Source organism: Acipenser ruthenus, chromosome 4 (assembly GCF_902713425.1).
Source record: "Acipenser ruthenus chromosome 4, fAciRut3.2 maternal haplotype, whole genome shotgun sequence".
Taxonomy (NCBI): domain Eukaryota; kingdom Metazoa; phylum Chordata; class Actinopteri; order Acipenseriformes; family Acipenseridae; genus Acipenser; species Acipenser ruthenus.
Window position 1 is genome coordinate 28,562,052 of NC_081192.1, and position 144,179 is coordinate 28,706,230.

The 144,179-nt window shown below is 36.2% G+C and overlaps 1 protein-coding gene across 6 annotated transcripts; it reads right to left on the reverse strand.

Annotated features, from left to right (window-relative positions):
* Window positions 1-4,472: 4,472 nt before the first annotated feature.
* On the reverse strand, window positions 4,473-82,427 carry LOC117399432 (pituitary adenylate cyclase-activating polypeptide type I receptor-like). Of its 6 annotated transcripts, none has more exons than XM_059022271.1 (15): window positions 81,878-82,427; window positions 74,657-74,815; window positions 56,187-56,283; window positions 44,634-44,741; window positions 42,893-42,996; window positions 41,173-41,270; window positions 37,827-37,956; window positions 35,694-35,847; window positions 34,172-34,232; window positions 29,266-29,335; window positions 28,634-28,725; window positions 18,717-18,797; window positions 16,935-17,064; window positions 15,856-15,897; window positions 4,473-12,175 (listed from the first exon to the last, which is right to left on the reverse strand). In XM_059022271.1, exons 1-15 carry the CDS (start codon window positions 81,878-81,880, stop codon window positions 11,987-11,989), a joined length of 1,518 nt encoding a protein of 505 aa, XP_058878254.1. In that variant the 5' UTR covers window positions 81,881-82,427; the 3' UTR covers window positions 4,473-11,986. The 6 variants fall into 6 exon arrangements, with proteins under 6 accessions (XP_058878254.1, XP_058878253.1, XP_033854462.1 ...); XM_059022270.1 differs by having other exon boundaries at window positions 4,473-12,188; XM_033998571.3 differs by having other exon boundaries at window positions 18,717-18,800.
* Between the last annotated feature and the right edge of the window lie 61,752 nt (window positions 82,428-144,179).

Genomic DNA, 144,179 nt, shown 5'->3' on the forward strand with positions numbered 1-144,179 from the left:
CATATTTACATAGAGGGAGAGAATAAACATGTTTTGTAAGCTTAGTACGGGTATAAGGATTAGGGTCTAAACAAGACTGCAGGCCTCATTTACAAAGCATTTACCGTACGCAAAACATGATTACTGTGTGCAGTTCTGTCCCTGTCCTATTTACTGTTCCCATTTCCGTGCGGAAAACTTTATCTCTAACTTCTGTAGAATGCTCTTTGGTCTTCATTTTCCTTCAGATTCACAGCCTGACCAATGATCCTTCAACATTGGGGTTTTTATAAATACTGGAATAAATACTGTGCGCAACTTCAGACCTTTGCCACCCACAATTAGAATTTTTCCGACCGGTATTTTTGCTACTAAAAGTTACTTAATAGGGCGTGACACTTTAGGAAATACCATGTGCCATCATCTCAATTTTCCTCCCGCAATTCTGGCCAAATGACCACTGCTTAGTAAATGAGGCCCTAAGGGTCTAGAGACATTCAAACAGATACAGTACGTATGCAGCAATTTCAATTAGAAAAACGATTCTAAATCACGTATGCCATTTCTTATCTATTTGTCAAAATACCAATACATCTTATGCTGGGTATAGATATCATCACATTTATATAACATTTGAAATAGTTTAATGGTACAATATTTGTTTTTGCTATTTATAATAAGGATATAACTTCTGTGTAGGGTGTTTGTACCGTTGGAGCAGCCATGACCTTTTGCCAAAACATTATGACATAAAAGACACACTACACGTATTACCTTATACTATAAACTAGTTTGCAAAGCCTTTGGAGTCTGCAAACAGTGACAGCATATTATATTGTTGTAATTATTAGAGCAGCAGTAAATCAATTAAGCCATCAGCAAAAAATATGATTAAAAAAAATTCTCTTAGTATAGCTTTCTATTAATAATCTAAATTAAAGAAAAGTTACATAGTAATTAAAATTGTATTGGTAGACAACACTACAAATACATTAAAAACATCTATTGTTAAGTATTTATTGGGTGTGAGACGTTGGACTTATTCATTCTTCACCCCATCCTACAAAGTGATCTTTAATAACCAATCAAACCACAACACATTTTTCCCAAACCTTGCTGCTGTCTGGTTTGACAGCTACAGCAGGTTCAGTGTTATAAGGTAGGATATTTTCTGACCTGTGTCATCTGTGAACAAGACAGAGCACATTTATTTTCCTATTTTCTCTTTTTGGCTTAATATTTACATGTGTGTATGTTACTGTTACTGGTTGTGCAATATTGCTATCTTCAGTGATAAAATGTATCTTCCAACATATTGTATTTATTCAAGTTTGGTATACTACATACCTAAATAAAAGGGAAAATGGTACAATTCCATGGACAACTGAAGATAGATCCTTCTTTATTATATTGTAAATTGATGAAACTGTTGCATAAGTAAAATAATAATAATAAAACGGAAACACGAGAATCTTTTTTGTGACTATAGTCAGTATATTTATGGTAAAATGAAATTACATTTATCTCCTGTAGCAGTGTATATTATTTTAATAAATCGCTATGGTGATTCTACAATTGATTTGTTTTGTTTCCAAATACATGTTATGAAAACAATACAATACTTTCCTATTCATGTAATTTAAGAAGTATTTACATAAATTACATTTTGAGTTATGTATGTATTTGTCAATTTAACCATGATATTTGTATTATTAACGTCAAATGAATTGCTAACTTGTGTTTATTTTTTATTATTCATTTTTCCTTATCACATTTTGACAGGAAGTGGAGGATCCTGGATCTTCTTTCAATATCATATGCCTCATTTTAAAATTCATTGGAAAGAAAACACCCACTTAAGAGGATTAACCATGGTTTTTGGAAACATTTTGCACTTAATACATGTGGAAATATCCTCATTCATATTATAAGACAAGTCTTTTAAGCTGAAACAGTGTAAATATAGCACATATTTTACTATAGGACTGTGCTCCTTAGTATAACTTGCATGATGTGCCTTTGGAAACATCCCCTCCATGTACTGGATAAGCCCAACCTTGCTTACTGTATTTTATTATTTTTAGTTTATTTAGCAGACACCTTTATCCAGGTGACTTATAGAGACTAGGGTGTGTGAACTATGCGTCAGCTACACTTACAAGAACGTCTCACCTGAAAGATGGAGCACAAGGAGGTTAAGTGACTTGCTCAATGTCACACAGTGAGTCAGTGAGTGAGACGGGATTTCAACAGGTGTCCCAGGAAATAAGTTGATCGGGAAATAAGTTGATCAAGCTCTAGAATTTAAAGGGGAGGTTCCATTGTTTTATAATGTAAACAAGCCTAGGCTCGGAAATAAGTAGATCAAGCCAGGAAATAAGTTGATCGGATATATTAATGAACAATAAATAATGTAAAATTAATTTTGTAAGTATCATTTATATCAATTAGTAGATCTGATTTATTCGGCAGTATGCTGCTTGATAAGATGATGTGAATATTGCTTTAGATCCGATATATTACCCTAACAAAAATGCATAATTTTAAAATGACTTTTGTACGTATAATTTACATTAACATGTAGATCGGATATATTCGACAGTATTACGCTAGATAAGGGAATGTGAATATCGCTGTAATATATATTAGCAGCAAATAAATAATTTAAAATGAATTGTATGATTGTACATTTCTGATTGTGTATTTCTGTTAAAACGTTACCTAGCAAAATGTGTTACGTATTAACGTTATTTTGCATTTCTGGAGGTGTTTTTGTTTTGGGAAGGTCTACAGTATGGACAGCAGGTATGCAAGCGATTGTCCAAAAGTTAAAGCATGAGTTTCAATCATGGAAAAAATTAATCTCCATGCTGCGATTACTAACTAGGCCACGGTGCACATCAATCACATGATGTACTTGAAAAACGTTGCTTATATAGTATTATTATTTTATATTTGTTCTTTCATTTATTTTTACATACAGTACTTTGTATATTAAATAAATAATTTAAAATGAATAGATTGGATATATTTGACAGTGTGACGCTACATAAGGGAATGTGAATATCGCTGTAATATATATTAGCAATCATACTTGCCAACATTTGGAAACTGTTCAGCGGGACGCTCATCTCCGGGGGGCAGGGGGCATCGTATACATGGGAGGAGTCATACGCAAAAAATTCTCATTATCAAATAATAGACGTAACCCCCCCCCAACTCAACATCATGACTGTAGACATAATGAAGTGTTCTTACCTTTATCAAATATCGGGACTTTCTTCCTATGCATCGGGACGCATTTGCTAGGAGATCGGGACTGTCCCGACCATATATCTGTATTTGTCCTATCAAGAGGATTTGACAGGGTCACAAATCACAGTACAAATCTTATCCCTTAGTAATACTGTATATTACTGCAAGGAATACAATTGTCACGTTTACAAAGAATATGGCATTTATGTTAATGTATTGTGTGCAAACAACATGAGAGATTTTTTTTTTTAATTCCCAGCCTGAGTACACGACACAATTCCTTACTAAAAAAAACTTTTGTCTGGCTATTTATGGTTAATTTTCTTCACCCTATCCCAATTTAAAAACCACAACTCTAAACCTAGAACCTTTTTTAAATAAACATAATTGTATGTGTAACAATAAATGTTAATGCTTAAGACGTGCAGACAAATCAAGGGACTGTATATACTATTCATTTTTTTTAACTCTCAGTGTAGGCCTACGTTTTGCCACGTCTAAACTGTAGTAAAGTTACAGCTATACTAATATTAAAATGTAAAAATACGACCTTGTCATACTAATATGATGGATGCAGCATGTCATCAGATTATATTACTGAAACATTTTAATTCTGATTAAAGATTGACAACATTTTGACGTGTAAAATCATTTAATATATAAATAAATCTCAGCGATCACACATAAACTACATCAGATTGACATTGATCTTATAGAAACATAAAAAGACAGAGGTTTAAAACAGTTACCATAGAAACAGTCGTCGATCACACATTTTAAAGTTCATACGAAAAGACAGTGGCACGAACACACACCAATAAACACAGTCTAGTAATTAAAACTGGCAGATAAAAATAAAAAGCCATGCAGTGAACCTCCCCTTTAATCAAACTGTAGCCCCGCTTTACTTTTGTCTACTTTTGCCTTACTGCACTTGCGCGATCAACTTATTTCCCGGTCAACTTATTTCCTATGACACCGGGGACCTCCTGGTTACAAGCCCTTTTCTTTAACCACCGAACCACACAGCCTCCCTGTAGGATTTGAAAAGATCAGAATTGCTGTCATTTTGCAAATTGTTTGAAGAGGTTTCAGTCTAATTAAGCTCAAAAGAGGACAGTGTTTGTTGGCATACAGTATGATTCCAAAGAACCAATCTGAACTCGATTACAGAAGAACAACCCAAATTAACCAAGTGAGCAGGCCATTCCTTTAAACAAAGAACTGTGAGTCAAATGTCCACTGTCAAAAACATTTAATGCAATTAAAGGCATTATTTCAATAATGTACAAAACTTGTAACATATACCTCAAACAAATACACATTTACATCACAATGAAAAAACAGCAGGCAAACAATCCCGACATAGAGAAAAACGTTATTTAATACATTGTCTGTTCATGAAATACATTCAACTTTTAAAATATTACATCAAAAATAATCCACATTACCATTTGTGTTTCTAGTTAGTTGTTACCAGTAGAAATGTTTAATTTAATTGGTTGATTACTTACATATTCAATCTCCAGTTGATACTACCAATATAAACTGACATACACAGTGCACAGGCAGATTCAGGGCCTCATTACCCTACAGTAGATTATTTGCTGTTGGGTATTAATCCAGTCCCTAACCTTAACTAATTTATCTGAACAAACATGCTACAATTTTGACTCTTGACAGGAGGGGGGTGGGGCTATATAATGCAGATAGACTTTTCATTTAATGGTTTCATGCTTAGATATATTTCATGTTTAAGTGTACTTCAATCAAAGTCAACTCAATCTTATATGAAGAACCACAATTTGTATTTAAAATTATTAGTAATGTTAGCCTGTACAGACTTTGTTACTTCATACACATAACTGTATTCGCTGATTTTCAGTCCTTAAAACTGAAACAGTACAAAAGCATACTGTTTCTAAATACCTACTACATGCTATGCAAAAAATACAGTTTTACAGTCCTTTGTTGCTAAAATGTATGCAGTCTAATTCTGGGTTTCATCAATATGGTTTATAGTACATTTAATGACAACAGTTTAGACTACAAGAGCTAGATTTTCAAAGGTCTTCAGCATTTTTTTTTTTCAGAAAGGAAGAATGCACCCAGTAAAGTTATTAAACTATTTTTCTTATTTGTTTTGTAATTGTAATTCCTGGAAAAAAAGTAAATATCTTTGAGAAGCTATCTCAAAGTCTTTCTCAATGGCTTTGTTTACAACAGAAAAAAAGGGAGTGGTACCTTTGTAATAGGATAAAATGTTCGCTTTCCTGTATTTTTGGAGGGTTTACAACATACTTGTCTGTATTGTGCAGGTGGGACAATGTTACTGTACAATGGTTAAACTTAACAGTAGACGGTATAGTAAAATAAATCAGCAAAACAAACAAGCAAAACAAAATAGCACAGCAGTCTCCTAAAAAACAGGTAGTCTATTATAACAATTATGTAGAAGAGTGATGTGTTTATGTACTATATATTTAGAACATCCAGTTTTTTGTAAATCAGTTTTGTACTCACTACAGAAGGCTTCTTTGAAATCCGTTGCTTTAACAGGCGTTATTCTGTCCATTCTGTGAAGCTCCAATGTTGCTACAGCGGTAATGTAACTACTTTGTAAGCTACAGCCTATCCTATAGTTTAAATCCTAGCTCACTCTCTCTTTTTTATACACATGTAATTACCTGGTGCGTCAAATAAGAAAAAAAATGCTTTTTTGGATATTTATGAAATATGAGCTTGCATTGCTTGTGTTAAAACTATTATTATTATTTGGGAAAAAAAGTATAATGAAAAGAACAAAATTGGAATTGAACGCTCACTGTGGTTATAAAGCACCTTTTTTTTTCCACTGTACCACCTGTTGTCCTTATAAAATGTACAAAATCCTACCTATTAGAAAAGCCGACATCATACAGGAAGATTGCAGGTGGAATATCATCATCAATCTGGATGGGGTATTATAGGCATTGGCAGCTTATAAGAAAATGTATACCACTCATTATTTTGGGCGCATTATTGAACAATCCCACTGTTTATGCTTTCTTCAAGGATTACAACAAAAAGTGAAACATGTTTGCCTGCATCTTTAATACTGTGAATGGTAGTACACTATTTTTCAAGCGAAAACAACTTTTATCACGCACCTCCTAAAAAAAATGTAATCCTGTGCATGACAACATAATGAATTATGGGAAAAGAACATACTGCATTGTAAATATAGCCACTTTCTTTAGCATTGAAGACATGGAGAAAGACTTTTAGTGGAAATGTCTGTGATTGAATTAATTACATTTCTTTCAGTATTACGTATAGTACACTATAAACATGTTCATTTAACTACAGTATGCATTAATGCTCTTTTGTTTTCAAATCTCAAGGTGAACCCGATTGGAGTAGGAACCAAAAACATTTAGCAATCAGCAGTGGTAGTCAACTGCATTTATAGAACTGTAAAATACCTGGCAATTTGTGGAAACAATCTGTTTACTTGTATTAAATCATGCAATATGCAAATGGAGTTATCCGTCATTTTTAATCAAAGCACAACATCCAATTGATGATGCCTAACTATTTTAGTTTTAATTGAACAGTTTGAAAAACATGGGTAATTTTCTGTCTATGGTTTAAAACTTACTATGGTAGCTGGTTTGTGTGTACTATAGTGAATAAACATGAATTACTGTACAGCAGAACTATTTAATGCATGCACAACATCTAGTTAGTACTGTACATCACTGGTGGTTTACTTTTCTTATCTGGACTCCTGTGTCATAGCTCTAAAATGCAAGACATGTGTTTTGGTCTCCAAACCAATTTACACTTTCAGCGTAAATTTAAAAAGATAAATTGATCCAAATGCATGGATTTGTGTTTTCCTATAACTGGATAAATGTTGATTGAATTGGGCCACTTTGTGTATCCAAACAAAAGAATATTGTATGCAAGTGCTATTAAAAAATACTTATGTAAAGCCTACACATGTAGTTAGGACTGCACAGTTATTTGAAAAGTCAGTGGAACACCATAGGTGCATGCTGCAGTCTATATATGGTGACATTTAGGCAGTACATTTGTAACAGTATCACTTAACTTGTATTCACCAATATAACATGTGAATATTTGTGATATTCACTTACAACCACAACACAACTACTAATACTGTTAAACTAGGCAGCTGAGTGTTCATACCAATTAATATTAACACACAGTATAATTAATAAAAACATAAAAAAAAGTTTACTTCTGTAAAGTAACTGGCTTTTTAGAATAATACATTACACAAAATGTCATAAATCTACATTAGTTAGAATTTTTTTATGAATAGTATTAATTGTGTGCACGAACCCAAAACCTCCATTGTGTGTGTGTGTGTGTGTGTGTGTGTGTGTGTGTGTGTGTGTGTGTTGAATAATATGAAACACATTTATAATCATATAGGATAGTTACAGAATGTCAACATAAGACCTTTTCTAAGTAATGCAACAAAAAAGGCTGGGCTGTGTGTGAAAATCCTAAAATTCTGATCATCCAATCTCCAAATAAATCATTGCTCCGAATATGTGTAACTGACATCATCATTGGCCAAATACGGTCATGATTTATTTCAACCAGGCAAAATCTATTTATTTAAAGTATGTCGTTTCTGTTACTTCTGTTACTATGACCTATACCATTGTTGAAAGAATATGATTGCATGCATTCTGCACATACTGTGACTATAATCTATGTGCTTATAAGACAGTTTGCTTGTATGAGGCAACATATTTACTGATTTGTTAATGATAAACTGTTTTATAAAAAGTAGAACTACTGTAATAATTTGGGCCAGGGTCTTGCCTTCTTGAAATAATTCTGTATTTTAAAAAAGTGAACAAAAAAGTTTTGTAATCAAAAGGTACTAACATTGACATTGCAAGGGGTTATCACAACATACTCTACATATAATGTACAATGTGTGTCTTTAAATACATTTAAGATTGAGTTTAACATTATTTTGTATAATCACATGGTGATTTTTTTTTTTAAATAGTTTTATCAATAAAAAGGGAGCTATGGGGCTGCTGAAAGTCTAGTTTCTTAAATGGTCTGAAACATTTTGAAAGGCCTCTTGGTTTATTACATACGTATATTAAAAGCACTTGGCTATATGGTATGGTTTAGGTTTAATATATTACTCATAAAACCAAAATACTCACCAAAATACTAATTAATGAATACCATTGAATTCCATACTTTCACCAAAAGGCACTTTGGGAACTAAAATTAGAAAACCGAAATCAAAAACAAAGAAAACAGCAGATTTTCTCGGGTAAATGATTGAAAGGCAAAAACCAGTGGTATAAACACATTGAGAAGTAACTTAAATCTTCAGACTAGTTTAAGCAAAAGCCTCATTCTTATGGCCTGCACACTCAGTGAAATGTACTTATAGAAATTCTTCCATTCCAGGAATTTAGAATGGAGAGCAATATGTACAGTAAGCATTTCATCTAATACTACCTGTGAAACACTGCAAGGCTGTGTTAATTTTACCTGTAACTGTTTACTGTCACAGAGAAAAAGCACACTCCCTTGGTAAAATTAAATAATAATATCCACATTCAATAAACACTTTTTAAATATTTCCCAAAAATGAGCACAGCAAACAAATAAACAAACAATCACCTATTACTAAAATCTCAACTCTGGTTATCATTCCTTACAGAATAAAACCAATTCATAAAGCCATGCAACTTTTTTTAACAGCAAATACTAAAGGTAAATCATTGTATGCAGCTACCTCACTTTTATCTTTTATAAAAAAATGCAGAACACATTTTGCTTGACAGCAACTCTACAGATTGGACTCCAGTAGCATTTTTTAAAGAAAGATCAGTGTCATATGAATGTCACATAAACACACAAGTCTACATAATATTTACAGAAGATCTCATGAGCCATAGTCATGAGAATTCTTTTTGGCAAAGCATCTCCTTACACAATGTGTTTTAGACACTGGAATCTAGTTTAAACATTTTAACAGCTGCAGGTCTTTATTTACATCCTATAATTTATAAAGCAGATTTCTCAAACCTCGTCACTGTATTTTTATTTTATACAGCAAAGTTCATAAAACCAATGCTGGATAAACATACAATGAAAGAGTGCTAGTACACCCACCTCTCGATATACAGTGTCTCACTAAACTGAGATATAGGGCCTCATTTACGAAAGGGCAGTAAACATTAGTGAGCACGTTCATGACTTCCGTATTTACTATTGCAATTGTATTAATTATCGCGTGAAATAGTGGGCATATTATGGCGCACACTGATTTTATTTTGCCACACGCTATGGTAATCAGAATGAATATGTGATTTGTATGGTAATGCATAATGTATTTAAATGAGGTACCCTGCTCTGAATAATGGGATGAGCTTCATTCACACTGTATTTACTAAAGGGCGATAATCATAGTGTGCACCTTAAAGTGAGTGATAATTAGTTTGTTTGGAAACCAGGCTTTAACCACTACTTAAACCTATTTTTGGGGGCTGAAATCTATCTGGCATCATGAAGGCATTAATTTCATTATAGTTTTCATATAGAGCAGTGAAAATTACCTGTAAATAACAGGTTATATTAAGTGTGAATAAACATGAATGAATGTTATAATTTCATAGATTTTATTTTATAGTTCATTAAATCTGTACAAACAATAGAGTGGTTAAATAAAACACCGGACCAAACAAGGTATTATAATTTAAAACAACCTCCTCCACTAGAATTTCTAACTCCTCTGCATGCAGTTTTAGTTTGCATTGCCTCTGCCTGTCCTCTGCTGAGTGCTGTGTCTGTTGATGGCTCATTTTCGGTCAATGTAAGCCACCTCCACTTTCACAATAAGCCACTAACCAAAAGCTACTCCTGGACTGCTGTGGCTTTTTATATCACGGTGGTCACGAGTAAGTCTTGGGCATTATTGTGCACATTAAATTATCGCTCACAATACATGTAGTGTGCATGCTATGGTATGTAAATTAGCCAAATAGTGTGCACAAAAAAATGGGGCAATATATTTTGATTTATGGTGCCCGATAGGCTCACTACTTCATGTGCATGTTACAGCTACATTTAGTGCCCTTTTGTAAATGAGGCCCATCGTGTGGTCCTGGAGTTGGTTGCCCGTTTCAACAGTTTTTAAAACGTCACCACTAGGAATGAACAGCGCATGCCTCTGAATATTAATGACACCATCAGGCTATTGTTGAACTTTTGGCAGTTGAACATTTTGCTGCCTGGAGCTTAACCGTCTGTCTACATATGCGTATGTAGAAGAAAAGCTGAAAGCTGCTGAGCGAGTGAAAAGTGGAGCTAACAAGTGGATGTTGCTCATGATTTCAAAGTTGGCAAATCACAGTATGATGCACATCTTTCAGAACATAGATGTGACTAAGTAATTGATTGCTTTCCAAAGCTTAACTGTTTGTCTGTAGGCTATGTTACTGTATTTAACAACAAAAGTAAGTCACTGTTTTTTTTGTTTGTTTTTTTTTTTACTTTTGCTTTGCTAATTAATTTTTGTTTAGCAATACAGTAGTTACTACTGGTGTAGTATTTAGTTTGCCCTGCAGCATAGACTATTTGCCCATTTTTATTTACTAACTCTGTAAAGCAATAAAGAACAATAAATGCATATTACGCTGCCCTCGTTCTATAGCGGGTTTATATTGGATGCTGACACCACGATAAACCCTGGATAAAACACCTTAAGCAGAAATGGTTTCTGCTTACATTATTTACAATGGCACTAGTATGTACATGTTTTTTTATAGTAAAAATCTATATGCTGTAAAACCCAGCTGACATTTTTAACTGTTCAAATACTCTTAATTGACATCTGTAGTACATTGGCTTCAATATCAAACATACATTTTTCTGAGTGGGTTTGTGGTAGCTGTAGCTTGTAGAAATACACCAACATCACAGTAATACACTTTTGTTTATAGGCTTCAAGCTACAGTCAAACTGAACATGGTCATCTATCTAGACATGACAAAGTCAGATAGTTATAATAAATGATCTTAAAGTCAGAACATTTATTGTAAATGAAGTAAATACTGCAAGCTTACAAACAACTTACTCAGCCAGGTTAATGTGCTTTTTTCTAGAAACCAGGAGAAAACACACATAACTCTTCTTCTTTAACACTTCTATCCACGGTAAGTAAATAGGAGAACAAAAAAAACAGCTTTTTTATATTGAAGGCAATCTGTAATTAGCCAGTTCCCCTTCAGAAATGTAGATTTACAGATGCTAGGTTCCAGGTAATGTCAGCAAGGAAGATTACCAAGTGTGCAAACAAAATAACCCACAGATTTTTAGGTACCAGGTTTCTCATTTCCCATTTGAAAATAAGACTGATTATGTCTACCAGACTTAGGGTTTCTGATCATTTTCATAATATGCATTTGTAGAAACATTCAGAGATGTTTTGATTCTGCATCTTATGAGAATGTAAGCTAGTGATTGATGACTGCACACCAGATAACACACAATATCAATTTCTTATACACAGTACATCACCTGAAATTCGATGAATTTGAATGTAGAATTTCATAAAATGGGATGCATCTTTTAATAGTATGATATATACACGAATGATCCTTTCTTTACTCTTTCTTGTTTGTCTCACTCTTAGGCACCACATGGTGCTGCCAGCTTTTACTTCCTGCAGGATTGATTTATAGCGGAAGCCTTTAACACTTCATGTCGGCAGGTTCTCCGCATTTATGCTCGACATCCGAATCTGAGAGCTGCTCTTGCTCAGAATTGACAGTTGCGTCCCCCCGTTCGCTCCGCTGCTCGCCAGTGATGGATGACGATGTTTTAAATCCACAGCAAAGTACCGGTTGACTTTCCAGCTCCTCCATTTCCTCTTTATTTCTGACTGCACCTTTAGGGAGAAACTTGAAAAGGTCATTTTTTAATGTACTTAGCTGTAGAGGTGCACGCTGATTCACAATTATCAACACTGTCAAACTAAGGGATGAAACGAATAATAAAAGATCCCTTATGCTAATGTTTGTATTTTTCAAAATATATTTTTTTAGTGGTTTGCATTTTTAACTTGAACTACACTATATGTCGTTTACAAAATGTTAGTAGTAATTCCTTTTCTCGCATTTTAAAGTTTTTTCTAGACCACCGAACTTCACATTATTGAGACTAAATCCACATTTGTGAACTACAATATACTACAGAATGGCTACAACATGTGTAATACAGATCTCTGTATTAGGTATTGTACCAATTTAGCCGGTACAATATGTAATTTCTAACTAGAAAATGTTCTGAAAATGACTGCACAGCAAGCATTCAAGTTAATTAATGAAAGCACGTCAATTAGTGATCATTTTATTTTTGTTGTATAAGCATCTTATTAAGCGCCTGATTAAAAGTGTAGTACTGTGTCTAAATATGCATGTTCTAAAGCGCTTTGTGATAGTGGTCCACTATGAAAGGCGCTATATAAAATAAAGACTGATTGATAACTCCAATGTGTTTAAATGTAAATGAAAAGTTTCTAAATTAAATACATATCATGACAGAAAACCGAGGGAAAATAAACTTAAGTGCATATGCAACGTGCCATCTTTGAGAGGCATGCCGTAGGTACATTTCTTACTGTTGCCAAACAGGTTTTTTTGAGCCAAATAAAAGATCTTTAACAGACTCGGTTTCTACTGCTAATTTCCTGTGCCTGAACACTTACTGGTGGCCGCTTCGTTAATTTTTCCTAAAGATATTTAGTTTATCATATGAAAAATAAAGAAAATATAGACATATGCACCTAAGTTTTTCATGTATTTCTATTTCTATAATAAAGCCAAACATATAGCAGCCCCTCTCAGCTTCCCAAGCCTTTCTATAATAAACTGGAGACAAAAATCTGGTGTTTTGCAAGATAAAAAAAAAAATGCTCTGACAACAGGTCAAACCTAATAGGTTAATCAATTATAAACTTTTTCATGCGTGTATTTCAGGCAGAAATAGTACAAAAGCAGACATCACTTTTTTTCTTTTTTTTATCGCTGTCATTGTAGTTTCTTCGCAAAAAACAATTTTCATAAAGTAACAGTGCTACTGTTTTTTTTTTGCTTTTATTTAAAGCTGTGCACACAAGTGAAAACTGTCACATTTAACTTAAATAAACTCTTCCAGAAATAAATGTGGAAAAGGGGGTGTTGCACAAAGAAAATAAAAAACACAATTTTGGTTTTTGTTTATTACTCTTCTCATAACAGAAAATAGGATCACAACAAAACAAAACGTTGATCACTATACGTAACATTTACCTTGCAAGTTGCCAGTGTCTGGAAAGTGTGAAGCGATGTGGATTACCTGTATCTGTATCCCCTGATTCTGACTCACTTGCCAAATCTGAAGCATCACTTTGTTGATGTTGTGTTAATACCACACATCACTTGCCATTTTAGACACAGATGTGGATTTTTGCCTCCGAATTAATGTGCAGCAATGTTTGTAAGAATATTCAGATAGTTTCTCCGCACTAAAGAAAATATTACTCCATACCGCTGTTTTCATATCGCACTAAGCTAAATGGGCGGAGATTTGTGAAGCATGCCAAAATTAAATCTCATCAGGATGAAAGCTGGCCAATCTGCTGTCTTGTTCCTGATTAGGTTATGTTGCCAAAAAAAAAAAAAAAAAAACGCTTGTTAGGGGACACAAATACCCTGTAGATTGCGGCGACGTTAAAGTCTTCCGTATCAGCAATTTCAGCTTTTGTAATGACGGACAGCTGACGCACGACGGGCCAAAAGGAAGGCTCTCACGGGCCACTAATTGAGGAACCCTGATGGAAATTAAGAATTCTTAACATTATTGCATGCAGGGTTGGGGGCTGGAGATTAAAAAGTGAAGAGATTTTAAGAAGAAAAATAATTTTAGGGTATTTTTGTGAGGCATCTCATTCATACCTTATCCCTAAGGGAACACATGATTGTAGTAATATTAATTTAATTTAAATGTATTTATTTTAAGGCAGTTTAGTCGGTCATTGTCTTCCTCACTTAGATCCATAAAATCCCCAATAATTAATGCTTTTTTAAGCCCACATATTTTAAATTCTTTGAATGCTTAATGGTTTAGAATATATTTCAAAGGGCTGTTTTAGGCTTTTCTTTGATGCATTATAATCATAGAACTGATAAAAAAAGTCTGTATAGCAATACATACATTTACATACAGTTATACAAATAAAGTTCAGTTATTTTAACTATAGCCAAATGTTTAGAAAAATAAAAATGCTTATTGGAAAATGTAATGGCAGCTGGCAGATCACTATTAGTAATATAGAGGAATTCAATGAACCAACATTACAAATTGTGTACCTAATTCTCTGGTTATACTAAGTAAAATTCACTTCACATGCCAACTCTACAGGAACTAGAGTACAAATTGGTAACCTACTCAGTAGGCTACCAATTTTCAGTACTGCTGTAGTCCTACCACAATTTGCTTCTCATACTACAGTATGTATCCCAACAAAAAATACTAATGGTATCTGCCATTTATTCTCTCTATTCAATATGTAGTTTGATAAGAATATACACATGTTTATACAGTATATCATGCAGGCACATACATACATATATATATATATTCCTTCTGTAGTATTTGTGCACTTGGGTAAGTCAGAGTAAGTCAGTTTATACCACCTGCTTTAAAAACAAATCAAGTGTGGGCCAGGACAGGGTTAAGAAGACAGGGAAGGCTTTTTCTGATATATATGTGCTAGATAAAGATGTTAGCATTGATGATAGTTTGAAGGGTTTGTTATAATGCTACAATTGTAAACGCATTGTTGTTATTTCCGTTTTTTAATAACAACAATAAAAAGTGTGTATTTTTAAAAATATAGCAAAAATTGTTTTGACAACTGTCCAAATTGCTTATTTGAGACTAAGAATGAAAAATCTGAAAAAAAAAAAACCTGCCAATTTTTGACATGGAAATTGCCCAAATTCCTGGGCAGCTGGGTGGTTAAATTCCCACGCAAACAAGAAATAGTTGTAAGAAGCAGTGCTCGTTAAAATATTAATTATTATTTCGTAAATCAACATAATTTTGGAAATCACATTAGCATGATTATTTAATAACAAAATAGGCATAACGACAGTTTGAAAATGCCCAAATCAATGCTACATACCTATTTGTTGATTAACACTGGAGTTATCATTTAAGACCTTTTGAAAATCCTGCTCTCTAAATCGACCTGCTAGGAAGGCTTTGAAGTGCTGTAAGCCCCTTTGTTTCCGTTAATGGACCTCAGACAGAATACGGAGTGTTTATTTGGCAATGGAACTCTTTGACACCATACTATGTCATTCCAGGTCTATTGTTAGCCAGTAATGAACCTGCTGATGTCTATTTGAGTAACTTACAGAATGGAATGCAAAAGCTCTGAGGCACATAATGTTGGTTATTATTACAAGCCTTATGCCAAAGAAAATATTCATGGATGTGTGGTGTGTGCCCCCTGATAACTGCACTTAACTTTCAACTCATGAACCTACTGTAGGTAAAATAAAAAAAAAATGTTGGACTTACCTCCCCATTCAGAAAGCAGTAAAGAACTGCAACAACAAACCCCTAAAGAAAACAAAACAAAATGGATATCACACACTGGAAACAATATTGATTTATTTTACAAGTTAAGGTTAAAGCTTACAAGAAAAGTAAACGCTCTGGACAATGTCTTGTACAACACTTGGGGACCCCAAACATGGTCTGAATGTTAACATGACCCTGCTGATTAGTGAATGATCCTTTAGCAGCCCAACCACAATTTAAGAAATATCAAATCATCAGGGAACGTTAAAAAATAAACTGCAATAAATGAAGAGATATAGACAGGCCTACTGTATAAGGTACGTTCACTTTAAAAACAGGATATGCTGACCAAGACCCCATGTCCCAGTCTCAGTGAGACTTTGAACAACTCGTGACAAATTATACACGCATAAGAAAATGACCTGTTTCAAGATTGTGTGTGGTCTGTTGCCAGCACACTTGGTTCTAAATAGTAAACGGTTTTCATATATATTATAATTTTGCATGTTAGTAGGCAACAAAGGTGTAAGACTTTGGGTACAGGAAGGTAATTTATTATTATTATTATTATTTTTTAATGTCTGCAATGTGTACATATTCAAATGTACTTTTCTAACAGACCCTTACAATTATTTTGACAGGATCTGTCAACAGAGAATGTTACTATGCCATGGGTTTGCATGTTATTATTATTATTATTTGTTTATTTAGCAGACACCTTTATCCAAGGCGAATTACAGAGACTAGGGTGTGTGAACTATGCATCAGCTGCAAAGTCACTTACAATTACGTCTCACCCGAAAGACGGAGCACAAGGAGGTTAAGCGACTTGCTCAGGGTCACACAATGAGTCAGTGGCTGAGGTGGGATTTGAACCAGGGACCTCTTGGTTACAAGCCCTTTTCTTTAACCACTGGACCACACAGCCTCCTCCTTGTTCAATTAAATATGATATATTTAAATATGTTCCTCTTCACTTTTACTGAAAGTTCAAATCCGCACCAGCTAACACATTAAATTCACACTACTACTCACAGTATTATTCACATAACTTATTGATAACAGTTCATAGTCACCTGAAATGATCCGAGACCAAGTTCGAAGACGAGCCGTTCCTTTTTACTCACATTCTCGGGGGAAAAGGCAAACACTGTGTAGTGAATTCCAAAAAGTGGGATCAGCAGAAGAGTTGAACGGGCCAGTCTCCTGGTAAAAGAAGAGAATCCAATTAAATGAATGGCAGGAACAAGAATTTGTTCTCACTCTTTGAGGGAATGATACAAATGGAAATGGGTGACCCATTCAAACACAGCAACACTAGGACAAGTACACATTTTATTGTCTTGCCAGTCATCCGTGGTGAATCAGCAGTAACTTGATGGCAACTTTTTTTTGTGAAGTGAGGTATAATTGCGCTGTCTACAGTCAGGCAAGGTGCTCGCAGGCGTTACAAGAGCCCTTCCAGCTTTGTGAACAAACCTCAATACTGACCTGAAACCCCCCATTCAGTGCCATTTAGTCCTGGCCCCATTCAGTCTCAAGCAAAGACTGCCCAGTACAGATATGAGGGCGATACTGGGATTACAAAAATCATTTCACCAGTGGTTTGTGAAGTAGGCAGACATTTGTGATGGTGCCTTTATCAAGAAAATGTAACATTACATTGAAATAATACTAACTTTCTATTAAAATAATACTAACAATGTTCTTGCTTTTTAAATAACATTTAACCACTACAGAAATAATACTACACAGTATATTCACATTTAATGAGATAATCTAAGAATTCAATTATCATCTCACATGCTACCTGAAATTATAATAATCTAACCATGTGGTTAAGAGCGCTGCATATCTGTAGGCATCATGTTGTTATACGTAGACATACATTACATTTAACAGAGATGAATAGAATGACACAATATGTTTATAGGAACAATATGCATTATGATTTTGCTTTGAAAAACTAAATTATAGAGACTGGATGGGCACGTAAAAAAGGTCACACACAATATCAAAGACAAAATGTAAAAAGTTTGCAGGAATCTGAAGAATGATAATGTCAGTGGACATGTCAAGACCCTCTATCAAAGGGATCGATACCTACCACACCACAACCCCAGAGCTGACCGACTCCCAGCACAAGTTTGTTTTTGATCTGCTACTAATGTTAACTGGTCAGATTTCAATTTGCTTTAAAATTACCGGTAGTCCAGACAGAAGATAGAAATGTAACACAAGACCTGCCACATTTGGAAGCCTTGTTTTTATTTATTTATTTATTTATTTATTTATTTATTATTATTTATTTTTATTTTTTTGGGGGGGTTCTGACTAAACTTCAGCTTTCAGAAGAAACATCCATTATTTTATGAATATGAGCATAATTGATAAAATGTATCTACATGTATAGCCACTAATTATATGTTGTGGATAGGCTAACCGTGTGCTTTTCTCACATTTTAAAATTTCTTTTAGTAAACTCAATCCAGATTTGTCAACTACAAATACACTACAGAATGGCAACAACATTTGTATTACATATCTCTGTCACTTTTTTTCATACATTTTTTCTCTTGGTTATACAATATATTTCCTGATGGAAACCACCATTAAGATGGTCTATGCTGTCATGCCTGTTAGTGCCATTTCTGCCTTTGAAATGATATATGGAAGATATTTATTCATCTTCAAAAATAGGTGCTTTGACAAATGCTAATTCATATAACTGAATATGCTTCACAAAAAATGATGTGGTTGTAAAGAATGAGCAATTGAAAAAGGGAGATGTCAGGAAAATGTAACCTGATAATCATGCTTCACAAAAACATCAATGTTATGCAAGTACTTCCACTTACAGGGTAATGGTAGATAGTTCTGACATCTTGCAAGAATGCTGGTTAGCCCTCTTAGGCTTACAGTAGCATTTCTGAACACAGCTGCTAAATATGACAAGGTTAGCATTTTCAAGGTTATACATAAAACCGAAATGAGACCAAACTTATTGACACAATTCGTGCAACAGAAGACATACGGTCAAATCTATTACAATTTCAGTCCAGTAAAAAAAAAAAAAAACATGTGAAAGACATAAATGATTAACTAAAAAAAAAGTAGATTTTACACAGAAGTAGGTGCTAATATAATAATAATAATAATAAAAAAAATTTAAAAAAAAAAAGATATTTAAGGGCAGTATATTAATTTATATGGTTGGTGTGGAAAATCATTTAATTGCATTTTTGATCATTGTGTTAACCAAATCAATTAATAAAACATGGCAAAACTAGTTGTGACCATTTAAAACACAAAAGTATTTGAAGGCATTGGTTGTTTGAAAAATATACTGCCCTCTTAAAAGGCATGTTATGAGGAATATAATGCTGTATATTTGTTATGCTGCAAGCTGAAAATAAAGGTCAAATAAGCATTTGGGAGGAATTCTCAAGATGTCAGAATTATTCCCCATGATTAAATATAAAATAGTGCATAAGCCCAAAACACTTCAGCCCCATTTACATAAATTAAAATGCAGTTATTTAAATCTATTTCAAGGAGACAAATAATTCATTTCAGAATAAATAACTGGTACAATATTTTCTAAAATATCATACATCAAAGATGAGAAAAAAAGCTTGAAGCAAGCCATAAAAGTTATTGCAGAAATGTATCTTGAAACTCAGAAGCACATTTTAAACATTATGCAGCACCCCAAAAAGAAAAGACAGCAATTCTACTGCAGTGGAAATAACAGTAAGACTTTAGTCAAATCACTGCAGTTTAGCTTGATTGGCTATTTACAAATTGTATAGTATTTTAAAACATATTAAATATAGCATTTGCAATGTAAGCTGATTTGCAATGCTTAAAATTCTCACATGGTAAAATAAACTTTAATTTCTCCAAATGTAAAATACAAACAACCTAACCAATATAAAATGCCTTAAATGAAATGCATTCTGTGTCTTTTTTATATATAGTTTTATAAGTTTAACAGGGCTTTTTCTCCTTTTGAATAGCTGCTCAGCCCCAATGCGTTGTTCTGAATTCCAAGAATGCTTTTAATAGGGGTGTGCAGATAACCTGTTACTAGCACTAATAATTGTACTCACTTGGAAACCAATACTCATACGAATACTCTTACTCAGATTTAACTTGGATAACGTCACCGGAAGGTGCTGCAAAAACCTGAAGTCCTAATGTGTTATTTATTTATGGTGAGTTTAAAGTACAGAGAAAATGTTTTTTTTTTTGTGCACAAGACAAGTGAAATAATTTGTTTTTTTAAAGTTGTTCAACTGTTTTGAATTAAAATAACTACTTACAAGAACAAGACCTTCAGTGACAGATGGACAGTGCCAAAGAAGACAGGAACACACTGCAACAGAACAAGTCCAGCACTTTTTTTTTTTTTTTTTACAATATTTTTCTTTTTTTTAGGATGAGCCTGTTTAACTGTTTTCAAACAAAACAACTATTCATACTATTAACAAGAATAATTGCTTGTGTGATGATGCTGCAGTAAGGCACTTGTACTAATGATGCAATGTTTTAAAAGTGATTGCTCTTGATTAAGTCAACATTTACCTTTACAAAAATGAATTGCTCCACATGATGTGGATCCAGTGTGGTGCACTGTGGACTAGAAATATAACCTGCTGTGCTGAACACTAGTTGGTAGACATGCCATAAATCAGAAGACAGACCAGCATGATACGTTTTGTGACCAAAATAGCATAGGATCACTCTGCTGGACAATCTCCTTTTCTGACCAGTATGCCTTCACCATGCTCCTAGCAGAAGGGCCATGTTGTGTTGGACTGCTGCTTCCACTGCCAAGTGTTGCTGAGATGGTGGATTTCTTTTTGCTCTGTAGAAAATTCAACACAGAGCTGAAGGTGCTAGCAGCACTGTGACCACCAATATTGCCACCATCAGTGTCAGACTCAGTATTTGCATCATCACTCCCCGCACCCACACTGTCACTGCCGCTGCCCCCTGCAGCCTGTGCCAGCTCCATCTCCTTAATCTTCCACAAGTCTAGATCTTCAAGAGCAGTTCCAAAAGAGTGGCCAGAACAAAAGTTTTGTCATGAAATACAGACTGTATGCAAATATCCTTTTCAGCTGTGCTTCTAGACAAGGCTCTAGATTGCTGGCTGCACTACATAGCATCTCAACAACATCAGGGATGCTACTTACATCATCAACAACGGAAGTAGCCTCCACAGCTCACTTATTGTCAGTGTTTCCCTCTGCTGCAGTGACCTGCCAATAGTACCCAAGACATACACTATTGGAATTACCTCAGAAACAGGTTCTTGGTCTATGGACAAAGTATCAGTGCCTTTCTCAAATGCAGCCAGGACTGTCATCAGGTCACGTGCTAACTCCCACTCACCAGGATAAATCACTGTTGCTGAGCCCAAGCTCATGTTAGTCTCCTTGAATAGCTCATTTTTCCTCCACCAGCAGGCAGAACATGTAGAAGGTGTAATTCCAGTGTTTTAATATCAGTGGTGATAGTGTTGAGCAGGAGATCCTTTGGACAGCAGATCAGTTACCTGTGACAGCCTCCAGGGATTTTGTGACCACCAGATGAAGGGTATGGGCAACTCAACTGACATGCACAAACCGCCGACAGCTGTAGCCTTGACCATATTTGCCATTGTCTGGGACTAAAGAGGCCACAGTCAGTGTCCCCGCAGTTGCCATGCACCACTCATGAATTTCGTGCCTCAGACACTCAAGGATGTTATTGGCAGAGTGCTCTATGTCAAGGATCCCCACATTAATAGTGCCTGTGGCATGCTGCAGCATCACTCTGCATTCTCCTACGTTTATTACACTAGTGCCCTGTCACACACAGGTATGCATAAGTATTGTGCTTGCTGGTCCAAATGTCTGTGATGCAATGTATAATGTATAATCCCACCCTCAACACAACATGCAGGCTCTGAAATTGCACCACTTTTCTACTAAAATGAGTATGTGAGGGGATTCTGTATTGGGGCTCAAAGTCCAGCAGAGTATTAAGACCTTCATTTTCAACAATAGAGGAAGGGTGCAAATCATTTTTACAATCAATTGCTTGATTTTGACGGCTCTCGGGTGGGGAAAGTCGTGTTTGCAAGGTCTTCACTTTAGGCCAGGCCTCCCTCTCCTGGATGCTTCTGGGGATACCAGGAGGCTGGAGGTCATAGTTGTACAGTTAGAGCTCCACGACAGTGAAGAATCAGATCTTGTTAGAGGTGGCGAAGAATAAAAGGTGTCCACTACATTCCTGCTTCTGCCAGTACTGGCCAGGGTAACTATGTAAATATGTGCTGATGGTGCTTTGGAGAGACACTGATTACGTTAACAAACCAGTGTACAAGACGCAGGTGGTTGTGTAAGGAAGTGGTATTGAAATGCTTGGGGTCCCTTCCTCTACTCATCCAGGCATTGCACAAAGCTTTTGACTTATTTCTGGAACAAACTTTAAACATCTCACAAATCTTGAAGCTTGACAAACTTTTTTAGAGGGCTGAGTGTATAAGCAACTGCTGTTGGTGATTTGGCACCGGTAGCTGCTGGAGCTGGTGTAGATGTGGAGGTTGATGTGCCGTCTCCAGGTGCAGGCCTTGCTGGGGGCAGGAGTCAAGGTCATTTGTTTATATTTTTGGCAGTGGAGAATTGAACTGTCCTATGGGCAGGGCTGGAGGAACATTCAGGGTACAAATTGGGAGAATGCTGCAACTGTGCAGATTCATTGTTTGAGTTCCACTCCTCACCACTACTGTCTGACAAGCCACAGTAGTAGCTGTTGCTTTAGCATTTAGCATCTACAATTGCCTCCTCATTATCACTGTGAGTGTTCACCAACTTAGTATTAATTCCTGCTTTGCTGGTGGCACACTTCAGGGGACTAACAACCTGTGTTACACACTTTGTAGTAGTGAAAGGTGGCACTGGGGGTAGGGAGAAAGGCCTGTTCAGTGTAGCCCCAACCTGCACTGGCCCAGCAAAAATATTCATGTTCAATAAAAGAACACTACACATCTGCAAGACTATATTTAGTATTATTATTTTGCTGTTATGTGGGCCTGCTGGCCGTCAACAGTCAAACAGATAAAAAAAAAAAAAACTGTCCTCCTAAAGGTGACTGGTTTTCAGCAAAAAAAGTTAAAATTAAGTTAAATTAAAAGCTGAATTGTTTATTTAAGACACACTTAACTTCGGAGGTGGCTTCTGTGTATAATGCAGTACTACTAGTATAGTACTATTAAATCAGGCATGTGATTTAGAAAATAAAAAATACAAAAAAAAAGAAATTCTCAAATGCAACTATATTAATTTAATTTAACCATGTCTTATTACAAGATTATATACGCATGCTTTGCTTTTCAAGATGTATAATAAAGCAGTCTTTACATGTAAAAATGTGCATTAGGCTTAACCTTTTTAAACCCCGAGCCACCCATAGACAATTTCCGCCTCGGGGGGCTGTAATTAGTAATTAAAAATTACTAGAAGGCCGCCAGCACCCGTGTCTTTTTTCAGGTGATGCGGTAATCATTATCACATCAACATACTCAAATCACTTATGACCTGGAAGTGGAAATGACATATGTTCATATTTGAACCTTTGAAAGTACACCACAAAGATGGCAGTGCCCAGGAGAAAAAAAGGTTTCAGAAATTGAATCAATATCTTCTGCCTCGGACATTGATTTGGATGCGATACAAGAGTTTCATGTAAGGGAAATATTGCAAAAACAAATATACTGCTGGTATATTAAACGTATATCCGAAAAAAAACCTATAAGTCAGTTTTTTTACAAGCACTTATATTTGTGGAAGTAAAACAGTTTTACTTTGCAAAAACTGTCACACTTTGTGTCATTTCAAAGAATGATTTGTCTTGTTTAAAATAAAGAAAACTTGTAATTATAGATTTTTCTTGGTTTTTGAGTTATTTTTATTTTAATAAAACATTGGTGAAATCTCAGTTTTTTGCAAATATTCCCAGGAATCCAGAGAAGGGTTCTGAAGGGTTGAATGTGTCTTTGGACTTCACTCCATGTTTTGGTTTTTTTCTGTGATCTTTGTCTTGCAAGAAAAGATAAAAGCTTTAGCATGCTATATTTTTTTGACACACAATTAAAGACTGCTTTACTACACATTTGTTTTCATATACATCTTGAAAATAAAAGCGTTCATATATAATCTTGTAAGAAGACTGTTTTTCTTTATCTTACCAAATTTAGTTTTCTGTTAAAACAAGGTTTTTTGTTTTTTTTTTACTTGCAAATTCCACAAAGATCTCCTTTCCTTGTTTTAATATAGTTGATGAGACATATTTTTGTGTTTTTTTAAATTATTTTATTAGAGATCAGGTGTCTGATTTAATACTTTTGTACTCGTCTTTTTTGTGTGTTTTTTGTGATGTTGTATTTGTCTCACTAGAACATTCTTTAAATACAAAATAACAATTATTTGCACGGTTGAGCACATGCACAAATTGAATGACCAGCATTTAAAAAGTCTAAAATCCCTAAGTTAAAGTCACCCTACCCAATATCAATTATATATATATATATATATATATATATATATATATATATATATATATATATATATATATATATTTAATTGATATATATATATATATATATATATATATATATATATATATATATATATATATATATATATATATATATATATTGTAATAAATGCTAGTCTTTCAGAAAATGTGTTAGGAAATCACTTTTCCAAAGTGAAAGTAATATTATCTCTGAAAAGAGTTTGAATCTGAGCCGAACATTTAGTTTCTCTGACCTCAGAATGACGTGTAGTTCCACTGTGTTAGAGACTGTGTACCTCTTCCTTCCTCACCCGGGATTGGCTCTCTATCTCTAGACCTGAGATTGACAGTCGTCACTGCCCTATTGATTCCATGAGCTGATTCAATGCATTTAAATAACGAGTAATAGCAAAATTATTTGTAAGGCCTCATACTTGGAAAATTTAAGTGTACTCGTTAGTACTCATTATTAGACACTCCCCTAGCTTTTAACATCGTATAGATCTGTCAGTCTTTCTATTTTAAGTGGCTTGTGTAAGTTTGAGCAAGAGCAATTTAAATATGGACGAATGTAATCCATTGCTAAAAGTAATTAGATAGCATTGTATTTCATGTTCTCTTGTAAATGGGGCTAATTCTTTCTTTTCTTTTTTAATCTCTTGTAGCACTACAGGGCACAATGCTTGCAGCAAGACAATGGCTATTCTTGGATGTATGTTCTTCTTTCACAGAGGCACAGTTGATGAATATTTTAGTGGAGTGTTGTTTATCAGAACACACAGCACCAGCAGTGCAATTAAGCAATGTTACCTTCTTCTCTTAATGGGTAGCATATGGAAAATGACACCTACCTATGATCTATCCCATGTTTCCCCCTTCTTTCCAGCAAGATGCTGATTAGAGGAATGATGTAAATTAGCTGAATGTATGTTTATGACTTTATTTTACTGCCATTTGTCAAGGGTAAATCAGAATGTACAGGTGGAATAATGTGATGGAGATTTATAATGATAGCAAGGGAAATGTTAAAGCACCTACAAAACAATATTTCACCCAAAGCAAGTGTTAGAGGTTAATTGAACTGCTAGTTTTGACAACAACAAGAACAACAACAAAAGGAAAATGGCTCACAGAAATGTGGTGATGTCATGCATTCGGTTTTGTCTTTCTGGATAAAGGAAAGCATTGTCTTCTAATTTACAAACAAAACTTAGGGAAATTATTGAAAAAATTAATTGAACAGCTGCTGGGTTACTCCCTATAAACAATTAGCAGTTACATGTTATTCATTCAAAGTTACAAATCAATCTGCTTGGCTCCACTAATGAAATATATGCAAACTCTTTCAACCAGCTGATTATGTATTATAATGTGAAATAAATGAATATAATACTGATTTTTTAACTGTCATGTAAACCTACAAGGATAGTCAAGTACAATAGACAAGCTAATCATATTTTGTCTTTTTTTTCACAGTAAATTGTTTCTGTTTTTTCACTTAATTATTCACTCAATTCAAACAACACTATTCTCTGGCAATGAAAAGTAAAATAATGTAAAATAATGTATAGCATATAGTAGGCCGGCATAAACTAAGTTATTGTAATACAGTACAGTTAAACATAAATGTTAAAGAACAGGTGTGTACAGTACCTTACTATAGATCTTTTAATAATTATAAAAGTAATAACATTATCATTTTTACTGGTTATAGTTTCGGATGTACATACTGTTTAATGCAACCTTCTCCCATACTTTTAGCTTTGGCAGCATACAAGGTGAATAATGGGTACATGTCTGTTACATGAGTTGATTCAAATAAGAGTAGTATTATACTCTAGACTGTTAAAATGACACATATTCATGTATATATATTGAATTCAAAGTAGAAAATGAAAGGTTTTTAGAGAATGTATGCATGGGTGTTTGAAGTTGTGGATAAAAAAAAGTTATCCTACAATATTCTCAAGAACTTTTACAACAGGGACAGGTACTCTTGTATGCACATCTAGGGCCAGATTTTTTGAAATCCTAAAAACAGTTTTGATGAACAACACTCCACTTTCATAAATCACATATATAAGCTATTATATCGTACACACATGTAAAACGGCAAAAAAAAAAAAACACAACATTCCACATTCTAATAAAACTATACACATGGAAAAACATTTTGATACGGCTTGATATTTATATATAGCAACTGCTGTAAAGATAATAAACTTAAAATAGTAATAAGTATATCCTTTTTCCAGAATACCGGTACAGATGTTGGCCTCATTTACTAAAATTAAATTCACTTAGTGAAAATAAAACATTTATTTCACTAATCTTCACAAAACCTAGCTCCTCAAATTCACAAAGCCCACTACATCAGATTTTCTGCATGCATTTTTTTTTTTTCAAACTGGAAATTAAATTCCTCTATTTAACTGAGGTGAAATATACATTATACACCCATTTCTATCAATTGCAGGTGAAAAGGTGTCAAAAATGTATTAGTAGGAGGAACAACATTTCGAAAGGGCCAGACTTGTGATGCCATATTTACAATGGAAGAATCTGAAGTGCTGGTTGGGGAATTTTCCTGTTATATATATATAGATAGATAGATAGATAGATAGATAGATATCACAAGCAACAGTAATGCTGTGTTTTGTGTGAAAAGAAACACGACAAGTAAAAAAGAGGGCAAGATATTAAATGTTCAACAAAAAAGGCAGCAGCGTTGTTGTATAAACAAGCACAGGCAGCTGGCGGGGGACTGCCTAAAAACCCAATGGTCATTTACTATCAGTTTCAATTAAGTCACAGGAAAGTACATAAATGCCACTCAGGGAATGAAAAGTAAAATCACACCCCAAAAGAAGCCATCGCAATCACAACAGAGCCATCTACTTAAAATGAAATATGTTTTTACTAGTTTTGTTGCAGGACTATTTGTGTTGTCTGAATTGCGACATTTTCACTTTAAACACTTTTTTTTTTTTAGTGTAACAAAAACTGGAATATTTAATAATTAAGAGAAGCAAAGCACTGCCTGGTGGCAGGCTCTTCATTATAGTGGGGACTGAAGATTGCTCCAAAATATAAGTCATGGCAAGACCCAGGGAAATTCATTATAATATTGTTATAAACCTGCTTGGAAAAATCCTGCTTTCTGATTGGTTAGCTTCCAAATGGGCTGTGAACATCATACAAAACTGGCTTAAAGAAAAAGGTAAACCTGTTACCTTTTATTTACTTTTTCAGGAAGAACTGAACAGTCTCCTTAGGGAATTGTATGCTTCCATAAGAAATAAAGATGGTGAGCAGTACAGCATTTCCACTGAGGGGTTAAAGGAATCCACTTATGTTAAAAGTCTTGTTTGGCTTCTTGTAGTTGTTGATCAGTGTGTGGAAAACATATATTTATCTGCTTCAGACACCTGCTCAATCACCCTTGAAAACAAAGGTTGACTTATGCCAGGAAATCGCCCTCTATCCATTTGCAAGTTACCAGTTGCATAGTGCTGCCACCACTCTGGTACTGACTGACACAGCATGACTTCTTTTAGTTTGGCATTGTAAATCCTCTGCTAATTCTTGACATAAATCTAAAATCAATTCTCTGTTTAGTCTGCAGTTAGCTGTTATTTCATTGTCTGGGAAATCAAAAGTGCTTATTCTATATAAAAAATACCCTTGGCCAAGGTGCACAGTGCTGGTACTGTTTTAGTAGCTGACATCGCTGACGTCTTCTTCTGATACAGTACACACGAGCCCCGGAAAGTATTCCATCATAATGGAAAAACACAACCCTTTTAAGTAAACTTGCCAAAATCTGCATGTTCTAAGTAGATGAAAACGACCTGGAGAAAGTGACTCAATTTCGTCTAGTGAACTAATTTGTGAATCACAAAAAAAAATCAAGATTGAATTATTCATGAGCCACTTGTAACAGGAGTAATCGCACAACATTCATATATATGTGTAACCTCATTGAAAGAAATGTTGACAGCTGTTAGTGAATAAGGTTAATGTTAAATGTATGTTTAATTTGACCAGAAAAAAAAACGAAAACAGTGTGAAACTGTGCAGAAAACATTTAGTAAAGGAGGCCCTTATGTACCAATTCTAAAATTTCATACAGTATTTTCAGTTTTCTCATGTGCATGTTTCATGGTATTGTCCTGAAACAATAAAATATTGTAAAGCTCATACTTACAAGTACATGCTGGATTCATTGCCTCCAATGTCAGGCGATTGCAGTTTTTGCACAAGGATAATTATAATTCCAATAAAGAGAACAAAGTTGATCTAGAAAGAAATGCATTTATAGTCACCAGCTGTTGTTTTGTCATCTTTATCCAGATTAAATTAAACAATTAAGATAAAGCTGTTGTTCACTTAAAACAGATTACCATAGTAAAAGCATAGCAAAGTGTAATAAGCATGTTCAAATATTGGTAAGTATTGTAAATCCCAGAAAGGTATGGTAAAACATATTAAAAAAAAAATCATAGTGTAACCACTGGAAAAACATCAGAAATCGGCAAAATTATAATGCAGATTTACACTAGTAAACTTTTGTAAGGGTTATCCAAGGCAAAATGACAAAATCGATATTTATGTTTTTGTAGACTCCAAAATGTTTATAGAATATAAACATTTACTGTGCTAAGTAATTCAATGATGTTGTTTTTCTATCACTAGCAGTAGAAAGTTACCAAAAATAAATAACAAACTAACCTTTAGTCAAAACATCATAAAAATCGAATTTATGCTGCAGAGAAGTGAACATTAATTATATTTAATAATTATATATTTTCTTCTTTCCTTTTTTCTTAAATTCCTTACCATAATTGAAGCAACAACAGGTCCTTTAATCACCCACCACAGAGCAGTGCTCTCATTCGTATCCCAGCACCTTTAAAATAAAAAAAAAACAGTTTGGGTGATGGAACGGAATATATTTCAAATACCTTTCACTAAACATGGTTAAACTTTTACAGAGCCCTGTTACACCGTTTAAAAGAAACACATACTTAACCTTTGTTATATCCTATACTGCCCATATCGCAGCAATATATTTTTTAACATAATCCTGATTGTTTGGTATTTTCATTCATACATCATACTGTAGGTGCATCAACAAGGGAGTTACTTTTTTGAACTTTGGCTTGGATACGTTCGGCAGGAGAAAACGTTAAGTGTATCCAGTTCATTGTCCCTCCTGCAACAATGCTGGTGCTCTGACTCAGCGGTGCCGGAGCCATTCTAAAAGTGGGTTGGGGTGGGGTGAGGTGTCTTTTCTAGTGTAATAACCTATAATGTTAAATTCATCCACAATGTAAGTGATGGAGGTTCCTTCTCCTACCAAAAAATCATAACAGCTTTTTTTTTTGCTGTAAGTAACAGAGTCAAGATAAGAGGATTTGGGGATTTATTGATATAAAGACCTTTAAGGCCAAAGTAGGGGACTTATTTAAGGGTATATTTAATATTGATGCTATATGATGAAACATTGTATCCCAATATAAACATAATTTCTTGCAAGTCCAAAGCATGTGAAGAAATGATCCATGTTCTTCACTGCATCTCCAAGTGGAGAATAGAATAGTGCATTTATATAATTTCTCCGGACTATAATAGGTTCTGTTTATAGTTTTGAATTGAATTGTTCTTAATTTTGCATTAACTGATTAATTTGTAATACTTCCACAGAAAAAGTAATCTTTAAACCGTTCTCCCAAGCTTTTTATTTTATTTTAATATCATTATGACTGTCTCTAATAAAAGCATACATTTTACATGCAGTATGCATATTGTTTTTGTTCTCAGTCATAAATTGCTCTAATTTTGTAACTAGGACAGTACAATTTTGTGCCTATTAATTTGGTTAATGCGACTTTAATATGATTGTAAATTCTATAAGTTTGTACTGGAATATTGTATTTATCTTTTATTGCTCTATGAGAGGGGAAGGAACCACAGATATACATCTGAAATACAGATCACCAACTGTTCTTACCTAATGTGTCCCATTCTGTATCATAGAGTTTTTGTTTTTTTTAAAGCAGATTGATGGATTATTCCACAATCCAGATTAATTATAAAGGTTATTCCAAGACTTTGTTAAAATTCCAATATTTTTTTTTTTAAATATATGTGAATTATAAATGATATGGTTATATTAATAGATTTTGGGTGGGCCATGCAAAGCCGTGTCCTTTAAGTGCATGGGTGAAATCAGATTTTGCTCTTGGATTTTCCAACATGGGTCATTAACAGAAACAGGTGAAAACCACTGTTTGAAAAATCTACTCTGATATGCAAGATGATACCATTTCAAGTTTGGTATATCTAGATCACCAAAAGCTTTCCACATTCAAAAGGTTTTTCTCTCTTTAGTCTAGGTTTCTTTTTATTCCATATAAATTGGGAAAATATACTATTATTTTTCTCAAAATACACTTTAGGAATCCTTAAAGGAAGCATGGCAAGTGGATATACAATAGTTGTCATAACAGCTATTTTTAGAATGTCTCTTTTTCCCCAAAGTGACAAGGGAAGTTTATTCCAAGCATCTAATTTAAGTTTCATTTTATTTATAACTGGTATGATATTAAATGTAATTGTTTCTCACATTTTATTATGAATTGTGATTCCTAAATATTTCATTCAGTTTTGTGGTCAAATAAAGTTATATGGTTGTAAATCATGAATAAAACAGGATTTAGATATGGGAAGTGCCTCAGATTTAGTCCAATTTATGGAATATCCTGATAATTTGCCATAATCTGATATCAAAACAAATACTGCAGGCAATGAATCAGAAGGGTTTTTAACTGTAAGCAAAATATTGTTGGCATAAAGCATAATTTTTTGAGGGGATTCTGGGTGTCCAATTCCCTGAATTGTTTGATTCTTTCTAATGCTAGCTGCTAGAGGTTCCAAACCAATTAGAAATAACAGTGGTGATAAAGGGTAGCCTTGGCGAATATCTCTTTCCAATTTAAATGGATCAGATGTGTTTCTAACTGTGCTAATTTTAGCTAGGGGATTGTTATATAATACTTTTATCCATTTTAAAAAATTGTGACCAAATCCAAAAATTTAACTTAAAAAAAAAAAATTCCATTCCTAAAAAATTCCATGTTTTAGCAAATGTCCAAAAAAAAAAAAAAGGAGAGATCCTGCGTCACTTCACCGACTCGGACGCCGCATGCCCTTTCTGCGGTCAGTCCAAGTCGGTGGCTCATATTTATTTTCTGTGCGCCAGGCTTCAGCCATTTTTCCTGCTGCAGTTCTGGCTGAATTTTTCTCCAACCCTCCTCATTTTTGGGCACCCTGTTCATGGCTCCACCAGGAAGAGAGAGCACCTGGTGAATCTGCTCCTGGCTCTTGCTAAACTCGCAATTTACAAGACCAGGAAGCGCAAGATCACCGGGGAGGGTCTCTTTGATTGTGGGGCCATGTTCAGGGCCCTGGTCCGGTCCTGGGTTAAGTTAGAGCACGCCTATGCGGAGTCCGCTGGCGACATGACGGCTTTTGTCAACCAATGGGCTCTAGGGGGCGTGCTCTGTACCACCCCCCTTTTGTTTTGACCATTTAATTTACAGAACTTTTAACCCTTAAAAGCCGTTATTTAGTTAAAATTAGTTAATGGCCAGTCTTTGTTGGCACCCCTTCTTGTTTAGGGGTGCTAAACTGAATTTTTGCACCAGCTGCCAGTTTATTACAATTTTTTGTGGCCGTGAAATTAAGATTTTCTCTACCTCATCCACAATATTATATCATTCTAAAGCGTTTATTTTTTCCATGCTTAAATTATCAAATTTCTTTGTATATTTCCCATTTTAAAAGTAGTCTATTTCTCGTGCTGAAAAAAAAAACCCTTCTCACAACAAAAGTAAAGGCTCTGCACACTGAAAGCCTGCCTGCCTGTCTATCTGCCACTGAACTGGGTGACATTTCATATCCTGTCCCCTCAAATAAATAGCGCTGATCACAGCTTCACCACGGTGCTCAAATAATCAAGAAAACTAAACTGAAACTTAATATCAATTAGAAAAAAATAATATACATTTTCTAACATTTATAAATTGAAGATAACATCAACTGTAATGACATTACTGCTTGGGCAACACACCTTGAAATGGAAACTTATTTTTCTAGACCTGTTTTAACTTTAACTTTTATGACAATAAAAAACATTTGTTTTTATTACTTTATTTACAAGGTACACATAAAAAACTAAATATTCTACAATTTACTAATTGTCAGGTAAGCATTTATTTGTCGTATAATAATTTTGAATGTGACAATGCTATTTTTTCGTTTTTAATATAGCCTACGTTATGTTTAATCGTAAAATATCTTAAAATAGTTTACCTATTTTCAGACCGACAAATGCTGTGAAATAAGCCATTTTTTTACTGTGAAAAACAGCCCTACTTATAATGCACACACAAGTAGATTTCAGAACTACAAGCAATGAATACAGATGTGCAGTCTCCCCAAAAATCTGGGTTGTTTGTTAACGGGCTCTCTGCTGTGCTACTGAACCACACAACGATGCCTAACAGGAAATGTTTACCCATGTTTGTATATTTGTGTGGGGCGGGGCCCAGAGGGATAATCCCTTAAAGCGACAGTAGCCTAATGTACATACAAAACTTTGACAGTGGTGCGGTGTGAGCGAGTGAGCATCCAAATTCAAGACCAAGGGAAGCAATATGTGGGGCCCTTTGAGGCACGGAGCTCTAGGCTGCATAGGCCTAAGGCCAGCCCTGTATACAAGTGCCTTTTTTTTCTGCTGTGCATGTTTCTTTTGTCAAAAAGTGATGGGGCCATGGCCCCTCTGCCCCCATCCCTGCTGTGATTGAAATGAGAGGTGTATTGTGGGAACTGAAAACCAGCAAGAGAAATTCTTCATCTCTTGGCGAATGCTCCTGAGTAAATGTTGAGAAATGTATTAAACACTGCAGGCTATTCAAAAGTAGCATATCATCAATTACACTACAGTGGGATTGACTGCCCCACTTCTGTAAGTATATGCCACAACATATAAGCTCAGTACAGTACAGTACAAGTTATGACGTATTTCTTTTCAGTTAGAAATCAAACCGTTAAAAATGGTTATATATTTATTTTTACTTCACTGGTCTCTGGTCCCCCTTTTTATAAACTCAAAAACACAGTATTTTACTTCCACCTCATTCACAAATTCAACTACTGACTGGCGCTGGACCTGACAAAATTGTTGTGCCAACCAAACAGTGCATTAAGTTGGAGTGGAAGATGCTTCATGTATGTGTGCCTGTTATGTATGTATTTATGTACTGTCACATACTGTATAGGGGAAGAAAGTAATGTGAAAATGATAGGTGGTAGTGCAGGACACCCTACTAAAGTCAACAGAAATGAAGAAACACTGATTGGAAACCCTGGGAACAACTTACACATGAGGAGTAGATTATGGGTGCACATTCGTCTTGTGCTTTGGGGTATGTTTAGTGTTATGGGGGGGGGGGGGGGGGGGGGTTGTCTAATTACTGCAATCTGTTAGATGGTTGTAATAACAGAGTCTTGACACATGCACTGGAAATAACTCTTTCTAGCATGTTATTGCACCTCCAACATGTTTCAGTATGAAGCTATGTATATACACGATACATCTTATTTATCTTAGTATTCCAGTTTCCTGGTTAACAATATAATACATTATTTTCAGTGGCAAAATACCTAAAGAAGTACCTACCCATTGTCATCAAAGTGTAATCTAAGCACGGCCCAGGTGGTGACACAAACAGTAGGCGTCCCTGCAAACACAGATTTAATATTGATCATTATATATATATATATATATTCTAATGTATTGGACAGCCATTTGCATCTTCATAAAGCGTTAACTTTTGAAAGAAGTATGATATTCAGGATTTTTTTTTAGACTGCTGCTGTTTTCTTTAACAAAAGCCAACAGTCTAGAGTGATTCCATGCATTCAAAATTTCATTGCTCCATCAAAACAGACAAATAAATAAATAATAATAAAAACAAAAATGGAAATATATAAAATAAGATTTGGGAATAAAGATTTTCTTTTTCCATTAATAAACAAGGCTTGCTGTTTATTTTTGGAAGGCTGAAAAAAAGAGAAAAACATGCTCCCTCTTGTGGTTAAAATAAAAATGCATCAGCTTTCTGATGGATTTTTTTGTCTTACAAGCCATGAGGTGAAACAGGAGATAGGATAAATGAAAAAGAGGCATGCCGCTTTAAAATTGGGGTTAATTTAAATATCTAAAGATCTGCATCTTTAATCTTGTAGACACATCTTAACATGGATCTCTTTTTACTTTATTAAATATATATATATATATATATATATATATATATATATATAGAGAGAGAGAGAGAGAGAGAGAGAGAGAGAGAGAGAGAGAGAGAGAGAGTGATGATAAAAAGGTAAAGGGAATATATCACTCATGGAAAAACACTGTCAGGGTTAAAAATGCATTTCAGTATAGATTGTTAAAACAGAATTGATATAATTGATTCGATTTTTTGTTTTGTTTAAAGAGTAGGTATTTTCAAACAGTATTTGATTTATTGCAATTTGAACCAATTAGAAGAACTGCAAACATCAAAGGCAAGGGAGCAGTAATATATATATTATTTATTATTAACATATATATATATTATTTATTATTATTAGTTTATTTAGCAGACGCCTTTATCCAAGGCGACTTACAGAGACTAGGGTGTGTGAACTATGCATCAGCTGCAGAGTCACTTACAACTACGTCTCACCCGAAAGACGGAGCACAAGGAGGTTAAGTGACTTGCTCAGGGTCACACAATAAGTCAGTGGCTGAGGTGGGATTTGAACCAGGGACCTCCTGGTTACAAGCCCTTTTCTTTAACCACTGGACCCCACATATATATATATATATATATATATATATATATATATATATATATATATATATATATATATATATATGAAATACATTTTGATACATACATTTTTAAAAATACATTTTTATGTCACAACACTTCTATTTAATGCCTGATATATGTACTGTATATCAGATGCACTGTAGACACTGTAGACAGATGGAGGTACTGTAACAGACACAGTGAATGTATAAGCAATACAAAAATGTGTGAAGTTAAACATTTAAGACATGCTTCAAATGGTTTCAAACATGTACACAGTATAATGTTGCTGTTTCCCACTTAAAATATTACTCAAGTAGAATATTAACAGCTTTGTCTTACCCCATCCAATGATTGTGTACCAATAAAAATATCTCCGTTCAGGGAAGAAGGTCTCCACCAGCAAGGTAAATAGGTAGAGCCCTTCAATAAAGAGCCAGAAGTAGTTTGACATGACGCAGTAGTGGAAAAACACCATCACTGCTTTACATTCAATCTGTGGAAAACACCAGAAAAAAGATACAATATATATATATATATATATATATATATATATTGTAACACAGCAGGGAGGGGGTTAATATCCTCCCTGCATAAAACATGTGCGTATGCACTTTTGGGTTTGTTTTGTTTAATAATTTACTAATTGTTTATTGTTTAATTATCACCCGCACCTGGTAACGATTGTAAATTAATGCCAAGTGCAGGGTATTTAAGACGTGCAGCCTGTCTGTACGGGGCTGCGGAGTAGAAGGAGGCAGATAGTGTGCTCTGTCTCCGAGCAGTCGTACAGAAAGTGCTGTATCAAACCTGTGTGGGGTTTTTGTGTGACAGGTAAACGGCTTAGCTGTCCTGCGAGTTAGTCAGGGACTTACCTGTGTAGTTAGCGCTCCAAAACGGAGCTAGGTGTTTATTTTTGTTTGTGTTATTTGTGTATTAAAAATAGCGCGTTAGCGCTTAAACTCCATTTCTTGTGTCCTGGGTCTGCTTTTAAAGGGGCAAACGAAAGACCGTGAGTGCCGGCCAGTTACAATATATATATATATATATATATATATATATATATATATATATATATATATATATATATATATATATAGCGCTCTAGATAAGGTTTTGGTTCATTGAGTAATGTACTCTCCAATTTTGACACTGAGTAAAATGTATTTTGGGTGAGTAAAATGCAACATTACCTTAAAGTCATGAGTACTTTCAATAAATACTGTACATACCTGCCTGAATGCTAACTTATGGGCTATGCATTAAGTACCAATCTGTTTTTGGAAGGTAAATCTATGATTTCCATTACATGAGAGTAGGTGTTAAAAATTCATGTTGATATTGGACTCAGCTCTCACCAAGATAAGCACCAACTAAGACATAGCTTCTTTTACTGTAAACTAATGTGATCCATCTGTGTTTCCTTCCATCTGATGATGCAGATATCCTTCTGTCTGGTGTTGATGGCTGAAGTGTACTGCTGGCTCCAGGGGTCTGCCTATTTTTCCTCCGTGGTGTATTAACACACACAACGGCTGCAATGCTCCAGGGATCAACTACAGTGTGGCCTTCTTAGCGCATCAGCATGACAACCGCCGGGACTGAGCTGAGTAGGGTACTTCTCTGGGGTCTTCAAGTGGACACCTTCTATCCTTGGTGTTTCGCCAACTAGTCCACAACACCTTAAGAGGGCTCGACAGTGATTCTGGCATCCCAGCATCACCCCCCTCCATCCCCCACTCAGCTAAACCCAGCTTACTTACCTTCCTTTACATCAACTTTTTTTTTTATTTCTACAGTATTATATATAATAAATACAATATTCTGTGTTTGGAGAGAGTCTAGATTTCTATAGAAAGGCGATCAATAAGGAATACAATATTATATTGTTTCTTAATTTACAAAAGTGCAGTATCAGTACAGTTTTAAAAATATATATTTTTGGACATTCTTAGGCATTTTGTCTGTCGACTTGAAAATGGAGTGCACAGGCGACTGAGAAAGGAAGATTTACAGAAAAGAACTATAAAATCTGTAACAGCCTAGTACTAGTGGGAGGAGACTTGGTGAATGCAGTAACCAGTAGCAACTTCTTGGACTATAATTTTATTATTAGGGCAGGACTAAATGGCTGCAAAAGAGATATTGTTGGATTTTTTTCAGATGGAAAATAAGTAAAGGTAAGTTTTTATTGCAAGACCAAGTTTTTGTACAACGTAACATTAGTTAAAATGTAAGGATGTAGTTAATGCATACCCCATACATTAGCATTACTTTATGTACAGTATTTATTCAAAAGTACTCTTGCCTTCAAGGTAATGTTGCATTTTACTCACCCAAAATACATTTTACTCACCTATTGTCTAAATTGAAGAGTAAATTATTTGTGAGCAATCCTCTGGACCATTTGATATATTTTTTATGGGTAACAGCATAGTTACACAGTCGCTGTAGATTAGGATCATGTTTACTTACTGTTGAAACACAGTGGTTATTTTCCTCTTCAGCATAGAGGACTCCATCTTTAATGAAAACTGATATGGCTCGTAAAATAAATGACACAAAAAGGTTCATGTGAATGAAATTCCTGGTGCAGTGAAGTTTTCTAAAAGGAGAAAAAAACACACCATTACTAACTGGATTTCTAGGGATCAAATATTTTAGTATATTTTTCCGTTCAGCAAACATCAGATCCCGTGGCGGCTCGTTGTAAGAGGCTACTGAAGCTAAGCTTACATGTAATTTTGTAAAAGTAAAATAAATGTATTGTACTTTTAAAAGAATCGCAGCGCAATAACCATACTGATCTGTTTGTCTCGGATGGCTACTCTTTAGCCTCCAGCACCTGTTTCATACATTTTCGAACCTTATGTCATCCTTTTCAAGCTAAGTATTAGCTAACATGTCAGAATCCCCCCCCATTTTGAGGCTAGTTTTCTGTAACCTTAAAATGGGCTGGGATTCTGTATTTATTCCACACACTTTCATAACCTTCCATCAGCCCCTGTCAAGTTTTACTGTATTTCTATTGGCTAACACAATATAAGTATAGCACATTTTGAGGCTAGCCTCCAGCACTCATAATTAGACTTAATCTTGACATGTCTGTTACTAGGCTGTGTAGGGGTCATATGTGGTTACTCTCTTTTGAAATTTATATGCATTGCAGAATGCAAGTTGCATATTTTTTCAGTGAGCATTTGTGACAGCAAAAACCTTGTATAAAGGATAACATTTTACTGTAGTAATTTGTACTATTGTCAGTTCAACTTTTATAATACAGTTTTTATTTTTATTTTTTAAATAGGTTAGTATATATGATTTAATCATTTAATTAAGATTTGTTAGTACTGTTAACAGAGTAAGTATCTTCCTCAGGGTGCCTATAAATAAGCTTGCAGATTAGTGGAGAGGCTGACCGTAGGGAAGCCATGGGCAGGGGGCAGGATAGCTGCCCTCCCCATTAGACAAAGCCAAAAAGCAGTTGGAGGATGGGGAGGAGGTGGTGAATGCTTCCTTGCTATTCACTGGACGTATTGTTTATCGAGGACGAAGAAAAGGTACTTGCTATTCGATTGACGATTTGATCTGGCATTGGAGGCACCTAAAATATGCTTGATATTTACAGATTTGATCTAAGGTTAAATTGAGTTCCCTGCTAGAACCACCACTTCGCTTAGTTGGTTATTTTCTTTTTGCAATTATTCAAATATAGTTTATATACAGTAGTTCTTCCAGAGGGGCCTATAGTTTCCCACTATGAGCCGAGGTCTGCAGTCCATATTTATTTTACGAATTAGTCAAGTGAGGCAAGGTTGTGTACTAAATATGATTTCATATATTTTGTTTAAATATAGCTGTTACTGTCACTGCGGCATAGAATTCTTGGAGGAGTCCGTTGAGTTTGTGAACGTCGTAGTCATTTACATCGTTGAGTTTGATCTGTTTGAACTTTAGGAAGTCACACTGAAAGTGAAGTTTTATGACAATTTTAGTGTTTGCAGCATCTTTGTTTTGTAGTATATTTTGTAATTCATTTTCTGTAACGTCAAAAAATCGCTGTCCAGCAAGATGCAGGTTTGTCCGCCATATTGCTTTGTTGTAGTAGAGAGGAAGGACGCTCAGCGTGATGACATAATTTAAGGGAGTTTGTTAAAAAAAAACTATTGACCGAAAGCAGCGTCACAGGGGCAATAGTTGGATCTATTTTTGGCCATGTGTGGCAATGTGGCCACACCCTTGTGCGTAGTTTGTGTTATATGTTGTATGTTACGTGTTGCGTGTAAATGTTGGTGTATAGAGATGGTACACAGGATATAAACGGGTCTGTGTTTCACGTGTATTTAAAAATGTAGATTTGTATTTAGGCACGAGGATGGCACAAATCACTTCACGTGCTGGTTAAAATGTAATGTGTGGTCACGGGAGTGCACTTTAATTAATTCACGTGCAGTTGTACCGAGATTCCAATTGAATGATTGACTAGCAATCGAGTCTCGGTACAACTGCATAAAAGCAGCATGTTTTCACTCACTCGGGGTTGGGTGTTCGTGAGTGGAGAACGGGATAGGAGACGGAGGTAATAATTGTAAAAATAATAAGAACGTAAATATAAGTGTTCTCACTCACCGCGTATGTCTGCTCGTTTGTCTGTTTACTGTTTAGTCCGTTTTGTTTATATATTCATTTTGGCGTAAGTGCCATGTCCTGTTTTGTGTTCTGTCTGTTTAAACCTTTTATTTTGTTAATAAACGCTGAGTGCCACCATTGCACTCAGCATTACTCATCACCACCGTCTGTCTGTGTGTTTCTTCCGGGTCTGACGTATCACTACCAGCCAGCCTTGTGACACCATGTGATGAGTTTTTAACCAATTACATGCCAGAATTTCTAAGGACTGATTATATATTTATAATGCCCTACGTACTTATTTCTGAAACCTCTTGCAAAGCACTTCAACTTTTAAAACCATAGCTTTCCTGAGATGAAGAGTCTAACAGTAGAACACGTGTACAATCCTAATATGTTAGATAAAAGGGAACACTTCTGGATTCACAGACTTAATACTTTATTTCCCCATGGATTAAATATCTGTAAGCCACCGTACAACTTTCAAACTTAAACTTATATCAGTCTACTTTACTATTTCTACCATCCTATCTGAAGAAGGCAGAAGCCAAAACATTGCAGCTAATTAATAAAATAGTGAGTTTTTAGTCTTCATTAATTATTTCTAGTGGTTGAGTCTTCTGTTGGATCCTGATTCTATCTTGATATAGAGCTGTGTGATGATCTCTAAATGTATTGTATTTCAGTTTAAGAAGTACTGTAGTTATAAAAACAACACTGCATGAGTAGTGAATCTTTTACAAAGATTTATCATTCACATGAAATATTTTAAGCCAGATCAAGACCAATACACTACAAAGAGAAACCATCAAAATAATGTCTATGTATATCTGTTAAGGGGTTTGATTATAAGTTCGTTCAGGAGCTTCTCTTCAGTTTTAGTTGCTTGCCATAGCCAAATGTGCAGATCACCCAAAGTGTCTTTATATTAGTAAGTGCCAGCATCATCTAGTGCACAGGAGTGTACTGCGAGCAAAACTAGGGGAAACTAGTTTACATATTAAAAAACATTAAAAAATAAATAAAATTAACATTTCTTAATGTGTTCATAAGCTAATTGTTAACCACTTAAAAACAGCATGACCGAATAGCTTATGGATTATTGGTCAAGCCTTTAAAAAAAAAAAAATGTATCATTCCTACTACAAGCCATTAAATACCCCCTCTATTTGTGTAACATTGCATTACTCACCTGAAACGACAGAGAATCACCATTGCAGTCGTGAGAGAGATTAGGGATGTGCTGTATCCAACTGTATATAGAGCCTTCACTGACACAAAATACAGATCCTTTAAATAAACAAAGGAATGTGTAGTTCAAATGATCTCTACATTTCTCAAAAACAAATATACCATCTGTACCTTTCTTTTATATAAATAATAAACAAACGGCTACTTTCTTTTGGAAGAACCAAACTATTGATGGAATGTTACTACTCGCATAGAGCTGGAGATCGAGGGTTCGAGCTGTTTTAGCCTTACTGAGGAAGACCAGAAGTTTGACTTCGTTTTGTACCGGTGGACCAGGTCGTACAAACTTTAGTGCTTTTAAGCATCATATCTAAGTTTCCTGCACTGACTGTTAACTGTTTGTTTAAAACAGTTGCTACGATATAATTATAGTTTGTCTGACTCTAAAAAACATGTGCTCACAGGAGCGAGAGGACAATAATAATCTAAAGTAACAATTGAGAATGTCCCTAGTTGCTGTCGTTGCATTTGTAGTGTTTACTTGACACTGTTTATTGCATTGCCTTGCTTTACAGCAATGTGTTATTTCTTAATGTTTATTTTTAACTACTGCAATCCTTCTTACCAGAGATAGCATAGTTAATTGGACAATTGAGGGTTCTATTCCCATTTTTATTAGCTTTGAATAGCTGGCCTATTGAATTACACTAAAGTGGGATTTCAATTGCTAATGAAAAGCTTCTCATATATTATTTTTCTTTTTGTTTTGTGGCAAAATAACAATAATGAATTATTGAATATTTGCTGGCTGCTTGTAATTACATTATTTAATATAATGTGCAATATTTATTGTTAATATTTAAATAGTGATTAGTTGACTGATTAATTGCCTGATTCATAATCTGACTGATTAATTGTCTGATTACTTTATTTATTTGTTTCTTTTTTTGCTACCATTTTTCGAAGGGCATAAAACTGACCTGTTTAATTGCACGGTATATGTTTGAGTCCTGTTAATGTGCGTCATACAAGTTTATATTTTGGTAGTGCAATACACTTGACATTACCTGCCACACCAATAACTGACTCTTATTTCATTAAGGTCAAAATATGCTATAATCACACTTCCATATACACTTATTTCATGTTTCCTTTTACTGTTTAAAGGACATTTATTTTTGTTTACGACTGTAAGCCGCCCTGGATAAGGGCGTCTGCTAAGAAATAAATAATAATAATTTATTTTCATGTTGCATGTTGTGTAAACTATAATACCGTACTTAAGTGAAGGGGCACTTTTAACACAACTGTAAAAAGTAGAAAAATCTAGCCCATTAATCACACTTAATCACAGTTTTACAGTTATGCAAAGTTTTTTTTTTTTTTAAGTCTGTTTTGATTCATTACATTGGTTCATATGCATGAAAGTGTTCTATTTTTCTGAGTCTGCTTTTTAAAAACTAGCCACAATACAGGGGAGACTGAAATACAGTATTCTTCCCAGTGTAAATTACACAGAAAACATTTAAATTTCCTAGAATCTCTTCATGGAGAAGTTCAGAAAACAAATAGGTTGTATGCAGTGAGAGAGAGGAGCTGTTTTAATCAAATGCAGTAATTGTACTGGAAATACTGGAGATGAAAATAGGCATATCTAACAATGGATGACAAAAGCACTACTGCCATAATTCAGTGTGATCCATTGTTGAGTGTGTATTTACCTCATGATCGGTTTCATTCTCATTAAAACCACAAGCATCATAATAATGTGGGAAAGGTTCTGACCAGCCATACTCAGAGCAGTTCCTGCTGATGTGTACAAAGTCTGCAACAAAAACACATATTGGGGGTCTGTTTAATGATGCAAATGTAACCATCAGATTCAACCTTTATATTAAATACTGGTTCTGCAAAAAAAGGGTCATATAATGAAGAAATTGATTATATTGTCTCTCTCTTTCTTTCTCTCTCTCTCTCTGTCTCCTATGGTATATAACTGCAAGTGAAGTCAGCTTAAGTATGGGCTGGATGAAGGCATGAATCACAAAGGAAAACTATTGGTTATTGCTATTCTTAGCTACAGTATAACCATTAAACACATTTAAAGACACTATGCTTCCAAGAGAGATAATTGCAATAAAAATGTCTGGCTGCCATTAGTCATCCACTTGTGTGTGGAGCTGGGCAAATGTTTTGTTGACAGCATAGGCTCTATGCGTTTTAATGTTTTTTTGTTATTTTTTTATACATTTTGTTGTGTAATTAGCTCAAAGTAAACACACACTGAGAAGGATTTCGATAGTATCTGAATGGCAAAGAACATATATTACTGAGTGCAGATCCCATATAAACTACAGAAATCTAAATATAGTACTTTTACTGACAGAAATAAAGTAACATTTCTCAAGTTGGTTTTTGACCATGGTATACAAAGACAATGATAAAGACATTATGATGAAATATGTGCCTACCTCAGTATATTTTATTACTATTTTATTATAGATTACACGACGTGTGTTGAAACTCATTGAATAACTATTTTTTATTCAAACACCATGAATAACTATTTTATAACCTCTTGCATAGATTGCAATACAAAGACATAATATACAGGTAGTGGACAAAAAAATGGAAACGCCAATGTAAAGTCACTTAATAGGGTGTTGGGCCACTATGGTATCCCGCTCTGTGGAGTTCTCGGCGGACCATTTTTGATGAAACTTGCTGCTCGCGCCCCAGGTTGAAATTTGCAGTCAATTGATCTGCAGTTGCTCGCCTGTTTTGCCTTGCACTTCGAATTAATGCACAGATATCACGATCCTGGAGTATGCACTTCCGTCCACTGTTGCCCTTTGCTGATGATGTCTTTCCCTCGGAGTTCCATGCCGACATCACCTTAGACGCCGTTGCTCGTGAAACATCAGCAAGTTGAGCTGCCTTGGTCACTGAAGCTCCTGCCAAATGCACCCCAACAATCACCCCTCTTTCAAAGTCACTGAGGTCACCTCTTGCAGCCATGCTAGCCATAATTATAGGCAACCAGGCCTGTCCTGCATTTTTATACCTGACCCTAAAAATGCTGGGATGTTATTTGCTTAATTAACCCATGAGCCACACCTGTGTGGAAGCCCTTGCTTTCAATATATTTGGTGTCCCTCATTTACCTATTTTTTTGTCCGCTACCTGTAGGTATACTTTCTTTTCCATACACTGTACTTATGTAAACAGGATAGTACTGTACGTGCATGGACAGCTGTGAAATACCTTCACTTTCTATGTACATATTCTTTTTAACTATCGTGCTGTTCTTGAATACAAAAGGGGATATCTTATAGAACCCAATGGATCTTGGTCACTATATCTTCCAAAACAAACTCTATAAGTATGAATGCATAAGGTGTAGAACTAAAGTTTATCTTCAATGTATTATAATAAGCTATTCATTTAAAATGTATTACTTACCATCTTCAGAACCTACAATTCCAAAAAACTCTGGACAGGGGACTTCAACAACTTCCCCAATCTTAGCAGGCTTCCAACAGGTGATGTTATCCCACATCCCAGGACATCCTATGCAGGTAGCCAACATAAAAAGAGAAACATTTTTTCGATGTCAGTCGGGGTTAACATTGCTGTGTTTTGTTTTTTACCCAATTTTGGTTAAACAAATTGGAGTGACTAGTACTAGTAGAAAAGATACTGAAAGCAGTATTTTTGGAGATTTGTATTACCACTACAGATTCTACTGTCAATAACACCCCCCCCCCCCCTTCCCCCCAAAGAAAGATGTAACATCAGGGCTGAAGAAGAAAGATAAATATTTATATTTTATTGGCCTTATGTTTAGAGAAAGATAAACAGCTATTCATAGTATGCATTTATTTTGTGCAGCTACTGTCGGCAATGAAATCTGCTTCCTTAGTAAAATTCCTATTGGTAATAACGCATGCCTGAAATATTTTGTTTCAGCACATACTCGAAACAAAAAGAGGAAAACCAATATGAACCTGAAGCTTAACATACTTATTTTAATTCAGGTTTCCTTAAACTATTACAAAATGACATTTGTTCCAAAAAGACTCCAGCTCATTTGCTGAGAGTAGATGTCTGATTTACTATAGGTACATAACATTACATAAGGGAAATGTTAACAAATGACCTGACAGCATTTTTGGGGAAAGGTGGTTAAATGGTTAAAACTTTGTCAGGTAAAAACACTAAAATCATAACCCAAACAATGGTGTTTAACAAGTCTTATCTTGCAGTTCACGGGGCAGGAACCAGAGCTGCGAGAGGAAGGGAGTGTTTTGCAACTTAGGATTCGAGGCTCGGCCTCTAGAGCAGGGGAGAGATAGAGAAAAGGACAGGCCGGACTCCAATAGAGAGAGCATTCCCTATGCAGTCGAGTCTGGCCCTATTGGCCTTCGGGCCCCTGAAAACAGAGTTCTCTGACTTCTCGGAGAGTCTTATAGGCTTGGCCTCATGACTGGGTCCCAGTTAGCGACCGGGTTCGGCCCTCAGAGGACGGAACAGCTCATACGAAGCCTTGAGGTAAGGAGGAATAGAGAATCTGAAAGAACACAAATAATTGTTAGTTACAGGACTCGAGCACTAAGAGTATGAGGGTCACGTCCCAGGAGGATAGAGGAGGAAGTAAGACAGAGTAAGACTTTCATGAGGCAAGATAAAGCACATGAACTGTGAAAGAATAGTGTGGCTGATGGTCCCTTCTGAACGCATGAAGAACCTGTGGAGTTAGAGGAACTCTAGGTCGGGGAAGTGAGAATCACTATCCCCCCAGAGGGGCCCGACACAGAGGAGGAGGGAGGAGAAGGAAAAAAAGCTAACGCAAGAGAAAGAGCTGAGCTGTGACTGGGTTTAAATAGGGAGTCAATGATGACAGACAGGTGTAATTAGGAAATAGCGAAGCCCTGGTTAACGCCCCCTGAACTTCACCAAAGTTAACATGAATACTATTAGTCACTCCCACTACTGCACAGCAGAGGGTAGTATTGAGTCAAGGCTAATTTAGTGGTAAATAGGCCACTTTGCAAACTGCTACAAAACTAAATAAATAAAAATAAACAAATGAAGAATATTATACAAAGCCATTACTTAGTTAGGGTGATATCCTGTGGGCATGTTAAATTTGACATGTTTACAAGGTATTTTTTTTTAATTGAGTAACTTTTCCAAGCCTGTATTATCTTAGTTTTCTATCCCTTTGAACCTCTTTATTATATATATATATATATATATATATATATATATATATATATATATATATATATATATATATATATATATATATATAAAATAGCAATTCATATTACACTTAATGTCCCCTATGCTTCCACTGAAGTGTTCTGCTTATGATTTACAATTTACCATCTGATCTATTGTAATTAAACATTTGGCAGTGACAGCAACAGCATGGTCAAGATCAATTAAGAAGAGCTTCAAAGCTCTATCCCAGATTATTTTATTTAGCAATGCACATGTGCTACAGTCAGGATAAGAAACAGACAATTGTTACAACATCTGCTGTTATTTACAGTTTCTGAAGCATCAGCATTTACGATGAGGTTGTATAAATGCACTGATGAGAAGAAACATAGACTTGTGTTAAGTTTTGGTCTCCACACTACAAAAAGGAGTTCAGAGAAGACCAACTAGACCAATGCTATGGCTCAGGGGTATGACTTATGAAGATCGAGGGAGATGATCAAACCTAGAAAGTCAATCCCGGCCACTATTTCAATCTAGAAGCTTATATGACTTTTCTGCATGAACAGCACATCTAATATTTTCAGCATATCCTTCTCCAATATGGCCTCATGAAACATCAGTAATCTGTTCAGCCTTGTGTTTTTAATTTCTCACTCTAAATGGGAAAAAGTAATTTAATCCATTGGGCTGTGAGTGGTATTTAAAAAAAAACAAAACATTTGCTAACAAATAGATAAAAAGTAAGTGGTGATTTATCCACGGCAAATGCAATCTTATGGTTTGAATAAAATATTAATAATTAATTTGGACATAATTTACATTCTGCAATAAGAATCAAGTCTCTATTATAAGCTGATTGTTTATATTTTAAGCACTGCAAGCGTCTTCAGAGTTCATATTGTATAGGTGCAACAGATCTCTTTGTTTAGCTATTAATATCCCTGATGAGAATAGATAATACAGTAGGTTATACTGTGCGATGCCTGTTGTGCTCCAGGCATAGATATTAAAATGTATTAAAATGACCTGTTGTCATCCTATTAGATTGTTGTTAGTCTTGTCTGCTAAGCTTAGATTCAACCAGGGGTCAGTTTAGAAATCCTTTCTTGAAAATGATTGTGGTGATATACATAGCCTGACCACTTTGTTAAGACCTGTCTACCCAATTGGATTTGGCATCACACTGAATTAGAGACACAAATTAGGTTGATTACTACAATCTTGCATATTTTAGATCACAGCTTTCTGAAGTCTAGAATTCTATGTTGTGCTGATGCAGATGTGCAAGTCAGCAAAGTACAGCAGTGAACAAAAAGGAGCTGGAACAGTGGCATTCAAACAAGCTGATCTTTTGGTAACTGAATCGGGGACAGCTGAAGCAATGTCCTTTAGCTTGAGCAAGGGCCAGATAAGAAAACTGAATGCAACAAACCCAATAATCAGCATAAAGAAAACAAGAAAGACCACTGAGCTGTCTGTAATGGATATAAGCTGAAATCCTCTAAAGCATTCCAAAGCATTGGAATGAAGTCACTGCCTCATTATTAAACTACCGTGGCATTTCAAAGACTACTTTGGTAGCTGACTGACATAAAAGGATTCATATTTCTCCCCACAAAGGTGTTTAGCTTGGATACCTATGCCTCTAAATAGCAGTTACAATAAGAGTGTCATTGCTTGACTTGTTCTCTTGTGCAGCGGGGAGTATATAGCACTGGTGAAGAATTCTTTGTCATTGCTATTCAGATCAAGTATGTGTTCTTCTCAAGGACTAGTTCAGTCATTCAGTCATTTCAGATAGGATGTCAGCTTTTCTCTTGCCATGAATAGAATAGCAAACAGAAGGTAAATAATTCCATCACTGACTGAATTCTACCTAAAACATTGCGACAAAGCATTCATCAGGATTTTTATACAGTATAGTACATTCTTCCTGTGTGTTAAGATTTCTGCTTTGTTTGGGTTGAAAATAAATACATAAATTAAAAAAGAATAGGTTCATGAATTACAAAAAATGGATGTCAAGTTCCCTTAGTAACAGAGAATAAAAAAAGAAATGGCTACCTGACTAATACCCTAAATGTTATTATTTTTCTGAGTATGATATAAAAGGAAAGGCATTGTTTTACAGAAAGGCTAACAATGTAAAATCCTTAACATCAAAGGTTTAGATCATTTTCATTGTATCCTTTGGTTGGTTATATTTGGTAACAACTAACAATGAGCCACATTGCTATTCAATCAAACTTCTTAACGAACAAGGATATGCCACAAAACAAAACTGTCAAAAAAAGGTGGTATTTGTTGTAATAATTAAATAAATGTATCACATTCTATGTCAATGTATAATCCATAGTAGACATAAGGGCTGTTTTCAAAAGGATTATTTATTTTCCTTAAAATATCTGTTATCAAAGTTTCTCCCATGATTTACCTATAAAATTATTAATGTTCATTTTGCCTGTGTTTTCAGTGCCCTAATCTGTTTTGTGAAAGATTAATTTACTCTCTGCATCCGTTACTGACATATGGTTGAAAACATACATTTCAGAAATCTGTTTCGAATGAGAAATTCCTAATATTGTTTTTAATGCATATGTCATTTATCAGATTTATTTTTCCTCCAGACCAGACCTGATAACAACGGATTCTGAGCCTAACAAAGACTAAGCTGCTTTGGTTTTCCAAAACAAATAATGTACGATGTATTTTGTAAACTTGAAGATATGAAATGACTACTGCTACCATTGTAGTTCCAGTATCATGGTATCAAGTTTTTTTTTTTTTTTTTTATTTACAGCCACATTTAATAAACATATACCACTGCTCAACCTAAACAGTAGGCTATACTTGGTAAATAGTTACAGTATTTGCCAAAAGTTACTCCCTTAAAAGTATAATTTAAGGCCAGACTGTATGTTATTTGGCTAGTGATTTAAGCACTTTATTTTATTATTTTTATTTTTTACAAATATCCATGGGACCTTTGAAAATCAGCCTTATGAAGAAAGAGATCTAGTCCAAATGTTTGTCATAGAAGTTTATTTTTGTATTACTTATCAATTAGGGTTTCTGTGTAATTTTTTGTGGGGCTTTCGCTTTTTATATACTATATAAAAAGTAAAAAATGCTCGGGTTTAAAGTCAGGAAGGAGGGACATTGCCCAACTGCACTAGTTGTTTTTGTTTTTTGTAGTAGGTTGTTTTTATGCTAAAGGGGTGAAGTCGACATGAATTGAGTAAAACCGATTTCATTTTTTTCTTTTTTTTGTATCAGGGGTGTTTTATTGTTTTGTATCGGTTACAACCAGAAATCAGAAGCCCTACTTATCAAATGGTAATAAAAAGAGGGAGCAATCTCATTGGCTAGCAAGTGTTCCAATCTGTGAGAATACGTCACCATACCTGCATGGCTTTGAAATCTAGGAAAGTATTGATGTCACTTCCTTCTTTATTGACCTGTTGCCAAGGTGACAGTCCTAAACATTATCTCAATGTCCTCCTGTCTAGATGAGTTGTTTTTTCTTGTCTCTATCTTTGGGGAATGTAAAATAAGGGTATGTTTCAAGCAGATTATTGGGATTACAATCTGGGAAAAAGCACTGTATCATTTATTGCAGCCATTTTGAAATGTTTTTATGATAATCAACCTTGAAATCCAACCTGTGAAAAATCAGGTTGAAAGTCAATGGCGTATGGTGGCTGACAGCGAATGTGTAGAATCCTCAGATAGAGATGATCCTGTGGTGATGCGACATGTTCCTCGGTAGGGATGGAGTGTGTGGGAGCTACCATTTAATAAGCACTACAACACAAACAACACCCCTAGGCATGTGCACCCTGTCATTTTATTGCTTTCATTAGTGTAACAGAAACACATTTTGAGGCATCTGGTAAATAATAATCTATACTTAAAATTCCTATTTCTCATCCTATCTAGAGAGCATGCAAATGATACAATGCATGAGCGAGGTTAGGAATCCAGCCGTGTTTTATCTCCAAGCTAAATACAAGTCTGCAGATAATAGAAAGGACTAGAATTGGCCACCACTTTCATTTATATTTCATCATGTTTTTAAATAATGTTTACTGTAGCCCTTATACCTTACTGTCTACAGGGAAATAAATAAATAAAAAAAACAATGGCTGAAGTAATACAGTGATGGGCAAGGTTAGTCTCAGCTGCCATAATGGGGGACCATCAGATTTAATTTCATTTTCACTAAGCAATCCCAATTAGTTTAAGAGATCCTGGGAGACTGTCACATACTGTTAATTATGTTGGGCCTGGAGGTTACTTATTTGAATAAAACATTATCCAGCTAATGTTGTAAACTCACTGTGCTTGCATTCCTGACTGAATTAAGAATAGGAAGGTTGAGTCTTGGGGATTTTGGCAGCAGTAAGTGGGTCTCTAATAATGCATAAATAAAAGTAAGCAAATCTAATCTGTAAACTGGCAAAAATCCCACTAATCTGGTTGGAGAAATCCTAGAAAAAGTTACTGTAAAAAATGTTGTATAAGTCAATTTTCTAGGCATTTTTGCAGGGCCCTTAAAAGGGGGGAGCAACTAATACACCATTGCGATGTATGCAGCGATGTGACTAATATTAAACTACTGTAGCAGTGCCACAATGGGATTACTACAGCCATGGTTATTAAGGTTCGCACAAACGTAACTGTCAACAGCCCGATAATAAATGATCTACAGCATTCAGGTCATGTTGCTAGGTAGAAACACAAAACCACTGTTCTAATTAAAAGTTTTAATTTGTTACTCTCAACACCCTTAGTCATTTTGAATGTTAAACATAAGCTTTCAGATTCAGTCAAACTTGAATTTGTTACTTAACAAAAGACAGCACAATAATCAATTTCTACTACAAAAGTTCCAAAAGGTCATTTTGAAGTACACTGTGTAATAATAATAATAATAATAATAATAATAATAATAATAATAATAATAATAATAAACCATCATTGTTATTTAGGAAAAAAAGCAAAAAAAAAGCATCAGAATAATATTCTACTCAGAGTTCATCACTGGATTTAATATAGCTTCAAGTCTGTTCTGCTGTTAACAGATTGTGTGATGAGAAACATGGTTAAACTGACAAAACCCAATTAAAATCAGGAAATAAAGAAATGTATATTTCAGTTACATTAAGAACCACGGACAGCTCATCCCCTAAAAGCTACTTTCAGCAGAGGAAAAACACTGCAATACAATTCCGAGTCACAAGGTGGCAGTTTACACATAGAAACAGACCCTTCTTGGAATTGTTCCAAGATTTCAAGCCGGGAGGGATGCTTCACACATCCTCCAGATTTTCACACCTCCAATTTCATGAACTGTCACATTAGATTTAATGAGTGCCCCAAGACAGGTAGACCTGGTTTAATTATTGCAGGTGTTACACAAAACTATAATAATAATAATAATAATAATAATAATAATAATAATAATAATAATAATAATAATAATAATAAAAGACACAGCTTTTTTTTCATTTTGGGTGCTGTCAAACTGTAAGTACTGATGAAGTGTAACAGACAAGACAAAGCATATCAATACTGCACTACACTTCACCACAGACAAAAAATCTTTAGATTTAATTTCCCTTCCCATCAAAGATTAAAAATATTTCTGCTAAAGAGTGCTCAATCCAGTACAAGAAGGGGACATTGTATGTGTTATTTTTAAATGTATTTATGTGTTTTATTTTGTTTGATAATTCACTGCTTGTGAAAGTAGAATGCCTTAAAAAAAAATAACATTCTACAATTTAAAATGTACTGCTTTTCAGGTAAGCATTTAAATATTTAGGAACATTGGTTGTATAATAACTCGAAAAATCCCAGGGTGTCAGCTTCAACAGCATTACTGGCGAGTTGGTTCCAGACTCTCACAATTCTCTGTGTAAAAAAGTGCCTCATATGGTTGTATAATAACTCGAAAAATCCCAGGGTGTCAGCTTCAACAGCATTACTGGCGAGTTGGTTCCAGACTCTCACAATTCTCTGTGTAAAAAAGTGCCTCATATTTTCTGTAAGGGTTCTATTGCTATTAGAAAATGTCTGCGTTAAACTTAACATTGAAAGTTTGTCTCTGTTTTTAAGCAGCACTAGTTTTAGTTGCTAATGAATATAAATGTTTTCCTCAATATTCCATGAGTAATGAGGTTTACTCAAAATGCCATTTGTGGTCTGGTAGCCTCCAGGCAGCACTACCTCAGTTAAAATAGTTAATTTAATTCTGAGGCCTTTACAATATTAACATTTAGTTCCTCTGTATGTGTCTGTATTTTTTTTTTTTAGATTGTTAATCTCGGGACTGTGTACTGTATCAAGCTTTAAATTACCAGAGGTGGACAATGTCGCATAACCTAAATAAAAATGTAATGCAAAAAAAAAAAAATCAGTTCAGGCAGCTCTTACACAATGGCGAACATGTTTTGTGATCTTTTTATTTCTACCTACCTCTTCAATATCTAGTAACCTATATGTGTTAATGTTGATCATACTGTTTGTTCAGTAACTTGTTCACATTGTGTTCCTAAAGTTTATTCAAAGCCTCCTGGCTTTGTTAGAGAACAGCGCACAGGGTCTGTGTTGTTATTATGATATGCTGAAATAACATTGCTGAATAATCAGTCTGCATTCAGTTGTTTGATTTCTACAACTTGTCGTTCAAAATGGAGACAATTTGCTATTGCTGTTGTGGTTACTGCCACTTAGTCAACATTGAAAGCTAACATTCAGAGGGCGTCTACTAGAACGGAGATTTTCTTTCATTAAGCAGTAAAAAGGTATATTACCTAAATTAACACTATGTTTACATATTTTCTGATGTTTGATTTGGAACAACTTTACAACATGTGCATTTGGAACCAACTGTTATGCTGACAATCCTTTCATCCCTTACAAAAGCAGTACAGATATCTACAAACTTTTGACAATAAGCGTCTTAATTATTATTATTATTATTATTATTATTATTATTATTATTATTATTATTCCTGTGCTGTACTCAGTTTGCCATATATGTTATATGAATGACTTGTAAATATTATTGAATATAGAGGGGGTGACGCTCAATTGTCCATTTCATTATTAATTAAAGGTGTTTATCACAATGAAAAAAATGTAAAACCAGCATGTCATTACTTTTTAAAATTGGAATATAACTTTCTGATATATTCATACAGCAATTAATGTATAGCATTTGTTGGCAAAGATCATTGTTTGCACTTTAGAACTCTGTTATTAACTCATTTTTTAAATATAAAAAGGTTACAAATTCATTATTTTATGTAAAATGATCATTTAAAATGATAGTAGTAGCTAATTTCAGAAAAGGTGAAAACAAATTCATGCCTTAAAAAGTGCATTGATTTATACATTATAAATAAAACCACTGTGATCAATCCAAACTGCTTTACCTTGATAACACTCTGTTTCATAGCTTGCGCCTCATTTTACACCACCCTCAACTAGTTAAATGTTGGAGCTAAATTGACTCTTTTGCTTACTGTTTCAGATTGAATATTAAACCTTAGCAACAGGTGCCCTATGATAATGAAATGCATGGAAGCAAAAGTGGCAGTGGAGCAAGTAATTGCTCTATGTTAAAGAAGCTTGAAAATAGTATTTTGGGTAAAGGCTCAAAAGTGGGGCAGTGAAAAATGAATGAACAAGCAAAACAAAACAAGTTTGTACCAATGGAAATATAATAATGTATGTGATTGTCTTAGATACAAGGCAGCGAATCAATTCCTCATTAAATGTATTCAACCCAGGGTTAATAATTAATCATTTTATGCACTGTTGAATTTGTAGATTACCTGTATTTTATGCAAATTTTTCTTATGTATGAGTAAATTAATACAGATTTTATTTGTACTGCATCTTTAAATCCACCACCCCATGGCATTACTGGAAATGAGGATGTTTAAAGGCATTGTTGAGGCAAATATTCAGATTTGAATGACATAAAATTGGTATAGAAACAAACAAACAAACAAACACATATTGGCAACTTGTTAATTTAGATGATTATCAATTGACATATGGTGTGAAGGAGGTCTTCTGTTCTTCTGTTTCTCTGGCAAGACTTGCATGACTTCAGAGCACAAAAACGACCTGAGTAGTCACTGGTTTAGCAGCAATTGGTGCCTGCCAATGAAAATTGATGATAAGCAGCCAACCTTATGACTACATGTGTGTTTGTGCCAATTTGCTGTTTTCTTCCTTTCTACAATTGAAGACACTAATAGAAGGATACTCTTACATGTCTCTTAATCTTTCAAATGAGGCTAAATCGAGGTTTTGCCAACTCTGTGGACAATACAGTTTCCATTGACATCTTTCCAAGAACAGCAGGTGGCTTGGATAAACTCCAATACCGGTTAACACAATTTGTCCCAATAAAATATAGGCTATAGTGCTTCAAGTTGACATCATTTGAAGTTTCTAATGCTGCTGCTGCTGCCATCTTTTTATCCTATCTGCTTGTTAAAGTGACATACAGTAAGCACTGATAGAAGTGGCTATAGGTGGTTGTATGTACCAGAATATAAGGTCTTTGAATACACCCAGTCAGAGGGCTGAACTCCAGTGTCTCAAAATCCAATGCACAGGGTATTAGCCTGGTTGGTGATGGGAAGATGGTTGCCAGATTCAATTCCATCATGAGGCAGAATGTGCACCTGTATAGTTCACAGACCAACACACCATCACATATCCTTGGACAGAGTATGATTGTTCTGTCTATGGCAGAACCTCTGCCACTTCCTTCAATTAACTCAGCATAACAATTTATGAATATCACATGTGCCATATGTATCTTTTACAAGATGCCCTATGGTCATTCCTTTTTAAACATAAAAAAAAACAAATAAAATAAAAACTGTACCACCTGCTGTTGAGATTAGTTAGAATAAAAAATACCAATTTTTTGTAGAGATGGGTGATCCTGATACAGAGATGTTTTAGCAATCTTGGACTTGACAGTATGCTACCAATATAGGACAGATGTATTATTATTAATATTATTATTATTATTATTATTATTATTATTATTATTATTATTATTATTATTATTATTATTATTATTATTATTATTAATGTTCATATTCCTAAACTAACTCAGGAAACCCCACATATCCAACCACATTCATTATTTATATTCCATTGCAGTCTACTTCTGAAAATTACTTTCCATATCCACCCACACTACTGCAGAGTTTCTTTATTTATGAGAGTTAATTGTACAGGGCAGGTAAACAGAACTTACTGCTTTGTGAGATAAACTTCCATTTACAAAGGACTGCAGATGGACTTCTAATCCAACAGTTATAGTGGGGGTGGACCATTTGCAAACAATAATATAACAAGATACAATCAACAGTTTATTAAAGGTCTTGGACAAACAGATCAATTAGTTTACCCAGCTATTGTTTTTATATGCAGCTGCACTATAAACATGTATTATGAGTAAAACCTGTACTATATAGTGGCTAGACTATATGAACCAAGCAGCTGTGGCCACAATCCAAGCCCCAGGGACATTATAACAATGTGTGTAGTCTACACTTACAATAAAAGAACAGATGACCCATACATAGTATTAATTCTCTCTCTCTCTCTCTCTCTCTCTCTCTCTCTCTCTCTCTCTCTCTCTCTCACTCTCTCTCTCTCTCTCTCTCTCTCTCTCTCTCTCTCTCTCTCTCTCTCTCTCTCTGCCTGATGACCACAAAATATAGACAGCTAAATACAAAAACTTACCTATGGTAGGATCATCAAAGCTGTTTTCCTGTTGGATTTTCTCCAGGCAAAGTTCTTGGTCCCTTTTTATCATGCAATCAGAATGCATGGTGCTCACCTACAAATAAATACATGAATCAAGGTTAGTATATTGGATTTAGTCACATGAACCAATTTTGGAGACTTAGATCCCGTTCACACTACTGGGCCGCCGCATATTTAGGTCTGCAACCCCGTTCACATTTGCGGTTTAAGGTGTCTTTGTATGTTCACATATGTGACTGAAAAGCAGGCCTAAAATGTGGCAAATAGTTTTTTTGTTTTTTTTTACACACATAAAATACTGGTCTCATCCACAAATATTAAGCCTGCACTAAAAATGGAAAAGCTACCAGAATATACAGTAATCCGTGATTTGTAGTTGATGTTTGTTATTAATATATATTTTTTCAATGCAGCACAGTAGCAATTTTATGGTATAAGTTAAAAATAAACTATATATATTATTGACTACTTTGGTGTGTAATAGGGTGACAGAACAAGTTTACCCCCACCCACGATAACATTATTCTCTCAAGAACACTGAGGTATTTTAAATGCAGGAAATAGCAACTTGCTAGTGTTCACAGGTATAAATATTTATTTTCGTAATGGATACTTCACTCAGATTGCAAATGACTAACATGTTGTACATGCAAGGACTGACATTCACAAGACAAGCTCACTACTGACCACCTAATACTACTGCTCCCTCCTAAGGAAAGACACGGCATTAAATAATCCACACCCACACCTAATCCTAACAGGATTAATTATTTAATAACCAGTTACACCTGGAATCATTTTATACAAAAATAAACTAGTATTTAACATTTATTCCATTTACAATAAACATTCATATATTTCACATTACACATGTTTCTTCTCATTTATACGTATTTGTTTAACCTGCATGAATACCGTCTTTGTTTACAAACACGATCGTTAAACTAGTCTATTATTTACTCGTTATTATTATCATTGTCAATTAAATATTCTCGAGTAGGCAGTGCCTCCTCTGACGAGCTGCCACTGTCTTATTAGAAACTGGCACAGGTTTAATTATTGTTACAGGGGGGCTAATATAAGGGTATTCAGATTTATAGAAAAAATGAAAAAGCTAACGTCTGTTACATATGTCACTATTGCATGCATTCATCCTGTAATTATAGTGGCCACTAAAAAAATATATATATTCTAAATAGATGTGGATGATTCATGCAATAGGTTTATCCATTAGACATACTCCAAAAAAATATATAATTAGATATGTGACTGAAAATGTTGCCTGTGGACAATCGATTCATGATCATTTAACATCAATTTATCTCAAAGACAATACAGCAGACCCAACTGGCCAGGTGCCTGTAATGCTCAACTGAACACCTGCAGGACTGTCTATTCAGAGGCCGGTAGTTCGCCAACATCCCCTCTCGAGTTCCTGGGTGTAAAGAGGCTATTGGCTTGGTTGTGGGATTGGAGGACACCCACTGACCTTCAGTTCTCCAGAGCATTTGTAGGGAGTTGCTGCAGTAAGGGAATGTACATGTAATTGGACATTCTAAATTGGGAAGAAAGTGGAGCCAAATAATTGGACAAATATGGAAAGTTGGTATTTTTATGATTTGTATTTGCAGCTGTTTAGATCAGTTGAATACATATCTGTTGCATACAAATCTGGGCTGCAAAACACACAGATTGTTACATAATTACACTACTGCCTTTTTGCCTGAGTTCCTGAGGACCAAATTACTATAATTTAGCCTTGCAAGAACATTCCTTTAAAATGACAGAGAGTGAGAGTGAGAGTGAGAACAGAAGAAATTGAAGTTACTGTGAAAATGCCTTTTAACAACATGCCATTAAATACAAAAATGCACATATATACTTAATTGGGGAATAGCCCAACCAGACCCCTTGTTAAAATAATAACTTCATCTCAAATTTCTTTAGATCATTGAGTTTTCCTTATATAATTTTTACTTTGACTTTGTGACGTCCATTGGTCTTGCCACAAATTGCAACAGCAATACAGTACCTGCTGTGCAGGAATAGTAAATACCTTCTGCAAAACCAAACACTGTATCAAGGTTTTAAAACTTTTATGGGGCTGCTTCAATTTATTGCAGACAAATTACTTGTTTTCACCTGCCACTGGGATTGTAGTTAAAATCGATCTGATATCTATACTATTCCTTTCTATCAGCAGCAAATCAATATAAATGTGATCTGAACTGGTACTGTGACAGTACAAGTTATATGACACTTCACTCCAGCCAAGGAACTCTGAAGGAGAAAATGGCCTAATAAGCAAGCAATGTATAGGATGCTAGAGCCAGGCTTTGTACTGGTTGCTGGAACAAAACCAAATATTTAAGGTTAACAGAGACCTATTTAGGTGTTGGGGTTTAAAACGAAATCTGTTACTTCTCACAATTCTCTGATTCAAAACGCATCCAAAGTTCTACATTGCCTGAATCCTAAATGTGGACATCCTCACTTCAACACAGTAAGCTAACCTTTGTATATGTATTAGTGAAACCTACATGCAAGGTATTATAAAAACTGAAAATGGATGCATTTGAGTGCTGTTTATTTTTAATAACCGAAATTAACTGATTTTGCCAACTAATAATAAAAAACGAAAAAAAAAAACACAAACTAAACGAAGAATTTAAGCCCTAATTATACTATCTGACAAATATTGGAGGTAGTTGAAATAATGTGTAAATGGCACAGGTTACATAAAGACAAATGATCACAGTGGTTGGTTGTTTCATTCAAGTCAAATTAAATGAACATCAAACGATATTTGTATCATGCACTACTGTTACAGATGATGTCCTCTTGGGGGTGGGGGGGATTAAAAGCACTACAACGAATGCAGAAGAGCATTGCTCTTTTGCACAGAGGTTAGGATGCTTGTTTGTGGTGTGCGTGGTTTCCAGTTCACACACAGTGTCAGCCCTGTCACACTTGCTATCTGAAGAAAGACACAGCACAAGACAGCCAAACACAACAAAGTGCTTACAGGTGTTCTAGGATTGACAAATAAATTACAGTATTTAGATTACAAGGCATGAAGAACCATGTAATTACTAAGTATGATTCTTACTCTTGCATGGTAACTACTGTATCATTACATGGGAATGGCTTTGTGAATGCATCTTGCTGCCTGATGTAATTAAATTGTAACAGCTGGGTACAGGCCATTCCAGTAATTACACACTTATTTCCACTAGCAGTTACCATCTTAACTGTAATATCAAATGCAACCAACAATTGTGTACAATATAAAACTAAAAATATGGCCCACTGACCTTTTAAGCTTTTCACATGAACAAACATGTTTGCTAGCCTTTAAAACAAGATATTGCTTGCAGAGCATCCTCATCAGATTTAAAGAAAATGTATTTTAAACTCAATTTCACTTTAAAACAGCAGTTGTATGATGGTTCCTTAAGGAGCAATGCTATGTTTCTTTTTTATCAGTATACACAATTGATTGCCTCTGCCATGTGCCTTACTCCAAATGCATTTAAAGGAATTTCCTGCAGGAAACAACCCAATCAGGAAAGATTGGGACTGATGACGTACCATATAATTTAGCCCTACATTCAAAAGCAAGCAGTTGCCAATCTCTATATAGAATCATCATGGGTAAGAATTGCACAAGGTATGGGTTAGGGGGGTGACAAGACATCTTTTAGCACCGAGGGGCACCTATCAAGTAACATTTCTGGCCCTTACTAATGTTGAACGGGAGTTCAAAAAAGGGTCAGAATGCCAAGGTTCTTGTAATATATCTGTGACAGAGACAAAATTATTCTTGGTGATACATCCTCCCGACCTGTGAGGGTGCTGTGTAAGGGAACAGAGTGCCCTGGACTGGATGGCCAGACAATTCATTCCCAGGGTTAGGTGGAAGTTGGTCATCTAGGAAGGGGGCGGAGCTCCGGTACACTAAATCATCGACCTGGAAGGGAACCGATGTGGCAGCCGTGGATTGGAGGAGCTGTTGTTCTTGTTAACCAAGGGGTCATGATTAATGTTACAAAAGGGGACGGAGCGAAGTGATCCTTTCCTTTGTAAATTGTTAAAGCAAAACCAAAAGGAGACCTGTGTTGTGAACTGTGGCTAACACGATCCAGAGCTGTCACCAAAGGCCAGCACTAAACCCGGACAACACTGCACTATTTCACGGAGAACTGTAATTACACCACGAGCACTTTAGCACTCACTGTGAACTTGTGTTTGTGTTTTGTGTTACGTGTGTGGGTGTTTAGGAAATGGGACTGTTTATTATTTCGGGACCAAACCCGTGGATTACAGTAAAGCAATACACACCGCTGTATTGCTTCTCATTATCATTGTTTATTATTTACCGCTGTATTTTGGTCATCAGACCAATTCTATTGCAAAAATAAACACTGTTGCACCTGGATTATCATTGTCTGTCTGTTCATTAATCACTGCTGCATTACCTGCGCCTGCCCACTGTTAACCACTTTGCCACAATATCACATTCACGCATTCAGTACATGTAAGATGTGGGTCGTAACATGATTGGCATCTAACTTGCTACTCTCATTTATGTTTCATTCTATTTCAATGATATAGAGCTTAAAACAAATATGTTCCTGTGACAGGTCAAACAATTAAACACTGGAAACAGGAACAAAGAGGTAGATTTTAGCACGTGTCCCCTTTTGATTACAAACAAACAAACAGTTTAACATAATACAGTTTTAAATTAATTGTCATTTAAGTACAGAGAGCAGAACCTTGTAGCTCAGTTACCCAGTAACACGCCTCATGTGTGTCACCACTTCTCCCACACACTAGCCTGACTGCAGCCTCAAATTAGTTAATTTGATTAACTCAATAAATATTTTTTGGCCAACCAATCAGGTTGTTGGTTTTCTCCATTCCAGCCACATTCTCACAAGGCTGGATTGAAGTGGACAAGAAAAAAAAAAAAAAACTGTGCGGGGATAGGGAATTACCAGCCAATGACTGCCAAACCACCACCCAAACACACAATTAACCCTTTACTGCCCTGGGTATGTTCCCATACCTATTCAATATTTATTTTTTCAATGTCAAATATAGTATTATTATTATTTATTTATTAGCAGACGCCCTTATCCAATTGTTACAAGATATGACATTATACATTATTTTACATTATACAGAGATCACATTATTTTTTACATACAATTACCCATTTCTACAGTTGGGTTTTTACTGGAGCATAGGTAAAATACCTTGCTCAAGGGTACAGCAGCAACGTCCCCCACCTGGGATTGAACCCACGACCCTCCGGTCAAGAGTCCAGAGCCCTAACCACTACTCCACACTGCTGCCCTGGGCACTGGGCAGCAAAGGGTTAACACTAATACTGTGACAGGGGACACCTCACCTAGCCAGTTCCTCTAAAAGGTGAATGACTTAATAAGGTATTATTATACAGCTGAAGATGGTGCTTTACATTGCAGGGAGCGCTAGATAGGTCATTAGCAGAGGTACAACTTCAGCTTTCCTTCTTTTTTTGGTGTACAGACTGAAGTAATTCCCAGGTTTCATAACATTATCATTTAATAAAAACATCATATAAACTAAAGATAGTATTTGAGATCATATTTAAAAACAGCAGAGTCCAGCATTTTCACAAGGACATGCAACACCTCTTGACTCGGGCTGCCACCTTTAAATGTGTAAACGGCTCTGCTGAGTTTACTACTAATTATCATTAAGAGAACATATATAAACTAATATTGAGCAGCTTGCAAGTCTGTATCACGTATTACTTATCTCCAGTTTGTTTTTTGCACTGTGTTACAATCACATACTGACTCAATGGCATTCGGGTCCATTAATAAACAGTCTTGTTTTATGCAAAGATACATGTATTTTTCTTTAAATCTGTGCAAGCACCAGTACACAAGTGCCTGTCCTCAGTGTATGTCTGTTTTTTGCCATTTTCACATCTCACACAGTCAAACTCTTTAATTTAACATCCCTCTCTCAAAAGTGGGTGGTGGATAGTATTATACACATATTTAGATGTGAACTCTCAATGGCACAATAATCCAGTAGGATTCTGGGAAGAAGGAGCAAGCATCTCTTACTCATTGCAACAAACCAAGTACATTGCAGTGGGGTTTGCCAAGAGCACAAGTCACCCAACACAAAAATATACAGTACTGTATCTATGCAGGTTTTTTTATATCACATATGATTTAGTTTTTCAATAATATAAAATATTTTTGGTCAAAGAAAAAACATTATTTTTCTTGATGTAAAACATTTAATTATTAAAATGGTACAAGAGAAACGTCTAACCTGGTTGGTATTCTAATATGTAAGGGATGTGAGGACTCTACTATTAAATGGATGAGTTCAGTAACATAGGACTTTGTACCTCACAATGAACCCAGGTGTGAGGTAAGATTTTAGGAATAATAATAATAATTTACAGTAGGGCACTACAGAGGTTAAGGACTGGCCATCAAGAAGTCCAGACCTTAATCCCATAGAACATCTTTAGGAACTTCTAGGATGTCATGTTCGTTAGAGACGTAACCCTCCACGTCAATGTAAAGATTGCATCAACACTAGAGGAGCCCATACTCGAAACTGAGACATTTACTTTTCAAACTATATGAAATATTTATCTCCACAGACTAAGCCTACTGGCATTTTGATTTCCATGGGTCTTCTGTTCAGATGTGTGTCACTGGTGTTGTGCACATAATTATGTATCTGTTAATGTCAATGTGTAAAGAGTGCTCCCTTGAAATGCTCTAATTTAATTCTTGTTGTTAATCATGTTTTAGAAAGAAATCACATTTTAAGTGTTGCTCCTTTCATTTTTTGAGTAGTGTATAATACCTGTAGTAGAATTCACAATTTCATCTGAACGTGAAAATCTTACTACTACAAGTAGTAACACTATTATAGTTCTATGTTACATTAAAACATGTCAGCAGTGAGTTAATGAACAGTCCTTGCACAGTAATGTATAGTACTGACACTCAGCAGTGCATTGTTGTGAGATTTGGGCATGCCTCTTAGACAATAAGAGGGCTTTGTTTGCCCAAGCAATGATATAACAAGTTAGCAGTACAGTATTTTTTTTTCATACACACTCCTGTATGTTCAGTTTTCCCTTATCTTTGCACTTACTCCCAAAGGTGCATATCATTTCAAAAGAATATACATCTGCAGGCTCTTTTTAAAGTATAACCCATTAAAATATTCTCACTGTCGATATTGTATACTTTGTTAATACAGAAGTTAAAAATATTAAACTACAGTGCTCTCTTTCTATATTTCGCTATGTGACTTACACAAAAAAAGTGAATTAGCAAAGGATTATTCCACAGAAAAATATAAGACTTACAATTTACTGTAAGCATGGACTAACAGTAAATAAACCAAATTAGTAAATTTGTGGTAAAAACATTCTGATTCCTATATTTGGGAATGCATTCTGTTTATTTTTATAGCAATTGTTTAAGAATCAATCATGCTCGTCCAGGGACTGCAGAAACCATATATTCCTGGGCCCATAAAATGACAGTGGGGTATTGAACTGAATTTAAATGTGACTGCAATGCAGCATGTGTGCAAGTACTGGTAATTCAATCACCTATTTTAGCAGCATTGTTTGAAGAATAGACTAGGGTCTGTGCTGTTGTCTGATTCCTTCAAAGCCAATGTTCTGCAGGGGGAGGGAGGGGAGTTCAATTTACTATAAATAGTGTTTTGAAATCATGAGGCTTATCTCCGCATCCTAAAAAATATATTTTAAATGATGTGAATTCTATAATAAAGGCAGCACACCAATAGGCACAATCAAACACATATCTGTCTTCTGAGCCATTTTTTGCATATTTGCAGATGCATTGCGGAAATATGTTGAAAGGAGTAAAGAAAAGAGGGGAACGTAGCATCTGTGCGTTTGATTTGCTCAAAAGGTATTAAAATCAGGATCTTATGGAAATATGACCACTACTTGAAGCTATAGGATATTTATAAACAAAATACAACAGCCAGTGCTTCAAAACATTGCTACTGTGGCTCTAACAATAATATTAGGCGATTGGATATCTATGTGCATTTATTATGAGTCAATATACGGTAGTAATATATATATATATATATATATATATATATATATATATATATATATATATCATCTTCAACATCTGATTTGATTGTACAGTAATGTGATGTTGGTTGTTTGAAGCTGGCATTAAAACCAAATCCTTGTCGTTTGCTGTGATATAACCATGTTCTGTGCCCCAACTGCTCTGGCAGACATTCAGATTAAAAATGTTATATTAAGTCACAAACTGTCCAAGTCATGTTTTTCTCTAGTAACATATTCTTGCATTTTGTTGTAACTGCTTGATAGCTTAATTAATTGATCTGTACAATTTCCCCTTTCCTAATTGTTTGTTTATATTTACTCTTACTATGTTCTGGTCATTGTGTGGGGATTTAGATTGTTTTGTGAAATGTAGTTAATACACTATGTAACACAATTTTTGTTCCTGGGTAGTAAGTGTTATTTCCTAATTGCTTATGCCTCAAAAGTATAGAAAATGGCTATTATTCCCCACAAACTTTGCTTTTGTGACCAGGACAGTGATATTTTGAAATTTACCTATTTCCAATGAGAAAACGGGCGAATTTGTGTCTTTTCGTTCATATAAAGTCAGAAAAAAACAACATATGAATCCAAATTAACATGTACTTATACTAAAGTAATACAAAAATGACTACAAAAGATTTAGATGCGAGTAGTTTTTCGAGATTTACGATTATACTGTAAATCACTTTCACAAATCAGCCCCCAAATGTAGTCTCCCATCATGTTCTCGTTATACTGTCCTTGGTAGCGGCGTTCAAAGTCCAGTATATTCTGGTGGAAGCGCTCGCCTTGCTCCTCCGAGTACGCTCCCATGTTCTCCTTGAATTTATCAAGATGAGCATCAAGGATATGGACTTTGAGGGACATCCTACAGCCCATTGTGCCGTAGTTCTTCACCAGAGTCTCAACCAGCGCCACATAGTTTTCGGCCTTGTGATTGCCCAGGAAACCCCGAACCACTGCGACAAAGCTGTTCCAAGCCGCTTTCTCCTTACTAGTGAGCTTCTTGGGGAATTCATTGCACTCCAGGATCTTCTTTATCTGTGGTCCGACGAAGACACCGGCTTTGACCTTTGCCTCAGACAGCTTAGGGAAGAAGTCTTGAAGGTACTTGAAGGCTGCCGACTCCTTATCTAGTGCTCTGACAAATTGTTTCATAAGGCCCAATTTGATGTGCAGTGGTGGCATCAGCACCTTCCGGGGGTCCACCAGTGGCTCCCACTCGACGTTGTTCCTCCCCACAGAGAACTCGGTCTGCTGTGGCCAGTCCCGCCTGTGGTAGTGCGCCTTGGTGTCCCTGCTGTCCCAAAGGCAAAGATAGCAGGGAAACTTGGTAAAACCGGCTTGGAGACCCATCAGGAATGCCACCATTTTGAAGTCTCCTATGACCTTGATGCCATCTCAGAAAAATGCAGATATGTATCCACTTAGGCAGCTGGAACTAAACTGAACTGGTGGGCTTAAGGCCCCTGTATGTATACTACTATTTATATTACTGGAAAGTTCTAGAAAGTTCTAGAAGTTACTCCAAGTTTACTCAGCACTGAATCTATCTGGAATGTTCTGGAAAATAGGTAAATTTCAAAATATCACTGTCCTGGTCACAAAAGCAAAGTTTGTGGGGAATAATAGCCATTTTCTATATTTTTGCGGCATAAGCAATTAGGAAATAACTACCCAGGAACCAAAAAAAAAAAAAAAATTGTTACACGGTGTAATGAAACATCCTCATTGACTTTGCATTAGAACAGCTGTACAAGCCAACCGGCTAAATCAGCAATTATTTTAATTTGTGAAAATAAAGGAGAAATGCATTAAAACAACAAGAAAATACTGCAACAATAATAAAATGTAAGCTTGAGCTAGCAATCTCGGGTTGTAAATGTCTCCAAAAACCCTTGATGGAACTACAGGCTTATTGTGTACATTTGGGTGTACATTACTCCTTATATATAATCAAATCATTCTCCTCAAATCCAGAAACTGTAAATACAAAGATCTGTCTTACCACACACCCTGTTGTGGGTTATTGCTCTTATAAAATTGCTATATATTTGGTTAGTAGAAAGAAAACAAATTTTTTTAACTTGTATTTGTATTGGATGTACCATTCTCCAAGTGCAAACTAGTCCCTATACTTTGGCTGTAGAGGCTACAAATTGGCTGCAAATTACTGTGGAATTAATTGTTAATTTATTCTTATAAAACTACAAAATTGTATAACTGCTTACCTACATAGAGGATACTGAATGATCATTCCTGGTATGCAGTTTTTATTACCCTTAGGAGGATGTCTTTACTTAAACTTCTCGACACTGTATTGGTAAGGACATCCTCTGAAGGGGAATAAAAACCGTATACCACGAACGATCATTCATTATTTAAAATACTCTATTCCTTTGAATTTAAGATTCCCTCGAATTTAAGACACAACCCAAATGTTCCATCCTCAATTTGAGGAAAAAAATAAAAATAAAGATGCATTTACAAAGATGCAACCTCAATTACACACATAAGAAAACTACGTATGGAGGCAGTTTGCAGCCATCTGCTGTTACACAGAGTATTCCAGTTATGTGCTGCTTCTCATTTCCAGTCGTGATTACTCACACCTGTTTTTCTCCCTTTTTGTGAACTGTGGTATTGCTTGACATGTCAAAAAATATGGGGGTCTGATCAGCATTTCTGACCTGTCCAAGCTGGTACTGTTTGTTAGAACGGAGCCTAATAACGAATTCCTCAGGAAGCTAATGACACTTGTTTGAAAATGAGGGATGCCACCTCTGCAGTGAAGTCAGCTCTTTTGTTTTAAAAAAATGTGCACTGTGTAACTATGTATCTGAAATTAAAATAATTGAATGTTGCAACAAATCTGGAAACTATTGATTGTTTAAAAAAAGACTAGACACAGGCATATATATATCTCTGTCATAAATATAAGTTGTCAAAACCACTCTGTTCTTTGGCTTGTTCTGCAATCATGTGAAGCAAAGCAAAATTGATTAAAGAAACAACAACAGCAACAACAACAACAACAACAACAACAACAACAACAGACTTGAGGATCTGATGAACTCATGTAGGGTTGATCTGGAATGAAAGCTGAGTTTGAGATTCTTGAATGTTGGATTAAGATTTGGTACACTTTGAAATGATTCATGACAGATTGATTTTAAATAAAAGTTCAGCTTCAATTCGGAATTTTTGCTTTTGTACTGCGTTTTAATTTGTTAACGAATAGGATAAGCAAAAGCAGAATACTGCATACACGAGACGAACAGGTACGTGTAATTCGACTTTTATTCACATCTCATTAACTTACAAAAAATAAAAAACATTTTTACAGGGTTTAGGTCTGTAGTATAATCGCATATTTATAATTACATATTCTGCAGTAAAAAGGCAAGGCTTAGGGTATATTTACATGGTTTGGGTTGGATTTGTGCTGTTGTAGTGGATATATGTGTTCTGACAAGTTGAAACAACATTAGTATTTGCATATTTTAATGTTAAATTAGGTTACGTTTTGTGTAAATAGCAGGTTTTTCCCCCCTCAATCTTTTAGTCCTGTTTATTGTTATTATGATGGAACATTTGTACAGTATGTGAGAATGCAGTTCTTCCGTATCTATAAATCAATGAGCTTTGCTGTAGTCACTCTTCATTACCAGTTTCTCATGCCAGTAGTATTAGTGTTTTGAGAAGAGGCAGGAATCTGGAGCTAAATGTAGCTAAATAACGTGATCATCTGTTTTACAAGTTTTTAAAAATAGGTTTTTAAACATTTGTGTAGTATGTTATGATTTATTTATTTAAATGTACTTCACTTGAGCTACAATGAAAGTGAATATGTATAGGAGTGGATGTTTAACAAAGCATATCTTACCTTTGTTTTGTTTAATATTCCCATTACACTAAATAATTATGATTTCCATTACACGAGAGTAGATGTTAAAACTTCATGCTGATTTGAGCTCGGCTCTCGCCAAGATAAGCACCAACTAAGACGTAGCTTTACAGTAAACTAATGTGATCCATATGTGTCTCCATCCATTTACGTTTCCTTCCGTATGATGATGTAGATATCCTTCTGTCTGGTGTTAATGGTTGAAGTGTAATGCTGGCTCCAGGGATCACCTTATTTTGCCTCCTTGTCGCATCAGCACACACAACGGCTGCGATGCTGGCTCCGGGGATCAACCACAGTGCGGCCTCCCCAGCGCATCAGCATGACAACCGTCTGGATTGAGCTAAGTAGGGTACATCTCTGGGGTCTTCAAGTGGGCACCTTCCATCCTCAGTGTTTCGTCGACTAGCCCACGACACCTCAAGAGGGCTCAACGGTGATTCTGGCGTCCCAGCATCACCCCCCTCCGTCCCCCTCCGTCCCCCACTGAACTCAGCCCAGCTTACTTACCTGTACATCAGCGTTTCTTTCTTTCTATTGTGCTTGAGATCCCCAGCCAGAATCTTTCCGTCTCAACCACAGCCAGTTGCTGCTCCTCTCTGCTGCTTCAGATAAGTTCTTCACTGTGCGACGCAACTCTTGGCCACTGAATCCGACGTCTCTGAGAAACCGGGTTGTAGAGTGTGCCACAAATCCTCGACAACCCACTTCCACTGGGTAAACCAGGACTCTCCATCCTCGCTGTTACGCTTCAGTGGCTATTTGAGCATACCGCAGTTTCTTCCTCTCATACGCCTCATCTACAGCATCCTCCCATGGCACTGTTAACTCTATCAGGTGAACAAGGCGTGCTAATCCAGACCACAAGACAGTATCTGGTCGAAGGTTAGTGGTGGCAATCTCAGGTGGAAAAATAAGCCGTTGACCAACAGCTGCTAGCATTTTCCAGTCTCTAGCAGCTTCCAGTTGTCCTGGGCGAGGATTGGTTTTAACACCTTTTCTTGGTGGTTGCTCTCCTGGGGGGAGGAATGTTGTCTTTTGTGTGTAATGTTCTGATGGAACAGGTGGCAACTTATTGGTCATGTTACGCTTGTCTTCCAATGCTAAGACCAAACATCGCAGCACCTGGTCATGGCGCCAAGTAAACCGTCTTTGGCTAAGAGCCACCTTACATCCTGTCAAAATGTGCCTTAATGTTGCAGGTGATGAACACAAAGGACATGAGGGATCCTCTCCTACCCAGAGGTTTAGGTTCTGTGGTGATGGGAGAACATCATATGTTGACCTGATGAGGAAACTGATCCTGCTCTGTTCCATTGACCATAGGTCTTGCCAGCCAATCTTGCGTTGTTCCACACTCTCCCATCTCATCCATTCTCCCTGTTTGGCCTGGGAAATGGCCTTTATACACCTCATCCTCTCCTCCTGCTTTTGCACCTCGTTGACTACCAGCTTCCTCCTTTGAGCTGGGGCTGCCTTGTGCCATGTAGGAGGAGCTGAACTGAGACCAAGACCCCCTCTTCCATGCTGAACTTGCCCCATGATATCACCAATTCGAAGGGCAGCCTTTGCATCTTCCACAGCTTTCTTTGCCGCCCACTTTCTTCCAGTTTTCAACACAGGTGCTGCCTCCCTTACGCATTTGTCGCGTGACTCTACTAATGTCATTTCCAGTCTGACCTTGGCGCACTTAAACTCCTCGGTTAGAGCGGAGACTGGTAGCTGCAGTATTCCTTTACCATAAAGTCCCACTCTGCTGAGGCAGCGTGGAACTCCCAACCATTTCCTGATGTATGAACTGATTAAAGCTTCCAGCTTCTCTACTGTTGTCAAAGAAACCTCGTACACAGTCAGTGGCCATAGTAACCTCGGCAGTAGACCAAACTGAAAGCACCAGAGTTTTAGTTTGCCTGGTAGAGCGCAGCTGTCTATGCTCTTCAACCCTTCCACTGCTTGTTGTCTAACTTCTCCCACACGAATTGTGTCCTTTAGATCCCTGTCGTACCATCTCCCAAGACTCTTCACTGGCTTCTCAGACACTGTTGGTATTGCCTCACCATTAATGAAGAATGTTTTATCTACTACTTTGCCTTTAATTATAGAGATGCTTCTTGATTTAGTGGGCTTGAATTGCATTCATGCCCATTCAATGTTATTGGTTAATTTGCCCAATAACTGATTAGTGCAGGCTACTGTTGTAGTCATGGTTGTCATGTCATCCATGTATGCTCGAATTGGTGGTAGTCACATTCCAGAAGCCAAGCGCTTTCCTCCTACTACCCATTTTGATGCCCTAATGATTACTTCCATTGCCATGGTAATAGCCAGTGGAGAAATGGTGCATCCTGCCATTATTCCAACCTCTAGGCATTGCCATGTAGTGCTGAATTCTGAAGTTGAAAAACTAAATTGCAAATCTCCAAAGTAGGCTTTCACTAAATTTGTCATTGTCATCAGTACACTGAAAAAATCAAATGCTGCCCAAAGAAGTTCATGTGGCACTGAACCATATGCATTAGCCAAATCCAGGAATGTCACATGGAGCTCCTTCCTCTCCTTTTTAGCTGATTGAATTTGTTGCCAGATCACATTGATGTGTTCTAAGCATCCTGGGAAACCTGGAATGCCCGCTTTTTGTATTGACGTGTCAATGAAGCAGTTCTTTAATAGGTAAGTTGACAATCTCTGAGCAATAATGCTGAAGAAAATCTTGACTTCTACGTTTAATAGGAAAATAGGACGAAACTGACTGATGCTTGTAGAATCTTTTCCTTTGGGTATAAAGACTCCACCTGCTCGGCACCATGCTCTTGGTACAACCTGTTTTTCCCATGCCATTTTCATCAATTTCCACAGAATTCGTAGAACTCCTGAAGCACTCTTGTACACTCTGTACGGAACTCCATTAGGCCATGGAGATGATGAAGCCCTTGCTTTTTTCACAGCTTGCTCTACTTCTATCCTCTTAGGTGCACAGTCCTCCATTTGGTATTCTGGTGGATTGATAGGTGGGATGTCTGACGGAATTGACAAAGGCTCCTGCCTTTTTGAATCTGTATGTGTTTCCTCCAAATATCTCTCCAGCTCAACCTTAGATGCTTTTAGTGTGCCATTCTTCTCACTGGTGAATAACTTCTTTACAAATTTGAATGGGTCTTTATAAAAGTTAGCTCTCGCACACTCCTTCTTTTTGTAGCGTTTCCGTAGGCGCTCAGCTTTGCGCAATGTTGCAAGCTTATCTTTTATGACCCTTTGTAAGAGATTGAGTCCCTCCTTCTGACTTTGTTCTGCTCTTCTCCATTGCTTCCTCAGCTGTCTCCTTTCTCTAACTAAGCGTTCAAACTCCTGCTGCCGTCTAGACTTTCCAGGAATAGTTTGTACTTTTTCCTTCCTTTTTTCAACTCCAAACCTCTCACTTCCATATGCGTAGATGATGTCCCCAAATTTATCCAGCTTCTTTTCAACTGTTCCACTTAATATTTCCAATGCAAAGCAGAGATCTGTGTTTACTGTGTCCCATGCAGTTTTCTCACAAGCTCTTGGCCATTTAACTCCAGGCTTGTGCCCGTTGAGGTTCTTTTCTCTCTTATGCTGGTTTGTCTGACCGGGTTCACATGGATCATTAGGTTCATCACTAACTGTGTCCATGCAAGTCCTCCTCACGTCTATGACAGGGGTGCTGATATCCTGCAAACTGTGGTTTGCTTCCTGTCGCTGGATTTCATTCGACTGACTTGACTGACTTCGTAAGAAGTACTGATCAGTGCGAGGCCCTTGTCCCTTCTCCCTCAAGCATTTCATTCTCCCTTGATGAATCTTCAAACCCCAGCGGTTTACTTAGGCTACAGGCAATTTTAGCATGACAATTATTTTAAGCATTTTCCTCAGAGATTGTAAACAAAATATCCCCATCAAACATGGTTGTGCAATGTTTCTTACTCTGATGTAATATTTTACTGACCCCAAGCACAGCCACAGTGGTCCTGTGCAAACCAACCCCTTAGCGATCAGGTAAGCATGCACAAAACTCAAGTACCATTGAGATTATTGACAGACAGATAGGATAAACATCCTTTCATTCATGCAAGTGCTTCTTGCAGTCCATATGTAATTATATAGGCTACCGTTACTCTACTTAGTCTCAAGCTTACAACCCATGCGACAAATCAGATATTTTTGTTTAGTATACAGAAAAATAAATGCAAAAATATAGGAACTGTATCTAATTATTGTCATTTACATAAATCATGTTATTTGCATGTACAGAGACAGCAGGGCAGCAGTGTAGAGTAGTGGTTAGGGCTCTGAACTCTTGACCGGAGGGTCTTAGGTTCAATCCTAACTGGGGGACACTGCCGCTGTACCCTTGAGCAAGGTACTTTATCTAGATTGCTCCAGGAAAAACCCAACTGTATAAATGGGTAATTGTATGTAAAAATAATGTGCAAAAAATTAATATAATTGTATGTAAAAATAATGTGATATCTTGTAACTATTGTAAGTCGCCCTGGATAAGGGTGTCTGCTAAGAAATACAAATAATAATAATCTTGCATAATCTTATATTATAGTATTACACAGGCAAGTTGCAAAATGTTAACATTTATTCAAGCATCTCTGGTAGGCCTCACATCTCAAAAATAAAAGATACAATATATTAATATATAATATACAGATTTAGTATTTCAATTATTGGGATTTTAGACACGGGCGATACAGAAGGCCTTTACGGTACTGAAGGGGTGTTTGGCCTGTCTGTCTGTCAATAATCTCTCTGGTACCTGAGTTTTGTGCACACTCACCTGATAGATCAGGTGTCAATTCACACGTGACCACCGTGGCTCTGCAGAGTAACAAACATTGCATAACCATGTTTGATTAGGATACTGCGTTTACAATCTCTTTGGAGAAATGCTTAAAATAATGTTCATGCTAAAATTGAACATATGAGCCTAAATAATATTTACTGAACATGGAGTGAACAGTGCCCTTTTGCCAATATGTTTACTCAACGGGTAAACCCATCAGATACAATATTGATATAAAGTGGTTACTTTGTTAATACATTTTCTTTTCGTCCAACCCTCCCTTTTACTGTTCCAATGGTGTATTGTAGTGATGGTTCTGTAAAAATAAAATCTGAATCATATGATCTAAAAATAGTTGACTTATGTAGGTACATGCTTGAAAACTGCTCCTGAGCCACATCTTTCAAGCTCTCCTGCTATCAAAATCGGTATAACTCCAAAATATTGTGTAAAAAAAAAACAAGTAAAGAACAGATAGTGCTGCTAATGCAAATAAGAGGTAAACCCAAGCCAGCTGTTAAACATAAAATGGATACCACACCACTCAGAGCTCTCAGGGGTAATTATGCAACATATTTCACTTAATACAGTCATTGGGGGACTGTAATAAAATGTTGATAAATGGTACAGAAAAAAAAGTTGATTGTTTTTCTGGTACCTTTTCTTTAACACCATCAAAATATGGTGTAATTATTACACTGTCATTTGGAAGATTACCTTGTGTAAACCATCTGATTAAATTGCTTTGTTTTTCAAATCAATCAGCTACACCATATTGGAAATATGAACATTTGTCACTTACGTGGCATCATTTGTCATTGTCAGAGGTTATCTGACAGCTGATTTGTAATCTCGAAATACTCAGAATTAACCATAACCTTTCTTTGTTGTTTTTTTTTTTGTTAAAAACTGAGAGTGACACGTTTAAACTACAAACATATGCAGTAAATGTATTTATAAACAGATTCATACAATATTAGCACTGTTAATTTGTACTTTTTTTTATTTAAAATGTACTGCCTACTATCAATATGTTAAACTTGTAACTGTTGGTGCTATTTTTTTCTCTTTTGAAGGGATACTTTATAACCGAAATTATAACCCACATCACCCCATTTATCACGATTGTGAATTACTTCCACACGACAGAAATCTGAACACAGAATACAGTAAAGATATGCACTTTTTCAGTATAATCTCTATCGATTATTACATTTCACTGGACTGATAAATTGACTTCTGATAATAGTTAGACTTTTTATAATCATTAAAAAAACAGTAGTTCCATTAAGTTATGTATTAGAGAAATATATTTGCAAGGCTTTCAATAAAATCAAAGGTTTCATTTCTTTCTTGTGTTAATGGTGACTAAAAACAATAATTCCACATTTTTAAAGCAGACCAGTTGAAAATTAAATTGCAAAGGGTCCTTAACAGACCTCTTTGCTGTTTATGCACAGAACCAATAATGTCAAGACAGTATGCAAAAATTACTGTATTTCCTTTTCCCTCAAATGCCATCAATTACTTCGGATTGATTTTGGCGGCAGATTTGGAGTTTGTGCTATTTTCCTTACCAGGGGAAGAACAAGTAGAAAAAAAAGCAGGAACCCTTTCATGTTGATGGACACGTTGTAACAATCAAATTTCAGCCAAGAGGAGTTAGTTAGAGTCCTGCAGGTTGGGAAAATGACAGTATAAGGAATCTGGACTGGTTTCAAATATAATCTCCAGATCTGCAAAAGAAAAAAATAGAAGTAATGCAAAAAACATACTGTACAAAATACAGTGGAATTTGTCAACAACCACATAATAACATATTTGCAATAATTGAAACTATATATATATATAATATATATATATATATATATATATATATATATATATATGTATATATATAAGCGCAACACCACAAAATACATTATTCCTAATTAACCAAATCCAATAGCTTTTTTACAACCAACCTTGTATAACTGCAGTTTTTTTGTTCAAAGATTCATAATAGGGAAAAAAGGATTTCATCTACCATATTCTCCCTCAGCATTAGTCATCCTAGCAGGTTCCAGTAAATGAATAAGTGGAATGAATCATAAAGGCTCTGCTTGTGCAATCTATCCTCAGGTATTGAATCTAATTATTTTAAAAACAGTACTCTGGTATGTTATCAAATAATGGGAAACACAACATTTTAGCTCCTGGGAGATATGCTCCACCTTTAAGGAAAGGTGAAATACTGATGTGTAAAAACACATGATTATAGTCACCAAATCAATGTAACAGGGTACTTGATCAAAACCATCTTATATTCTTCTACTGTTCTGTCCTGTGAGCCTCTCCAAAACACAGAATAATGTAGGAATGGGGGAATATTGTGACAACATTATAATTCCCAGCTAATGGCTTAATAAATCCTAGATTAATATATATATCAACTTTGTGTTTAACGAGAGCATGTTACCAAAACATTTTTACTATCTATAAATGAAAATAGGACAGTATACTGGTTTGGAGAATCCTTACTGTAGTTCAACATTTCAGATGCATTTAAAAATACAGGTATTTAAACTACACTGTAGCTACATTTGTGTTACGTTGTTTAATACATTTACTTAGAACAAAATCACATGATCTGGAAATAAATGTGTGTTAAATACTTGAATAAATGTCTAAAGTTCAGTCCTCAAAATCTCAGAACAGTGTGCTTGTAGTAAACAATAATAAATGTTAACTACAGTGTAACAGTGTGTAGTTAATGCACTGGTACTATATACAGCATTTCTATGTCATATCATAAATTAAAGCTTTCATATAATCATGTTTCTTGCAAACTTATATCCACAAATTGAATAACAGTGCTGTTTTTTCAGTGGTGGTTTGATTTCCATGTTTGACCATTTCTGGTGGGGAGGAGGGGGTAGGGCATGTGATAGCCTTACATGTACTTTCTTAGCCATGGGCTACTTGACATTTACATAAAAAAAGTAACATTTACTGAAGTTCACAAGATGTAAGGCTGTGGTTTGTATATTTTTTTTAAAAGAATTGACAATGTCGACCCAAGGGACTTTTTCAACCTTAAAAAAAAGAAACAAGGACCAGGGGTCACAAATGGAGATTAGATAAAGGGGCATTCAGAACAGAAAATAGGAGGCACTTTTTTACACAGCAAATTGTGAGAATCTGGAACCAACTCCCCAGTAATGTTATTGAAGCTGACACCCTGGGATCTTTCAAGAAGCTCCTTGATGAGATTCTGGGATCAATAAGCTACTAACAACCAAATGAGCAAGATGGGCCGAATGGCCTCCTCTCGTTTGTAAACTTTCTTATGTTCTTGCCAGACACTTCAGTTTAGATTAAATATCAATTTTCGTGTTTTACCATATCACTGGTCTTTTCATTTAGCCAAAGTAGTTATCATATGCCTGACATCACAAATGTGTGGATATTTACATACTTACAGTACTAGTACTTCAACTACCAGTACATTCAAAACAATTAAATTAATAAATAACATCAATGTCCAGGCAAAAAATTAATCACACAAATAAAGACAGCATGGGTTACTTACTGCTACAGTTACATACAGTACATGTAAACACTGATATTAACGGTGTGGTGTATTTCTACAGCTGTTTTTATTTCACTTACTGTTCTAATAATATACACCATTAGAAAGCTGTAAAAGTTACTACAAAGATAAATGGAAATAATTATCTACATCAGACGTGGGGTTTTCACAAAAACACGGAAATACATGTACAGGTTAAATTTAGAGATGATTTACTGTGTTACTTTCAATATTTCTTTTGTAGGTTTGCTAACATTGTCATTGTGCCTTCAGATGTCAAACTGTGTTAATGGAAGGGAAGCAGTAGTGTTACCAGGAAATGCAACAGTCTGCTTAATGAATTACCTTGATAGAATTCTTAGCTCATCGAGAGGAATGATCTATATAGCGATGGATCTAAATACAGTCACCTTTTAAGCCTATATTAATCCTTCTGGTGTTTTCCACCAGAGTTGATTTATTAACCACCTTTTTAAGACCATTAAACGCAGTATAATACAACTGAAAGAGATTTGCAAATATCAGGTTTATCAAATTTAGAGCAGTGGTATTAAGATCCACCTCTGTTATTTACGTTGAACCCATTTTATGCAAATGGTATTGCGGATACCATAGCCCAAATATGATTTTTAATATCAAAACATATTTTGTTCATTTTTGATTATCATTTATATAGGTACAGTACCTATTAGCCTACTTGCATATTATTATTATTATTTATTTCTTAGCAGACACCCTTATCCAGGGCGACTTACAATTGTTACAACATATCACATTATACATTATTTCACATTATACAGATATCACATTATTTTTACATACAATTACCCATTTATACAGTTGGGTGTTTACTGGAGCAATCTAGGTAAAGTACTTTGCTCAAGGGTACAACAGCAGTGTCCCCCACTGGGGATTGAACCCACAACCCTCCGGTCAAGAGTCCAGAGGCCTAACCACTACTCCACACTGCTGCCATATGTAGTGCATTATTATCAACGGATCATGATTCAATGATATGCAACTCCAAGTGGAGCTTTTAAATCAGCCCAAACATGTCTCTCATTTTAAAAAAAGTGAAAAGAAAATTTTAAGTAGATAATGTTTTTTATTGTTTGTAATATTTTTCTAATGATTTTTCTAATTACTTTGACTGAAGTTCAAGATTTGGAGACAAAAGCATTTAAATAAAATGTTACTTAATCAACTAAACATTGTAAAATTGCAACTTTCATGTAACTTTGGTATGTTTTTTAAATTAATATTTAAAATAATAAAAAAAGGAAAAGCAAATATTTGATTTCCTCCAGATACATCAATATCTTTCACTGGACTAATGTTGATTTAGTGTGAATTTGTAAAAGCTGTCATGTACTTTTTTTAGTTTGAAAAATGAGAACTAAAGCAAAGCTGCTCAGATGTAGACTCCTTGCAGGGCTATCAAAAAGCATATGTTTCAAAATGAATGTATTGTGACCATCAACTACTTTGTGTAGTACGGGCTGATAAATATCCCAGAAATTAATTAAAGCATACTATGGGTCCTATATAGTTTAATGTATTATTATTAAGGAGACTTTTCAAAGAGCCTATAAAAGAGGTCTTTTTTGTTCTTAAAGATAGAGAAAATGCCACATTTTAAAACATATAACAAAACACTTGCAATATGTATAATAATATAGTAAAGCTTTTCTTAGAAAGAATCTTTGATTTAATAAGCATGTGACAATATTATTAAATGAATCCCTGAAAGTCACGAGTAATATTGGTGGCTTAATACTGCAAACTACACAAGGCAGTTTGACTGCTGCCATTAAAATGCTGCAATGAACACATTACAGTTCCAAAACGTTATTGCAGAAGTTTCATATTTAAAGTTGAACTGCCTTGTTTGAGCACTTTATATTCCTGTTGAGATTTCTTGTAACCATGGTGTGGTTCAAGGGGCTCCTACCCCTTCCAATCTTCAATCAACTTGCTATTTAAAGCCTCCTTTCTTTTCCGCTTGCACTTCTGCCCCATCGTTTCCCCCCATCATCACTTTGGCAACTGTATCTCCCTCCAGGGGGCAGGTGAAGCTAGCCCACCCCACCTTGGATGGCATCTCTCAATTAAACCACTTTAGTACAAAACTGCTCAAGCACAATACTGTATTCTAACACTCACAGATACTATTTCTGTACAGTGAATAAACCTCTGCAAATAATGGATTTTCAATTTGTTGTTAGACAAGCAATTACAATAAAAAATTACATTTTAAAAAGATCAATGCAATATCATCATACTGCATGTTCTTACACTATATTATGAACTTTTCATAATATAGGCTGTGTGGTCCAATGGTTATAGAAAAGGGCTTGTAGCCAGGAGGTCCCCGGTTCAAATCCCACCTCAGCTACTGACTCATTGTGTGACCCTGAGCTAGTCACTTAACCTCCTTGTGCTTCGTCTTTCGGGTGAGACATAATTGTAAGTGACTCTGCAGCTGATGCATAGTTCACACACCCTAGTCTCTGTAAGTTGCCTTGGATAAAGGCGTCTGCTAAATAAACAAATAATAATAACATATTGCAATTTGCTATTGTGTATATATTTCTAGTATTCTCACAATACTATGAAAGAAAAATATCATTTCTACTGGTGTTTTTTTTCCACCAGTGGATTTATTGACCCTCATATCAATAAGAACAACAGAGTGCACAAGTTGTATAGTAGTGATAAGATCAGCTGCTATTTAGATAAATAAATTCATTATCTACGTTTTAGAAAATCTAAATGATCATGTCATTTTCATCTATAGGGCCCTCCCTGGTGCCTTTTATAGTTTTATAGACAGCAATTAATGAAATTGTACTGTTAAATTATGCAAAACTAGAGAGAGCCTTACTGTAAATATTTAAAAATAAGTGGTTTTTACATCAGCCACTGTCTAAATCATTAAAAAAGGGTGTAATATTTTTATAATAAAATAATGTTTATTAACACTTGTAATGGTAGAGAAGGACATGGTCATTTTCTAACTATGAATTGCCATTCATGTGGTTCACTGTTTATATTTGTTTATAGTAGGTATGTGCTATCATTTGTGCTGTTTATTATTCTATAATTTTGTAGGTAATAAAGGGATTATGGGTCTCCATAATTTAGCATAATAATTTACCAAATTATTTTTTTTCCCCTAACTACTAGATGGGGAATGCAAATACATTTGTCCAGTTGCCTAGGACAACCATCAAAGCCTGAAGGGCAAGTACAAATCCCCGAAGGCACAAACAAAATAACGAATGGATTAAAGACTTGGTCCACCATATTCTAGTTTAAGAGGATAGACTATGATAAATATTCACCTGCATTTTAAACAATAACTCTCTTGGGCATATAAAGGTGAAATAAATTCATTTGAAACATTACTGTTCCCAAAAGCCCTACACTTCAGTTTATTTTCTTTGTTGCTCTAGGTCAAATAACAACATGCACTCCTCTATCCCACTTTAATGGAAGAGTAACTCCTGTGATTGTCCTTGTTTGTAAAAAAAAAACTTGGTGCAATCTGATTTTCCACAGGAAAGCTATTCAATGTGAAAAAGCGGAACCTTCCTGTGTACAGTACATCACCCTAAATAAGAATACAGTTATAGCACATCCAAACCATTGAAGATGAACTCCAAATGACCATAGTCCTTTGTGATTTTTGTCAGAAAATGTATTGTTTTAATATATTTAATATTGTATTAGCGTAGGACAGAACAAACTAGATAATGGTAATTAAATGTTGTTTTCTTGTGGAAAGCATCTGTTAATTTTGTGTATTGCAGCCACAGCTATGTGTTCAAATAAAATATTTCCAAGGCAGTAACTGTGTGATTATTATTATTATTTTTAATAATAGTGCTTTAAACATACCCGCTTTTAAAAAAAAAGTAACAAATAATAAAAAAACTGACTTTTTATATGTGATGTATGTTTTAAAAAAATAAATTATTTATTTAACATAACATGCAGAAAACACCTGGCATGCCTTTTGAAAGTATTGCCTTTAAATAATATATATATATATAGCTATACAGTCAATGTTTTGGTGGAGCAAAAAGTAACAGTCAAAATAAGAACAATGAATACTATGTTAAGCATAGCTTTGTTGTTAGAATATGCTGTGGGGTTGGGTGTGGCTTTATTCTGTTGTTTTTTTAAATGATAGTTGAATAGTTATGGTATATACCGAATAAATAAATACATAAATAAATAAATAAAAATAAACAGCATCTGCATTCCTCTGAACAGCATGTATAGCATGCTTTAATAGATTACAAATAGCCGTTTAATCTTGTATTCAACTAGAACAACGTATTTAACTTGTGAAATTTCAAATCCATTTCGATGCGTAGTGTACTGTACTCAGTTCAAAGATACAATACATGACTACTTATAATACTACTAATCGCGTTAACTTTTCTGAAGATTCATGAAGAAATACAACCACTTACTACGATGCACACAGCACATTTTACCAAATCAAATAATAATAATAATAATAATAATAATAATAATAATAATAATAATAATAAATAAATAAACAAATAAATAAATAAATAAATAAATAAATAAATAAATAAATAAACAAACATCACATAACATTTTAAAGAATATTTATGTATTTACGTATTATAGCTACACTCCAAGCATAGGAACCCATTCTAATATGAGATCAAGCAACCCATATTTCATTCTCGCATACATGACTCTTGACTTTAGACTCATTGATTCAGATAGCGTAAACCACTATGCAGAATTAATTGATAACCTGTAGACTATATCACAATGTTTTATGTACCACGTGATCGCACAGTAAACAGGGACATACACTTTGTATTTTTCTGTGATATATATATACTTGTACAACCAATTAATATTCAGTACTTACACGATTTTTGTTCTTGAAATAATAAATAATATGACTTGTGTCATTGATTCCTATTTGGAATAAGAATACATTCGTAATTTAACTTGACTTGTGATATGTCAGTCCCGTCAAACATTCTAGCCCTACTGAGCACCGCAGCTGCAGCAATCTAGATCAGCTATTAAGAAAGTCATTGCTTTGTATAATCATTGCACATGAAAACTAATGAATCCAAAACAAGTATTCACCAAACCTTTTTTTTTTTTTTTAAAGTAATATACATACATTGCTTTATATTGCTTAAATATCAAGAGAGAAGTACAATCTTACCATTGCAGCAGTAATCTTTCACGGAATGACGTTTGTAAAACACCTCCCAGCTTCGAGTTCAATGCATTCACATACAACTGGGTCCTAGTAACTCAAAATTACCAGCACATGACTGTCGGGTTAGCACGTATTTTTTCAGATACAGGAATACGTGGGAGGACTGGTTCTCTAAAATCTCTTCAATCTGTTTATGTTCGTTCAAACTTTCATGATTGCAAATACAAGTATCTTTCACGAAATCTACTTTCTTAACCTTGTCGCGTGGGACAATGAATGTTGCCCTGAAAGATGCTCTGCAGCCAGAAGTGCTCTCTTGCGGGATGATTAGTCAATTGTAAAAAAAAAAAAAAAGAAAAAACCCTGCTTTGTAATGCCGATTACAAAATGAATCAATAACACTGTATGTACTGTACAGACATTTACTAACCAATACAATGTTTTTTTTTTATTATTTTTATTATAATTTTTTTTCTTTGCAGAAAATACACTACACATAAAGCTGGCAGTCCTGTAACACCGCGTACGCCTCCGAAACAGATGTTCACAGGGAATAGCCAACCATTGCAGCTCCACACAGCCTAATTGAATATGTAGAATGTGCATTAGCCCCAGTGAAAACGTGGTGTAGGTGGGAGTGTGCAGATACATTGCTTATCCAATGAAGGGTTTGGGTGGTAGCAATTAGATGCAGGGTTGAGCTAACAGTTTCACAATGGCATTGTTTCATTGGAAGCATAATACGTTCTAAAATACTACTGTGCTGTCAGCCAGAAACTACAAAGCCAACCCAAAGGAACCGTCACATATGATATTGTTGGACTACCGATATTCTGGTGAGATGTCACCCTCCTTCTGAGAAAAATAAGTTACTTTTGCTTGTGACTTTGGTGCGTGAAGCTCCAAGGAGGCTGTGTGGTCCAATGGTTAAAGAAACAGGCTTGTAACCAGAAGGTCTCCGGTTCAAATCCCACCTCAACCACTGACTCATTGTGTGACCCTGAGCAAGTCACTTAACCTCCTTGTGCTCCGTCTTTCGGGTGAGATGTAATTGTAAGTGACTCTGCAGCTGATGCATAGTTCACACACCCTAGTCTCTGTAAGTCACCTTGGATAAAGGTGTCTACTAAATAAACAAATAATAATAATAATGTGTATTCAATCCAGTCTCCTCTCTATATCTGCCTGACAGCTAAGTCTTTGACTTTTTAATTCCAGTACATGACTAAATCAAAGGGCAGTAAACTCAACTACTTAAAAAAAAATGCATTTCATAGGATTAACAAACACGTTCTGGAGCATATTGTTCTGTACCAGCTTTTCACATTAAATATGGTATGTGCCTGATGAACATTCCCCTTCTTATAAGGGACCCTATATTTTCTGCTGTTTCTTTCAATCGTCCTGTCACTGGTTGTTGTGCTCAAATTCCATAGATATTGTGGTTTCTTGTACACCAAATTTACCGACCAACATAGCTTTACTCTATCACACACCTCACTGGCACAGTATGTGTTTCAAGGCTGCTAGCTTTCATTTAACATAGTTGAATTGGAGGTGATCCATTATTCATAAATTCAAATCCATCAAAATCTGAGTGAGGACACATTTTGAATCTCATATAGTAGACATGCATCATTTCAGGACCTTGGACAGCACACTACGGGCTCAGTTCCAGCAATGGTATGTGTTGTTTTAAGTAAGTATGCACACAATGTAATGTAACGTACACAATCATTTAGCATATCTGGAGATTCACTTATCCCATTGTCATGAAACTTGCCATTACCATTATTTAGCTTATGTTGATAAGAATGTCCATTTCTCGGGATAGAGTGCAGGAGTCAATCTGTCCATAAATCCGTCCATCTGCATGCCACACTTACATTTTTGCATACACAGTATCTAGATTGCTAAGAATCTTGCCCTTGTTGTCCTAGATGGAACCAAACTTACAGTAAAGGTTCCAGGATGCAGAACTTTATCTGTAGTGTTGTATCTGAAATGTTTAAAAATCCTGCAGTAAAAAGTGTGTGTATATATATATATATATATATATATATATATATATATATATATATATATATATATATAGTGGCAATAAACGTGGTACCAGTATCATTTTTAACAAAGCTAATAAGGCTATGGGATATGAAACAAAATAACTGGTTAGCACACCTTAAGTGGATGACAAATTGATAGCACCAGAACCAACCAGGAACTCTTTTGCATGTGCCTTTGAAAAATGGGGGAGGGGTTCTTTCAGCATATGCTATAGGGTTTTACCAGTTCATTAAATAAGGGATAAACAACAAGAATTGAATCGGTAAAAATAATTCACTGTGGATTATTTTCTGATCGATTCAACACTCATCATTATTGATCCCTTACTTAATGATACTTGTTCGATAACGAGATAAGGATCTGTGTCTAGATCTGAATATTGTGTACGTTAAAACAAAGTATATTAAATCTGTGATTTGTGAATAACATATTTAAAGTCAGTAAACCGGATTAGCGGTCTGACTGAAACTAAGTTAGGGATCCTGTTATGTTTAGTTAGCGCTCCAAAACAGGAGCTTGAATTTATTTTTGTTTGTATTGTTTATTAAAATAAGCCGGGTTCCCACTGGAAAAGGGACACCATGGGACAAATAAACATACAGGTATTGTCCTGTTTAAAACCATTGTTTGCTGTTGAGAATGTTTTATCCACCAGACAAAGCTTCTTTATTTACAATATAACTTTGAACCCAGAACTGTGTTCAAAGTTATATTGTAAATAAAGAAGCTTTGTTACGATATGTAATTATGAAAACTTTTTTTTTTTTTTTTTTTTTTACTTTTGGTAATAAATAATTGTATTACTTTTAGCAAAAAATATGAAATGCTAAACTGAAATTGCAAGCCCTTTTCTAAGTGTTACACTTGAAATGTGTAATACTATAATTAATTGTTGAAATGTGTAATACTATAATTGTTCAATTGTTCTGACTGTGATTTAATTGATGAATAGAACCATTAATAGCATGAATAATTGATGGAATGTTTGTAGTCCAGATGGCTAAGTCAGGTGGTTCATCCACCATTGCAGATCTTCGTAAAGTACTGAACATTCACAGATGAACAGTGGACAAATGTATGACATCTTTGATCTGTAATTTAAAGGTCCAGGCATAATGGGTGCACATGCCCTATGTGTCAAAATCGTTGACCGACACACACCAATCATTTATAGCTTGTGGAAACTGTAAAGCTGGAATTGCTGTATTTTTTAATAAAAAGACTAGTGTTACACAGCAGCAATTAGCTTGAAAGCCAATCAAGTGCTTATTCTTGTAGGGACATTTTCTGATGGCTGTCTTGTGAAACTGATGAGCACCTCTGTTGCAAGTACTCTACAGTAGAGTGTTCAAGAGCTATCCTCTTTTTAGTCTTGGCAGTGATGTGTGTGTCCACTTCAGTGCTGCTCTTAACTGTGAGTTGTGGTTAAGATGAGCTACATTCAGATCACAATGTCTTTTTATAAGTAACAGTTTTCCCTGGTTGCAAGTCAGTAGGGTTCAGAGGGCCAAAAGTACTGCAGTCAATATCACCGTGGAAAGAGAAAGCTACTACGTAAACAACATACTTTCTTGAGGACATCTATCTGCTATTAGAGAGTACGACCCCTGGGCCAACAAATTTTATATTACTGAAACATTCCAATATTACCGAAACATTCCAATTTTACTTACCTAATTGTGGTTTTTCGGGTTTAAAACAGATGTAACTCAAGCGTCATATGTTTTATTTATTTTTTTTATTATTTATTTATTTATTTTTTTTATCTGCGAGGTTGGTTAAATGTAATTACTTGTTAAAATATACCATTAAGATTCACTCATAACACAAAATACATGTGATAATGTGTTCTGCCATTAGGTTATCACCACTATTCCATAGAAGTACATTTTTTTAACCATGTTCAATTAATATGTTTCATGCGTTTACCCTTCCTCACTCAACAATGCCATCATCAGTATCAATAGCATCACTGTAAAATTAATTTCAAGTTAAAACAAAATATGTCAGTGTGTTAAAGTGGTTTGTAGTGCACAGGTGTAGAGGTGATGCAGTCCTTAGAAACAACAGTCCAACAACAGTTCAATGGTAAATAACAAAGCTTTATTAAGGGCTTTTAAATAATAACACTGACTATACACAATGATGTGTATAGTCAGTAAAACTATGGGGTTAAGTTCTGAAATGAGAATAACAATAAACACACACTTTAAAACACCTACATGTCCAACAGTGAGTGCTCCGGGTGCAAGTGGTGTTGTGAATACGTGAAACAGTGCTAATAGTGGTGCAGTGTAGTCCGGGTTTGATGCTGGCTGAATAGCAACAGCTCCCGGATATTAAGCCGTCTACAATGAAAAATAACAGAGGAACAGATCGCTCGGCCACACACCCTGATATACCTTCAGTCACGCCCCCTTTAGTAGCGAGTGCAGTCACATCTCCTCCAATCCATGACTGACACATCGTCTACAGCAGTAAGGCACTGACTTCTAGTATTGTGGGTTTGCCCTCTTTTGGATGGCCGACTTCTGACTGACCCTGGAATGAACTGTCAAACCATCCAGTCCGGGGCACACTGTTCCTGTTATACCGTGCCCTCACAGGTCGGCACAGGCCTATTTCCTCCAGATGTCCCACACTGAAGGGACATTTAAAAAATCCAGAAAAGTATGAAGTCGTTGTATACAGAGCCAATGTAATTTTAGCTTAAACATGATTTTAAGTGATTTAAATAGAATCAAAACAACCATTAGTTAAGATAACTCACACCAAGTTGCTCATGTATTGGGAATAAATATAAATTGCTTCTTTTACATGAAAGCACTGTTTGATGGTAACGTTAAATACATATACAAAAAAGAAGCCACCTCAAAATTACTTTCCAGTGTTTCCTACTTGATATAAAACATAACCTCCCTTATCTACAATATAATGTACTGTAATCTAAGATGCTTTAGTTGCCATGCCAGATGCAATTTATTTCTTCTACAGCTAAGCAACTTTCTCTATCATACTGAAGCCGATCAGCTGTGAATGCAATTTCCAAAATGGTACGGTACATTTTCCACCAACATGATTTAGATGAAAATCAAATTGTTGCTCATGTTTCTATTCTGAGGCCTAGAAGCCTGGTAATCTTTGAATCAATGATTTTACTGTGTTCAGGAAGTCATATTCACAGGTGATGCTTTTTATTAGACTACAAAGCTTTTTGGGCAAAATAGGTTCCTTCATCAGGTGAAAGAACAATTGAGGGATTATTGCATGACTCTACAGAAAAACATATTCACAAGTCAATATGAATCAGAAGAAATAAGTGACAGCATATATAACGGGTGTGTTGTGTGTTGCTCTGCTCTTTAAAACAAGCATGGCTGTTTAGTAAAGTGTTTAAAATACTTGAGGAGTGTGTGGATGTCGGTTCCGTTTATGCCCAGCATCTGCCCTATTAGATATTTATTTAAAAGCTAGTGGCATGTCCCTATAGGAACCAGAACCTGTTTTTTGGTGTTTAGTTGGAAACTCAACCTCCCTCCCCTCTCTTGATATGCCTGTTTTACTGTATTTGATCATGTCATGTAATCCCTGTGTAGCACACAGTTCATTTTAAGTTTATTGATCCTTATTATTAACCTGCATCAGCCATGCAGTGAACTGACCTTATTCCTCAGCACAGGCGCGTCCCCAGAAATCTTTCACATGGTGCGCACAACTGAACCACACCAACATCCCATGTCGATAACGACTTTCAGCCAATCAGAGTGCTGCATTTTTGTTCTTTCCTGAGTTTCCCTTTCTAAAAATGAATAAACAAAGCACGCTGTCATAGAGACAGAACAACAACTACAGTCACAGCCAAATAGTCCACAACAACAATACAAGCTACAAATAAACAGACTACAAATACAGACTTAAACTAGGGGAAAAACTAGCTCACAAATCTGTTCTGCTGGTTCCATTTCTAATAATTTTACTCTCACAATCGCTACAAATAATCATTACTCATCCCCTAAGCAAGGCCTATAAACATAAACTTTTTTGTTTGTTTGTTACACGGAACCAAACAGGCAGTTCAAAAAATAAAACATCAATAACAATAATGTAAGGAAAAAACTCTTGTGGATTATAAATGACAAGAACAAAGGTGGAGTATCCATGTCACCTTATATTATTGTTATTGTTATGAATTTTTCCAATGAAAAGTTTTAATATTTTAATGACTTTTATTTTTATTTTTTATTCTAAAAGCTAGTCAGTAGAGTGCAACACTTAAATCCAAGATGGCCACCAGGTAGGAACTGTAGTTGAATTTGGTGCGTAAAAAATAATTTTTAAATGTTTTAAAACTTTTTTCTTTTTTAAATTTTAATTTCAGAAATGTTTAAGTTAAGTAAAAAAAAAACTATTGATAATAACCTATCTGGGGTTTTGTTGTTTGAAATCAAAAAAAAAAAAAAACACACATTTGCCCACCCTACCAGAAGCCCAAGATACAATTGCAGGCTTTTTATTGCACACTTTGGTGTACTTTATTTCTTATAATTAGCTGTTACAATAGCTTGAAAAAGTAGCACACATGGCCATTTCCCTTCCCTTGTTTTTTGTAATGCTTTTGTTTTGCCACTAAACTTTGTTTTGTTTTTGTGAAGTCTGTTTGGTTACTGTAGTAAATTGAACTTTCATATTTGTGTCGTGTTAAATACCTGTCTTTGCTTCCCAGTATACTGTAATATTGTCGAGTTGCTGTACTGGTATTTGATCAATTTTCCTGTTTTCTCCATTTTCTTCTAGTCATGCTTTTAAAGGTTTTATTAAATTTATATCACTCAACAGCTTTTTCTTGTGGCTGCATTTTCCTGATTTTCAGCGAACACACCACAAAATGAGGACATGCAAATTGTTAATATTAATAATGTACTGCAATTGTGAGTTCCTGAATGAACAAATAACTGATATATTTGAGCAAAATTAGCAAACAGACACATAAACCAGGGCCATCTGAGTTTAAAAAACACACATTTGTTAATTTAGCAATAGTGCTCGTTGATGAAGGCTCTACCGTGTGGTGGTTAACCGCGACTGGCGAGAGCGAGGGCGCTAATGAAAGTCAATGCCAGCTACCACACGGTAGAGCCATCATCGAGAGTGTACTATCGCTATTAGAAAATTATTTCTCTCATTTTTTTCTTTAACAAAAACACTTTAAAACCTACATATATCTTGAACTTTCAGTGATTCGTGGGGTAGCCTACCCTTCCGTTGAGAAAAGTTTTAGGAAAATAGTACCAAAATTTTTCATAAAGGATCACACATAATTACACATAACTTTTTTTTATTTGTCAGAGATAAAGTGTCAGATATCTGAATGGAGCAATATTACTGAACTGTCCATGTCTTGGTTTGTTGTTGTTGAAAGATGTACGTCTGCGCTCCAGTCGAGCTGACAGGCTGTGATTGGCTGACTGCAGTTGCGGGTACTAGATTTGCTGCTTTCATCAGTGCAAAGTATTGATTGGCAGGTTTTGATGGATAATAAAATACATTTGGACCAATTATGTCTTTGTTAAGTATTTACTGTCCAATAGAACTAAACACAAAAAGTGGCGCCTGAGCCAATGCGACGCTCCCTTTGGAGTCCCCAGCGAAGACCGGCCTACTTCGCACAGCCAGGACACGATATACACGGCTTTAGTCTATTACACGCTTTGTAATTTGTATTTTTTTAACATGTGCCAGCTGAAGTTCCTCTGCAAGCTGCAATATGTAGTTTCGCCTCCTGATCCTCTTGCCTGCGGTTTCCTTGTAAATGACCGCTCAGGGATTTCTAGTGTTAAGCCAGAGAAATTCACAGGATGTGAGAGGCCAGCAGGCTGGAGTGTGCTGTGCATTTGTGATATTTCAGTAACAGTGGGAGTACCTGGGGAGAGAGGATCGTTACATCCTGTCTCCTCCCGAATTTCTTCCTCCCTACACTGTATCACGATTCTTGTATTTTTTCTCTTGGAGCTGTTCCCGTTCAGAACCGAACTAGTTGCTCCTAATTGTTATTCCCTCCTCCTCCGACTACGGGTTTGTGGCGGGGTGCTCCGCCCCCTTATGAATATTATTATTATTCTTAGCAGACGCCCTTATCCAGGGCGACTTACAATTGTTAAGAGATATCACATTATTTTTTACATACAATTACCCATTTATACAGTTGGGTTTTTACTGGCTCAATCTAGGTAAAGTAACTTGCGCATGGGTACAGCAGTGTCCCCCACCTGGGACTGAACCCACAACCCTCCGGTCAAGAGTCCAGAGCTCTAACCACTACGCCACACTGCTGAATATGTATATAAAAGGTGCACTATTTTGATTATTATTTGCATTATTATTGTTTAATTTCTGTAAATGGTACCTGGTTCGAATGTATTGCAATTGTGTATTATTTTGAATTGTGGATTATGGCAAGTATGGGGTTAATTATCCATCCATAAAAACCTTGTGAAGAATGTGGCTGGAGCCTTAATGAGATAATTGCTTGATTAATGGGTAGTTAAGGCTCCAACCACAGTATAAAAGGACCCACTCTGGGCTCATTAAGGGGGTTGTTGAAGAAGGAGAGAGAGGCACAGAGACAGAGCTTCAAACATTTTGTTTGGCCCGTGTGACCTTTTGTTTTGTGTTTTCAAGAGTGTTTTGTTTATTTTGAAAAGTCTTTTGTTTTTATTTCTGACTCACATTTCAGAGTTCTGTGTACTGCTTCCTGGTCTTGTCACACACCACACGGCCCATCCTGCCACAAGAATTTTGACAAAGTCTTGCATAAATGATTAATTCTCAAACTGAATGCAGTAGGGATTCAAGGAAATGCATGCACATGGATTAGGGAGTGGTTAACATGTAGAAAACAGAAAGTTCTGATTACAGGAGAAACCTCAAAATGGAGCGAGGTAACCAGTGGTGTACCACAGGGATCAGTATTAGGTCCTCTGCTATTTCTAATCTACATTAATGATTTAGATTCTGGTATAGTAAGCAAACTTGTTAAAGTTACAGATGACACAAAAATAGGAGGAGTGGCAAACACTGTTGCAGCAGCAAAGGTCATTCAAAATGTTCTAGACAGCATTCAGAACTGGGCAGACACATGGCAAATAACATTTAAAAGAGAAAAGTGTAAGGTACTGCACGGAGTCAATAAAACTGTGCATTATAAATATCATATGGGAGATACTGAAATTGAAGAAGGGATCTATGAAAAAGACATAGGAGTTTATGTTGACTCATAAATGTCTTCATCTAGACAATGTGGGGAAGCTATAAAAAAGGCCAACAAGATGCTCGGATATATTGTGAAAAGTGTTGAATTTAAATCAAGGGAAGTAATGTTAAAACTTTACAATGCATTAGTAAGACCTCACCTAGAATATTGTGTTCAGTTCTGGTCACCTGCTCTAGAAAGAGTGCAAAGAAGAGCGACCAGAATTATCCCGGGTTTAAAAGGCATGTCGTATACAGACAGACTAAAAGAATTCAATCTATTCAGTCTTGAACAAAGAAGACTACACAGTGATCTGATTCAAGTATTCAAAATTCTAAAAGGTATTGACAATGTCGACCCAGGGGACTTTTTCGACCTGGAAAAAGAAACAAGGACCAGGGGTCAAAAATGGAGATAGATAAAGGGGCATTCAGAGCAGAAACTAGGAAGCACTTTTTTACACAGAGAATTGTGAGGGTCTGGAACCAACTCCCAGAATCTCATCAAGAAGCTGCTTGATGAGATTCTGGGATCAATAAGCTACTAACAACAAAACAAGCAAGATGGGCCAAAAGGCCTCCTCTCGTTTGTAAACTTTCTTATGTTCTTAACCATGGCAAGAGGAGCTGTGGGTGGAGCCATAGGAAATCTGGCCCAGGAGAACCTGGTGCGGCTACTTTGAGCTCAGCTGGTTGGACTGCCCGAAGGTTCCACTGGACTGGTGCGGCTGTTGTGAAGGTTCCGGACACAGCAGGTGGAAGTGTCCTTTCATAGGACCGGCAGTGCAACAACCATCACAGCCCGCACTGGAGAAAGAGTCTTGCTTCATGGATGAGTGGTGTCTTGGTTGCAGCAAGTTCAGACACACAGTGGCCATTTGCCCCTCCCAATATCAGGGAGAGGTGTTGGCTGCCCGAACGAGCCAAGACCAGGCACCCCAGAGAACCCAGAAGAGTCATCATTATCAAGCACGTCCTCAGAAGGAGGAGCTACAGACCCATGTGTCAGAGAAGGGGGAGGAGCCGTTGTCCCTGGTGTCGGTAGAAGAGTGGTGTGCTAAATGCTGTCAGTTTGGACACGATGAGGAGGAGTGCCCAAAAGACACAGACACGGACGAGGAGGGGGATGGGCCTGAGCATCCAGCACCCAGAAGGGAGGAGCCAGAGAGGGAGCTCCGATGGTGGTGCCTGGAATGTGGGGAGGGCAACCATCACACGCCCTGCTGCTCAGGCCGGTTGATCGAACTGCATATGTCCCACCCGCCTCCGCCACAAGAGGAAGAAGCCCCACTGCTGTCTCCAGCGCAAGAGGGAGAAGCCCCGCCATTGTCTCTACCGCAGGAAGGAGACTACCTGCTGCTCCTGCCGCCACCGGCAGAGGAAGATGACCTGCTGCTTCCACCTCCACCAGCAGAGAACGATTTCTTGCTGCTTCTGCCACCACCATTGCAGATGCTGCTGAGGGGATCGGGGCGAAAGTCAGGAGTCCAGCAACCAGCACGGGTCAGGCTGGAGCTTCCGTCGCCTCCCGAGGGTCCGCACCTGCCCTTCGCCTCCCAAGGGTCAGCACCTGCTGTCACTTCCTGAGGGTCCCATGCTGCCGTCACCTTCGGAGGGACCGCTCCAGCCCTGTCCTGCACTGCCGAGCCTGCACCCCCTAAGGCTGCTGAACCTGCACCGCCTAGGGCTGCCGAGCCTACCCGCCTGGGGCTGCACGTCCTGCACCGCCTGGGGCTGCACCTCCTGCATCGCCTAGGGATGCCTGTTCGCTATCACCTGGGGATGCCCAGGGTCGTCTGCTTGATGCCAGAACTGTTTCTGATGGAGGAGCCAGTTCTGGCATTTGCAGCCCTTCCACTGCCAGTAGATCCAACAAAAGAGAGCTTTATTCTACTGCCCACTGCAGGGCTGACGATGTGGCCACTGTTAGTTTTGGGTCTGCTGACTCTGTTCATGTCCCCGAACTTTGCCCAGAACTTTGGGGATTTTAGGGGGGGGGGGGGGGGGGGGGGGCAGGTGGCCATTGAGGCCATGTGTGCTGCACATAAAGGGGGGCGTATGTGGCGGGGTGCGCCACCCCCTTATCAATATGTATATTGTCATAGACGGTTCTGGCACGTCCCTTTTGTGCTACAAGTCATTAGATCATTTTGCATGGAAGGCCTCTGTTGCAAGGGTGTGCGGTTCTTTAATGGACCCAGATTCAGTTAAAATGAGTTTGCCCACTAGTGATGGGAATGAGAATATAGAGATGGGGGCCCAGCTAACAAGATTTAAGTTTTTTGCAGGTATGAGGGTTGAAAGCAGGCTGATCTTTGGGATACAAATTGAACATTTCTGAAAATGCAACAAATATTGTAATGACTGTAATGTATTTTAAAGAACATTAAAGTCAGCAGAAATATTATTGTAGCAAATTATGAGCAGGATAACATCATTTGAATTAAGAAAACTGAACAAATGTTAATGTTAGAGAAAGAAAACTTCTCTGTGTGCCTTTGTTATAGAATGCATACACTCTTGGAAGCTGGTCAGAAGAGACTGTGGGGCTCCTGTGGTTAAAGAAAAGGGCTTGTAACCAGAAGGTCCCCGGTTCAAATCCCACCTCAGCCACTGACTCATTGTGTGACCCTGAGCAAGTTACTTAACCTCCTTGTGCTCCGTCTTTCGGGTGAGATGTAATTGTAAGTGACTCTGCAGCTGATGTGTAGTTCACACACCCTAGTCTCTGTAAGTCGCCTTGAATGAAGGTGTCTGCTAAATAAACAAATAATAAATAATAATTAAATTGGGCTTCCCCTATCTTTAAATTAATGAAGACTATTGCGTGCGGAAGCCTGTGTTAACCTTGGCAGAAGCAGGCATCTGGTATAATTAAGCTCGAAAATGAAGTCATCGTTTTCAGGGAACTAAACACTAGGTTTTGCAAATTAACAAAAAAAAACAAAACAAAAAAAGTTACCCTTTCTAGACAGAACAATATTTAAAGCTAAAAAAGCTATGTTATATCTATTTAACTTTGATTGTAACAAGTAAAAACTGTGAAGAAAGGAACTGAATATCTACTTTGCTTGAGAGTGTATTCATAGTCAAGTTTCTTATTTAGAAAAGAAGTGAGCTTGATCTGCAAGTAGTCTTTAAGCTAAACACAGGTATTCTATAATAATTCAAACTGAATACAAGCGTAAATGTTTTATTATAACAGAGGCACTATTAAGTTTGAATATAAGACAATAAACTGGATTTAATAACTGTAGTATACAGTAGACCTACTGAAGAAAAATAACACATTTTGTAACCTCTTCTTTCCCTGCTTGTAGCAAAGGTGTGTTGGGCATGAAAAAATAGGTTTTGGCAGTTGAAGCGGGATTCATTGGTAATCAGCAGTTTTGAATCCAAGGTCTTTCTATAATGAGCAAAATTAACTAACAAAATACCTTTTAGAGTATATTATGGTGTAATTTCCGTTCGCTTCATTATATTATAGAAATTAATGAAAACTTGGCAGCCAAAGCGAGTATTTCATTTAATCAAATTAGAAAAATTATCCACAGTGTAAGTTCTTATCAGGAAGGTAGTGATTTTAATTGGGATGATGTTTGTGAGCCAAAAACAGAGGCTTTTACATTACAAAAGAAAAAGCAACTGTTGGACAGAATTACATTTAAAACTAAAAAAGCCACAGTTTTGCATTTATTTAAGTTTTACTGTAGTAACAGTAGTCTGTCTCAGACACACAGTAGAATTCTGGTAGGGCATTAGACCTTTAAAAGATAAGGCTTAGTCTTTGGCACCTCAAAGCAGGGTTTTGCTGTTGACTCTTAAAAGTGGGATTTGTATTTGCTGTGTATCAACCTTGAATGATAACCAATGGGGAAAGTACTTTAAGAAAAACAGGAGTTGTACCTCATATTAAGAAAATAATGACAGCTTAGTTATAAAAATTAGGATGTAAGCTTTTTTCTTATCCGAAAAGATACAGGTCCGAGGCTTTCAAGTCCAGCCAAAAAATGACTTCATGTAGTGAATTTGGAAAAGCGCTTACAGTTTTATATTAATTAAAAAACTAGCCTTGGCAGGTAAACAGGGTGTCTGAAACCTGCTTGCACAGGAGATTTTTTAAGAAACTGAGAGAGGTCAGGCTTAGTCCAAGCATGGTACAGTTAATATGAGGCTATTATATTTAACATGTTCATTATAGCCTGAATATTTATTTAATGGAAACAATAATAACGCAAATAATAAACAATTGTGTGTCAAAAAGCAGCGTTACAATTACCACTAGCAGTTAAAATTGCCCTTCCTGTTGCTAAGTATAACTGTTTTTTAGGCATAACTATTAGCACTGTAACATAGGTTAATATATACGCATTGTAATGCTGTTTAATGGCAACTGCAGAAGCATAATATGTACAATAGTAACAGTTTTTTTTTCTTGATGCCATTATTTCCCCCAGGGCTGTGCATCTGAAAAAGCCTTATGAAAATGTTTGTAATTCTGTATTGGAATTGCCGTTGTGTCCTCCAACACCTTGACTGGTATTTTAAACAACATGAAATTAACTTAAAACTATGTGCGTTTTTTAAACCAAGATTGAATGAGAATACAATCCATGCTTGTTTTTCTGTGCTGATTTATTTGTTTTGAATCTCCTAGCAACAATTGTTACGTTAAAATTACCTTACAACTATGTTCTTTTTTTTAACTCGGTGGTAGGGGTAATATGCCAGACGTAAGTCGTGTTGGCCCTCTAAGGTTCTGAGAATGTGTTTAATTTGCAAGAACAGAGAGAAGCATTATCGTTTTAATGTTCAAACTGCATCCAAAAAGCAATGCAATGCATCAGAGTAAGGGAAAACTTGCACATAATGGTGGTAAACTTGTATTGCTAATCTATCAAACCGAGAGATAATCCCTACGAGAAGGGCAGTTCAGAAAGAAGAAGGATCACAAATACAGATGTTTACAATAATGGATCTTTAAAACTCAGATTAAATAAAATTCCCTTTTGATCATATATTAAATTATGCTGTTTATGAGCAAACTTCTTTCTCAGTTCTACTTAATTGAGTTGTCCCTGCTTATCCTTTTGAAGAACCTATCACCAAACACAGAGCTAAGTGTATTGATCAGTGTGGGCTGCAGGAGTTCTGCAGTAAGCACAATGACATAGATCCTCATTTGTAAAAAAAAATAAATAAATCATGCACACAGAGAGATGACACTGCTGCAGTGTGGGTTAGAGACAAAGCCAAAAGGTAAAGTTCATGTGTCAGCCAACATATTTTGACAAGGGGAAGAATCATCTGCCCCCCAAACCTTTGCAAGGACTCAATTTTATTGAATGTTTTTGTTTTCTGCTTCTGTTGCTGCTTAATATTTTGACAACAAAATGCCAAACTAAAACGTTAACACTTTTAAGGTGATGTCTACATTGTTTCCAAAGATTGTGCTTAAATCTGCATTGTGAACATGTTTAAATAAAAACATGTACATTTATCACAGGCGCATTCTTGCAGCCTTAGAAGATACAGCCTTAACCTTAGTATATGCACCAGAGTCAATGAGAAAAAGAAGTATCAACAAAGTGACATCTAAATCAGATTTTTCTATGAAATGCCATCTTAAATAAATAAATAAGTTAATTGTAGTTGATAACAAAGTCAACTGGCACATTGAAATCAGGAGACTAAAGGTACATTTGAATTGTTATTGAAACTGTAATAAGCAAATGCTATGCAACAAATAATTGCTAAGGATTTCTTTAAATACACTGGAGGCCTATGTACTAAGAGCTGTGCATGCTCAAAAATGCAACATATGTACGAAAGGGAAATGCACAGTGCATCTCGAAAAATGTGTAAGCGCAAATTCGTAAGGGCAACTTTACGCCTCCCCAGCAAGATGCTCCAGGGAATATGCAGATAGGTCATTAGCATCTCATTGACCTCTGAGATGCTCCTGATTACACATGCAGAAAGGAAGCGCCTGTGCTTAATGATATGTGCTAAAGTGAGCATCTAATCGGTGCATTACTTTCACATGCTTACGGGGCTATAAAAATGTGTGACGGGGCTATAAAAATGTGTGCTTGTGCGAGTGTGTTCTCCAGACAGAGATAAGTCATGAAATGCCGTGACATGGTATTTCTTTCATGGGCAGATGTGGCAATAACATAAAAATGCAGCATGCCATGGCTTAATGAGATATCTTGTTTATACCAAGAATACATATATCAATAATATACAACGACAACAACAACTTTGATTTATATATAGCGCCTTATCATGTGCAGACATGCACATCTCAAGGCACTTTACACAGTTAAATAAAAAATAAAAATACAATATTTAATTTTGTTTTAAACACATGCCTTTGGGGGAAAGAATGCGACGTCTCTGACTCAGTGCCTGCATTTGTGTGGCTTAATTCGTTTATGAAGGGCTATATTTAAAATAAATGGTATATTTTATAGTAATGTGGTCAATGTTTTTGCTGTCACATCGTCACTCTCGCCAATTATGATTTTTTTTTGACAGTGACTGTGAGACCCAGCTTTCACCGAGTATTTCCATGCCGTCTGGTCTAAAATGTCAACTCCATACTTCGTTGTATTGTAAAACCTCAGTCTCAGTTTTTTTTTTCTCACCTTAATAACATGGCATGTCTAACCTACACCTACAGTGGATATATACTGCATAAATATACTGAACATATTAATAATTTTGCATTGACCAATGCACTCCCATTGGTTAGGAAAGGGAAGAATAGTGGAGGTCGGTTTCCCTCTGTGTGCCTGGCGAGTGAACCTGAACTCTTTCAGATCACTGTCTTCCAAGGTTCAATAACTTGGCAACATCCACTGCTGAAAAAATATCAGATCAGTCCTCTTTTAATCTTATACAATGAGGAGAACAAGATCTAGAACAGTATGTTTCCACTTTTCTGACCTTTTTCAACACATACGGTATAAAGTGTTTTCTGCTGTGCAGAAACAGGAACATCATTTAAGTGTATCAGTTGGAATTGCTAAGGCATTGCTCTTAATGTATAAGTTCTGGGCTGGATTTAAATATGTTATGCTTACATAAATGATTTCCCTAGCAATACATGCTGCATTTGCATTGATATGTTTAATTAGTTAGATGGAGAGATCTTAGGCAAGGTCACTGTGAATTTCCAAATGCATTGGGGGAGTAAAATGACTGTACTGCTGTTTTATTTTAAAAGACCCATGCACAGGTTTTTTTATGCCTGCTTGCTGAAAAACCACCACGAGTGGTTTTAATCTCACAAGTTATTGTGGATAATATTGTACCTTTCTATCTGTCCAACTCCTGCTTTGGTACTTGCCACTGTCATTTTCCTTGATACATATTCTAAAAAATAACAAAATACCTTGCAAATGGTAACTGGCTCTGGCAGCTTTAGCTTTTTCACTTTCAATTTAATCATTCCAGAAGTTGTTTGGTGCAGGTGTCACATCTAACATCTTTGCACAAACGAGTCACAGCTGAAGGAATCCTTTTTTCCCCCAATGACTTGTGGCAATGAGGTAGCAATAATGATCTATCTGAGTACAGCAAAGACAAATTCAGGCTTTGGTTTCTTTGTTATCACTTCAGGTTAAAACTAAAAATGTATTTTCACACAATAAAATAGGCTTCTCATTGAATAATAGAAAACACTTAAATACCTGTCTAATCCAGCATCACTTGGGACCTAAATATTGTGCTGAATTAGATAGTGTATTAGTTTACAGAATTAATGTAAAAACTATATATATATATATATAAACGCCTGGCAAATTTAATTGTCTGCATAATGAAAAAGACGTCAGTGGGTATGAACCAAGCACAATTCTGTCTGTTCAAGCACCGACAACTTCGCTTCCCGGAGACAACAGCATCAGAAAGCAAACAAATCTACAGCACAGCAGCAGCGAAAGAATAGGAAACAGCACCACCAGTTGTCTGGGAGACTGTCTTCGGTCCGGTCCAAATCTACAGTCAAGCACCATCGATGAAGTGTTGAGACCACAAGTGATCTTTGACACAGTCACTGACTCTGATTAAATAGTAATCCACATTGCTTCTTACAAGCTCAATATTAACTAATTATGTAAATAAAACAATGAAATCCTAAGTAATAATTAAGGCAGGGTTTCATAATTTAGTGCCAGTGGGCTCGCTGGTGCTATACTTTCCAAACAGTTTAGCACCAATTTTCAAAACAGTTGCAAGAGGATGCCTACAGCACGTTATTTTATTTAAAAGCAGAGCAGGTTCAGCACCACAAACAGCAACAACAGCACAGTGACACATCAGACAGCAACCAACTACCCATGAGCGCTGCAGCGCTCACTGATATTTACACAAAGCGGACCAACTGAACACCCCCCCCCCCCCCCCCCCCCCAAGTCCCAAACGGCAGGCTGGCGCATTGCCAAGCAGGGGAAAGCTGGCACAGTGCCAAGCAGGGGAAAGATCGCAGCGGTCCTAGTGCTGTAGCGAGTCGGCCTGTGTGCTAAATACACATGGTCCATTAGTACAGCCCGTGTTTTTAGCAACTACGAAATAACATGAAATAAAATGAAATGCAACATATAAAATTAAATAAAACCAACAATCATTATAAAGCAAACCTAGAATGACATTTGGGAGGTTTATACAAAAAATACTTTAAATAAATACTTGTAATCGTAGTTGTCAAGGCTCAGCCGTTACCATAGATGGAAATGGAAGCTCTGTCTAGCACTTGCACAGATGTAGAATTTGGAGCGATTAAAATTGTGATGGAAGAGGAGATGTTTGTTTCTAAAATGCCTAAACCGCTCATAATAATTAAACAATGTTGCAAATAATTTGAGCATGAGGGGATGTATGCATTTGACAGAGACGAAATAATGATGTGCAGATTTTGCAACTGGCAGCTGGAATGGGAGTGTAAAGATAGTGTCTTTAAGCATTGTCGCTCAGTTGGTCACATTGAAAAAGAAAAGTCAATCAGCTGCTGGTACAAGCAAAAGAACCATCCAAGCTATAATCGGTGAAACACGCCATGCAACAAGCCAAGAAAGCCAAAGAAGACAAGACTACATCTATTGAGGATACAGTTCAAACATTCGCTAGTGCCAACATCCCATTGGAGAAGCTTGACCACTCAGTTTGAGAGTATTTGAATTGTTACATTCAGCATGAGTTAACGTTGTGGCATTTTTTTGTAATCAATTTGACTAATTAAAAATAATGTAAATGTAAATTACTTTCAAATACCATGTTTTAAACATGCTTTCTTTTTACCTTCCAAGTGCTGACGACCCGAGACAGGATTATCTACCAACAGTTGGACAGAAAGCAAAGGATAAGGTGCTATCACAGGCAAGCACTTAGCTGTGATTTGTGATGAGGTGGCAGACAGTGATGGAGACACTGAGCAGCTACCACATGCAGCATTCGGACGTGCTTGCCATTGTGAGTGACTTGGCACCTTATGTTTAAGTTTTTCAGTGGAAATTCTGGTTCAGTCTGTGTTTTACCTACACGATTATTAGGATGCTTTGCTAGCGTTCTTTGATCAGTGTGAACAGAGGCCAGCCAGAATGAAAGCCCTCTTAACGATGCTGAAAGATGCAAGCGTCTATTCAATTGTAAAGTTTCAGTGTAGCTTCATTAAGACAAATTGTACACAAATAGCAAATTTAACTACACAATTGGAAGAAACAAAAAACCCTTGGGCACATGCTGATGGAAAAGTTGCTGATGTTGAAGCGAAGCTTTGAGCTGTTATGCACCACTGTCCAAGCCCCAGATGAAAGTAACCTGGCAGCTATGGAACCTGGCTTTAAAGAAAGAGCCATCCAGCAGCTGAAAGTTGCTCGCCAAGTTGGGCAAACACATGCCAGAAAATGCAGAAATTAAATTCCTGACTTCTCTTGGCCAACTGTTTAATCCACTGGAGATAGCTACTCAAGCATCAGTAGATAAAAATATGTTGAAGGAATGTATTGTGAGCTTGCCACTGCTGATGGAAGTGGGAATAAATGAATTTTTGTTGTGGTACATGAAACTAAGTGACAGCGTGAAAGATGCAATTCATAATAATTTTGACTGCTCTGTAGATATTATTGACGTGCTGGTTGGGCTCAGGTGCCAGAATGCCAGCTTATCCAGTACTGTGATTTCTTGTACAGGGCACTCCGTTCATGAGAATCACTGATATAAGAATCAACCGCATATAGTGATCAAAACCACTGGGACAAAATCATTCCTATACTATCCACTGTAAGAATTAAGCAATCCACTTTAAGAATCATTTAGGGGCAATCTGACTACCTGTAATACGGTACTTGATCAAGTGCAATGACGTGTACAGCCAATAAAGCTGTTTTTTTAAATTTGGATTTCATCACATCTCACGTGATTAGGCACGTATGCAGCGTGGATCGTGCAGTGACTCAGGAAACACTGCATTGTTTGTAATCAAACGGTGACTGCGCCACTGCATTGTGCAGGTATGTTTGTGTTCTCTGTTAGTGAAAATGTGTTTCAATAAAGTGAATACACATTAATTGAATACATACTGAGTACAGCAGTGTTATTGGGTGATATGCATGTAGAGGGAGTGGGGTTGCGGCGCGGCGCTGTGAGGAGGAAGAGGAAGAGGAGGAGGGGGGGGGATTGCGGAGCTTTGCATGTGAGATTTGCATCACAATACAAAATAAGCAAGCCACAGATGCTTAAATGCAGAGGTAGTCCTGACAGTAAAATACTGTACTGTAATGTCATTTTATTTCAAAGGCCATTACATGTAACACCAGAACCACAGTAATCATATTGGTCTGCTTTTAAGAATCAACCGCTTATAAGAATCAAATCATCGGGGGACCGATGTGATTCTTTAAACAGAGTGCACTGTATCATGTACACTGTGGTTTCCGTTGACTGTGAAGGGTTTTTTTTCAAAGTATTTACTGATTGTAAGTGACAGACGACAAACCATGAAGAAAAACAGAGTTCTGTTGTATGCTTGCGTTTAATTCTTAATTTCAATATTTGTGCTAACTTGAAGTTCCTTATTAATGCATGTGTAAAATATCCACATTTTCTTTCAGCAACCTGCTTTTTGAGTTAATGCTGAATTGCACAACATTTTTATGTTTGTTGATTTATATTCTTCATGCTGATTTAATTCCCATTGTGCAGTAATAAAAGTATATTTATTTATCTTATTGTATTTCTATAGAGTGTATGTGGAGTATTTACTGTAAATAGGCAGCTAATTAAAAATAGTGGGGGGAGGGACTTCACATATGTTGCTGTTACTGCCACTAATGAGAAATTATGGTAACTAAATTATGTTTCTGTGCTAGGTCTGTTTATGTCAAAATGTAAAAAAAAAAAGGATAATGTTTAATAAAAAAATATGTATATATCGGGGAAGGGGGGAGGCACTGCCATTGAGCAATATCACAGCTAAGCATCACAGTGCACAGGGCTGTCAGCAGAAAAACAATATTAATATAAGAAATAAAATCACTAAAACACTCTTACCTACAATTGGATTCAGAAAGTCATAGATTGGTTTCTTCATTTCATCTTTGAGTATGTACAGTACCAAACTTTTCACTAAATAATATAGAGGACTACCCAGCTCATATGAAGGTGTTTTACTAAGGGGATCTGGATCTGGCTGATCCCTAATCTTGATCTGATCCTGGAGATGCACACAGCGTAACTAGGGAAACTGACTAACAATGAGAAGTGAACATGTCTGTGTAAAAATAATAATAAAAAAGTCTACTATGCCACTCTTAAAAATGAAAGTGGGCACATTATAAAAAATAAAACATATTTAGATACATGTGTACTTTTTTCTCTTTTCAAAAATGTACACAGCCGATTTTTACCTAGGTCACCTCAATGTACGCTTTGCCCCTGTACTTATTTCTAATATCTATCAACGATGTAATTTATGGTGGACACAGACGTGGATTTTTGCCGAATTCATGTGAAGCAGCAATCTTTGTTCGAATATTCAGATTCTCTGCACTAAAGAAAATATTACATATTTCATGTCGCAGTACTAAAGTCTTCTTTGGTTGATCCCCATAGACCAAAATTTGTGACGCATGCCAAAATTAAATCTGATCAGAAGTTTGGCCAATCAGTCTTTGTCATGTGTTTGTAACCTGTGTCTACTCTACATCTTTAAGCTCTGGCAAAGGATCTTGAATGTTATCTTTCAAACTACTGTATGTTTAATCACTGTAGCTGTAAACACTGCAGCTGTAAACACACTAGTTCACAGGAAGACAGATACTTCACAGTCTAAACAAGGAGGTATTTCACATAGATCAAAATAAAAAACTACTGTGAGGTATATGTGAATTTAAACCGAGAAGAGATAAACTAAAAAGGAGGCATTAAGACAGTACATTCAATATTACACAAAAGAAGCCCAGTTTTTGTTTGTTTCGTCTACACCAATACAAACAGCTACCACAGTCTGACAGCATGAGGGTTACCTTTGCAAAAACCACCCTATATTGAGCAGAACAACCTATTCAATATGAATAGCAAAACGTATCACAAAAGCCTAGCACCCAAGCCAATTCACAGCGCATCCAAAAAGTAATACAATTTAAACAAACAATCTTACCAAACGGCAATTTGCCAACCCGTGCTCTCAGCTCACAATCCACAAAATCAGGTAGCCTTTTCTTTGTTTGATCTGCACGTCTTTTTATACACCTGGACCAATTAAGAATTAGCACTGCAGTTACTATGGAAACCCACAGCCATGTTGGGTGATTTAAGGGGACAGTGTCAAAGTATCAAAACTTTAAAGAAACAAACTTAAACCACATGCTAAGGTCAATAAAATAAATTGAATAGAAGAATCAAAACAAAAATTACATACCAAAAAGCAACATTACATTTCACACCCATAGAATTAAAAAATGTGTCCACATATTTGTCCCAATGTGGCGTTTAGAAATCCCTGATCATTGCAGGTCTCCTGGGGAAAAAAATAAATAAATCTTGATTCCAGTGTCGCAAGACCGTAACTGCTGACTTAATTTAAGTCTTCAATTTCACAGTCCAACACAAAATATTTTGCAAACTATCAGCACTATATCTAAGGGGCTTCCCTTCCAACCACGTAGACTGGTAGGTCTGAAATTGGCCGTTTTACAATATAGTATGGTTCTACCTGCCATCCATCAATCAGTATCCCCTTCTCCCGATGGCATTTATTTCTTACCAACACCCTCTGTCCTGGTAACAGTGGACCACTCTGAGCTTTCTTATCAAATTGATGCTTCTGTGCATTAGCAGCTTGTCCTGACAGTTCCCCAGCCTTCTCATAAGCATAACACAACCTTTTATGATGATTTTGTACCCACCCATCCATAATTTGTCTCTCCCTGGACAATTCAAAGATCAAATCATTGGGTAGACGAGCATACCTTCCAAAGCATGTACCACCTCAAAGACAAAGTCAGAACACATATACCTTTTCTCCCTCCCCAATGTGGCTAACATGCCCAACAAAGCACAGTTGAAACGCTCACATTGTCCATTCCTAGAAGATGGTACGGTGTCATATGCGATTTCTTTATGCCGTACAAGGCACAGAGCTCTTTTATGACTCGAGATTCGAAGTTTGGACCTTGGTCAGAATGGAATTGTAAGGGGCAGCCATAATGCAAGATAAAATTCTGCCAAAGGGCCTTGGCAGTCGTCGCTGCAGACTGGTCTCTAGTAGGTACAGCAACTCCATATCCTGTGAAATGATCAGTAAATACTAAAATATGTTCATGGCCACTAGCTGCTTTTTCCAAAATAAGAAAGTCCATTGAAACTAATTGTAGAGGTGCAGATGTACTTATGGTCACTCGCGGGGCACACCCCTGGGGGGTCTTCCAGGTGCAGCATTGTTGATACTGTACACACCACTGTTGAATATCAGCCTGCATGTTAGTTCAATAAAAACACATCCTTACTAACCCCCATGTCTTCTAAACCCCAAAATGACCAGCAAGATCATGCAACTGTCCCAGTACAAAAAGTCTTAAATTTCATGGGCAGTACAACCTGCTGTATTACTTCAAAAATCTGTGGGTCCTATACCCCCTACATAATCCTTCTCTTATGTGCAATTTCTTCCACTACTTCAGCAGCTGACAAACCTCCACAGACGGAACATCTCTCTTGCCAATTGGGAGCCCTTCCTCTTGGTTTAAAATTACAGCACTGTACTCGCCCCCGGGTCGTCTTGTGGCGTCTGCTTCCATCCCCCTTCCGGAAGGATATTAAACACATCTCCTCCTTGTAGCGTCTGTGAAGTAGCCTCCCTGGCCTTCTCTGCGGGAACCACCTGTAAACAGGCTTGTACCACCTGCTGAGGGATGCCAACCTGTACTGGTGCAACTGCAAGATCATCTTGGCTGCTATAATCTTGTACCTGGGGCCATCTGGTAATACGGATGGACTGTCTATTCGTCTTTCCGGCTCGATATTTTCTCAAATTGGTAGTTGGACAATTGAGCCATCTACTGCTGCTCCAATGTCCTCAACCTAGCCGTATTCAAATGTGAATAACGACACAGCCATCTGTGTTTAGGGGAATTAATGAAACATGTAATACTTAAAGTTTACCATAAGAAAAAAAAACACAATGGGTAATATTAATCTTCCCCAAATACAACTTTAAGATTATTATGTAATAAAAATAAATGTTTTAATAAATCAATCTTCGCTGAGAAATCCTAATGATTAGACATTAGATTATGTAACCCATTATCCATTCAGAGTTGCTGGGTTATACAGTATTACTGAAATTATATGCAAAAGTGGGATTTTGTACAATGCACTAAACAAGTGCTTATGCCAAGGTAACAACTGATTTGGTTGACCAACAACTGCACTTGTTTAAGTTGAAAAATCTGGCGCTAGATAGTTTTGCACAACACTGGTTTGAATGCTTTCTGAGTGGCAGAAAACTGTCAGATTTGGTTAAAGGATGTGTATCTAGGAGTATTATTTACTGATTTTTATAAATGATGAGGGGTGTGCTGAGGAACAAGCACAAGCAATTATGAAAGTAGGCTTCACACAGGCAGTAGTTTTGTGCTCGAATTCAGCAGTTTATTAGCACAGGACTAATAAAAAATAAAGGACCACTGTCTGCCGTGGACCACACCAAAGCAAAACAAAATCTCCCTGTGCTAAATCCCAGTCTACCTCTCGCTCTCACTCAGGCAGCCATCGCCTTTGTCTCTCGCTCTCCAAGTCACTGTTCTGTTTAGTCTTCTCCTCTCACAACTCGCTCTCCAACTTTGCGCGTACTCAAACATGCACTCCTATTTATCTCTTTGCATTAAACCACACTCTCCTTCTGTCTTCACCAATCTCCCGCCAGCATTCTGGGGGTGCAAATGCATGTCCAGGATTGCTGAACCTGGAGAGACTGGCAACCAACCAATACTCCCCTCCCCCTGCTAGCTAATGGCGTGGCACAGCAAAACATTAGGTAAACATAAAGGACAAACAAACGGGACAGTCAAAAGTCATGCGACGATGCAAATCGCCAGGTCATTACAGTATGATTAACAAAAAATAAAAGTCACATTGCTTATACTCAGAGCAACTAATTTGTCTGTATAAAAAATCCATTAAATCAGCTTCTGGTTCCAATAAGGGCAGTGATGACTGTCAATCTCAAATCTAGAGATACAGCCTCCAGGGGGAAGGAGGAGGGACCATGTATAAATAACAAATCATGTAGATTTTTTGTCTTCTAAGAGTGATCTAGTCATATTTTACTGTGTACAAGCACCTCCCCACCACAATAAACTAAATCCCCAAACAACTAGAAATAATTAATGATAGATTCTGGTTAAAAAATGTTAAAGCACTGTCTGAATGAAAATTCTTGCCAGAAATGCATTTTAAGATCACTTCCAGTAATGTCATCCGAGTACTATCAAAGTACCAGCCAGTCGGGAGAACACAAGGAGCCTTTTATATCTTTAATCCTGTACAACAACAGAAGTTATTTAGAGTTCAGTGGTCAGGATTAGTAGGATGTGTTCAGCCGTGAGAACCTGGATCTGTAATGTTGCTTCCACGCTGCAGAAGAAGCTGTATCGGGTTATCAAAGAGGAACTGGGCAGTAGGTCCCTATGCCTTTCACTTCAGGCCTAAAAGTTGGAATGATTTGAACACTATTTATTTTAATATTGTCTGCACATACAAACTATCAATACTAACATCTGCCGGAAAATATGGGTTTATAAATTATTTTTTGTTATGTAAATTACACCCCAGTAACAAAACGATTCTTCGTGAACAATGCATGCCCAGGATCTGTTCCTGCTAATGTGTGTTTGCTGTTTATTTGGTCAAATGCTATTTCAATTTTCAGTTTGACCTGCCTGGATTGGAGGTCCCCAGATTTGGTGGGCTGCAAAGTTACCATTGTGCCACTACCCCTCTGGGTATGATGAATGTTTTTGCAACCAGCAATGTTTTTTTTTTTTTTGCATATACACAGTATGCATGTGTTTTAGGGACATTCATTTTCTGCTATTTCTCTATCACCAGAGTTACCTTTTTTATGATCATTTAGATTTAGTTGGAGGGAAGTGTTGTTAGGGGAAATTTGCTAAGCAGAATGCAGATGCATCTGTGCATTCAAGAAGAATAAATTATACCTTTTTTAAACATAAATATTAACAATGAATGCTTTACTCATCAGAAAACAAATACAATTACGTGCTGCTTGGTTTCTCAGAGCTTAGAGCTGATTAGAGAAGAGTATTCTATTAATCAGGAATCAAAATGATGCTGATAAGAAATGGGCCATAATTTTATTCAAGAAAGTCACTTATTCAAATGCAGAAACATGAGAATTGATTATTTTGTATTATTATAATACAAAACAGAATCAGAATATCAGAATACAGATAAGATGAGATCCATCATGTCATTTTTTTTTTTTTTTAGATAGTATATAATACCGGTAATACATCTTAAAATGTACATATTTCAAATTGTTTTTAATTTACTTAGATTTTCTCAAATACAAAATGTAATGGATCGATTTTGCAAAACAGAGAACTTTCCGTTTGTGTTGCAAAATTATTAAATGACCAGAATTTTTTTTACATATGACTATCATGCAGTATTTTTTAATGTTGTCATTTTGGTCACTTGCCCTCATCCCAATTACTTTGACCTCATTATGCACAACAAACATCAGATGACATTTGACAAACCACAATTATACTGGTTGACATAATGACATCTTTGTTGTTGCAAATATAGCATATTGTTATTAGGCATCTGTAAAAAGCGTTTTTTATATTGAAGAGAAGCTTTCTATTGTCGAAATTGACAATGAGGAATGTTTAATGGGTCTTGTTTTTAACACTTTCACACCTAGATTTATCTACTTACAATACTATTATTATTATTATTATTATTATTTATTTATTGGCAGTCGCCCTTATCCAGGACGACTTACAATTGTTACAAGATATCACATTATTTTTACATACAATTACCCATTTATACACCTTACCTATTCTGCACAGAAAACTGTGTGAAGGTTTAGGCTTTGCAGATGTATACCATTTTTAGTATATTTCTCAACTGTCTGTTCTTCTATGTCAAAAATGTATGTAGGTTAATCATTTTTTTTTCTATAGTGTGATTAAAGTTTAAAGTTGCTCATTGTTTATTAGCTCTCCTATTTGGACCGGAATCCAATTAATGACTCTTGACAAGGCAAGAGTGGATTAAGTACATGGAAAGTCATTGCACGAATGTTCTTAGTTGATAGTTAAAGAATTTGTCATATTCTCAATTTTTTTCTCTCTTGAACAATGCTGAGCATATCCAGTCAATCTGTAACCTGCAAAATCGAAGTCATTAAGCTCTCTGGCAGCAAAGGAAATAGTGCTGCATGTCAGTGCAGGTGAAGGATGCCAAAGCATTATTACGATTAGTCAATGTGTCTTGAAGCTGTGATTGCAAGGTAGTAAATCAACATGGGCTGCATTTTAAATCCCACGATGAATGCAGTTAACAGATTTAGTGACAAAAAAATAATGGTTGACTCTGCCATGCTTTTGCAAATGCTGCTCTGAGCTCTATTCTGTTAGTTTAAGGTAGGGCTAAGGAAAGACTTTAAAAAATAATTAACAGATAGATTAGCAGTCAGTGATATTAACACTCATAGTGAAGGTTTTGTAGACCCCTATTATCACTAATCATGGACTACCAACCAGTTAACTTATTGTACAGTATTTGTTGTAAACTGAATGACTGTAGTGTCATTTTATGAACTTGATATTAAAGAAAAAGTAAAAGCTACAGGAGACAATGAAGTCACAGTTAAAAATAGACATCTATACATCTATACATGCTATACATCTATACTTGCTTCTTGCAGGAACATTTATTTGTAGCACACTGCAGCTTGCATTCTAATTCTGAAAACTTTGACTTCCAAATTACTGCTTTTTCACTGCTGAGTGTAACTCAACTTCATTTTTTAGCTCCTGCTCTGGTGAGAGAAAGAGGTTCTTGGATACAGCTAATGGCAGCACTTTAGGTTACAGGAAATGGGTAGCCATGTAATTATGTTGTACTAACTGGGTAATTAGCAATAATTCCTGCTCTTACATGATAATTATATCTAAATACATGGCAAATGCCTTATGAACATGCCTCTTGTTACCGGATGTAATTACATGGTAACATCATATCCCATATAATGGGGCGTGCAACCCGGATGGCTTGTGGGTGACGTCAGATCAGGAAATACACAGTGTGACAGACTGGGGTGTTTTGTCACGGTTCTTTCGGGTCTTGAACACAGTCTTTCGGAACCAAGCACACTGGACAACAGTATTTTATTGTAAACAGGGCGGTGCCTGTATGTTTATTATCGTGTTCTCTTTATCCAGAGTCACACAAATCAAATATCAACAACGTAAACAAAATAAACCAAACAAAATATAGCTCTTTATTAAGAGCACTAACTAAACCTTTTAATTATCTTTTAACTACCCCTTTCTATAAGTCAGACAGCTAAGCTGTTCACTGACCAAACAGAACACTTTAACTAGGCAGCAATTGTTTTTCCCTAGGTAGAACACCAACCTTTAATCTGTTTTCAGTACGTATCGGTCTCTCTGCATGTCATACCCTTTTCACACACTCGCGTTTGAAAAAAAAACCATGCTCTTTTATGGCTGCCTAATTGGAGACAGGTGAAAACCCTTGTCTCAAAATGGTCGCCCCTGTGGAGCTCTGGGAATTGTAGTCTTTGTGACATTGGCAGTCAAAGACTACAACTTACTTATGTAACCCAAATTCAATGGAGAGGATACAGGCTTCTCTTCACTCTTGGACCAATATACACACCATCCACCACTTTCCCATATATTTTATAGTTCACTTTGTCACAACAGACACAGTACTACGTGGATGAAGCGCTGGTGCACGTGGTTAATAATAAATAAATTAAAGGTTTGAACAAAACAAAACACTTTACAAAAACAAACGGCACGATGGCCAAAATAAACAAACACTACAAACAGAACATAAAAACAGGGAGACAAAACCAAACTAGGTACAGACCAATAAGCCTGACTTCTACTATATGTAAATTTATGGAAACTATAATAAGATCCAAAATGGAAAATTATCTATATGATAACAGTATCCTGGGAGACAGTCAGTGTGGTTTTAGGAAAGGCAGATCATATCTAACTAACCAGCTTGATTTTTCTGAGGATGCAACATCGACAATGGATATGACATGGTTTATTTAGATTTCCAGAAAGCTTTTGACAAAGTCCCGCATAAAAGATTCATTCTCAAACTGAGTGCAGTAGGATTCAAAGAAATGCATGCACATGGATTAGGGAGTGGTTAACAAGTAGAAAACAGAAAGTACTGATTAGAGGAGAAACCTCAAAATGGACCGCGGTAACCAGTGGTGTATCACAGGGATCAGTATTAGGTCCTCTGCTATTCCTAATCTACATTAATGACTTAGATTCTGGTATCGCCAGATGCTCGGTCACAATCGTAGTGTGGGCCACTGCTCCCTCTCGTGACTGGGAACAAATCAACCAGTCGTCGAGGTAGGTCAATACTTTGATCCCCTGCAACAGCAAGGGGGCCAGGATAGCCTCCATGCACTTTGAGAATGTACGAGGAGCTAAGGATAGGCCAAACGGCAGCACTGAAAACTCATAAACGCTCCCCTGAAAGGCAAAGTGGAGGTACGAATGGGAACGTGGAACTACACGTCCCGTAAGTTCACAGTGGTAAACCAGTCGCCCGGCCAGACGGACTGGAGAATGTGATGGTGAGTCAGCATTTGGAACTTCCTCTCCTTGAAAAACTCGTTGAGGAGTCTCAGGTCTAGGATGGGGCAAAAGCTGCCGTCCTTCTTGGGTACCAGGAAGTATCTCGAGTAGAACCCCTCCCCATGGGAGATGGGGTCTATGAGACCAATGGCTCACTTGCACAGCTGACTGGCTGTCGTTGTCTTTTTTTATTTATTTATTTATTTCAACTGCAACGCAGCAACAATTCATAGCACAAACACTGGCAAAGCAGGGTTGTGCGACAGGGTCAACACACAGGTGGACACACAAAAAGCAAAACACACAAATAATATTTATTTTTATTTCACCCAAGCTGCACAAACGGCAGCCGGCGGAGTCACTCAATGTCGAGGATACGGCAAAGCCGAGCCATGGCAGAGGAATGGTGAGAGTGTAGGCTGAAAATACAACACACACACACTTCAATCAAATACTGCACAGGCAGTCACTCACATACGACAGACAGTCGTAGTACACACAGCCTGCGACGCAAGAAAGAAACTCAGAAATAGAGCTGCTGATTCCACGAAAGTGGCAAAGCCAGCTCTCAGCATGTATGCATGGGAACTGCAGTCAACTCAGAAGAGCTCTTTCAGAAACACACTCAGGTTTAGTAACACAGAAGCTTACCTTATCGTAGGTGAGAGGCAAAAGAGGAAATGGTCTCTGCAGGTTGACTGGTTAATCCCTTGGTAGGCAGGACCGAGGACCCATGGAGGGGCCTATCGGCAGCTCTGACATAAAATGCTCAGTGAGTACCTGACCTGTGGCAGGCATATCCCAAAAGTAATGTTGGTGGTCGTCTTCGAACTGAAAGGGAACTTCGTTTAAAGCGCAACTGGATGTTCCAGCACAACAACGATCCAAAGCACGCATCAAAATCTACTTCAGAATGGTTAAGAAGAATAAAATCAAGGTTCTGGAATGGCATAGTCAAAGTCCCGATCTAAATCTGATTGAGAATCTTTGGTATGAGTTGAAGAAGTCTGTGCACAAGAGAAGTCCTCGGAATTTGAATGAACTTGAAAAAGTTTGCGTTGAATGGTCAAAAATCACTAAAGAATCATGCAAAAAGCTCATTGATATCAAAATGATTGTATATATCATAGTTCATAGTTCAATGGTAAGGAGAAAAATCATGTTGATAACATGATAACCTGAGATGCTTTATTAAAAAAAAAAAAAAAAAACGTTGAGAATATTCATTAAATGAGGCTACTGCTGAGTACTTGTCAGGCATATAAAGAATAAAATATCCACGATGGTGGGTGTATAGACTCATGCTCATTTATATTAAACATCTAGGATTCAAAATAATTATTGTGTTATCTTACTCAGTTTCTGACTGGAGGTTATTATACAAAGATAAAAGGCCATTTTCCTCCCCAAGGAAGCGTGAGGGCTGCTTTTCAAAAGTCCCAAGGATATTAGTAATATTTTGATTTGTTTAGATTTGTCTAAATTCTGACATTAGAATTTGTAAAGTTAGAAAGGGGACTGGTACCATGTTCCGTACCTTTTAATATGATATAATATTTGATGCACCTGCATTCTAGGAGGGTTGACATCAAAATTAAAAATCATTCTTGGATTAATCATTACAAGTTCAAGGAAAATCTAGGTTTTAAAATGTCATTTTAAAGAAAATAATAGTGAAAGTGCCCTCTTGATGAAGACTCAACCATGTGGTAGAGGATCTCTATTAAATGTGACCTTGGGAAATTGCTGCTTTACTGTTAGCCCCGTCATTAAAAATCTTGGAGTTTTGTTCGATTCTGAATTATGTTTTGATGCACATATTAAATTTATTTGTAAATCTTCTTTTTTCCATCTTAGAAATATTGCATGTGTCCACCCTTATTTGGAACTGTCTGCAGCAGAGACCTTGATCCATGCCTTCATTACAGCTAGGCTTGATTATTGCAATGCCCTACTGGCTGGACTTCCAAATGTGTTATTTCCGAGCTTCAGCTAGTCCAAAATTCGGCAGCTAGAATGTTGACTCGTGTAAAGTCCCGTTGTCACATAACCCCCGTTTTGTCCCGTCTTCATTGGATACTGGTCACTCAGAGAATAAATTACAACATTTTATTACTTACATTTAAAGCATTACATGGTCTAGCACCCTCCTATCTTTCTGATCTCATAATTCGTTATGTTCCTAGTCGGGTGTTGCGGTCTGCGGAGGCTGACCTGCTCAGTGTACCGTCTGTTCGAACTGCCATGTATGGATCTAGCACCCACACTATGGAACTCCCTACCTAGGCATATTAGAAGCATCCACTCTCTTTCTCTTTAAAACACATATAAAACATTTTTGTTTGATCAGGTTTTTAGTTAAAATTCTTATTGCAGTATTGTTTTTTTTGTGTTTTTGTTATTTTATTTTTTGTAGATTTTGTAGACTAAAGTGTTTGTTTTTTGCTTTTTCCTTTGCTGACTACTACTTTGCCCTGAGGCGCTCTTTGTGTATATGGGGCGCTATATTCAATGTAAATTTGATCGATTGATTGATTACAACAGTTACACAGGTAAGAAGAGTGGCATAGCGTGGAATCAAACATAGCTGATGGCGGCTACCTAAGGAACACTCAGGGAATAGGATGTAGCAAAGGGTATTAAATAGAAATCATCTTGTTAATGAACATTAGTATACAACCAAGTAAATTCCAAAAAGCTCTATGGCTTAGTCTTGAGTTTACACTTCAAGCTGCACCTCAGGATAACCACGGTAGTTTTTGACTTGTCTTGAGTTAACCATGCAATGTACTGTGGTACTAGGAACCTTTTCTATGGGACCCACTGTTCATTTATATTTCTTGTTTATAACCAGGGTCTGAAGTTTTTAGGTATTATAACCGATAATAACTGAAAAAAACACCCCTCCGAAGACCCATTTAGACCAATCATCAATTTTGTGGACATACATAATATGCTTGGAAAGTCAGTGTGTTATTATCTTAGCAACGGGCTTAACAACCACGAACCTGATTATAAACAAACCAGCAAGATGGCCTTGCGTTAAGGTTTTATTCAGTGATGAACCAAAAACTTTATTCTAAATATAAAACTGCTGTACAGTTATGTTTCTTCTAATGCATATTGAAGTTTATTATTATTATTATTATTATTATTATTATTATTATTATTATTATTATTATTATTATTATTATTACAGCTACATAAATATCAATCATTAATCAGAGTACCATGATGAATGTTTAATCTTAGGAAAACATGTAAGTAACATCTTGTATGCTGAGATTAATTACTATAGTGAGCTATAGTCATACGTAAGGTGACCATATAGCTCTGTGTTCAGCAGGACAGTTCAGGCTTTTCAACTCACAACCCAATGCATTCTGGTACATTTTACCTGTCTCAGGTACCATTGTTTCCCTTAAGAGAAGCAGGACTACGCTTACCAGAATGCATTGGATTGTGAGTTGAAAAGCCTGAACTGTCCCAAACTGTCCCGCTGAACACTGAGCCATATGGTCACCTTTGTTATATGGTGGGATGGGCAAAAAAAACATGAATGTAGTGAGATAGATATGCAGGCGGTAAAAAATTAAATCTGTGTTACTTCTCACAATTCTCAGATTCAAAATGCACCCAGTAATCTACATTGCTGGAATCCTAATGTGGACTTCAGTACAGTAAGTTAACATTTGTATATGTATTAGTGAAACATACCTTCAATGTATTATAGAAACTAATAAATGTATGTGTTTGAGTGGTGTTTATTTTTTATTAACCGGAAATAACCAATGTTGCCAAATAATAATAAAAAATGATAAAACCCCACCAAACTGAACAAAAAATAAAAATGAAAAATTCAAGCCCTATTTATAACTGAGCATGTGTTTAACATCACTGAAAACATAGAAGCTACATATGTGTGTTATGGACAGTGGCCCTTGACATACCGAATAAACAATTGATTGCTTGGTTAAACCATGGGGATATCAAACAAAACTACTGGAAAAAAACCCAGCAAAAATGTAAAACTATCTGGACTGTTTCAACCCTAGAAGCAATACAGTTTTAATGAACTAGATGCAGGATGTTAATTAACAGGCAATGTTTTACTTTGATGCAGTGATTTAGACTTGCATTAACTCAATAAATTGAGCATATTTCTAATAAGGCACTTTCTGTACATTTTACCTCATATTTAAGCATGGAAAAGTATCATCTTATTTAAGAAAACTGCTTATGTACATGTTTCACACACACACACTGGATATACCAGTGTTTAAACGGCAGGTTTTACTGTTATAATGGCTTTGGGAACATCCTCTGCTCCACATACTGGGTGCGTGTGACTGCTGATGGCTGCGTTTTGGAACCATAAAATCAAGCACATGAGAAACTATATAATCCAACCTTCATTATGAAGGAGTAGCACTCATATTGAAGAAAGGACTGGAAAAAACATTTCTCGAATGGAAACCAATCAATGGAAGACTAATGAGAGCTAGGTTAAAAAAGAAACGTAATACATTTAATAATAGCAGTTTTGGCTTGAAGTCTTTCTCAGTGTCTTCAATATTTAAAAATTAGTTTTGATCACACACATATCACTGGTTGATGTGGACTCCACCCCTGATTGATAAAGTGCAAATGATCTCCTAATGGTTCAATTAAAAGACATTTGTACAGTTGGTGCTAATTATCCACAAAAGGGGCATTCACCATTATTCATTTTTACGCATTAACTAATGAAGCTCAACCGGAAGAAAAAATGGCAGCACATGACTTGCATAATCATAATCATAATCATAGTCATAATGAGGGGCCTGTATACCACCACAGGGTCGACCAGTATTGACAATGAAAGATAAAGATGGAAATAAACAGCAAAAGTGATGTCTATCAACATCCAGACCCACAGCTTATAACTGTAGGAAAACAGGAATATGAACATTTTGATACATTCACATTTCTTGGATCTATTTTATATCAAAATGGAGGAACTGACCAAGATATAAAAGCCAGGATAGGTAGAGGAAGAGCTGTCTTCATCAAACGAAGTCAAGTATGGAAATCAACAGCCTATAGCAGGAGCACCAATCTATGAATATGCCAAAGCTGTGTCTTTTCAGTACTGCTATATGCTTTAGAATGCTGACGAATGACAGATTATGACCTGAAAGAACTGTCAAGCTTTTACACTGGATGCCTGAGAAAGATAATGTGAATTCTACAGACAAATAAAATCTCCAACACTGAGGTACATGAAAGAACAGGTGAAGAAAAGATAGAATCCATCTTTAAAAAAGAAAGAAAGAGACAACTCAGGCATGTCCTCAGGAAGGAAGCACATGACATCACATAAAAACAGCAATGAAGTGGACACCTGAAGGTCCAAGAATGATATGGCCAGAACCATTGAAGAAGCACTGGTGGAGGAGCACCTCAAATGAGGCACTGCAAAGAGGCCAGCCCAGGATCACCAGAGGTAGAGGTATCTTGTTAATGTCTTATATGAGAAGTGGATAAAGACAAGAAAGATATTATAATATCATATAACTCCCTACTGACATTTCACTAACTTAAAGTTCTAATTTTATTGGCCTTAAAGTCACTGTAACTAACACAACTATTACTTAATGCCTATTTTTAGGGCTTGTCGTTTTTGTCACCTGATGTCCCTTTAAAGTTATATTGAGCCGACTCTGTTTCTTAATTAAACTCTTGGAAAAGTGTTGATTGTGAAGCAAGATCACTTTTGTTTTTTCTCCTGTAACTTGAATGATTCTATTTCATTTAAAAAAAAGAAAAAAAGCAGCTCCTTATTTTTAATTCAAACCAAACTCAAAAAGGGAGTTCCGTTAAATTGCTTTTCCCTGATTTAAAATCCTAATGACTACTTGCAAAAATGATATAACCTGTTTTGCAAATAATAGTTTCCTCTTAATTATGATTTAATTTTTAAATCAATTTAACTTCACTCACTGTTTGCGTTCAGTTTGAATTAAAAATAAGGAGCGGCCTTTTTTTTACATTATCAATGAAACAGAATCGTAGTTTCAACAAGGTACGGGAGAAAAAACTAAAGTGAACTTGTTTCACAATCAATACTTTTACCAGAGTTTAATTGAATGGGGTCGGCTAAAAAAAAAGGGACATCACATGATCAATCAATAAAAAACGAAAACGAAGAGTCCTACCTATTGTTTACATAGGTCTCAAATGTGCTGTTTTTAAAGAAACACATTACAGCCCAAATTTTTTTTTAACTGACATCTGCTATGACATAGGTTAAATAACATTCCCAGTTTGCTTACCTTGCTTTCCAGGAAGTCTGTTGCATCCTTGGTCATTTCACCCCAGAGTGTCTTCTGGGTCAAAGCATATTTCTGGCTGAAATGATATGTTAATAGGGGAAACTGCTGATTGGTTACTGGAAGGAAAGAAGCAAGATTATCATGTACTTCCTGTGTCATTTCAATTGGAGGGTGAAATTGTCCCAAGAAGTGCAAGACAGTCTAAAAGCATGGCTTGCTAACAGAGATTTATTTAACCTAGAGTAGTACCAGATGCCATGTTTCAAAATTAAAATACATGTTTACTAAAGTATGTGTTTCTTTCCAAACTGGACATTTGAGACATATAATGAAAGTGCAAAACCTTTGCCCTAGACCCACCCAAGAGGAACATTTGCTTGCTTTCCAAATGTTTAATCCTCAAAATTCAACTTCTCCCCCAAAATGTTTTGAATGCCAATGTTTACAGCCATATGTGAATTAGACACCAAATTGGAAACGTGTGGTATATTGCACATACATTTAAGTGAATAGACTGCCCATCACATGATAAATTTGCTCCTCCCTGTTACAAAACATGAAAATACTGCAGATACTGCAGACGTTTTGTAGGGAGTGGTTGACAGATGCTTCTTGAACATATTTTGCTGCAAATTTCCACCCAAACCTAACTTGTGTTTTTACTTTGGTAGCATTCCCAGCATCAGTCAAACTCAAATGTGAATGTTTATGTGCTCTAATGGATTCTGACTTGGTATTACATTTAATTACAACAATTCATGTTATTCTACACCCCTGACTCAATCAACAAGTTGCTAGTTTCCATGGTAATTCACATATTTGGTCCCACCCATTTCATTCACAAAGTAGATATAGCACAAAAAAGCAATCAACCAGGATTGTTCCAAATGTTCCAAATGTTATCATATACATTCTGCAGATTAACAGAAAGTAGATTTGGATTTATAAATCTCTTCTAGATTGTTTCTGTATTTACACAAAGGAAGGCTTCAGTAGAACAGGCATACCATACAATATTAATGTGTAATGTGCGCATACAGACTATTTGAATAACCTGAAGGGTTTTGAGTTTTTTAAATTTTATTTTTATGGAGACCCCTGGGTATAATGCAGTCAAATGACAATGAAATATAATATCAAATATAAGAACATAAGAACATAAGAAATTCTAGAACGAAAAAAGGCAATTTGGCCCACCTATGCTCGCTCGCTTTGATGCAAGCGTGGTCCGTTAGCACTCAGAAGAGGAAAAACAAAAAAGCCCTAACGTCCAGGTGGCTAAAAGTCTTATTTTGGTCACAGTATTGTTCACGACAGCATCCAATCTATTCTTGAAGGATCTGACAGCCTCTGCTGCAATAACTCTGCCCGGCAGCCTGTTCCAATGGTTCTCCACCCTTTCCATGAAAAAGCTCCTTCTCCCCTCAGTTCTCAATATGCCCTTCTTCAGCTTCCACCCATGGATCCTGGTTCTGTTCTCTGTGACCTGTGAAAAATAATTCTCAGCAATTACTTTGTTAAACCCCTTGACAATTTTAAATACCTCTATTAAGGCCGCTAAGGCAAGGCGAGCAAGGCGGCTGCCTTGGGCCGCCATCCTTTAGGAGGCCCCACGCTCAGCCGGAGTGCCGTGAGATTTAATTTCCCGCGAGATTTAAACTGCAAAATGTGACCAAGAGTGAGTTGATAAATAGAGATGTGAGAGTCTGTGCAATGTATTTAAACACAAAAAATAATTTAGAATCAGTAATATATTGTGATTCCTTTGGTATAATAATTGTGTAAAAACTTCCTGGTAATGTATTTAGTTTTTATTGATGTCTATATTTTTTTGCACAAGGCACAAATGTCATATTGCTGTTAAGTTTACTGCTTCAATTTAAAATGAGAAGTTACACTGTAAGTAGACAGAAACCTCAGTGTGATAACATTATTATTATTATTATTATTATTATTATTATTATTATTATTATTATTTATTTCTTAGCAGACGCCCTTATCCAGGGCGACTTACAATCGTAAGCAAATACATTTCAAGTGTTACAATACAAGTAATACAATAAGAGCAAGGACATTAGTAAATAACACAAGCTATGGTGAATTACAAACTTAAACTGTTTTCCTGTGTTTTGGATATAGCAATGTAGTGCATCCTCCTCTATCTGTGTCCATCCATTTGCAATTTTTCCCCAACATTACTGTGATCTCAGGCTGTAAACACATTTGTCAGCTGGGGTCTTTAAACTACGCGCCACGTATGTTCACTTCTTATTGGTCAGTTTCCCTAGTTAAGATGTGTGCAGCTCCAGGATCAGATCACATCACAGATCAGTGGAGTCTGATCCAGATCCTAGTAGTAAAATACCATCTCATGATCCGGCTCCAGTGATCCCAGATCCGATCCCATTTTTCTTCCCAAGGCAAAAAATAAAAATAAAAAATTGATAATGCCCAAGGTTAATTTGTTTTTTTTTGGTTTATCTACTGTGGCAAAGGTTTATTTATTGTAGTGCACAGGTGTAGAGGTGATGCAGAGGTGATGCAGTGCTTAATAACAACAGTTCCAATGGTGAAAACAAAGCTTTATTTGTTGCTTTAAATAATAAGATTGATTATACAAAGCGATGTGTAAAGCCAGTCAAAACCACAGGGTTCAGTCCCGAAAAAATAATAACACACACTATACACAGGCACGGTCATGAATCCCAACAGTGAGTGCTCCTTGTGCAAGTGGTGAATTATACAGTAACAGAGAAACAGTAGTGCAGTGCAGTCCGGGGTTGATGCTGGCTGAATGATAAGGGTGACAATTAATAGGCAGACAGATACAACGCGACAAAAACTCACGGTTACTTTCGGCTTTTACCGTCCTTTACAGTTTTTTCACAACCATAACAAAGGAATAGATTGCTCAGCCACATCCCCTGATATACCTTCAGTCACTCCCCATTTGGTAGCGAGCGCAATCACGTCTCCTGTAATCCATGACTGACACATGTAAGGCGCCGACTTCTAGTATTGTGGCTTCGCCCCCTTTTTGGATGGCCGACTTCTGACTGACCCTGGAATGAACTGTCAAACCATCCAGTCTGGGGCACACTGTTCCTATTATACAGCGCCCTCACAGGTTGGGAGGGAGATTGTTGACTCGGATTAATTCGCTCTCTGTCACATTATTAATCTATTTATTTATTTCTGCCTGGTCATTCTCGCTGCCGACCTGTCAGAACCCACTTATAGTCAGGCATTACCGTATTTTTCAATAGGCCTATTGGGGCATGGTCATTTTAGAAAAAGTTAATATGTGATATGTTTTAAGTAGACTGGAATTCTGAGTGTTTTGAAGTTGTGAATGATATAAAATGATAAAGTCTAACAAATGAACTGAAACGAGTATTCATTACATTTTAATATCATTAATATTATTTACAGTATCTTAACATTAGTATATGTAGGTGCATATGATTACACAATGCACTGTGGCAAAGTGGTCTGCAGTGTGCAGGTGTAGAGGTGATGCAGTGCTCAGGAATGATTTGAAACAACACAGTTTACAGTTAAACAGCTCTTTATTTAGCTGGATTGCTTGTCTTGCAACCAGGAATAATAATACCTGGCTCTACACAACAATGTGTATCGCACAGGTAAACCACAAGGTTTAGTCCCTAAATAATAATAGGCACTAAACAAGACACACACAAACACAACACGGTCACAAGTCCAGAGTGAGTGCTCTTAGAGAAAGTGGTGATTTACAGGTTTATACGTGCACAATGGTGAAGTGGAGTCCGGGTTTAATTGCTGGCTGTTTAGCTACAGCTCCCAGATATTAGCCTTCTATAAACGTAACAGTTTAATAGAGAAACAAAACAGCACACAAAAACTCACGGTTTTTTTTATAACACAGTACTCCTTCACTGGTCCTTTCGTAACCATAACAAAGGAACAGATTGCTTTGCCACATCCTCTGATATACCCTCAGTCACGCCCCCTTCAGAAGCAAGTGCAATGACGTATCCTCCAATCCATGACTGACACATCGCTTACCGCATTAAGGCGATGACTTCTGGTATTGTGACTCCTCCCCCTTTCTGGATGGCCGACTTCCAACTGACCCTTGAATGAACTGCCAAACCTTCCAGTCCAGGGCACACTGTTCCTGTTATACAGCGCCCTCACAGGTCAGGAGGGAGATTGTTGACTAGGAGTCATCCACTCTCTGCATCTATATACTAACTTTATGATACGATTGTTACTGAAGCATGCATTTGATGTTCTGGACCCCGCACTTAATCATGATCGCCTAGGGCCCCACACAGGCTCTGTTCATATGACATACCCTTCAATCCTGGAATTAATCGTGTTGCTATTCTCTTTACTCTCTCCAATGCCTCAACGTCTTTCTTATGATATGGGGACCAGAACTGTACACAATATTCTAGGTGTGGTCGTACCAGTGCATTGGATAATTTTAATACAACTTCTCTATATTTGAATTCTACTGTCTTGGCTATATAACCTAACATTCTATTTGCCTTTTGTATAGCTTCTCTGCACTGTCTAGTTGGCTTAAGATGCTCATCCACTACTAGTCCTTTTCGTAAATAGCCTCCTGTGTTTCGTTACTATTCATGCTATACTTGCCTCTAATGTTTTTGCGCCCTATGTGCAAGACTTTGCATTTATTCACATTAAATTTCATCTGCCATGTGTCAGCCCAAGCTTGAATCTTGTCTAAATCTCTGTATTAAAGTTGCTGATTGGTCCAAGTCATTTATATAAATTAGGAATAACAATGGTCCCAAAACTGATAATACTACATAATGCTACATTTTATACTAAACATTCAAAAAAGGTGAGCACTACTAGAATGATGTAAAATCAAGGTGTTCTTCATCCTCCTATTTATTTCTAATTTTAACATAGCTTAAGCAACCACTGTTTCTATAGTTACTTTATTTGTAATAATATACAATATTTTATTATCAGCAAGAATCTTGTAAGATCTCGATTGTTTTCTCCTTGTTATGTGGAATAATATCCAAACCCAGTCTAGAAGTGTTGTTCATCTTTTCTTGCAGTTAGCAGTTAATCTGTATGATTACCATGGAAACATAAAGACGTGGTGTGGCAACACTAGAATTGTGATGTGAAAGATTCCAAACATTTGAAAATGCTTGACAGATACAACTAATTTGGTTTCAATGTGTATGCTTAATATTTCACAATACATCATTATTTTCCTAAATGCTATTTGATAGCTACAGTCCCATAATTGCAGGCAATACATTTTTTCTGAATGTAATGTTGTTTAAGCATCCTATGCATCTGTGTAATACACAGATGTTGACTTGATGTTGAGGTCAAAATTAAGCTTCCTTGTCTCAGGAGGTAATTTTAGCATTAAATTATAAATCATTTAAATTGCTATCATATTTTAGTGGCAGAGAGGAAGAGTGATCACAAGCATATTAACCCCTTAGACATTGTTGCTAGCTTACTCACAACAATCAGAACATTTCATGGTAGGCGGCAAACACAAGCCCACTTACCATAGAGATCATTGGCACACAGAAAATAGAAATCATTCTTCTTCTACACTGGTACTAAACAAAAAATATCCTTTGTTGAATGTGAATTAAAACATAAAATACTGTATAACATATTATACAGATTGCTGCTCACAGCTTTAGACTGAAATTCGATTTATATGTGTGCCAATAACTTGTATGGTAAGTACCCTGGAGTATGTTATTGTTTTAGGTATGCATGCTAAGCAGTTTTGCTTTAGTCCTTTGGTTGCCATGGCAACAACAGGGGCAGGGCTGTTTTTTTTTCCCCTGAATGGCAATAGGCAATGGATCGCTGCTGCTGATTTGTGGGAAGATGAGAAGAGCCTTTTTACAGTGATTAAAAAAAAAAAAAAAAAAGAAGCGGAGAGAGCTAGCTTTAAATGTAACTTTGCAACTATTGCTTCGCTGTATTTTTCTTTCCAAAAAGAAAGAAAGAACAATGTTAGCCCTCCAGATACAACAGCGATTGCTCTCGCAATTATTCTCACTCCATCATCACTTCATTGGGCTCCCAGGTAGATTGGTTAAAAGTGTAAAAAAGTGAGTATAAATGAATACTGTGTTATATACTGGTCCCCACAAAATGATATTGTAATCTTGCAGAGTCCAGCTAACAGCAACCAGACAAACCTCAAGGCTTAAAGGTATGCGTTATTAAAATAGATTGAACAAAATCTTTTTAGCGTGGAACAAAGAGTGATTCAGGGGGACTTGACAAAGGAGTTAACAAAGTTAACCATAAGCACTACACAGAGTGCAGGACCAGTCTGAAATTAAGTGCAGACAGACATACACCTTTTTACGGAGAGTAGTGAAGGTATGTAACGGCCAACAAGTCACATTGTCCATTCTGAAACACTGGGATCTTTTAAGATCCATCTTGACAAAGGTTTGGGATCAATCCAAGAGGATTCCCTGGTACTGAAATGTTCTAAAAAAAAAATCCATCTGTGGTTTATCCAAACAGGGTAAAAGTTAAATAACTCCCTAGGATGTAGAATTTTATATGAGAGAACATCTACAAAAAAAATGCTTCTGTTTTATACTAATTGTACATGCAGATGAATAGTTGTCTGAGAATAATAACACAATTGCAAGCTCCATCTGGCAAACATGACCCTATATTGGAGCTTCTATAGAAGCCGAGTTATGTATTTTGGGTATTTAAACATGTAGATTCAGCTGCATCTTGAAACAACTCAAGATAATGTAGCACTTTAAATGCAATTGTCCATGTATATCTAAATTACTATTGGAAGTACAGTATATATTTTTCAAAAGTACTTATGATTTCAATATTGTGTTTACTTACCCGGCTGATTGTTATTTTACTGACATGTCTTCTTGTATCGTTATCCTCTCCCTCTACCCCCTCATATCTCTCAAATTTACCAGCCCTATTGCAGCTGCAGAAGTTGCACATGTTTTGTATTTATTTTGTTACCATATATTATAAAAATAAAAATATAATAATAATAATAATAATAATAATAATAATAATAATAATAATAATAATAATAATAATAATAATATAACTGTATAAGGCTGTAATTCTATCTCAGTCATGGGGCCACTGATAGACCCCCTATGAAAATAATAGAAACAACATTGCAATTCCCGCCATCTCATAATTTCTTATATATAAAATGTTAACTATTGCCTTTTCTAATTTAAACTTTGACTGAAATATTTTTAAACAAAACAATTCCTGCATTATCAAATGTTCAAGAAAAAATATTTTATGTTTATTTTATGCAGAAAATGTAATGCATTACAACTGCTATGTTCTTTCATTCTTTTTTTAAGACAAGCATTGCATCAAGTACCACATTTTAAATGAATATATGAATGTAGTATGTCAAGCAGAGAAAGAGAAGAACCTGGGGTGCCAAACAGAAAAGAATTACCGAGTCATTTCAATAATTTCTTATTCATCTCACCCTAGGAAAAAAACAACAACATCAATTTTCAAAAAAATAGGATAAACATGTATCCTAGTGACAGTTTCAGCTTGGGATAGCCAGCCAGTTTTGATTGCGGTGAGCAATTTAAATTCCCTTTGAATATACCCGAGGCTTGTCTCTTCCGTAAAATAATTACAGAAAAATGGCACATTGTTTGTAGTATACAATTTAACCACTTTGAATGAAAACTGTTTGAATTTAATGTGTTGCTTTTTGTATGGGACAATGACATTCTAAATGTTTTTGCTAAGAAAAATAACATTCAGTATAAAAAATGTATCTTTCACTTGTATATTTGGCACTTATATGTGTTATTATATTAATGCACATTTTATATGTGACTCCATTAAATTGATTGTTATCACTTTCTAGTTGCTTCTCCACTCAGATCTCTAATATTTTGTTTAGTGAGTAATCACACTGAACTGGCATAATCTGGCTACATATTAAAAGTAAACCAAAAGTGTCTTCATTTTGTACCCATTTAATACATCCCCTGTCTAAGAGAGTGCAGAAATATGTAATTCTGTGATAAACATAATCATAAGATGAAAACATGTTGGATAAAAGACTGGAATCAAAATTAAAAACACATTTGAGTTATTATTATTATTATTATTATTTATTTCTTAGCAGACGCCCTTATCCAGGGCGACTTACAATTTTTACAAGATATCACATTATTTTACATACAATTACCCATTTATACAGTTGGGTTTTTACTGGAGCAATCTAGGTAAAGTACCTTGCTCAAGGGTACAGCAGCAGTGTCCCCTACCAGGGATTGAACCCACGACCCTCTGGTCAAGAGTCCAAAGCCCTAACCAGTACTCCACACTGCTGCCCAGTACTGGGACATTTTACATAATTGTGCCACCTCTTCATCTGCATACTTTATTATGTTGTGTATAACAAATCAAGTGTCTGTGTGTTATTACTCTCATTAAACTCCTTGCTTTTCTATGCCTTTAAGTTTCTTTGTTTCATAGATCTAGTAGGTGGATAGAAAAACAACATCAGGAGTAATTTGCATATGAAACAGATGTTGCAGTCCTTTCATTTCTTCCTTTGTGATTGTGATGTCATCCATGAAATTGCTCTCCATTGTGGGCTTGGTTTGCAGTGAGATAATTATAACATTTTTTTCTGCAGTTGTGGACAGAATATCTGCTTAGACCTGGATGTGAGGGTGTGAATACATTAGGCTTCCTAAGCTTTATATCTTGATTATATGGAAAATATAGTCGTATAGCTGCAGATCACAACTGTTTCTATCTTTTAGCCATACGTTAAGCATCCAAGTTTTACAACAACAGTATTTATTTATTCATTCATTAATGATAACTATACATATTCCAGAATATATTTATTGACAGTCTATGCATAATAAATATTATTTTTTATATTATCAAAAAAAAGTTTACATGAACAGAAAGTGTAACGATTTTTCTGCACAAAGATTCACTCATTAGAATGTGCTCCCTCTGACAGAGATGTGATGTGCAATCAAAGATGTCAGCTAATAATTTATTTACATAAAATATCCATTCAAATTTGCCACTGTAGATGAACCCGTGCAGAGGAAGGCTCAAACACAGGCATTGCATCTTCAATAACATACCCACAGCAAACTAATTGGACATTAAAAATGTATTACAATGTATATTGAATATTCACAGCAAAAAAAATAATAATATAATGGATGCAGGATTTTGTGCTTTTAAAATAATCAGACAAAGAAAAGGTACCTTCAATACACTCTGCCACAATAGTTTTATTTGTACGTTCCACAAGGCTTGATAAAAAATATAGTACCTATAAAATAACAGAAATATATTAATATTAGTCTTAGTCAATGATTGGCATGTTCCTCCTACCTTTTTATAATGTTATAAAAACTCCAATTGCTTAAATGTTGATTTATTTATCATTCTTTATATAGTCTTATATATGTTGCTTGTCATTTCTTGTTGAAATGCATTTTCTTTTTTACTCTCCTTGTGGTAACTTTATGGGTGTATCTGTGCTAGAGGGTTTATAGATAAGAGAAGGTTATGAAACAGCACCAATTTGTTGGATTTATTTTATTTATTATAATTAGTCTATTTTAACATATGTAGGTTTTTACTCAAATTGATGTGTAACGCACACAGTACAACAAAGTATGGAAAACAGTAATTTAACAATCAAATTATATTCTACCATGACATCAGATTACAGTCATAACAGTAATATGAGATTGTGAAGATTAAATAATATGTCACCATAAAAATAGACATTCACCCATTCAATGTATAAGGTTAAGGACTTTTTCAGGCAACAATTAAAAACATGCTTTCAAGCACACACATACACACACACACAGTTATACAAAGTACATGTTATTGTTAAAATATAGAAAATTAAGCTTATTCCAACAGTCGCCCCCTTGATGCCCCAAGAACTTGTGGCATCATATGCATAACCTTAAACCTAGCCCTAACCGCAATTTGTGGCATCATACACATATCAATTTCTATAGATCCCCTGACAACCCGAAATATCCAGTCCCAGTATGTGTCTCAGTGGATAAATTCAGTGTTATTATTACTATTATGATTTTTCTTAGCAGATAACCTTATCCAAATGTTTTTCACACAGCACTAGAAAACCTGTAATCTTAATTGCACATGCACGGAGAAATGTGTTCAGAAAAATACATTGTTCTTATCAATTACGTTATGTCATCATTCACCAGGTTAATTTATATATATATATATATATATATATATATATATATATATATATATATATATATATATACAGTATATATATATCCCTCTCCATAGACACTCAATAGAAGGCTTTCTCATGTTCATTAGCATGCATTTTGGATATCAAAAATTATGTTTTTGCTATCAGCAAAACATTACTGATATCAGTAATAGAATTGCTGGATACAGAAAACACGGATTACATGTTAAAAGGGCTTGCCATAAATCTACTCTGAATTGCCTGTCATCTCATAGGCATTGATTCTACAAGTCAACAGGTACTGCACATTAGTGGTAGCCAATATGAAACACATCTTTTTTCAATAATGTGCTGTCAGAGGTAATAACCAGGGTACTGTTAAGAATGCAGTAATCAAATACAGTGCTGAAAATGTATGTATTATACACACATAGACACTCATTGCAAGGGATGCAAATGCACTTCAAAAATGTACCATGTGCATTTTGAAGGAGGATCAATCCCATTTCCTGAGTCAGACAAGGATATTCTTGGTATGAAGGGTCTAAAAAGGTAATTGGCAATTTATAAATCAAATATATGGGTTAAAATACATTATCACACAATAATTATTGTGATAATATTTTTGACCCATATGTTACTTTATATTTTCCTAAAAATATGTATTTTCATTTTTAAAAAGTTTCTGAGTTCCTGTCATTCCTTTGTGGGATTTCCTTGTTTTTTGGGGTATTTTTCTATAGTTTTGCTTGTAGCGGGGCAAACAAAATGGCCATCAAAAGCTTCATGAAATTATTTAAATATATTTCTGCAAATAAAGCAATATATTACTAACATATAGCATAATATTTTACACTTCTATAATACTATACACAGCTCTGTTATCTCTGTTAATTGCTTGTAGCAGTATATTTTGCATATATTAAATATAATTAACCGTTTACAAAAAAAAAAAAAAAGCTTACTATAACTTAGAAATTAGTGCCACAATTAGCTGCTAAACGAATAATGAAGGCAATTGTTCTCTTTGGCACCTGGCCAAATCCTTCTTTTAATTTAAACTTCAATTCAGTTTCACTACTAATTTCATGGCTTGGAGGGCTAGCAAACACAACAGATAAGTCTGAATTGTAACTTTGCCCTTAAACATCTGACCTTTGAATTAGTAGCTAAGATTTAAAATAATGTGTTAAGCAAAAACAAATGACAGTATCTCAGTATCTGGGCATCAACAAAACGATCAACACAGGTGGCTTTAAGACCAATGTGATAGGACACTTCCTAGACTCAAGGGCAGAGAAATGTAGCTAAATCTGAAAGAAGCCCTGCTTTTATGTGCTTTGGTGCTGGATAAAGTCTCCAAGATTTTCCATGAAGACATTTTAGAATAAAAAGGGCTTCCACTTTTTTTATAGCTTTCTAAACACATCACCATTATTAAACGTGATCTGACTCATTCAATCCTTTTTAAACCAGGCCTTTCTGTCAGAAAATAAAGATTAAATATTTGTGAAAAGGTCATGGTATTTCAAATTATTTGCAGATATCAAATGTTTTTTTTTTTTATTTTTTTTTTTTTATTTTGTAAGATAGTATCTCGATGAAAGCAAAAACATTTTCTAGTACAGAAATAGTTTGTTTAGATGTCACTCCTTTTTGTTATATTTTATATTGAAAATATTGTATAATTACAGTTCTGAAACCATAGGGGTTATTTTAAAAGCGTTTTACTCTAAATGTTTAGTATAAAAGTGGTATGTGGTTTGCTGATTAAAGAGAAAGACTGTGGTTGTAAACACCAACCAGACTAATTACAGTTACAGGGTTGGCTGCAATATTGTGCGGCACCATTAAGCTATAGTATTAGTCAGGGTGGTGTTTTTTCAACTGGGCCATGGTGTATACCAGCAATGACAAACGCCCACAGACAGTTTTACAATACAGATTATATAAATACAAAATACAGAAAAAGAATTGTGTGCGCAGCTTCTTTTTTTAAGTTTGGTCCCTGCTGAGGCATGCCACAATCATGTTATAGATTTGAAGCCTGACAACCCAAACAACCCAAACAACTTAAGAATACATAAAAATCCTTCCTTATATATAATTTCAGGATTAAAAAAAAAAAAATTCTCTTACTTTGTTTAATTCTTCTAAACTGGAACATGACACTAACATGGCGCTTTAATTAATTTATTTACTTACCAATTCATCTTTAACTGCATGTGGTTCAACAACTTTCACACACGGTAAACAATTAAATTCCACTATTGTATAGAATTCTACTATTCATTCAAGTGCTGGATATGTATAGGAGAGCTGAGGGTGGCGATTGTTGGAAGGTCAAATGTTCTGAGGGCAGATGTATTGAAGAATGACACTATTGGTGCATCTAAGCAGCACTACTGTGTACATATGGAACAAGTCTGTGGAATTGTACATAGATTGTTCTAGAATCTTATAAAAATGATCTGGGACATGTTCATTCATTTTTCTGTGAACTGTAGATAAGTTGCAATTTTTCACAAAAATAAATGTACACATTTTTTATTGCTTAAATGGGATACAACTCTGGGAGACTGTTCTTCCGAATGCTATTTATGTTTTTTTTTAATTGAGACGTCACTTAGTTTCCTTGTGATACAGTATTTTCAAATGATGAACGGAGATCGCTTTTCAGAGCAAGACAGGTCGCGTAGCACAGTGCAGTAAGTACGTGATTACACTGTGACTTGCGTAAACCACGTTGAACGCTTGAAGAAGTCTCCAGTGGTTCAGGCTGCTGTTGCAAAGAAAGTTGATTTCATTCTTTCTTTTCATTAAGAATCAAAAAAGTGTGACTAAGGCCGTCTCAACTGCCTCTTGTTTAATTGGGACAGCCACTTATTCAGGATATTTTTCCTTCTCCTGAGGCGTCCCGATAAAGTGGCACCAACTGTATTTTATACTTAACTTTAGAATATGCTGGTTATGATTGGATAGCGTCACGGCCTAGGCTGTATTTACCGGCAGAAATGAGAGATTCAGAGTCAAGAAGCTGCAGTGAAGGGCTGTTGAGCACATTTATTGCACAAAAACAAAACACAGGAACAAATAAACTGGCATGAGGGCCAAAATAAAAGGTTTAAACAAAACAATACTATACCAAAACACTACTGTCAGGCCGGGCATTCACCTTCACTGAACACTTACAAACAGAACACAGTTAGAATACACCTATCCCCCTCTCCCAAACAAAGGCATTCTCCCTGCTTTTATACAGGTTGCCATTCACAGAATAGCCACACCTGTGATTGTTGGAAGGGACATAATTAACCCCATCCCTGCCAACCTTACATTCCCACACAATATAGTTATTTATACAAGCAGGGCCTTTGCCCTGCCATACTAAAATTGAAGACAATGCTACGAAAGATCATCCATTAGTTTATGTAAAAGCAAGTAATTTACCAATTGAGATGAGGCCCTTTATAAATTCTGCACCCCAGCACATTATTTTCCTCATTGAAAAACATTGCATTCAGTTAAATAGGCTATGGAACACACAAAAAAGGTCAAGGAAAATACAAAGAAAAGAAAATGAAACACTCGGACTTGCGTCAAACCCTTATTAAAGTTCATCATAGTAAAAGCATAGCAAAATGTATTAAACCATAGTGAAAAGAAAGTTAAGAATAGGACCTGTAAGCGTTGTAAAGCACAGATATGGTAAATCATATTGAAATTTTTTAAAAAAACCATGGTAAATGCATTGTATAACCATAGAAAAAGCATGGGCAAATTACAAAATATATTATTATCCACATTTCATATGTGGCTATATTAGTAACATAATTTAGAACATTTTGCAAGATGCTGTTAATACTTTTGGAAAGCACTGTATATTTCTCAAAATGTACTTTACTTCAAAGTACCATCTTCTTTATTAAAAACAGAAGCTCCTAAGAGTATTTTTTATACCCGGTTAACCTTCAACAGTACACCTCGTAGAAGATAATAATTACAAGACAAAAATGATAAACAACTGCCAACACTGTCAATATAATGTAGGGACACGATGAGCAGACAGAATTTCAAAGTATTTAATTTGTTCTCAAATGTAGGGGAAATCTGCTACGAAGTGTTCTGTGCTATACTGTAATGTAACGTTTTATACCAAGAATAATAATAATAAAGTACAACAATGCTATACAATCACAATCACACATGATGCTCTTTCGACCACTGCTGTGATTTGATTACCGTTAAGCAATAGCAAGATATTGTTTTTATACTTTGCAGGACATGACAGGTGTATTTGCAGAACTCCTCATTGATCATGTACACATTTTTGCACCTGTTTCCTCACTCCTTACAAATGCACATTTAAACTCATTACTTCATTCACGTCAACAGTAGATATTTACAAGATAAATTACCTGTTTTAAAAAAACACACAAACTAAAATAAAATATACACTACAGCTATGGCCAATAGTTTTGCATAACCCTTTGGAATTAACACATTTTGTTTCATAAAGTCGAACTAAACCAGCCGAATAATGTTGTTAACATATTAAATTACATAACGCATTGTAGTTTTCCATACACGTAATGAAAAACAGACAACAATTGAAATATAACATGAAATACTGTATTACTATTATGGCTTCCGGTAAACTTTTGCAATATAATTTTGTAGTTTCTTTGATTACAGTACATGAAGATCTAAATTATGTTCATATAGTTTTGCATCTAGGTGATGCAAAACGTTTGTCCATAGCTGTACATTCAACCCAATGTATTTTTCATGTATTCATTCTTCATTATATAAATAACAGTACTCTTCCCTATGCAGTTACTCAGCATGTAAAGTGTGATGTTTTTGTTATAGACGCTTACAAAACAATAATGTCTTTATTAAAAAAAAAAATAATAATAATTTCAAGGTGCCAGTATAAAACATTCCATTAAAATCTCCAGAGGGGTTCTCCAAAAGAATCAGCACAAGAAGAGAAAGGAAACCTGTAGTACTTACTAGAGAAGAAAAATTGGCATGTGAGTAACTGTGTGATATGTTACCCCCACCACCCATTATTTGTGCAGCAAAATCAGCATGCATGGGATTCCAAGCATGCCCGAATGGCTCATCTGTATTACAAACGCCAGTGCTTTTGCTAAATAAGACAATGGAGACCCCCAAATGTAACTTTTTTACAAACAGAGAAAAAAGAACACCTCTCTAGAACCTTTTTCACTCTACTCTCCAGTCTTCTGATTTCCTGAGGTTTTAAAGTCTGTTGGTATAGTTATAACAAATGTAAAAAAAATAAATGTTAGATGTAAAAAATAAATACTGTAAGTAATGGATTGTAATAGCTCAGAATGTATTGAGCTCACCTAAGTATCAGCTTCAGAGAAATATTTTCTTGATATTATTTATAGAATGGAATTGTGTAATATTTAGTTTGAATCAGTAGGTGGCCTAATTATTTTTATTTCGACGATATCTTTATAAAAGTTTACCACAGACAATTTGCAGTTTCCCCATGCTTTCCACATAGGTATACTGTACTATTAATTTACCATATTTTACCTGTCTGGGCTTCATATTGCTTACCTGTGCTTTACCATGCATTCACTGTGCTTTATTACACTTTGCTATGCCTGTATAAGTGTGTCCAGTGCACATTGGTGCTTTGTCCAGAGACAAATGCTCCAAGAACATCCATGCTTAGCGTTGCTTGGGATTAGACAGTATACTTGATTACAGAGTTACTGTAAATATCTAATACTGTCCCTAAAAAAAGGTAAAATGACAAAACTATTTGAATGCATAAAAAAACCTGTATTACTGTACAGTGCATGCACAGTATAATAAACAAAATAATGCCTCAGCAAACTTTAAACACAACAATGCTTCAATAAAATCGTTACCTGCTATTAGCAAAAGCATGTTTAAACAAATCCCATAGAAAGACGTTCAATTGTTCATACTGTACCTTCATACAGGATTCAGTCGCATTCTGCTGCCATTCAGGTCTTCTCTGTGTTGAAAATCTATTATAAAAATGTATTTTTAATTGTAACTGATTAAACTTTAGCATTTTAACATAGCCCATCTCAATTAAAATACAACAGCTTGGCTTGAGAGAATGTGTGTGTATATGCATGTCATAGTTAATCTAATAAGCACCATCCTATCAAATTATTTGACTAATATATATTCAAAAGACTTTTAATGCATTTTCAGAGAAGAAGATTTTAGAGGACTTGAAGTCATTGTTACTCTCGTCTAAGGTATATTATTTCTCTCCTTGATTTACTGTCATTTGTGACAGTAATTGATTCTGACTAATTTCTACTACAGCAAGAAGCCACCTTCCATACTTAATTAGCAAGTGTGAACTGTGGAACACATTGGAAACAGCTAGCCAAAAAAATCTTCATTTCACCTGTTATGACCCCAATCAATTTTTTCTTTGACTGTCATTTCAGCAAAAAGTGCTAATTAAGTGGAAGAGATGGTTTATAATATGGTGAACATGACTCAATAGCTGTGCAACAAGATACTACATTGTATATTGCCTACTGCACAGCACTGACAAATGGATGTTAACTAAATGAAAAAATCGTTATTCGTCACTATATACTCTATCACTGTATATTTTACGTCAACAAAGAGACATAGAAGAGCAAAATTGTTGTATTTTTGTCTGCCAACCTGTGGTTGCGGTGTTGAAACAAACTGTTATATTAGAATAAAACTGGGTGAGGAACAGCCAAACTCAGCTAACAAGGTGAGGTTGCTGAAGACAGTTTACTGTCAAAAGTCATACACCATGGCAAGACTGAGCACAGCAACAAGGCACAAGGTAGTTATACTGCATCAGCAAGGTCTCTCCCAGGCAGAAATTTCAAGGCAGACAGGGGTTTCCAGATGTGCTGTCCAAGCTCTTTTGAAGAAGCACAAAGAAACGGGCAATGTTGAGGACCGTAGACGCAGTGGTCGGCCAAGGAAACTTACTGCAGCAGATGAAAGACACATCATGCTTACTTTCCTTCGCAATCGGAAGATGTCCAGCAGTGCCATCAGCTCAGAATTGGCAGAAAACAGTGGGACCCTGGTACACCCATCTACTGTCCTGAGAAGTCTGGTCAGAAGTGGCCTTCATGGAAGACTTGCGGCCAAAAATCCATACCTCCGACGTGGAAACAAAGCCAAGCGACTCAACTATGCACAAAAACACAGGAACTGGGTTGCAGAAAAATGGCAGCAGGTGCTCTGGACTGATGAGTCAAAATTTTAAATATTTGGCTGTAGCAGAAGGCAGTTTGTTCGCCGAAGGGCTGGAGAGCGGTACACGAATGAGTGTCTGCAGGCAACAGTGAAGCATGGTGGAGGTTCCTTGCAAGTTTGGGGCTGCATTTCTGCAAATGGAGTTGGGGATTTGGTCAGAATTAATGGTCTCCTCAATGCTGAGAAGTACGGGCAGATACTTATCCATCATGCAATACCATCAGGGAGGCATCTGATTGGCCCCAAATTTATACAGCGACCCTAAACATACAGCGAAAGTCATTAAGAACTATCTTCAGCGTAAAGAAGAACAAGGAGTCCTGGAAGTGATGGTATGGCCCCCACAGAGCCCTGATCTCAACATCATCGATTCTGTCTGGGATTACATGAAGAGAGAGAAGCAACTGAGGCTGCCTAAATCCACAGAAGAACTGTGGTTAGTTCTCCAAGATGTTTGGGCCAACCTACCTGCCGAGTTCCTTCAAAAACTGTGTGCAAGTGTACCTAGAAGAATTGATGCTGTTTTGAAGGCAAAGGGTGGTCACACCAAATATTGATTTGATGTAGATTTTTCTTCTGTTCACTCACTTTGCATTTTGTTAATTGATAAATAAAAACTATTAACATGTCTATTTTTGAAAGCATTCTTACTTTACAGCATTTTTTCACACCTGCCTAAAACTTTTGCACAGTACTGTATATATATATATATATATATATATATATATATATATATATATATATCATCTCCTCTTAAACTATACCTGAAATTGTTATGAATATTTTTTAGGAATGGAATGGATGGACTTGTGTAATAAGGTTGATGATAAAACTGCTAACCTGAATTAAAAAAACAAAAAACTGCCACCATTACATGAATACAACAAAAGACTGTCAATACCAAAACAAACAAAAAAGTTTATCTGTAGAAGACTGGCAGAAATTTGTGGAATAGCAAGTACTCCTAGAAAAAAAATATGCAACATCAATTTAATAAGAAATAACCTCAGCCCTGTGTGGGTGGTTAGGTGGTGTAGACTGTTGGCCCTCAGAAAGCAGAGGCTCTTGACTTATGACGAAATCATCTAATTCCACCCTTCAAAAAAGCCAAATTTATTTTGTACTCCGATTCTTAGTACAGGTAGTTTTTCCGCTAAAAAATACTTAGTTTAAAAAAAATAATTGTTAAAAAATAAACTTGTTTTACATTTTATTTTTTAAATGATGTTTTCCAATGTTATTTTTAACACTTCTTCAAATGTTAAAAAACTAAACACTGCCAGTTCTATAATTTCTGTCTGTTATGTCATAGACATATATAACAGAGGTGGCCATACCGCGGCTCTTGGGCAGTTCAAGTGCGGCTCCCGGTGAAATGCTGGGTGACGCACACTTTGCGGCACGAATGAAGCCAAACGTCCTTATTCAGATGAATTAATTAATTTTTTTTTTTTTTTTTTATAAAATTGGAGTGTTGGCTCTAGACTAGAGAATGCATGTTTAAATGTTATATTGTAGGTCTAAAATTGGTCTCATCATGAGCAGGTACTGTAATTCCTTTTCTAAAATAAATACAGTGCGTTTAACATCCACAAAGCTCTCAAAAGTATTTATTACACGTAGCAGTCCTACAAATAAAAGCTTTTTTAAAAAAAATGAATATTCAAGGCAGTGATCATATTTTGCTTCCATAAACAGAAATAATGAAAAAACACTGTAGTGTTATATTTAATACACTGTAGATCAACAGTACAATTAAAATGATACACAAACTGTAAGGCTCTGCAATGTTCTCCCTTGTTCTTGTGTATTTTGCTGCCATCAAGAGATAACAACTGCTGTACTGCACAAAGTAAGTGCAAGATTCTGCTATAATGTTCATGAGAATAAAAAAATGTTTAAAATAATGCAAGTATTTAAAATGTCTTGCTCACAAACATTTAATGTTTTACAGTAGGTGTCTTGCAGCTCTCAGCCATATGGAAATGTGGGTATGTGGCTCGTAGAGTTAGGGTTGGGGTCAGGAAGTTTGGCCACTAGACAAACAATATACACCTAATACATACCAAGTACATATAAATATAAGGCTGTAATTGTATTTCAGGTTTCTGGTAACACTGATAAATTACTCCACACTTGGTTGTGGGGAGTTGCTGCGCTAAGGGAACATTATTATTATTATTTATTTATTTCTTAGCTGACGTCCTTATCCAGGGCGAATTACAATTGTTACAAGATATCATAAAGTACCTTGCTCAAGGGTACAGCAGCAGTGTCGCCACCGGGGATTGAACCCATGACCCTCCGGTCAAGAGTCCAGAGCCCTAACCACTGCCCCACACTGCTCCCCAATTTAGAATGTCCAACATTGGACATTCTAAATTGGGGAGAAAAGCACCCTCGTGGTTTATATTATAAAAAATGAATAAGTAGCGTGTGACTGTATGGATCGGAACAACAGTTCTGTTTAACCAAGCCGTATTGCGTTGGAGGAGCAGGGACTGTCTGATCATATGACTTGACCTGCGATCAAGTCATGTGCCACTGTTATCAGGTGTGCTGCGCAACATGACGCAGATCAGAACCTGTAAATGTCTGACGAAGCAGCACCTAGGAAGTATGAGAGCGACGCTGAAAAGCAGAAACACAACGAGTAGTACAGTGTCATCAGGAAGACATGTTAAACAAATCACCAACGCTGACACGCTATTTTATTACAATACCAACAACTGGATGTAAAGGTATGTGGCAAAGTGGCTTGCAGTGTGCAGGTGCAGGAGTGATACGGTGATTAATGAAAAGGCAGACAACAAGAATCCAGGTGCAATGGTGTTTATATATAATCCCGGTCTGGCGACTGCAAATAATAAATCCCAGGCAATACCCAGCAATGGGTATTGCACTGCTAACAAAATGGGTTACAGTCCCAAATAATAAACACAGTCAATTTGCAAAACGAAAACACAATACAAAACACGGTCACCAGTCCTGGGTGTGTGTTTTTAGTGCTTGTGGTGCAGGCACAATGTATTTGTGACTTTTTGGTGTAGTGCTGTTCCGGGTTAGTACTGGCCCTTGGTGACAGTTCCGGAACGTGTTAGTCATCTACTAATAACAACAAGCAACAATTAGAGAAAAACAAAACAAACACGATACGTTTTAACACACAAATCACAGGTCCTTCCAGGTTGTTCGCTTACCAAAACGAAGGAACAGATTACATCGCTTTGTCCCCTATTTGTACCGTCACACATGACCCCTTGGTAAACGAGTCGATGAGTTAGTGCACCGAAGCTCCGCCCCCTTTCTAGATGACCGACTTCGTTTTAACCCTAGGAATGAAGTGTCAGGCCAAACAGTCCAGGGTACTCTGTTCCCGTTACTTATCGCCCACACAGGTCGGGAGGGAGATTTACCAATAAAGATCATTCTATTTCCATCATGAGGTACCAGTACTTCAGAAAATACATTGGAGAGAAATCAACAGGAGGAAACGACCTAGGTTTATATGGATTAGAGTGGGGCAATCGCCATGGAAAAATAACAAATAAGTCTCACCTTTTTCTCACTCTATTTTGGTAGTAGTTTCAGGTTGTGTGTGTTTCCATGTACTTTTCTTCCAGATTGAGAAATTCTCGTTCCAAATGCAAATAAAGTAATTCATATTAAAATACGGGAGGCTATGTTTGTGCCTGATATCGTACAGCTTTCTTAAACCGGGTGCTTCATCAGTCCTAAACAAATGAGAGATGTACTATTAAGAGATGACATCCTTACTGACATATTTTTTAAATATAATTTGATGTATTTGTTTAAAGTTTTTGGAGTGAAACCCTATTTTCCCTCTATGCTCTGTGTTCATTTATACCTGTGTATGTAGCACATACCCTGCTACTGAAGACTTCCTTGTGTGCCAGGGACCCACATCACCTTCCAAAATGCCTAATTTGCTTTCATAAGCGTAAACAAAGAAATAGTCTGGGTACTCCACACACAAAAAAAAAAATGACATTTAACAGTGAATGTTTATATGTGAATGGTTTAATATGTTAATCATTCAAAAAGAATACATCTACACATATTTCTTTGTAAATATTAAGGTGAAATAAAGAGATAGACATGCCACTATTTTCCAATTGTTCTGTTATTTCTTACCATATGGCATCTTTCTTTGTATTGTCTTTATAACCACTGACACTGGCATCATAAAGAACATTATATTTTTTTACTTTAATAATTACATTTCTCTTTTATGTATGTGGTCATTTCTGTGTGAACGAGACAGTGACAGTCTGAAAGCCTCTCCTTCGACTCTGTCTGAGTAATGACGTGTTGTGTACAGAAACATAGAAGGCTCGCTCAGACAAACTGTCAGTTTGAGACAAAAGGCAATTTTATCTTTGGAGTAAGGGGGGAGTTTGCGTATCAGCTACAGGAATATAGAATGGTAATGTACACTTCTTTATGGTGCCCCCCCCCCCCCCCAAATGAAATAATACACTTGGACAGTTGGATTTACCGCTGTATCATGTATAAAGGGTTTCGCAGCCTCGCAAACAATAACAAACGTGCGAATCCATTGCACGGCCGTGAAACTCTCAACATTGTGAAAAACCGTGAGTTTCAGGGGTAAACCTTGAGACGTGACATCCATGGGTCATACAACTCAGTCTGTGCATTACATAATAACATGAACTGATAACCCTTCATACCCCCCTACCCCCTAGTAAACTCTATCTAGCACAATGTTGTTCAAAAAAGGATTCAAATACACTTCTCTTGGCTTGCAAGAGATGGCAGCTTAGCTCCAAGGGGGTCTATTCAGTTGATCGAATCAATACCATCTTACAAAAAATTTAATAGTATACAATTGATTGTTATTTATAGGGTTATATTTAAAAAACTGCATATAAGGTTTGCCTCCATATGTAAACAGATTATTCATATTCAAATTGTAAGAGGCTCAAACCAAGTTTAGCTGGATTTAATCTATAATGATTGTATGATATCTTATGTGCTGCTGCATTATGAAACCTAAGTCCAGAAAGGGGCATGGAGTGAAATTCTCCAAGCCTGTTGAGCCCATAATTTCATTTCGTACCTCTGTGATAAAATGTCAGAGATTGTGTGTTCCTTCCTCGGAGCCTAGCAATGTGAATTAGATCTCAGAACTGCATCAGCCTTCAGCTATCAGACAACCTGACTTGACTATAAAGTGTGGTCTCTGTGGAAAATGCAGCAAACTAAATATCTGTAGAAAAACTGCAGAAATACATAGAAGCAAGGAAATTGAATGCCACAGTCTGTTAAATTACAGCCTGTGTTTTAAAGTAATCATGGCCATTGTCTTAATGTCTTTTATCACCTAATTGCAGAAAGTTAATTACTGGTTTCTAAGAATCACAAGCAGACTGACATTTCCATGGACACTGTAATGTTCAGTTAAACATATGTTAGAGAGTAATATATTTCATTTTTTTGGAAAATAGTCAGTGGCTTAGAGAATCAAAGTTGGCAGGTACTGAGTCACCTCTCCATACTACAGCAGCTCTTGCTGGCCAGGCAGACACCTGCAGGACTGGTCCTTGTCCTCTAGGGCCCTCTGTCAAGCTCCTGGGTGAAAGAGGCGCTTCCCTTGTTCACCTGAGCTGGTTGTGGGGGTTTGTGGGAGGGATTGTTCCTAATCTTGTCGTTTTAGAAGCAATTTGAAGCTTGATGTTTACCCTTGGTGTTTCTTTGAATATAAAAAAGAATTGGATGGTAAAGCTTTATTTTGACATATCTGTAGAAATGTAGACCACTTTATGTGTTTTTCTTTCATCTTGGATTTGAAACACATGCTGAGCCCTTTTCCCCATTAGCTTTTTTTTTCTTTTGACCACCTGCAAAAAGTAATTTGATCAGCAGATTTGATATATGTAACAAAATGACCTCTTTGTGGCGGGGTGCTCCGTCGCTGTGCGCATTTTATGTTTATATGTATGTATGTAATGGTGCACAGAGCGTGGGTTACGTAGCACAGGTGATTTTTTATATTTGTATATTTGTATTTAGGCATGGGGATTGCACAATCACTTCACGTGCAGATTAAAGTGGGTATTTGTATGGGGGCACAGGAAGTGCACAATTAGTCCATGTGCAGACTGTGCCTACTCAAATTGAATGATTTAACAAGAAATCGAGCCACGCACAGCTGCATAAAAGAGGCACACATCTTTCACTCAGGGTTGGTGTGTTCAGAGGCGGAACGAGTCGAGAGGTAAAGCTAAGGAAAGCAGATAACAATTGCTACGCATGCTAGTTTAGGCTAAAACGACACTTGTTGTGTTCCGTGTTAGTTTGTTTTGGCCATCGTGCCTTTAGTTTTGTATAAGTGTTTTGTTTCCTGTTTTGTTTAAACCTTTTATTTTGCAATAAACCGGCGCAACAGCGCATGCAATCACCATTCTGTGTCCATATCCTTTCTGGTCTGATGTCACCACAAGCCATCCGTGTCACACTCTTCCAAACAGGTCATTTAGAATTTAAAAAATTCTGTCGGGAATGAAGAGCATTTTCATTGATTTCCTCTGCCTTATTCTTAATCAGACTCTATTGCAGTCCAAATACATTTATCACTGGTGGGAAAGTAAAAAGATTTCACATATTGTAATAATAATATTAATTTAAAGGTAACAAAAATATTATACCAATGATGTGTGACAACTATCTATCTTAGATTTTATTTTGGTTTATCTTTAGAAATTCTGCTTTGAGGTTGATTTGATCAACCTATACTGTATTCACACAACTTAAATGTGAACATCTGTTTGTGAATGAAGTGGGTGGCAATCACATGGTTTCAATGTGTGTTGATTGCACTTTGTGTAGGTAGTGTAGATAAGGTACTATTGCTGCCTGCCTGTGCATCAGTGTTCCACTGCTTACAGGTTTACTTTCTCTGATCAACATACATGAAATTCATACATTACATGAATAAAATAGGGGTGTACAGAGAACCCATTACTTGTACTCCTAAACCAAAACTCATACTCAGATTTACTTGAATGAAATTGCCAGAAGTGGGTAGGGCTAAAACCGGAAGGGCTGTTAAAATGCATTTCTGGCCCTGATTTTCACCCAGAAATCCAGAAACTGTGTTTTAACACTGCCTTTTATCATTCTGAAGTCCTCATGTGATTTTAATTATTGTGGCGCAATAATGTATTTATTATCAAATTATATGAGATGTCTGAAATGGGGTGGTGATCAATCAGAGAAGACAAAAAATCTGCAAGGCATACTATTTATTATTTGAGTGTTATTTGGGGATTTTAGGTATTTATTGTGATGGTGATGCTTGAATAGAAAAAAAATAAAATAAAAGATTATTTTTTCAATATAAGGCTAATGGCTGCTTATTGGAATCTACAACCTCAAAAATGCACAAACACACCTTTTTTAAAAAACATTGGACAGTAATATTTGATGAATTTCTGATGAAAAAAAATGCATGGCCTTTTAAATGCACACAACCCATTAAACAAATTGTAGCTGTAGTTGTGTAGAAAAATGCACTAAGTCTCTTGTTAATTGTGTCTCAACAGAGAGGATTTTTATTCAGTAGAAATCCTCATAGCAGTACAATACTGTTGCATTCAACGGATTGGGTAAAACCCCACAATACAGAGAATTACAATGGAGTCCCCTTTTCATTTGATATTTATAGCCACTAGCACACAGCCTACACCCCAGGCTCCTCCAATGGTTACATACTTGTTATCTGATAACATGAGATGCACCCAACAGAATGTTCAAGGACACTCTGATGGTAGCTAATATGCACTCAACAGAATGTTCAAGAACACTGCTATGCAAGTAGAAAAAACTCAATCCAAGCACCTCCGGCCCCGGGCAAACTAAACTAATTTCTACTGTGAGTGGAATTTTACCCAATATACATACCAATTTCACCTACACCCCCCCAACCCCTTCCTTTTTTTTGCTGTTAACTTACAAGCTACAGCAGTTAATACACTCCCCACATTTCCTGCAACAGAACTATACAGCTTGTTCCATACATGGAGTTGTTTACCTTAGTGCTACTTGTGTTTTTCCCACTCCAACTGTCAATCTTCTCTTCCATGTAATATAGCTTCCTATCCCCAATATTCATTGTGTGGTTGACCTGTATACAGAATGCATGATTAGGTGGCTGGCATTGCACATCTTCTGCAGTTAAATAAGTATACATAAAATTATTACAGTAAGTATTATTTCCAATAAAACTTCTATCACTATATCCGTGTTTTACTGGCACAATTGAATAAAGGCACTCAAAATGTGTTTGGTTAGTAGCAATCTTCCATCCACATCCCAGATATGATTTTAATTTACCATCCGGACGCATAATTATAGTTAGCCCCATATTACATCCCTGAAAGCGTTCAACTTCTAGATTTTGTGTCCCATTATGTATTATCATGTCGTGTCCTCTGTGAACTTCATGTAGTATGGAATGTTTCAGAACCCTGAAGTAGACCCCCCCCCCCCCACGCCTCGCCCTGAAGTCTGTCTGCAAACCAACACGCACGGCACTTCAACTTTATTGGTGAATGAAAAAGCTACCAGGCCACTTTTGACCTACAAAATCATATTAAAAAAAACAATCAATACAACATATCTTTGACAATAGCTTGTGTGTGCAAAGTGAAAGCAGAGTTATTAGGTATTTTACAGGTGTATGTGTGTATACCTGT

Coding starts and splice junctions, on each gene's coding strand:
- LOC117399432 (XM_033998569.3), bottom strand. Junction 37,957..41,172: donor GTGATTCTCTGTCGTTTCAG/GTGAGTAATGCA, acceptor TTCTCCTTTTAG/AAAACTTCACTGCACCAGGA. Junction 15,898..16,934: donor TTGGTCTCGGATCATTTCAG/GTGACTATGAAC, acceptor TGTTTTCTTTAG/GGGTTTGTTGTTGCAGTTCT.